The sequence below is a fragment of the Nuphar pumila genome, chromosome 8 (assembly GCF_984573655.1).
Source record: "Nuphar pumila chromosome 8, dmNupPumi1.hap1.1, whole genome shotgun sequence".
Lineage (NCBI taxonomy): Eukaryota > Viridiplantae > Streptophyta > Magnoliopsida > Nymphaeales > Nymphaeaceae > Nuphar > Nuphar pumila.
The window spans coordinates 25,921,517-26,063,377 of NC_143256.1; the positions used below are offsets into that span (position 1 = coordinate 25,921,517).

At 40.4% G+C, this 141,861-nt stretch overlaps 1 protein-coding gene across 1 annotated transcript; it reads left to right on the forward strand.

Annotated features, from left to right (window-relative positions):
* Positions 1-25,342: 25,342 nt before the first annotated feature.
* LOC149829839 (kelch repeat-containing protein At3g27220-like) lies at positions 25,343-111,996 on the forward strand. Its single transcript, XM_090016113.1, has 7 exons — positions 25,343-25,570; positions 27,054-27,227; positions 39,751-39,980; positions 43,166-43,336; positions 70,075-70,180; positions 70,883-71,089; positions 111,584-111,996. Exons 1-7 carry the CDS (start codon positions 25,370-25,372, stop codon positions 111,746-111,748), a joined length of 1,254 nt encoding a protein of 417 aa, XP_089872239.1. The 5' UTR covers positions 25,343-25,369; the 3' UTR covers positions 111,749-111,996.
* The last annotated feature ends 29,865 nt before the right edge of the window (positions 111,997-141,861 follow it).

A 141,861-nucleotide genomic window follows, 5' to 3' on the forward strand; every position in this document is an offset into this window, starting at 1 on the left:
TATTGATATTTTAACCAAATTTCTCTCATCGGACTCAATTTTCTTCACATCAGTTCAAGCTCAATGTCCTTGCAGGACCATACATTGACCTTGCGAGGGGATGTTAGCGAAGATCCACGTCCATTAAAAGGTTCTGCTCCAATTCTATCTAATGAGATAAGGGTTGGCAGAGTACCATCTTGAAGCTCACAAGATCGGTAAGATTCTAATAAAGATAAACTTGCTATTAATAATGCTACTATTGTAGCAAAGCGCAAGGAGAAGATGAAAGAAATTATTGAAAATATCTCCAACCGAGACTCTATCTTGTTGTAGTTGGCATGACATATACGAATTGAACCAAGTCATGTTAAGTGTGCACTTGACATACTATCGTGTTTCTTTGTTGAGTGTCAGAAATAAACGATTGAAGTCTCGACCTCCTTATGACACAGATACCAATGATTTTTGCTCAGTTAATCCAGAACATTTGCAGCCTATCCTATGTCGTGAGCGGATTTTCACAATCGAAAGACAGGTACCATCTTGCTCTAGGCAATTGCTATGATCCCGAGGAATGCTCTCTCTAAGGTTCAACTTGAGATTTGTTTCATATTTCATTTCAGAGTAACTTACTGTCTGGTCAATGCTTCAAAGAAGTGGACACTAGGGGCACGTTTGGAAGAGAGAAACTCTCGTAGCAAAAGAAAATTTTGTCTATGAGAGTTTTTGATATGAAAACTTTTTCAAAAGAAAGTTTTTAGCTTGTTTGTGTAACATGAAAAAGAGTGGGAAAATATGAAAATTGAGAGAGAAGAGGAGAGTGGTGGTGTAGGTAAGATGGGTGGTGGAGAGTGCAAAAAAATAAATTTTCTCTTGGTAAGGAACAATATTTCACTCCTAGTAGAGGAATGTTTCTTATTAAGTATATTTATTAGAAAAACTCTCTTTTGAGTTTGAAAAGGTCTAAAATTTTTGTACTAATTTTCCATTTCGAATTACCTTTCCTACATCTTTTTGGCTTCCAAACGTGCCTTAAGGAACCAATAAATTGCTTAGTATAGCCCTCATTTTTTTCTAAATTTTGGTTTTCGCTCCTAAATAGTTGACCTATGGTTAATGTCCCTCACGTAAACCGGGATAGGGACGTGTCCAAGCGAAGTAGGTTATATGCCCCCCCCCCCCCCCGAAGATGCACTGTTTGCTACAGTGCGTGTTCGGGGATCCGAATGAGCGCCACGTATATAAGCTCGTGGGGCTCGTATCCCTATGTGTGTTGGTATCACTTAGCATCGGAGTCCGGTGTGGTTGCAAAGACTTAAGTACCCTTTCCTGCCATTCTCGCCAAGAAACGATGGTTCGAGAAAAGGACAAAAATGTCCTCTATCTAGAAAAGTGAAATAACGGTTCAAGATCCTCCATCTAGAAAAGTGAAACGTTGGTTCGAGAATGATGTTAACTCTTCAAAGTCCAAATGTTTCATTTTTGCCCTAAGTAGTAAACTTTTGCACCATCTACTGTAACAGGAGTTCCCTTTGACGCCGCACCATTTGTCGTTGTCTGCTGCCATCGGACCCTTCTTTATCGTCGTTTGCTTCCACCGGAGCACCCTTTGTCGTCGTCTGCTGCCGCCGGAGCACCCTTTGCCGTCGTCTGTTGTCGTCGGAGCAACATTTGCCTTCGTCTGCTATCGTCGGAGCACCCTTTGTTGTCGTCGGTTGCCGCCAGAGCAACCTTGAAACAATGATTTCGTAGTGGCGGCATCATTGCCACCATCGGCTGCGTCTACCTTCTGGGTGTTTCTCCTCTACTGTTGGATTACCAAAACCTGTATCGTTTCAGTGAGTTTCATAAGGTTTCGTTATGCAAAGAAATTGATTTGTAAATCTGAATGCTAAATCTTACAACTGGTTGTACTATTCATGCTAAATAACACCTATTTTCATACTCAAACAAATTGATTTGTACCTATCCACCTTCTGGGCATCAAAAAACAGTTAGCACAATTTGTTATGAAGCAACAATAATTTATATGTTTGAAGCAGTAATGATTTAATGAAATTACCATGATTTGTACTTAAGTTTGATAAATTATACATCAATGTTTATGCATGAAGCCCAAATGTTACAACGATATGTACTTACTTATGAAGGTTGTGATTGCTACAACGATTTGTAAGTTTGAAGCAACAATGATTTATACATTTAAAGCAGTAGCGATGTGTATTTATGAAGTTACCTCGATTTGTACTTAAATTTGCTAAATCTTACAACGATGTTTACTTATGAAGCCAAATATTGTGACGATTTGTAATGTCGATGATTGTTTAACGAATGAGATAATTTGTAATATTATATACTTGGGGAGGCGGTTGTAACATATAATGATGCGGTTAAATTTATGTGTTGTGCGGGTTATCAATGTCTAAAGCTTGTCAGACAAGAAATCCCCTGTCGTTCGATTTCATGAGACTTAATGAAATGATCCGCCATTCCCATCTATATGAGCGTTATGAAGGGTGCCAAACTATAATGAAGATTGAGAATGGTAAAAAAAGGGACAAAGCGTTAGAATTGTATTATGTGGAGCAATATCCATCAGATATTGAGGTTGAAGATCGAAGGAAGCATGAGGAAGAACGATCACTGAAGAAGAAGAAGAAGAAGGATGACGAAGAAGAAGGATGACGAAGAGAAGGAAAAGCAAAGGAAGAAGGAGGAGGAAAATAAAAAGCAAAGGCAAATAAAGGAGGAGGAGAAGAGGGAGAGGGAAAGGCAAAGGAAGAAGGAGGAGGAGGAGGAGAGGGAAAGGCAAAGGAAGAAGGAGGAGGAGAGGGAAAGGCAAAGAAAGAATAAGGAGGAGGAGGAAGATAAGGAAAGGCAATTGAAGAAGAAGAAGGAGGAGGAAGAGAAGGAAATGCAAATAATGAAGATAGAAGAGGAAAGGCAAAGGAAGAAGCATCAGGATGATGATGAGAAGGAAAGGCAAAAAAAAGAGAAGGAGGACGAGGAAGAGAAGGAAAGGCAAAGGAAGGAGAAGGAGGACGAGGAAGAGAAGGAAAGGCAAAGGAAAGATAAGGAGGACGAGGAAGATAAGAAAAGAGAAAAGAAGAAGCAGAAGGAGGAAGAGGAAGAGAATGAAAAAAAAAGGAAAAAGCAGGAAGAGGAAGAGAAAGAAAGGGAAAGGAAAAAACAGGAGGAGGAAGAGAAGGAAAGGGAAAAGAAGAAGCAGGAGGATGAAGAGAAAGAAAGGGAAAGAAAAAAGTAGGAGGATGAAGAGAAAGAAATGGAAATGAAGGAAGTAATTGAAAAGCAGATTAGGGAGCCAAAGAAGCGAAGGAAGGAAGAAGAAAGTCAGAGGATGGAGGGAGGAGATGAAGAAGAGAAAAGTATGACCAAGGTACGTAAATCGATCCTATCTGTCATGATTTACTGTGAGAGTTATTACTATGTATAGCGATTACTATGAACGATTTACTATTATAGGTATGATTATGTATAGCGATTACTATGAACGATTTACTGTGATAGCGATTACTGTGAACGATTTACTGTTATAGGTATGATTGTGTATAGCGATTACTCTGATAGCGATTACTATGTATAGCGAGTGTGCAACAATTATTATTTATAGCGATTACTGTGTACAACGACATGTAAAAGTACAAGTAGAACTAATTTTGATTTGATACGAATAATATGCTATTTTATGTTACAGGGAGGTCACAAGAGAAGTAGAGAACCAGGTGAAAAGCTCAGAGGGCAGTGTCAGTGGCATGTAGTTTTGTCGTTGTATGGACAGCTGAGTGAATATCAGAATGATCGATTGCGAAATATGCACTTCGGCGGCCTTTTGGACCAGCATTTTTTTGAAACGTGTTGGAACACCATGACCCACGTGGTAAATAAGTGGAATAATAAGACGAACACATTCCAGTGTGATTCTTTTGAGATCACCATGACCCTAGAAGATGTGGCACAAATTATGGGCCTTAAGTGCCATAAAATTGTTGTCCTATTACGAGATTCAAACTATACCGCAAGGGACAAGTGCATGGCCTTTCTAGGAATGTCGATGGAGGAATGGAGACAATGTATTTTTGGTGGAAGCAATTCCACATCGATAAAAGTTTATTCTTTCTGTAATAAATGGGAAGGTCAGTCTGCTACATGTGCATATTAAAGAGCTGACCAAGAGTTGCGTGGCTTCCTTCTTTATTTTTTTGGACTTACTTTATTTTCTGATTTGTCTGGTTCGACAATAAGTTACCTGTGGCTGCAATTCTTGGAAGACTTAGATAAAGTCGACAACTATGTATGGGGTGTTGTTATGCTTGCACACTTGTATAGTCAACTTTACCGTGCGAGTAATGATACAAAAACTATCACAGGGTTTTGGCCATTTGTCCAGGTAATTGTTTATTATATATTTTATAGTTGTAGACTAAGATAGTTGAAGGTTATAGTCTTACTAATATATATAATTTTGTAGGCCTGGTTGTGGGAGCATATTGTCGCCATACGTCCTTAGTGTGGCCCAGCGATTTGTGATTTTCCAAAGATCGGCCGGTGGGCTAGAATAAATGTAAAACAAGATAATGCTAAGTTTATTTTAGATGAATTGCAATTAAATGGTTTAAAATTGTTTACAATCATTTCAGCATTTATCATTCATTAGTATAAATCGTTGAAATGTTTTGCATTCTTAAGTAATCATCATTGCAGGATTTTCACTTTGTTAGTACAAATCGTTCTAATGTTTAACATTCTTAAGTAATGATCGTTGCAAGATTTTGTATTCCTTAATATAAATCGTTATCGCTTTAGCATTTAACTTTCGTTAGTGTAAATCGTTGTAATCGTTAGCATTCTTAAGTAATTATCATTGCAGGATTTTGTATTCCTTAGTACAAATTGTTATCGCTTTAGCATTTAACTTTTGTTAGTGTAAATCATTATAATCGTTAGCATTCTTAAGTAATGATCATTATAGAATTTTGTATTCTTTAGTACAAATCGTTATCATTTTAGCATTTAACTTTCATTAGTGTAAATCGTTGTAATTGTTAGCATTCTTAAGTAATGATCATTGCAGGATTTTGTATTCCTTAGTACAAATCATTATCGCTTTAGCATTTAAATTTCATTAGTGTAAATCATTGTAATCGTTAGCATTCTTAAGTAATGATCGTTACAGGATTTTGTATTCCTTAGTACAAATCGTTATCGCGTGTAAATTGTTGTAATCGTTAGCTTTCTTAAGTAATGATCATTGTAGAATTATTTCTTCGTTAGTATAAAGTGTTATCTTTTTAGCATTTAGCATTCATTATTGTAAATTATTGTAATATGTAGCATTCATTAGTGTAAATCATTTTAATACAAAGCTCTCATTAATAACAGTCGTAATATATTTAGCACTCATTATTATAAATTATTTTAATATTTAGCATTAATTAGCATGAATAATTATATTTATACCTAAACCATAATCTCCAATGTACAGGTTGTGTAGAGACCGTATGGAGATGGAGAGGACAAGGACCAAGAGATTGTTGCTCAGGCTATGAGACTGTCTGCCTGCGATATTTGGCTGTTTAGCAATTATGAAGCCGAGTTGCAGTATGGTAGTCGAGTTCTCCTACAAGCTGGCTTGGGACAGTCTACCCCAAAGCAGCCTGTGGAAGTGAGAAGGAATATGAAAAGTGGTGGGGCCAGGAACATGAATTGGCATGATCGCTTCAGGGAACAATTGGATAGCTGAAACAAAAGAGGTATTCGTGCCATAGCGTATGATTATAAAGAACGACAATATGACTTCAACTATTTCAAAAAATATTGGGAACCCATGTGTCAAAATCTGGAGATTGAGAATAAGCAACGTGGAAATGTTGGGAACCCATGTGTCCCTCTTGTCCCCCATTATGTCATCTCCTAGCATAGAAAACACGTTCATCGTGTCCCTCCGGCTACAACAACGATTCCCTCAGTTGCAGTATACGATGAGAAGCGAACACAACTCACAAAAAGAAAGGTAGTCTCCGCCACAAGGTTTGAGATGATGGAGAGGGAAAATAAGGAGTTACAGAAGCAGGTGAGGAATTTGGGGAGACAAATGCGGTCACTGGTAGAGCTGATTACCAGTGGTTTTAATAAGATCGCGGGAACCAATATGCCATCGAGGAAAGAGAGTCCACCAAGAAAAAGAAAGAGACGATTTGTATATCAAAGTTCATCTGAGTCGTCAAGTGCCACTGAATAAACATTATATGATTTTTTTATCTCGATATTTATTTGTTGTAATTCTATAATTCTTTGTTGTAATTCTATAATTCTTTTTTGTAAAGTGACATTTTATAAATGTATAATTCTTTTTTTAATAAGCGTAACACACAAGTGCCACTGAACAAATCGTTGTAATGTTCGGCCTTCATTAAAAAAAATTGAAGAAGCGTTTAACGTTGTGTACTGCATAAATCATGAAGTATTTTTATGAGCATTCTTTATATCATGATTTATACAAACATTGATAAAAGCATAAAATGATTTGTATGTATAAAGACTATGTACTATCGTGATTTGCTACATCACGATCTGTACAACCATGCCACCAAAACCCATCAAATAATCAAACTAAATTTGTTTGAATATCGTATTGTGATTTGCCTTTATGAGCTTATCTAAGCAAACGATACATTCCATCGCGATTTACATAAATCGACATGATGTTTAGACTTAGTAAAGAACAAATTGAGTTAACTTCAAAGATACAAACGTCATTGTGTGAATCGCGATGGGACAATATCTGGTATAATGATTAAGATACATTATATGTACAATGATTTGTCTTATCGCGATTTACACTGACTGATAAGAGGCGAATAAATATAAATCTACTTAGAACCACCATTCTTTAAGTATCATAATATAATAATATTTTTCTCTAGCGATTTACTTTTACGAGCTATGTTTATGTGAACGATATGTCCATCACGATTTACACAATGATTGATTCATAAAAGGAAGGAAAAAAATAATAAACAAATCGACACGATGTTTAGACATAGTAAACTACAAATCCTGAAATAGTAGCAAATCGATTTCATTGTAACGATACTTGCTATAGTGATTTGCTTAATACCGATTGTTCTCTCACGAATTAATTTTACGAGCTTTGTATATGTGAACAACATGTCCTACCGCGATTTACACAATGACTAATTCATAAAAGGCGGAAAGGAAAAACAATAAACAAAACGACACGATGTTTAGACTTAGTAAACTATAAATCGAGTTAACTTCAACGATGCATTACAACCACATTCATTTACAAAATATATGAGTATTTAGTTACAATACATGACCTTCACTAGTCACTGAGAATGATAAAAGGCAAATCTATCTACCAATGGAGGTCCTTATCTCTTTGCAAGTTTTTTTTTGCAGCACATTTGTACCTATTGATTATGCATAGACTTGTTCACATGTGTTCCTCCTAACGTATAAGAGCTACTTGACTTTTCCCATACATAGACTTTTACCAAGATATGCAGCTGCCCTTTGACATCCACTTCTACTAAATATCTTAACATCAAAATCCAAATTACCACTATACTTGAACACCAAAAATTCTCCAAATTGCAAGGAATGACATGTGACAAATGTTGGCCAACCATTCTTGAGAAACATGGCACCATCTTTAGTTGTTTAAGGTGACATTAGCACATTTATCTAACTTGATACGCCTTGCAAAGGCTAGAGAAATGTACTGCAAAAGCAAATGATCTTTCAGGTCATGCATTTATCACTAGCCAGAGAGAAATTTAACACTCAATCAAATGATTCCAAAAGTTCTTAAATTCTCATCCCAGATAGAACCCCACATAGAACAATCGAAACAAATGAGTATTTAGTTATAATACATCATGGAAAGCTATTTATGGGAGGACATTTCCGTCAAACACATATCTATCTTTTAGAGACTCCCATTTTTACAGAAGAGATCACCAAAACATCCATATCGTTCATCGTCAAGTTTATTTTCTGCTGCAAAATGATTCTATGTGCAACTGCGGATACATCCTCTCCAAGAAAATAAGCTCAAAACGATTCTATGTGCAACTAAGGATATTCTCTCCAAGAAAATAAGCTCAAAATGATTCTATGTGCAGCTGAGGATACTCCCACTGCACCATTTTGTCATGAAGTATATCGAAGATTAGGCAAATATTTTTCCAACTAAGGAGTCTGGTTTGCGAACAATGAAAGTACCGACAGTATGAATAGATCAAATATATGGACATCAACATCACCCCCTATCTATCATATAAAATATATGTGCTTGCTCCGGTATGGCAACAACGATTCAAGATGATTATGGTCGTTATATTTTGTGTAAGCTTCAATATACTTCACGACAAATATGCCACAGTCATATATGTCATGAATATATCGATGTGTATACACAGAAGATAACAACCATAATTATCATCGAAGATTATATAGATCTTTCCTCACGGCGTGAAATAACTACAAGGAAGAAGAAGATTATTTAGGTGTTTAGGGTTTAGGGTATAGGATTTAGGTTTTTGGGTTTTATCTTGTAGGGATTGGGGTTTAGGGTTTAGGGTTTAGGTTTTAGGTTTTAGGTTTTAGGTTTTAGGTTTAGGTTTTATGATTTAGGTTTAGGGTTTTAGGGTTTAGGTTTTATGTTTTAGGGATTGGGATTTAGGGTTTAGGGATTAGGGTGTAGGGTTTAGCGTTTAGGATTTAGGGTTTAGGGTTTAGGGCTTAGGTTTAGGGGTCTAGGGTTTAGGTGTAAGACCCCTAATTTTTTTGAGAAAATTCAATTCATAATAAGAATTCTGAGATAAATATTTTTGTATGTTTACGAGGATCTTCGCACACACACACACACACACACACACACACACACACACACACACATATATATATATATATATATATATATATATATATATATATATATATATATATATATATATATATATATATATATATATATATATATGAATTGATACGAATGCGCATTCGCAATGAATTATTCATTGAAACCCTAAATTCAATTCGAATTGCATAAGATCATTCGGATCTCAAATCAAAAAATTTAAACGGTGTTAAAACTCTGTCATTTTATGTAAATTAATAAAGAATGTATTTTTAAAGGAGTATGGGTTATACCGGAGATGGTTTTTCATGAAGAACATTAATTTAGAATATATTTTAAAATTCGGGTTATATTTGAGTTTTTGTCATATTTTCCCTTCGTAGGTAGGCTTGGGTCCCACTAGGGGGTCGACCCTAGCCCATGATCGACGTATTTTTGGTCATCAGCAAGCCTTGGAAGACCAGCTGGTCACGTTTGACTAGCTGGGCGGTGGCACTTCGGTAAGAAGTGCAATAGTTATTCAAATGGAAGCCTACGATAGTCCATGCGTGAGGCTCAAGGCCTCATGATGAGGCTTAAAGCATCATCATGAGGGTGGAGTGCCTTTCCAAGAGGTGCATGGGGCTGCGCCCCATGGTATTTTTGAAATTTTAAATCCAAGTTTTAAAAAGAAGAGGTTGAGAGGCCTCTTTGGGCGGCCATGCAAGGGTATTACACCCTTGCCACCGCCTAGAAGGGCGTGAGAGGAGCCCTAGCCATCGGATCTCTCTATGAGATCCTAGCCTTCCATCTTGCATGCATAGGTATATAAACTTTTAGAAAAAAAAAGGGAGCCAAAAACTAGACATTTTTGGGCTCTCCCTCTCTCTCTTCTTTCTTTCTCTCCTCTCCTCTTCCTCTTGCTCCACCGTTTTCTCTTTTGAAGGTGTGTGTTTGTGTGGTGTGTGAACCGAAATCTTGGAAGCTCTTCCATTTCAAGTGAAGAAGTTCCAATCTCCTCCCTCAACCGAGCAAAGGTGAGATTCTTCATCGTTATGGTGTCGTTTGAAGGTATAGCATGTGGTTCAGCCGTGAAGCCCAAACTGTCTTGCATCCGTTGCATGCAAGGGGTTACATGGTGGATTTGATGTCGTGCTTATGTTGCTTGTTCTTTCTTTTCTTTTGAAATGCATTTTTTCCTTCATACCTCCATTGTTTTGATGTCAATGTGTCATCTTGGTTGCGAAAGGTTCAAGATATACCGGAACCACCTTCTTCCATTCCGTAGAATGCAAGGGGGTTCTTGGTGGTAGCGTAATGGACTTAGTTTTCTTCTAATGCATGTATGCAACATTGTACATCCTCTTTGTTTTTGTTGGTTTTTCTCCATTTGCTTCATTCTTATTGTTCTTCTTGCATGCATATCGCGGATTCTCATTGTGGGGATGTGGGATGCAAGGTTGCAACCACCTCTTATGGTGGTGAGGTTGGCAACAAGGCTGCCATACTCCCCATGGAGCTTGAGGAACCGGACTGGGTTCATTCGCAGCCCAGCCCCGTCGCCTCTTTCTCTTCCTTGCTCATTCGGGCTGCTAAGGTCGTTCGGTCGGACATGGTCTGAACCATTTTTGGTTCAGATTGTCAGCTGGACACCCGGTCTGAGCACGAGGCTCGGACAGGGGTGTCCCTTGCAAGCCTTGGAAGCAATCGAGTACTTAAAGCACTCAGTCAGATGTGTGTTGGCGTCCCAGCAGCAGACGTTGCCTGCACCGCCCTCCTGCTTTGCTGTCGATCTGGTGCGGCCTGCACCATGGCCGGTCTGGACACCCAGGTCTAGACCATGGCTTAGGGTCTGAGTCGGGGCCTAGGTCTGCACCAGACCCAGGTCATTCGCAGTAGCACCTGAACCGAGTCTGGTTCGGGTGATGCTGTCGGGTTGTGACAGCCGTGCAAGCCTGGACCAGAGTGTCCAGACCATGTGCACGGTCTGTGCACACCTAGTCCAACAGCACAGGCCTAGACTGAATGTCCCGACCTGTGGGCTGCTGGTTTTGGCCGCAACCTGCACCCGGATGGGTTTGGCCTGGGAGTGTCGCACGCAAGCCCATGTTCGGCCTGTTGTGTTGACCTTCGGCCTGTTGTGCCGACCTTCGGCCTGGTGTGTTGGCTTCGATTTTTGTGCTGGCCTTTGTGGCCATGGCATTGTCGTGACGCACCCTATTGTAGTGTTGCAGCCGCATGGAGGTGAACGGCGTTGGGCAGCATGCTGCCTACCCCGTTCGCTTGGTCGCAACATTCTTTTCTCGTGGCCTTGTTGGACGTTTTAGCGTTGTGCCTCTTAGACCGTTGCAACTGTGTCTCTAGCGTCGTTCATCTTGGCTCATTTTGCAAGCACTGCAATGACGCTTGGATAGTGCTAATGTAATTCTCTTACGTATGACGAATGTTGCACCCCGCACACCATGACACTTGTGTGCAAAGTTTATCGCGGTATGGCATGCAAATAGTTTGGCAAATTATCATTGTGTATAGTGTCCCAAATACGATGCTTGAATTTGGGTATTCTTAGCTCATGTTCGATATGCATGACTTTTAACGAATGAGTTGTGAAATGTTGCATGCTTTTATATATATATATATATATATACTCACTTGCAATTTTATTATTTTAAGTTCTGCACACCACTCGCACGTATGAGCACGTGCATGGATATCTTTCATTGAAAATATGTCTAGTGTTATAATTGCAAGTAAATTGGTGGAATTGCTTATATGATTTCATATATCGCATATTGTTGCCGAATGACACTTCTCACTTAAGCACGTGAAATATGCATTGTAATGTGTGTCAAAGATCTTATTCAAAGAAATTTTATGGTTATTTGTGCAACAAGGTGGTTGCTAAGTTACGCTCCACATCGTGGTATGATCTTTATGCGAAAGACTTATGGCATGTTTAGTTGGCACAATTCATGTTGAATACATTTTAGAGATGGTCAAAAGCATGTTGATGAAATCAAGACACTTACGCAAGCACTCGGTTCATGAATGGAATTAATGCGCTTTTTGCATCACATGCGATTATGCCATATCACTTGTGCACATCTTGACACAGTTACAAATTTTACGTTATGAGCATGATATGACATGAAAACACTAACGCGTTAGCATGTTGTGGAATGATTCAAGAATCATAAGCGATAGTTATGGTTGTTTGTGCAACGAATTTTGTCACTAAGGTACACTCCACATTTGCACATATTAACACGATCTTGATATAAAGCATATGTGACATGCTTAGTTGGTACAATTTGCATTTTTGTCGAAAGTGCATGCTTGATGGAATTAAAATGCTTTTACTTGTACATGGCTCATGTAAGGGCAATAGAGTGGTGTTAAGGAATTAACACACTTTCTCAACACTCTTGATTATGTCTTAAAACACTGTACCACTTGGCATGACTGCAAATTTTCTATCATGTGCATGATATTCAAGCATTTGAAGCATACTATTTGGCTTGGACATGAATTTTTGCGTTATGAGTATGTTGTGACATGAGATATCAATGTTATAGCACGTATTGGACACTTGCCACTTGCACATCATGTCACTAAACTCAAATGCATTGATTGAAGCATGCTTATAGTCGAGCTATGAATGTGCAATGTTACTACTTGTATCAATGTCTTGAATAGACTCTTGTATCTTTCACATCACATGGATGTATATGCACATTTGACACTTGACTTATCCTGAATGACAAGGGAACATGAACATCACAGTAGGGATATGACACATGTTTCTAAATCTTGTGCACTTTGGAACTCCATGGCGAGTTGTGTTGGTCATTGAGCCCTTTTTCGTGTGTAGAGATCACTTGTGCTTGTTGTGTCATAAACCCCAAAATAATGAATGTGTGATAGTCGCCTTCATAGGCGAAGAGCGCTTTTGAGGTCATGTGAGGCTTGAGTACGTGAATGGGTGGGCTAGATCTTTGAGTGTTGTTCGTGTTGTTCTGCGGGGAACACAAGGCCATATAGGCCTAAGTACCTCGAGATGAGAAAATGTGTACCAACTGTAGCCCTAAAAAGATAAACCACCCAGTCGCCCATTCACAAAATGGTTCACCTTGGAGAGGGTGGATGGTACAGCCCTGAGTGACAGGTCATTACTACGACGTGTTTATAGGAGTTGAGGCATCCTTTGACCTCCAGTCACTCAAAGTTAGGGAGGTCGAGGTTACCTGTTGAGGTACCTCCACTATTGCAGTAGTGAGGATTGCAATCCATTATCTATGTGTGGTTTCTCTCAGCTGTGGGCTGCCCGCATGAGGTTACTCAGTCTGTAGCTTCCCCGGTTACCACATTAGAATTTGAATAACAAACGTTGGGTGCATGTCTCATAGAATGTGAGGTTCCTTCGTGTACCCTAAGGAGTAAGCATGTAGGACATAATCACTAACCAATTAGACTGACTTACTTTGTTAGTTATGTTGTTGGTTGCTTACATCAGTTTTTACGTGCTTTTGTACTTGTGCTTCCCTGTAGTGGACATACAACAGTTGTTGTACTTTGGTTACATGTTTCTGACTGTCGCATCTTGTTACTTCTACCTTGCTTAGCCCTTGTATCACTTTGCACATAGTTGCTCACTCACACTTGTACTTCAGACTTAACTTCTTACAGTCTTATCATGCGAGTTATAGATTGCTATTTCTAAGCCATGATGTTATTGCTTTCCTGTACCTTGCTTTCCTTTAAAATGATATCATATGGATGTTGTATCTCACCGACTCGCAAGAGTTCTGACCCTGTTTTATGGAGATGCAGATGATGAATAGGTTCAGCTGCGATGCGATGATGTACGGATGGAGACTTGGGATCCACACTTAGTCTGTCGATCCTGGCTTCTTCTTTTTGGGTTTGAGGGGATTTTTCTCCAGTTTGAGAGACTGAAAGAAATGATGTATATTATCTCATTTTGTACATTTTGGTACTATTGGCTCTTGTAGTATTTTTGGACTTTGTATATTTTGGGATTTTGGTTTTGTATGTATTTCATCTGTGGCCTGCTCAGACTTGCGGCCTTTGCCTCCCCCTTTTTCTTGTATTTCTGTTGTTTTACTTAAACACTTAAAAAAATTACTCAAAAACCAAGGATTTTTTTCAAGGTCGGGGTTTGGGGTGTCACATTAGGGGTTTAGGGCTTAGGGTTTTATGTTTTAGGGATTGGGGTTTAGGGTTTAGGGTTTAGGGTTTAGGGTTTAGGGTTTAGGGTTTAGGGTTTAGGGTTTATGGTTTGGGGTTTAGCGTTTAGGATTTAGGGTTTAGGGTTTAGGGTTTAGGAAGTTATCGTGACAACGATATGTCTTTGTTAGTCTTTATGAACAAAATTGATTTGTATTTATAAAGTTACCTCGATTTGTAATTGTTACTAAAATATTGTTTTTGTATAAAACATAAATTGGTATCATGATGTAAATCACTTCAATTTTACCTCAATTTTTTTCATTGAATTTTACATCATTTTATATTTATGGGTTTAGGTGAGGGAGTGATTGGATTGGGTTGTACAACGATGTGTATAGTTGAAGGCTAGATGAGACAACGATTTGTCTATGCACTTTTATCGTGATTTGTACTCATGCACATTGCAATTTTCATCTAGTTGTGGCCGACATAGACGTCATTGTGTAGATCGTGATAAGATACTACATTGTATAACATCTTACAAATTGATACTAGAAAACACATAATATCTTACAAATCGATATACATATCGCATAATATATTACAAATCAATACAGAAATTTAGCATAATAGCTTACAAATCGACACTACAAAACACATATCTTACAAATCGATATATATATGGCAAAATATATTACAAATCGATACGAAAATGCAGCATAATAACTTACAAATTGATATTAACAAACAAAATAATATCTCATAAATCGGTAGTATGTTACTACAACCGCGATTTGTGATACATTGTATATACTGAGTGAATGGACGATACCAGATGGGGTAGAGGCCCTCCCATAAAATATGAACGATACAATATATGTATAACGATTTGTATATGTGAAGGCTAGATGAGACAATAATTTTCACTAATTGTATAAGCATTGAGCAATGGCGATTTACCTATGGTATCAAAATTATAACTCTATAGGCTAGATGAGATAACGATTTATACATGTGAAAGATATATTATTAAACAAAATTCACACGCCATTCCTGTGTTCCATAGCTTTTTGGATGAAGTCATTTTCATGAACGATGATCCACAAAAAATATTAACAATTCTATTTTTGTGGGTTTCGATTCATGAAAATGGCTTCATCCAAAAACTCTTTCTTAATAAGACAATCCAGTGTATAAGCATATTCAACTTTTATTTTGTTAAACTCTTTAACAAATCCGACATTATGGAAATTGAGTCATGCAAAGAGGCATAATTAACTTTATGGTAAGACTTAAATAGAATTCACACGCGATTCTTGTGTTCCATAGCTGGCTTTCAAATTGATCTAAGTCTGTCATGAAACAGAACAATATAAGACACTACATTAAGTTTTACAAGAAATGCAAGCATCCTTCCAACATTGATTACATACCAAAAGACTTGTAAAATTGAAGCTATTGTTCTAAAAAAATTGGTCGGGAGGATTGAATGTTACAATGTTGTAGTGCACGTCTGTAGGGTATTGTTGCATGTTGAAAATTACACAAGTTAGAGATTGATAAGTTGCATGTAATACAATTTACATGGAAAGCAATATAATGTATTACATACTTGTTCATGCGAAGGTCTCGGTTGCTTTTGCTTAGAGGTTGGTTATTTCTTAGACCTTTTCTTGCCAACCAATTCTAGTGCACCCTTTGTCCTCCGACGACTGCGATGAGAGGCAGGTTTTCTTTTGATACCCTTCGCTAGGTGAATTTTTTCATCATAATCTACAATGTTTACTCCTGACTTGTTGAAGATGATGTTTATGCTTCGGCGCAACTTCTAATGGGTGTCAAGGGAAGCATGATTTTCACCTCCGTTGTTCGCTCTCATCTTCTTGGACTGGTCTTCATGAGCTGCAACAGACTGATGGTAAATTAACTGTATATTTTCAAGTAACTTCCTTGACACTTTTCTCATGCATACATAAGCTTCTTCACTTTTCGATGTCAAATCTGCAACATGCATAAGTGACTTACATATTTGTTGGTAAGAGGAGGCTATGTGACACTTCTCATCAACACCAGATTGACTGACATTATCTGTATCCAACAGTTCAATCTTTGCTTGTCTCGGTCATCTTTGCATTAAATATGACTCAGGTATTTCTTGTATCTTCCCTTGATTAAGTGTCTTTAATGCATGACGACATAAAATACCTTTGAATTCATACATTTTGCACATACATTCAATTGTTCTGTTGTCAATATTGTACGTAACATGTGCTTTTTGCCTTTTCGGATGCTCTTTGCCCTTCCATACAATATGTTATTTATGCATATTCTTGGTTTGCATACGTCCTTCTATATTGCAATTCATGACCTGTATAACCTCCTTCTTAATTCATTCACATACAGTTAGTGTATACAGATCTGCAGGTCGCATCAATATTTTCATGCCCAAAGTTACAGGGCGTGTATTAAAGTATTTCACATCTTGTTCAAGCTCATTTTGTCTAAGACCGTCTACAAATAATTCATATTGTTCTATGAAGCGAAACATTGTTAAACATGAATACAGGGTTTTCTTCAGTGTGGCATGCATAGATTCAGCTCTTTGTGTGTTTGTCATACCTGCACAAAAGTATTGTCTTCCATATGTCAATGCCCACTTCTCTTTTTCTGCATATAAATTTTGTAACCACAGACAGTCTTCAAGGTTGTATATCTGAATCATTGCCTCCCAATCAGACATAAATGTGACCTCGTCTATGCTCTCAAGTACACACCTTGTAAACTTTTTGTCAAACCTTGTCTTCTGATTAAATATGTGTCCTATGTTCTTTGCTGCATTTTGAAAGATATGTCACAAACATAGGCGATGATGTGCATTTGGCCATACATGAGACACTGCAGGCACAATTGCGTGATCACCATCTGTAAGTATAGCTTCAGGTTGCTTCTCATTCATTGCCTGTGTAAATACTCTGAACAACCACTTAAAGCTTTTCTTGGTCTGATCATACAAAAAAGCACTACCTAATATACAACTCTGTGAGTGTTTGTTCACTCTGACAAACTGTGCAAATGACCACTGTTCAATATTAATCTTCACTGTCGTATAAAAACAAGTACATCATTGAAGCATTCATAATCAATTATTGACTTTGAATTTGCCCAAAACATATTCACAGCATATCAATTTTCATCCAGTTGCATTGCACTAAAGAAACCAGGGTCAATGATTGATTTCTTCTTTAAGTAATCAACCAAGAACATATTTCTCCATTCTTCACGTTCTCTGTCATCTTCCTTCTCAAGTGGTTTCTTAGATCCATAGGTGTGAATGACATATTCTTGCGACCACCATCCATGTGCGCGCATAAATTGTATGTCTTACTTTGTACAATGTTAACATTATCAGATATTTCAGCAATTGCAGCATGTGCTTCAGTTACTTTATGATGTGACCTTAAAATAGGAGTCATAAATTAAGCAGATAAATCATGGTTATGATCACTGATTAAAGTACGAACTACATATTTCTTATTCAGAAGTCTTCTTAACACCAATCTCGCTGGACATCCATATCTTGAATCTGGCTTGCATCTTGTTGGATTTCCACTTGACTTTTTTCAACCTTCCTTAGAACAAACATATGTAAAACCCAAAAATTTTAAGGAATTTTCAGAGAAATAAAAATATGAAATTTTATGAAATAATATGATTTTTGTCATATCCAATGTGATTCCAATGCATACGGGTTAGTTAGTGTGAATTCGATAAAGAATACTCGAAATTGGACTCGGATTCAAACTTCAGTGAGATCCAGAGATCTGACCCGGTTCACGAGGTTAATTCGAAGAATTCGATTATTCTAGGACTATAGCGTGAGATCTGAAGCATATTAAATGTAAGTTAGTAAGGAGACAAAAAGAATCAAGAAAGCCCGAGTGGAAACGCGAAAATCCACCGAATAGGAAAACATCCAAAGTAAGCATATAGAAATTAATTATGCAAAATCAAACAACAAGTGGTGAAGTGGTGTTGTGGTAGGACACATGGTTGTTTAGAGCTGCAACCCCAGTTCAAAACCCACTGTGTGCCCAAGTGTGATAGAAAAGAAAAATGGTTTCTCTTTTTTCATGGAAACCGAAGTTAAACCAAATAGGTTAAATGCAATTAATTCTGCACTCTTTGCAACGGAATTGAAGATAGTATAAGTGGTCGGGTTCATTGCCCCTTTGGTGGATGACTATGATTCGAAACTCCTTGTGCGTGGAGTCTTTTTGCACAAACCACCTACAATTTTTACCTTGTTGAAAAAGGTAAAACGTGGACTTCAAGAATCCCTAAGGTATAGCCCACCTCCCACTAAAATTGTGTGGGAGTTGGCTACCTTTTTCTCCTTTTTCTAAGATCTTAGGGAGATCCCACCACAAGTGGTGGAGGGATACCACAACAATGGAAAAAGGAAATACGTTGGAGAGGAAGGTTTTCTTTGTTGAAAGAGGGGTATTAAAGGAAATGCTCTAATCCCACAAATCGTGGGAATGGGTGGACGGTTCAAGGAGATTTCAAAAGGGTTTTGAAATGCTAATTTTAGGGAGTTAAAATAGGGAAGGGACTTAGGTATATCGTGTTACACAATTTTGACCCTTCCATACTCTCTCTCTCTCTCTCTCTCTCTCTCTCTCTCTCTCTCTCTCTCTTGGTGATCGGCTGCCATTGTTGGACGTGGAAGCTACTCTTCTTCGCAACGGCGTGCAACTCCTTCGCGAAGAAGAAACGTCACCTCGCTCGCTTGAAACTCTAGCAAGAGGTAAGGGGTATTATACCTTTATGGTTGTGTTTGATGCCATGTGATACAAGTATATTGCATCTCGTCGACGATATATATATAAGGCAAATGGTTTCTGTATAGGAAGATATGATAACCATTTCGACGAAGATCATATTTAGATGAAGGGTTGTGATAACCTCACAGAGGAGGTACTAGCCGGTGAGGCTAGGTTGGGAGCATCTCGGGTACATGCAACAAACCACCTTGACGTGGTGAGGTGGATGACCCTACAGGTGACGTTCTCTTTCTTAAGGACACCAGAGACGGTATATGTTTTTTTTCTTCCAACCAATCGTTCTATGAGGTCGTTTGAAAATGGTAATAGCTTTAAAGAAAATGGGACGTTGGATTCAAGGTTTGACATCCAGCAAAGTATCAAATTTATTTACATATCATTGCTTTTTTTTTTTTTAGTTCCAGATTGACTACTCAAGATTTATGTATGTATCATGAGCTTTTATGGTTAAACTGTTCTCAAGAAAGTTGGTCTGGGTATTTTCGAGGTTTGCATTTTTCCTTGTTGACTAAGAGTTAGTTTTGCCTACTAGATGGTTACAAAACAATATATATATATATATATATATATATATATATATATATATATATATATATATATATATATATATATATATATATATATATATATATATATATATATATATATATATATATCATACGTATATTGATCTGCCTCACATTTTTTTTCTGAAACCTGTAGCGGTTACCAGGTATGCATACGTTCCCTTGCAACCCTGTGTTGAGTTCCCAGATAAATCAAAAAGGCCCTTTTTCATCTCACGTCTTCAAAAAAAAAAAGCTTGTCATGTTGTTGGTCGTTCCACATAGTAAAATGCTTGGAAATTTTAATTGAACCGTTGTGTATGTTCTAGACGTTAACCAGATCATTAAGGGTTGCTAAAAAAAAATATTAGTACATGACTGAAGTTGTAACTGGGAACATCATGGGTTCTGTGGGAAAACAAACAATGAGTGGTAGTTCTTGGTAAGGGTATACATGATATCTTAAATGAATAAAGTATGCACCAAAGATATTAGTTTAACTGTGGAGGCATAGGTTGTTAGGTTAAAGGTGAGCTCTATGTTTTGTTGGGATATATATTTATGGATAAAAAAAAAGAAATACATGAAGAACCAAGTTGCACTTAAATCATGTGTTAGTATCGGTTCAGACGCTGCTTCATGATATCCCTTTTGACAAGATTAATGGTAAGCAAACTGCCAGTTTGTGCAAAATAGTCCTGACTTGTTCCTGGTGTCTTCACAACCGTGGGCAGACCCGACCCCTCTTTGGTGGATCTGCCACGACCTGATCAGGATGGCCGGTGTGATCCGAGGTAGGCTGGCTAGGCCAGCATATAGCTGACATGGTAGGGCATTGCTGGTTCTGCATGAACTGCAGGCCCTACAAGTGTTGCGGGAGTGCAGCATAGGAAATTTTTTTTATGCTTATATGATGCAGAACCACTGGAATCGTTTTGGCCCAGTGGATTTCCTCTTTTCGAGCGGTAGCTGGGGCCGCACTTGAACTGGATCGATGGTTCCAGACCCTCACCAACCGTGGGTGACTGGTAGGGTACACCACCCTAGTCACGTTACCTTGTGGTGACGGCCGCGAAGCAATGGCATGTCAAAGGCTCCTTGGAGCCCAAGTACATGCTATAATTTTATGAGATTATACTAAGAATACTTATGAGAAATATATATATATATATATATATATATATATATATATATATATATATATATATATATATATATATATATATATATATATATATATCAAGTGAGATGTGCCACGTGGATGGCATAATATGTGGGGTATGATGGCTTACACCCTAACTCAGAAGATGAGTGCCTAAATAATTAAGTGCCTGGCTCTGGGTTGTGCCAAATTCTAGAAAAGAAAAAAAAAATTATTATAAAAATTTGGATGGTTTTTGGCCATCATAGTGTACACAAACACACTTGTGAAAAAGTTGCACATTGTGCTATTTGTTTCCGAAATGAATGTTTATCTCATTCTTGAATTGTGGAATGTAGAAAATGAAAATCGTATTTGTTATTTTCTATAAATGAAATATGTGTTACATTTGAGATTCACTATTATGCACATACTTAGAGTAGGTTTGAAACGCACTGATGCGCACATACGTTGGTTAGAGCAAAAGCTCACTTTTGTGCACATGTTTAAATAGCATGATGATTTTATTATGTGCATATGAAAAAAATGTTATGTGTCGATGAATGTAGCGAATGAATGAGATATACACGACATATTCATGTGGCACATGTTTTTTTTAAGTGATTGACATACGAAGGTTGCAACCAATGTTTTAATGCATGAATCGTCTTTTGCTAAATGCATGTTTTTGTTATAATTGCATAAATAAGAGAAAAACTATAAAGGCACGATAGTACAAATTGAAACTGAGCATGTCAAATCCTTGTGGTACTATATGGGCACATATGATGCTAAGTGAATTGCATATAATTGAATCCTGATTGCATGTAAATGTTATGACATGTTGTTGTGCTAGTTGATCTATGCTTGTTCTACAAAAGTTTGCATAATAAAGGACATTTTTTTATGCCATGATCATGTGAAAGCTCAAAACCAAGCTTGCGGTCTTGCAGGACCAATGTAGTGCCATATGAGCACATATGAAAAGTTGTACTTGAGACATGCCGTATGAGTGCATGGTCAGTAAGGTACAAAAGGTACACCCGAGCTCAGAAATAAAACTTTAAAATGTTGTAAGTAAAAGTACTCGGCTCAGAGTTAAGCCAAAATTCTGAAAAATTATGGTCAGTGCCTATTGGGCATTTGACGAGTAATGTGCATACACTGAGATTACCCCGAGTGTGGGTTGGGATTTTGGAAATCCCTTGTGGTGCAATAACTTGCACCCAGAAACAAACAAGAATGAAAAATATGCACACATCACCAAACTGTGGGATTCTGGGTATACCTGAAAAATGGTATATGTTATCGATTTTTCGGGATACTGGGTATACCTGAAAATGATATATGTTACTGGTTTTCCAGGGCTCTGGGTACACCTGAAAGATGGTGTATGTTATCGGACCTATAGTCTACCTTGGAGAGGGTAGATGGTACAAACTTCGTGGGACTATTATGTTTTTGTGAGAACTAGGCGTCTCACCCGATCTCCAGTTCTCGGAGTTAGGGGGCCAGGACTACCAATGCATTCTAGGTAGTAGATCCAAGTCTTCTACAGAAGTTACAGGGTGCATCATAATTTTAGTTCTAGCCATTGGAGATTACTCTCTCGATCACGGACCGTCCCCTTTGGACCTCCGTATGGCTAGTCATACGGGGTATTAATTGAAAAAGGCATAACAAACACCCGCGTGGTCTCAGTCCGCTACGATGTCAAATGCTTGTGCGTACCCACAGAATAATTAACAAGAGAAACATAAAGTCAGTACACTTTTTAAAGTCTTCAAGTATATACACAATGCTTGATGTTGCATTTGTTATAATAGGTTTGTGGTTCACTCATATGATGCATAACTTAGCAATGCATTCCTTTACATTCAAATGTGATAATCTAAATATGATTCATTCATATGATATGTTATTCATGGATGTCTTTCCTTTATGTAGTGAATCATGAAATACTTGAATTTAGTGAATTGTATATTCAGAACTTGTTTAAATGTTTATCATTTCTTATATCCATGTGTTGCACATATACTTGTACACATGACACTCAGCATATTCATATAGATGTTATGCTTCTTACTCAGACGGGATAATCTGACCCCTTCTGAATTAATATTTTTCAGGAAACAAATAAAGATAGGCGATTGCAGTCGTCGTGCGGACGGGCCATGAGACCATATCTTCTTTGGATGTCCTGAGGAACTCTGACTGTAATAAATTCATTAAATTTGTCATTTATGACTTATAAAATTTCAAGGCAAGATTTTAATTTGCCTAATGTTATTAAGTTTGTGTTATCACTTGTAACCTGCCCAAATTATTTGATTGAGAGATAAATAAAATATTTTCGCTGTGGTTTTAGAAAAAAAAACTCTAAAATTTTCGAGTTAAATATTTGGGGTGTTATAATATATGTCTTTCTCACCACGATACCCTATGCATTTTTTGACCAAAAATACCTTCTAACACTGAAGCCAAGTTTTAAGGCATAATCTTTGTAAAATTTATATGCATCTTTCTCATTATTAAACTACATTTCTTCTACGAAAACAGAGTCAAGTGTATTATCATATTCATTCTCAGTGCCCTGCACCTTTATCAAGTGTATTGTCATGATCGTCTACCTCATTATCGAATTGCATTTCTTCTGATGAAACATTCAAGTCAAGAGTGAATTCAATGTCTGCACCCTTCTTATCATGTGCATCATTAGTGCACATGTTCACTTCTCCATAACTTTCCAATGATTGAGATAGATCATCTTCATTGCAACCAGGTGATAAGCTCACCACTGTCATAAGCAAGATATCATTTTGCGTTAAATGGATACCAATAAGGTTAAGCAAGTCAAAGAAACGATTGAATGAATCATAGTATAAAAGCAACAACGATTTCTTATTTGCATATACTATGCATCGAGTTGTTACTTACCGTGTCAATAAAAGAAACGATTTATCATATATGTGCATTGACGATAGCGATTCACGTGACAACGATTTAATTATATCTACGATGTTGTGAAGCGATTTCAATAGAAATCGCTAAATGAGCAGCGATTTGAATACGAAAATCGCCACCGCAAGCACGCAACAATGTATTTCCGCATAAACGTTTTAAAATTCTTTCTACAAATATCTTACAAATTGATACTAGAAAACACATATCTTACAAATCGATATACATATCGCATAATATATTACAAATCGATACGACGATTCAGCATAATAGCTTACAAATCAACACTACAAAACACATAATATCTTACAAATCAATATACATATCGCAAAATATATTATAAATCGATACGAAAATTCAGCATAATAGCTTACAAATCGACACTACAAAACACATAATATCTTACAAATTGATATACATATACTGAGTGAATGGACGATACCGGATGGGGTAGAGGCCCTTCCTCGCATCTGTAAATAAACATTCTTGTCAACAGGTCCTAGTGTCTTACAAATATCTTTCATTTTCCAATCGTCGAAAGGACAAGATCCACCTACAATAACAAAACAACACTTTAATGACACTTACGATGACATACGTTCTTCAACAATAACATGATGACATGGAAAGGTACTCACGACACCTTAATGGCACTTGTTGAAATGTTTGTGTGTCATTGCTTTCTTCCATACTGTAGAACAACAACAAAAAAGAAGAGAAGACTGTAAAAAGAGATGGCCAATAAATGCCCCTATGACACCCACCAATAATTGAACCAGTCAATCGTGAACCCGGAAATGTTTTGTAAGACAAGGCAGGAACGAGAAGGCGGCAATGTGTTGTAACACAAGCTAAAAATCAAGGCGGGAACCTGGACTCGAGACGACGACAAAGGCTGCTCTGGCGGCAACAGACGACGGTAAAGGGTGTGTCATCAAAAGGAGCTCCTGTTACAGCAGATGGTGCAAAAGTTTACTGCTTATGGCGAAAACAGAACGTTTGGACTTTGAAGAGTTAACATCATCCTCAACTTTTTTAATAGAAGATATTTTTGTCTTTTTTTTGAACTATCGTTTTTTTTTTGAATGAATATTTTTGTTATTTTTTCGAACCGTTGTTTGGAAAGGGTACTTAAGTCTTTGCAACTGCACCAGACTCCGATGCTAAGTGATGCCAATACACACAGAAATACGAGTCCCACGTACTTATATACATAGTGCTCATTTGGACCCCGAACATGCACTGTAACAAACATTGCCGGGGAGAACACGCAACACCCACCCATGTCCAAGGTTCCTGGGACGGAAAACAGTCGAGGAAAGCTTGGATGTTGTCATAATTGAGATGGACGGCACCCATGAAGAACCCATAAAATGAAAGGACTCTATGTGGATGGGCCCCACAAATAGTGTTGCAAGACAACCTTCGTTTGGTGGATTCACAGGTGTCGTTCATCTCAGTGATGTGATGTCATATGGACCTGATCCTGACATGTAAACTAGGCGTTTTTAAATTTTCTAATGTGGAGACCGTCAGGTTAAGGCCCTGTTCGAAATTTTTCAGAAAAACTAGAGGTCCATCTCATAAAATTCAGGTCCATTTTCGAAATTACGGACAAACTGTTGCTAAATGAAAATTTTCCCTTTTAAGAAAAGGTCTGTCCTCGATTTTCTCGATATCAATCATTGTCCCGTTTTTGGTAAAAGGGCGCGCGCGCACGCACGCACTCTCACACACATACACACCGCGCCATTACTTGTTATCCTCCCTCCCCCCACCAGATCGATTCCGTAGAGATCACAGATCTATCGAATCCCTCAGGATGTTAAGAGGAAGGGGAATGGGCAACGGCAAGCCCCCGTTGCTGAGGTACATCGTCCTCGGCTCCTGCTTCGCTCTGCTCGCTGCCGCTCTCCTCTTCAACCTCCTCTGGGCCTCCTCTTCCTCCTCCTCCCTCGCTTCCTACTTGCCTTCCGTCGCTAATCCGGCGACGCGGGTCGTCTCCCTCGAGAAGACCAAGATGGTGAGTCGAATTCGGCCTGCATTGCCCCCCATGATATCTTCCCACCCACCTTTATTCTCTCACTCTTTTGCCCTCTTTCTTTGGAATTTGTGGACGTGGATTCGTGTTCAGGAGGATGTCTGCGGTTTTTTGATGGATTTGAAAATGGAAGTGACTTGTTGGTTTCGATTTGGTTGCTCTGGTGTTTCGTTTCTTTGTCGGTAGCAGAATTTGTCTTTTTTTTGCGGCTTTTTCTGAATGAGTTCATTGCGGATTGTTTGATATTTAGAGAGATTTTAGTATTTGAAGCGTGTTTCTCTTTGTATTTGTTGCTGTATCTGGAAATTTGTATCTAGGAGTATTAGTTATACAGCATGAATCTTTGGAGAAAGCAATAGATTCTCAATTGTTGAAAGATTTTTAAATTTTGGATCAATTGCGGCGTGCAATACCAAGATTACCTACTATCTGCTTCAATATTTCTTTGCCTTTTGTCGCTATGATTATCTATTCTGGATAAATAGAGTAAGATAAACCTCCTGACTAGTCTCCACTTTTGAATGTACTTATGATGTTTAATAAATCTTTTACATTGGTTTTCTAATCTGGTAGAGATCTGCCTAATCCTAGCTTGCTTATCCAAAAACATGTGCTTTTCTGCTTTTGTGTAGCTCAATATTGAAAGGCCAATTCAAGAAAAAGGACCTTGAATTTCAGGCAGCCTAGCCTCTCTTGAAAAACATGATAACCAGATGCTCTACTCTGTTAACGTTCCCAGATAAATGGAAAAAGCTAAAACATTAGGTGGCTAACTTTGTTTTTTTGTTGGAGAGGGTGGGGGGGCGCTGTACTGAGCATTTTTTTTCCTTTTTTGGGTAAGTCAATGAAAAATGAAGATTCAGCATCATCAGATGTGAGATCCGATTTGTAATTTGCCACTTAATGATGCTCAAATGAACGAATGCACTTTTTGTTATTATTCCCATGAACGGGAAAGCAAAATGTAGGCATGCTAAACAGTGGCCTGAATTCAGAGGGACTAGCATCTCTAAATCTTACATGCAGACAACTGCACAAAAGTATGTGTCTATATATGTATATATGTGCGATGTATTGGTCAAAGGACTATGCTTATTTGTTTTGTATGTCCTAACAAGTTTATAGAGTATGTTCCCCTTCTATATCATGTTTCAAACTTGAGCATTCTGAATGCTTCACATTTATTTTGGTAGATAACTTCATTGATGTCCTTATGATGTCTATTCACATTTTCAACTTTTTCTAACCAGTTGCAGATTTGTCTGGCTTTTAAAATGGTTCATCATTGACATATATGATGCTTTTCCAAATATCAGACAAACAATCGAAAAGTTATGATACTTGCATGCTTTCAGGCTTAATTATTGACTTCTACAAATCCAAATAGCATGCTAATATGTTTGAGCTAACTTGGTTTGTTATGCCAAATGGGAGATTGATTATTGATTCTTTTGTTTTTCTCCAGAAAACAACTCCTAATGTTGAGAAACTAGTGTTGAATGCAACCTTTGCTGATCTACCTGCACCAGAGTTAGAATGGGAGGAGATGGCAGAAGCACCTGTGCCTCGTTTAGATGGTTCTGCTAAACAGCTGGGCAATCTTTTATATGTGTTTTCTGGATATGGTACCATTGATCATGTGAGTTTTCTATTGTGTTTTCAGATATACAGTCTGATTCTGTAATAGATTAGTGCTGTCTGTGATTTATGTGGTGTAGGTCTACACTTAATGAACAAAGAAAGAGCTCCAATGCATGTTAGTGCTTAGCATATCAGATGTTACGTTCTAAGATGTTAACAATTTACTAGTCTATATAAGTACTTCTATATTTTGTTGATTCTCTTATATTCTTGGTTAGTTGCTGAAGAATATAAATGTAATTCAACACTTTTTTTTTTCATTTTCAAGTTGGGAGATTAAGTTCTCTTCAATCCATTATCAATAAATGCTAAAATCATCATTATCAGCATGATGAGGCAACAACTGTATGGGTTTCTCTTTCCAATCTTTCAAATCGATGACTATTTATGTTTCTATATGGTGAAACACATATGCTAATGGAGCTTGAACTAAGAAATATACAGGAAAAAACTTACCTTGTATTTGACATATTATTGGGGACTTAATTACCCCCCAACATCCCTTTTTAATGTTTCTAACAACCAAATTCCTTTTTTGGCTATTTGAATTAAGTAAGAAGCTTCTTCCTATTCTCCACCACTTCTATGATCCCTCACTTGAATGGCCACATGTTCATGAGAGAGAATCATGCAGATATTTCTTAGGTATTAAGGGATAACTGTAAAACCCGCGTTAAAAAAAAAAGGTTTTCGGACCCGGGTCGGGGCCGGACCCGGGTCGGGGCCGGACCCGACCCGGGCCCGTTAGAGTTATAAAACCCGATGCAGGAGAAAGGTTTTTTCAGAAAACCCCTCTCTCCTGTGCGCCGCACCCCGCCAGTGCCACTCCACCCCCTTGACCGGATAAGGGAAAGCCTTGAGGGTTTCCCCGAAGATCCCCCCCGAGCTCTTTAAGAGCATCGTAGGAGGGGAGGGTGGACGCGCCTCTCTTCTCTCCTCCTCCTCGCTCTCCTTGCGCCGGCGCCCCCTTCTCGCAAACCCCGACGCCTCCTCCCTCTGGTCTGATCGACGTCGGCGCCGCCACCATCGTCGACGACCTCGAAGGTATGCCCTTCCTCTCTTCTCTCTATCTTCTTTGATTTCTTCTCCTTCTTTGTCTTCCTCTTTTGGGCTGTCGAAGGGCCGACAACCACTGGCGTGCCTTCCCCTGCTCCCCCCTTTTTTTTTTTCTTTGTTGGCTCTCTCGCCGTTGGCTCGTCAGGAGGCCCACGGCCCTGTCGCGCCCTCTCTCTCTCCTCTTCCTCTGTTGTCTCGCTGGGAGGACGACAGGAAGTTGGCGACCCCTACCGCGCCCTCCCGCTCCCTCTGTGCCTATGTGAAGGGTGGCAGGGGACCGACGCCCCCCCCCCCCCCCCCCCCCGGCCGTTGTTTTGCCAGGCAGGGGCTGAGGCCCCCGCCATTCGTCGTTTCATTAGGCAGGGGCCCAGGCCCCTGCCATTCCTTGTTTTGTCAGGCAGGGGCCGAGGCCTCTGCCGTTTGTTGTTTTGTCAGGCTGGGGCCGAGGCCCCTGCCATTCGTTGTTTTGTCAGGCAAGGGCCGAGGCTCCTACCATTCGTTGCTTTTGTCAGGCAGGGGCTGAGGCCCCTGCCGTTGGCTGTTTTGTCAGGCAGGGGCCGAGGCCCTTGCCATTCGTTGTTCTGTCAGGCAGGGGCCGAGGCCCCTGTCGTTCGCTGTTCTGGCAGGCAGGGGCCAAGGCCCCTGTTGTTCGCCGTTTTGTCAGGCAAGGGTCTTGGGCCCCTGCCGTTCAATTCTTTCTTGGTAAGCAGGGGCCTTGACCCCTACCACTCATCAAATTCCGTACGATAGGAGTCTCAACCCTTGCCGCTCATGTTTTCCGCCGACATGGTAGGCCTTACCATTGTTTTTTTGTTCTTTTACAACTATTGCATAATAGCTTTCACACTCTTGCAGATTTACGCAACGAATCGCGCTCTGGCTCCGTGGCCCGAGCCCCGTATCATCTACACTCGTAGGCGCATGTAGCTACACAACATCCCGAGGTAGGAGAAAGTCGCATGAGGATTTTGGATGAATGAAATAAAGTATAAGAGTTCTGAGATAGAATAGCTTATTTTGCATACATGTAGAACAATATAACTTGTGATTACCTATTTGTGTTTTCCTGTTCCTACTCTTCAAAATTTAGGTGCTTGATGTATATTGTATGGGTAGGCTCATTTCTACAGAAATTTTTATTACTGTGTTTCTGTACTTGCTCACTGTTGTGATTGTACTATAGATGCCTTGTTTGTTATTGCATGATGAATCTTGTTGCCTCCCTCGGGCAAGCCTCGTGGGGTGTGCAGCTGCACGTGCCATATTTTGTATCTTTCGAAAAGGTACGAAATTTGGGTACATACATAAGATCTCTTGAAGAGGATCTTCTTAGTGCAAGGCTCGACTTCTCGAGCATGATAGCTTGTTTTAAAAATGAATATTTCATCTGTGTGTTGCTAGAGGCAACTAAAAGTACCCCGAGTCGGTTACTCGGAGGAAATGACGAGATCCACAGCGATTCAAAGACTTGTCTGAAAATTCCTGTTTTGTAGTGTTTTAGCATACCAAGTATATTACTGATTCTATAAACTACTGTGATGGGTTATCCTTCGAGAAACCCATAAGTGGCTATCGTAACCGGACCTTGAGACAAGTACGATATATACATTACGATAAGAAGTATGAGAGGTCATTGAGTACCTCGAAGTGTGCAATAAGCACTTTATTGAAATAAATAAAATAATGATGTCGGCCTCCACAAGCCAAATGCTTAAAGAGCAATGCCTGTCATGTCGGAACTAAAGGAATTGCAAGATATTAAATGTTTGCCCTCTCATCGTAACTCATACCTTCAGGTAGGTACGATTGTACTTTTAGACAAGTACGTCATGTTGGTGTTATGATGTTTGGACGATGAGGTTGTGGCAACCTCGAAGCGTGCATATAGCACAAATGCTGAGATCACATAAATGGTGACAACTCGCCTTCACAGGCAAGATGCTCGAGTGAGTCTAACAGACCAGAGCATGTAGAATGGGGCGGTGGTTAAGAAACCTCCTTTGTACCCATTCGACCTTTACGGTTCATCAAGGGAGAGAATGGATGGTACAAAAACTTCGATGGACAGGTTGTTAACAACCACCCTACGGGCAAAAGACTCAGCTTCCCTAGTCATCGGAGTTAGGGGAATTGGGATTACCATAAATTATCCTAGGTAGTAACTCCCAGACACTTCTGCAGAAAGTTGGATGCATCCATGGGCCACGAATGCCTTTGGGGATTTACTCTCTTGGTCACTAACCGTCCCCTTAGGAGCGGACTCAGTCAGTCATCCGAGGTAATGAAAAACACCTGTCATAATAAACCCCCGGATCGGTCTCGGCTGTTTCTACGTTTCGTGTCTGTGCGTACCCACAGGCTAGTTAATATCAGAACTTAAAGAATATCCCTTTCATAATAAGTTGTAGATGATTGATATTTATACTACTTGAAATGTTGTTATATATGTTTCAAGACAATAGATCTTTGCATATGTTGCACCTACTAGTTTGTTATGAAACTGACCCATTTCATGGGCAGGTGATGAGTAGGACTTCACAGGCGGCCGATGGCACGATGCAACATGGTTCGAGATTGTCCTTCTTTCTACTGGCGCCTTGGATCTGAGTTTTGAGTTTTTCTTTTGGTTATTGGATAATGGGAAAATGCTCATTTTGTAATAAACTACAAATTTTATTAATAATCTATTATTTTGTTTCCTCACTTTCTTTGAGTAGTTGTTTCATGTAAAATGATGATTTTACTGCTAATGTACCCAGAATTTGGTAACTTGTGTTCACATCCTCTCCATTGATGAACCGTAAAGGTCGAATGGGTACGACAAAGGTTTCTTAACCGCCGCCCCATTCTACATGCTCTGGTCTGTTAGACCTACTCGAGCATCTTGCCTGTTAAGGTGAGTTGTCACCATTTATGTGATCTCAGCATTTATGCTATATGCACGCTTCGAGGTTGCTATAACCTCATCGTCCAAACATCGTAACACCAACGTGACATACTTGTCTAAAAGTACGGTCGTACCTGCCTGAAGGTATGACTTACGATGAGAAGGCAAACATTTAATGTCTTGCAATTCCTTTAGTTTCCACATGACATGCATTGCTCTTTAAGCATTTGGCTTGTGGAGGCCGACATCATTATTTCACTTGTTTCAATAAAGTGCTTATTGCACACTTTGAGGTACTCAATGACTTCTCATACTTCTTATCGTAATGTATATACCGTACCTGTCTCAAGGTCCGGTTACGATAGCCACTTATGGGTTTCTCGAAGGATAACCCATCACAGTATTTTATAGAATCAGTAATATACTTGGTATGCTCAAACACTACAAAACAAGAATTTTTAGACAAGTCTTTGGATCGCTGTGGATCTCATCATTTCCTTCGAGTAACCGACTCGGGGTACTTTTAGTTGCCTCTAGCAACACACAGATGAAATATTCATTTTTAAAACAAGATATCGTGCTCGAGAAGTCTAGCCTTGCACTAAGAAGATCCTCTTCAAGAGATTTGATGCATGTACCCAAATTTCGTACCTTTTTGAAAGGTACAACATATGGTACGTGCACCTGCACACCCCACGAGGCTTGCCCGAGGGCGGCAACAAGATTCATCATGCAATAACAAACAAGGCATCTGCAGTACAATCACAACAGTGAGCAATACAGAAACACAGTAATAAGAATTTCTGTAGAAGTGAGCCTACCCATACAGTATACATCAAGCATGTAATTTTTGAAGAGTAGGAACAAAAAAACACAAACATCGCTCCAAAATCGTGGACTTGAAACCTTTTATGAAAAAGGTTGAAAGCTTTGAAATCAATCATTTATCAGAGTTTAAAACAGAAGTTCAGCGGAAGCTCAGGATCAAAACAACAAGTCCCTCGACCTTGAGCACATTACAACCAAAAGCAGATTCCCCCTTACAAACCGATTTGTAGTTCAAATATATATTTTATTGAAATGAAAAGAAGAACCACATTTTGGTAATACAGTTTTAGAAATGTAGAGTTATAATCAAAATAAATGCTTTCAAGGAAACCTTATACCACATCTATCAAAAGTATCCCCAGGAGCGCAACGTCAGGAAAGGGTATTGCCTTGAATGCATCGCATCATCATGCCATCGCAAGCTGTCTCAACCTGTTCACCACCTGCCCATGAAAATGGGTCAGTCACACAACAGACTAGTAGGGGTGCAAAGGACAAGAAAGAGCAGAAGCTGCAATAAGTAAGATAAACGCTAGCTTAAGCAGGAACAAGCAAGACTAGCAGATCTAACCAAATGTGCTGTGGAGTAAGCAAAGCTCTAGTAAAGCAGACAGCTACGTAAAAGAGCAGGAAGGATCAGAGTGCTGAACAGACAACTATAGCAATCTCACAAATATAATAGGTGAAGAGTAACTAATTCTATCCACCAGCCAAGCAAAGCAATTTCATAAGACAGGTATTCATAACAACACTCGTAATACATACAAGTACCATAGGATGACTCAGTTCATCGACAAGTGATTACATTAATTGTGAGGCACAAGCTATTGTATCACAAGCAATTCATAAGCAATACAAGATAAGCAATCAACTAGTATGAGAAGCTAGTTATTACCAAGCAAGGAACTGCGTAAGCAGTTTAACCAACAAGGGTAACGCCTCGACGGCCGTACCTAGCTCAACGAATAGCATACCAAACTACCGAGCTAACAAGCAAACAAGCAAAGCACGTCACAACATGCGTATCTCACGATCATGTATATAAGTCATATCTTGTCTCATTACTGAGCAGGCCGTTGTGGGTACGCACAAGGCAAAACGTAGAAACAACCGAGATCGATTCGGGGGTCCATTATGCTATGTATTTTATTATACCCCGAATGATTGACTGAGTCCGCTTCCTAAGGGGACGGTCTGTGACCAAGAGAGTAAATCCCCAAAGGCAAACAAAGGCCCAATGGATGCGCATCCGTACTTCTGCAGAAGTGGTCCGAAGGATTTCCCCTAACCTCCGATGACTGGGGAAGGTCGGATCTTTGCCCGAGATTGCCATATATGACTGTCCATCGGAGTTTTGTACCATCCATCCTCTCTCTTGATGAACCGTCCCGAATGAGCACGACGGAGGGTTTCTTAACCGCTGTCCCATTCTCATGCTCTGGTCTTTCAACCCAATCGAGCATCTTGCCTATGAAGGCGCATGATTATTATTTAGATGTGTTATACGCGCCATTGTGCGTTCAAGGCAACCAAACAATTCACATCCTACTCACCGCAGTACACATCGTAACTATTCAAATGCATAATCACGCTGAAAGGGGTCAATCCCTAGTGAGGGTAGGAACATCACTCTTGTGATCTCAAACACATGCCATTGCATGTTCGAGGCAGACATAGACCTCTCATCCTACTCATCGTAGTACGCAACATACCTGTTCAAAAGTACAACCACGATGAGAGGGGTATGGATCTCTCGCAGGGAATCCCAAAGCTTCTACTTTATAGAAACCCACAGTGAACTCATTCCAGTTCTAACTGATCGTGCTCGGGTCCTTTAGACAATTGCGAGCAACCCGCCTATTAGGCGAAAGCAACATAACAGGATTAGCTTAATGTGTCAATACACGCTTAGAGGTTACTGTAGACCTCTCGTTCTACTCTCGTAGCCCAAACATATCGTATGTGACTAAGGGTACAACTACAAGAGGAGGAACATGGATCCTTCGTAAGAGATCCAACAATACCTTCACAAAGGAAGACACTATAATCTTGGTTGAACCAGAAAGCCTAGAAGCTAGGTCTCGTATCAAAGATGAGGTAACGCCGATCTAGTGATGGCGCAAGTACCTCGCTAGGATCCCCGCCCCTATTCGTGCACAGGATCCTAAATAAGGTTATCTAAGTCGTATCGAATAGGCAAACTAAGGTTGTAACACATCTATCCCAAATACATCAATTTGGGAGGTCCGACCGCTACCTCTGTTTTACAAGCTATACATCTTAAAAATAGATTTGCACCTAAGACGATGTCTTTTGAGAACTGAAGTGCATACGTGTGTGTCGTGGCTTGTAAGCCAAGTGAGACGATATACACTATCCACTCGAAGTTGCACTCAGGGAGTGCAAGCTGACAAGAGGCAAACTCGTGCACATACTAATACAAAGGCAAAAACGAGGGACAAGACTCGGTGGGCGAGGCCGCACCGCGAGGGTAGAACGCTAAAGCTCCACACGAGGTATGAGATCATACCTCGATCATCGTAACGCACAAGCAGGCAACTACGCAAGCGACTCGTGAGGTAGGAGACCCTATACTGACCACGCAAGTGTAAAGGACGACTCACGAGGCATAGGGTTGCACCTCGATAGATCGATAAGCGTAAGCAAGAAAGAAAGCATACGACAGAAATAAGAATACATGCATCAGCAAGACAATTGCAAGGTAAGGACAAACACAAGAAAAAGGCAAGTGCAAGAGCAAGCACGACAGTACAAGAAAGTAAAGCGAGAAGCAAAGGCCATGGCGCATAAAGCGTGGGGCAACAAGTAAATGCAAGAAGGTAAAGTGCATGAACATAAAGGAGGACCAGGCATCCTGGAGAATAAGGCAAACATAAGTAAATGTCAGGGCGCAAAGCGCGGGGCAGCAAGAAAGTAAAGTACGAGAAAGTAAAGAGGACAAGGATCACGAAACCGCGTCCTTGAGTTAAAAGACATGGAATGTAAAGGCAGAAATAGAAAGCCTAGGCACATATAGCGCGGCGGCGACAGAAAGGAAAGTGCAAGAAAGTAAAGATGACAAGGATCGCGAAACCGCGTCCTTGAAGGTAAAGACATACGTATATACATTATACGTATACATATATCGTCCTTTTTTAGTTATCTTTCTTATTTTAGCATTTATCAGTTCATTGTCATTTCACGCAAGAATCCCCTTACCTTAAGGGGTTGCGGGTCCTCGTACGCATGCAGCGTAGGCAAACAAGAGCTCGAGCCACAGAGGGCGAGCCGGATCCGCCGTTCAACCTAGAGAGCTTAGATCGTTAGCATATGCCGAATATAAACAAGCAACAAGGCAGCAAGGCCTCCCTGCCTGCAGGAGGCAGATACAGAAACTCTGCATCCTGCAGACAGGGGTGCCAGAGGCAGGGGCCTCAGCCCTACTTGGCAACAACAGCAGAGACAGGGAGCAGGAGCTCCCTGTCTGCCAGGCACAGAGAAAGGCAGGAGAGGGAGCAGAGGCTCCCTACCACACCTGCCACAACAAGGCAGGGGGGGGGGGAAACACCCCCTGTCAGAACACGAGACAGGGGCGCAGCCCCCTGCCGGCAGCAAGAACAAGGCAAGGGGGCAAAGCCCCTTGCCAGAAAACACAGAGATGCAGGGGGCAAGCCCCTGTTCGAAAACAAGAAAGAAGGGGGGCTCCGCCCCCTGCTGGCACAACGCAGGGGGATAGAACCCCCTGCCAAGGAACAACAAAGAGTGCAGGGGGGGCTCCGCCCCCTGTAGAGGAAAATAACTGAAGGCAGGGGGGCTAACCCCCTGCCGACAAGCAACACAAAGGCAGGGGGGGCCCTCCCCCTACCGAGAACCAACAAGGGAGCAGGGGGGGCTCGCCCCCTGCCAGAAAACAAATGCAGGGGGTGCCTCGCCCCCTGCAGGCAAACACCAAAAAGGGACAGGGGGAGAGGAACCCCCTGTCAACAAAACAAATGGCAGGGGGAAGCGGAGCCCCCTGCCAACCCAATCAAGCGAGAAGAGACGGGGGGGGGGGGGGGGGTGACAGGGCTCGATCGGTCCCTGCCGACACTCCCCGAAAGCCCAAGGTGGTGGCAGGGACTCGGTCCCTGCCGACCCACCAACAAAGAGGCAGGGGGGTAACCCCCTGCCAAAACAAGCGACAGGGGCTCAGCCCCCCTGTCGACCCACAGCAAACAGGAAGGAGTCACAGTGGGCGGAGCCCCCTGCCAAGAAGGGCCAACGACAGGGGGCTCAGCCCCCTGTCGACCAAAAACAAAGGGAGGCAGGGGGGTTTAGCCCCCTGCCAACAAGAGGTGACGACAGGGGGCTCAGCCCCCCTGTCGATCAACCCAAAACAAAAGAGGAAGAGAGAGGGGTTATACCTCGAACGACCACGGCAACGAGAGAAGTCGCTGGTCGCCGGGGACGCTGGCTGCGAGTCGCCGACGACAGAAAGGGGAGACAGCGAAGGGGCGGCCGACGCTGCCGGCTGCCGAAGACCACCCAGAGGGGAGATGCTGAGGGGAGACGAGTGGCGAATCGCCGGCGCTGGGCGACTGAAGGGAGGAACGCAGGTCGTCGTCGGCTGAGGATGCCGACTGCGAAACGTCGGCGACTGAAGGGGGAAAGAGGCCTCACGGGAGCAGAACAAGGGGGGAGGCGACGATCGCCGGCGGCTGCAGCACCTAGGACGGCGGCCGTGGCTGACGGCGAGTCGTCGATGCTCGAGGTCGCTGGCAGCTGAAGGGTGGTCGGTGGCTGACGCAGTCGACAACAGATAGGGGGAGACCTGGAGCGAAGCTCGGGGGCCACTGGGTCGCCGGAACTCAGAGCGGAGGCGAAGAGGTGGCCGCAGGGAGGATCGTCGATCGTTGGGGAGGCGGCCTGACGGGAACGCTCGCCGGCGTCGCTGATCGCAGGCGGCAGCGTGAGGGGGGCGGTGCAGATGAGAGAGAAGGGGCGAGGGGTTTTGCCCCTCGCCCGAGACACTATGTCCTTTTAAGGACACCGGCTTCTCGAGAAATCGAGAAGCCGGGGCGCGGGTCGGTTCGAGCTCGGATCCAGCCCGGATCCGGGTCCGACACAGGGGGCAGACCCTGACTCGTGTCCGACACGTGCCAGGCACGTGTCTGACACGAGTCAGACGCAATTTTTTTTCAGGGTCTTTACAGGTAATCACAAGTTATATTGTTCTACATGTATGTAAAATAAACTATTCTATCTGAGAACTCTTATACTTTATTTCATTCATCCAAAATCCTCGTGCGACTTTCCCCTACCTTGGGATGTTGTGTAGCTGCGTGCGACTACGAGTGTAGATGATACAGGGCTCGGGTCGTGGAGCCAGAGTGCGATTCGTTGCGTAAATCTGCAAGAATGTGAAAGCTATTATGCCATAGTTGTAAAAAGAATATAAGGGTAGTGGTAAGGCCTGCCATGTCGGCGGAAAACATGAGTGGCAAGGGTTGAGACTCCTGTTGTACGAAATCTGATGAGTGGTAGGGGTCAAGGCCCCTGCTTACCGGGAAACAATTGAACGGTAGGGGCCCAAGACCCCTGCCTAACAAAACGACGAACAACAGGGGCCTCGGCCCCTGCCTGCCAAAACAGCGAATGACCCTCGGCCCCTGCCTGACAGAACAACGAATGGTAGGGGCCTCGGCCCCTACCTGCCAAAACAGTAAATGACAGGGGCCTCGGCCCCTGCCTGACAAAAGTAACGAATGGCAGGGGCCTCAGCCCCTGCCTGACAAAACAGCCAACGGCAGGGGCCTCGGACCTACCTGACAAAACAAGGAATGGCAAGGGCCTCGACCCCTGCCTGACGAAACGACGAATGGCAGGGGCCTCGGCCCCTGCCTGACAAAACAGTGGCGAATTAGGGGGGGGAGCATGGCTGGGACTGCCTGAAAAGAAGGCATTATTATCTTCATTGTGTATGTCTGACCCGATCCATTTATATAATGGATCAGGTCCAGATCCAGTTCATGTATTGTAAATTATCATTTTGTAAAAGGGTATTTTCGTACCCTAATGTTTTACACTTTATTTTAAATAGAATGAGAGGGCAGTCACGATGGACTGAACCCTCCTTCATCTGGAATCTCTCTCTCCCTCTCTTCTCTTCTCTCACTGTCGATTAGGGTTTCATTCTTTCATGGTATCAGAGCAAGGCGTGGATCTGCGTGAAGAAAGCAAGGCGTGGATCTGCGTGAAGAAACCAAGGCGTGGATATGCGTGAAGAAAACCCAGCGTGGATCTGCATCAGCCGTAAATCTGTGTGAGCAAATCCCAGCGTGAGCCCATCAGCGTCAGCAGAGTGGATTTTTCATCAGCCGTGAATCTGTGTGAATCTGGGCGTGAATACCCAGCCGTGAATACCCAGCGCAAATACCCAGCGTGAATACCCAGCCGTGATTCTGGAACCTTCATCAGTGTGTTTCTGGAACTTTCATCAGCCGTGAACCCAGCGTGAATACCCAGCGTGAATACCCAGCCGTGAATCGGCGTGATTCTGGAACTTTCATCAGAGTGCCAGCCGTGAATCTGCGTGATTCTGGAACCTTCATCAGTGTGTTTCTGGAACTTTCATCAGCCGTGAATCCCCAACGTGAATCTGCCTGATTCTGATTCTTTCATCAGCCGTGAATACCCAGCTTGAATCTGCCTGATTCTAGTTCTTTCATCAGTGTGTTTCTACCAACAAAATCTGTGTCTAATAAAATCAGGTTCCCCCTTTCCTTTGTGAAAATTCGATCATCTCTCTATCCGTGGTTAATTTCTGCTAATCATTGTCAATCTACCTCTCTTGATCTGTGATTTCCTCCTGCTGTTTTTCTTGCTGTTTTTCCCTGCATTGAATATGTGTTTTCCTGCTACCTGCTAATCACTGTCAATCTGTGATTTCCTTTCTACTACTTTGTATCTTTTGTTGATTCTAAAGAGAACTGTCTGCTAGTAGCCTTCTGTCTTTCCTCATCTGAAGAAGTTAGGATATTCATCAAATGGAATTTACTCACGCGCAATCATGCCTGTCCTCAAGTTTTCTTGGTCAACTAGTTTCTGAAAAATTGAATAACTGCAATTTCTTAACTTGGAAAAGACAGATTATTCCGTTTATAAAGAGTCAGGACCTCTCTGGTCACTTGGATGGATCGGTCCCACCGCCTCCAGAATTCCTTTCGCAAGAAAAGGCGGACGATAAAGGAGAACAATCTGTTGTTCTTCACAAGAATCCAGAATATGTTGCTTGGATGAAGAGAGATCAATCGCTAGTGGCATACATCACTTCAACTCTTTCTTTGTATTTCAAGTTTCAAACATGTCTTCATGTCTTAATCTTTTTATATGCATGGGCACTTTGTATTTGTGTTTGTGTATCCATGTGTAGGTTATAAGGTTTAATGTTCCAATATACCATGACACTGATATCCATGTCTCTAGGCAGCATATTGGTAACAATTCAACGAGTGGAATACTGCTTAGATTTTTTAATTCTATTTTCTGTTTTTTCATAATGGATCATCTGAAAATGGCTGGTAATTCTTTTATTTATGGTTGTCCCGAGTGACTGGATGAGACATAATGTGATACATGGATTTTCCTTTTTGTTTTGAGACACAAGTCTGGTGACTTTTGATTTTCCTTAATGACATGAATTACAAATTCAATAGAAAAAGCAATTTTTGCTAGTTTTTAACATCTTACTAATTGTTTATTTGTACTACAGGTGCATTCTCATGTGGATATTTATAATTTTGGTGATAACACATGGGGAGGAAGATTTGATACACCAAAAGAAATGGCGCATTCCCATTTAGGGTTGGCAACAGATGGCAGATATATTTATATAGTTACTGGACAGTATGGACCACAATGCCGAGGCCCGACATCTAAATGCTTTGTACTGGATACAGAGACAAAGCAGTGGGGAGAACTGCCTCCACTACCTGTCCCCAGGTACCTGCTTTCATCCATATGTTACATAAGCTCTACCTTGACCAGCCAATATAATTCTTCGTTCTCTATCATTTATTGCAATCTTGCCTTTATAGCCATAAAATATGTTCCCTCACATGAAAAACTGAGCATGTAGATGAGGTTCTTATCAGGTCCTGACATGGTATGGGTTTATATTTGATTGGTAGTGTAGGCAGATGTTGGTATATGTTTGATTCATGGCCACCAATTTTCATGATATTTTCTTTAATTTGTTGCATTTTAAAAGGATTCATATTTTTTTATGACAAGGACTCCTGAATATTACAGAAAGCCTGAGAACTTTAAAATGATAATATCATGATATTATTATGTTAATTCCTTACAGAGCATTTTTATTTTTATTAAAAATTCATTTTTTTTTGTTTAAAAAGCATCAGTTTTTTTTACAACGCCCCACATTTTTAAATTGTTTCAAGAAACATCTTGCTGATATTATAAAAAAATTGACATTGGTGAAGGGTGTCAAGGAATTGGTCATCCACAAGTCATACTCATGTTATGGGTTTGGACAATGGTCTAAGCATATAGGAAATGATGGATATATATATAATATATGGGTTTATATTTAATACAGTCGATTGTAGATACAATCTAGTTGGAATCTCATGATTCAAGTTGTTTTGACTAATTCTAACCTTTTAGATGTGTTCAACATGCTTGATTTAGTGGGAAACTATGTTACACGGACTCTTCTAACAGGGCATCGCACCCACGTCACACCCGCACCCAGGTGAGTGCGACACTTGGACACAACTTCATTTGTGTTAGGTGAGGTCATTTCTATCTAAAAGTAGATTCAGTTAACCCTAAGTAAGTCTATTTTTATCTATATTATATATATAAATACATAAATGCACATACATAAACGTAGTGTTAACTTAAAACTGCTAAAAAATATATATATATATATATATATATATATATATATATATATATACCCTCCCCACACCTGTACCAGCACCCGCGTCCCCACCCCCACCTATGTGACATAGGTGGGAAACGACCCTTGAATCATGTTTTTTCGATGAAAAACCGTGGCTTTTTGGGTCGAGAAAATTTGGTGCATTTATAACCATCCCTTTTTGCATCACTGGAAAATCCTATACCCAGGTCAGATTCTGCCGATTCAAAAGCCAGTTTCCCACTAAAAACAGCATGTGGATCACATATGTTTAATTAAATTCGTAGTGCATGTTAGATTACTAATTCATGCAATTGATATTCAATTCTTATATAAGATTTGGGGATTTTCCCTAATTTACAATCTAATCCCATATTAGAGTGGTGTATCATGTTTAATTAAATTTGTAGTGCATGTTAAATTACTAATTCATGCAATTGGTATTCAATTCTTGTGTAAGATTTGGAGATTTTTCTTAATTTACACTCTAATCCCATATTAGAATGGTGTATCATGTTTAATTAAATTTGTAGTGCATGTTAGATTTGGACCAAAAAAACAAAAAAAAAAACATGAAGTTTGCCAAGTCGTTTGCACATACAAATGATTGCTGCAAATTTTAGCCCTAATATGTATAGTCACTAGCATATGAGAACTGAAAATATGAGAACTACCTTGTGAACCTTGATTTTCATGGATTTTTTGTTTTTTTCTCTTAAATCTAACCATATGGATGTGATCTACATGCTTGGTTTTATAAGGACCAGCTCTTGAATCATCCAATTATGATGCATAAACAAGATTTTTTAAGGCTTTAAAATCAGTGGCTCATAATCTTTTTAAATATTCAAGCAACCAAAAATTGTATTTTTTCAGAAAAAATACACAATCCAATAGTTGATTCCTAGCAATTTCAGCATGTTGTACACACTTCAAAAGAGTGTTGCCGAGTTCACATTGTAGTTCTTATTTCCAGTTCTCATATTCTAGTGACTATATATGTATGTATAGATGAAAAGGCCATGTTGGATTGGTACAACCAACTTAAGAAGAAAAGTTTTACAAAGAAAGAGTCAAGGATTGCATCTCAGACCATCTTGAAACTTACTAATGTCTGAATATCTGAACAGCCTCATCTTAACCTCTAAGTCTTTTAACACCTTACTTTTAGGTGATCTGCTTTAGTAAAAGATTGTTGGTTGCATGGAGTATCCTTCTATGTCAGAACAAGCTGCTCTTCCCAATCTATATGGGATTGCAGGGTGTTGTTTCCTGGAATAAGCATAATTTTGAGCATGGTCTCAAGTCTCGTTATCAGAATTTTCTCAACAAAGGAAATTCTCACAATAAATTAGAAAAATTTGTTTCCTTAGAAAAATCTTGGAAAATATTGGTAAATTTAAAGTTCAAAAATATATAAGGAAATACATAAAATATAAGAAATATTAAACATATACAAAAAATAAATGCCTTGTTAATGATGCAATAATATCATGATAAAAGCAGGATATTCTCAAAGTAGATGATATTTTGAAAATATCGCATTTTGTCAGGATTACATTGGTTTTTGAAAATCTCATGATAAAATTGTGAGATTTAAAAAAGAAACACCAATATTTGTGACTATGGTTTCAAGACTATGAAAAATATATGGATATAGTCAATCTGGTGTTCATGATACTAACACGGTATCATGGATAGAGGCAATATGGGATATATGATACTAGTAGGTGCGCCTCAATCTATGTCACACAGATACTCCATTTTGGCTGCTGCATCGTTTCCCCTTATTTACTAATATTGAAAACTTTGTAAAAATGGCTGTATCCCTCTACCCACCACCGTATTCGTGTGACATATACCTTAATAAATTTACCTCACCTTTGATGTTAATATGTTGTATCTCCTGCTGCACTGGATTATTTGATCAAATAGGTTTCACTCTTGCAATATTCATCACTCATTGTTTCCAAAATCATTGTCTTTTCATAGAATGATCAATACTTGCACTCTGAGAAGAATCAGTGTATCAGTTCTACTTGCAATCAGAACCATCCATGATATGCTTTCTGTGTACATCTATGGTGCATGCTTTTGTTTCTTTTAAAGCAAAAATTCTTGTTGCTTTTATGAAGATAGTAGCCCAGAAAATTCACTTGCTTTTTGTACATAAAAGCTGCTACTATTACCTAGAGTCATCACTTCTCTAGAGAAGTTGAAAAGATTATGACATCATCTATAGGTATGCCCCAGCAACCCAACTGTGGAGAGGTAGACTCCATGTAATGGGTGGTAGCAAGGAGGATCGCCATGAACCTGGTTTGGAGCACTGGAGCATTGCTGTAAAAGATGGTAAAGCATTTGAAAAGGAGTGGAGACCTGAAATTCCTATACCTCGTGGTGGGCCTCACAGGTTTGTTGGTTGTTTTGGTAATTTGTAGGTGTCATATGATTACTGAAATTAATTTTGAGAGTTGGTGGCTGCTCTTATTTTTCTTTTGATGGATGAGTACCAACATATTTTTTTCTACAATGTTCCTTGGTTATTGTGCTTGCAAGTTATCCTGATATTGAACAGTTTCCGTAAAGAAAAAGCCACTCAATTTGTATTATGGTTGTTATCAATAACAGAAAGTGCTGCTGATCCCCAATCTGTCAATTTAGGATGTTTTGCACTTCTCTTCAATAAAATAAAACAGTTGGGTTCCTTAATGATGTGTTTGTTTGGGGACCCTATAAAGTGGAGTAGATTAACTAGACCCAATGGATCTTTTTCACTTGTTGATATTGAACTACTCCATCCCCTTGCCAGAGTATAACAGTAGTATGGGAGTACACTGCTCTATTCACTTAAAATCTCAATAACCTAGAAATGTGACACCTTGGTACCCTGTAGGCTGGGTTGTCTGTTATAGAAGAAAAGAAAAAGAGACCTCTCTTTTAGGAAGAGTGCCACCTTCAAGTAGCTTCGGTCTTCTTGGATGCCCCACATCATGGTGGCTTCCCAAATATGTTCTTTCACTGGATATGATTTAAGTTTTTAGCATTATGTACTACCTGGGCATCACTGGCCTTCTGTTCTTTAGTGGAATCATAATTAGTTTCTGTAATGAAATGGTAGGTTCTACGAATGCACTTGAATCTACTCAAAAGGAAGTATCTAAAAGATACTTTGGACAGGACCCATAAAAAGGTATAAATGGAAAAGCATAAAAATAAATAACACTTTATTTATGAGAGCAAAATGCTTAAAAAGCATTTAGAGGAATGAATTACACGAGGGGATGCACCCTTATTTATACAAGAGTATTAAGGAGAGCTCATAAGGAGCTCTCCCTTTCTAGCTGTTGGAACTAGAATTCTAGCCGTTGGACTAGTTCCAACAGCTAGAAAGTTGGTAAAGTTTCAACCGGAACTTAACCAAACAAGATGTATCTGGGCGCCTATTATTTGGAACTAGATACCAAAAACAAAAAGAAAAATTACAAAAAAATAAAAAAGTATAAATACAAAAATATATAATAATAATATTATAATATTATTATTATAATATATGTGTTGTTTGCATTTTAACACTCCCCCTCAAACTTATGGTACAATGAGCGAAAGTTTGTCTAAGAAGAAGTGAAATCTGGGAGCCGCGAGAGGCTTGGTGAAGAAGTCTGCTAATTGGTATTATGACGTCACATATGTCAAATCAATGGTTCCATGCAAGTACCCTCTAACATAGTGACAATTCATTTCAATGTGTTTTGTGCGCTCATGGAAAGTCCGGTTGCTTGCGATGTAGATTGCACTCTTGTTGTCACAACACATTCGTGAAGCCTGTGTTGCTTCAACTCCCATATCAGCGAGCAATTGCCTGAGCCAAACAACTTTCATTATGGTGGTTGTCATGGCTCTATATTCAGCTTCAGTGGAAGAAAGAAAAACCTTCTGCTGCTTCTTGCACCTCCATGATATTAGATATTCACCTAAAAATACACAGAAACCAATGGTTGAGTGCCTATTATTAGGATCACCTCACCAGTCTGCATCAGTATAAGTAATTAAATCTAATGATGATGATGCAGACAAGAAGAGTCCTCGTGAGAGAGAACTCTTTAAATATCTAATAATACGTAAAACTGCTCCCATGTGAACAAAAGTGAGAGCATGTTGAAACTGGCTAGCTGTGTGTACAACATGTGCTATAAGCAACTTCTGAACGGAGTGATGGAGAGATAGGAAAGTACTCCAACAAGTTGTCTGAACGGAGTGAGATCATCAAGACGCTCTTCATCATTATTTTTTATTTTAACATTGACCACTTCTGGAGTGTCCACCTTCTTATCATCTGTAATGTCAGACCTGAAAACAATATCAAAAGCAAATTTAGTTTGAGATATCAAATACCCACAAGAGGAATAAGCAACTTCTATTCCTAAAAAGTATCTCAATAATTAGGGATGGCAGTGGACCGGGGGAAAGCGGGGCCCCGCCCCGCCTCACCCCGTTTGGACCGGGGATGAAGGGTATGAAACGGTGATGGAGGTTGGGACAAAGGTTAAAATCCATCCCTGTTCAGGGATGGACGTACCCTTTTCCCCGCCCCGCCTCATCCCCGCCCCACCCCGTCCCTGCGACTTTTCCCCGCCCCTTCCCGCCTCATCCCCGTTTGAACTGGGGATGGAGGACATGAAACGGGGATGTAGGCGGGGGTGGAGGTTAAAATCCATCCCCGCAGGGGATGGAGGCGGGGATGGAGGTTCTAATCTTGAGGCGGGGCGGGGGTCGAGACCTTGTCCCCCGCCCCACTGCCATCCTTATCAATAATCCTAAATCAGACATTTCAAAATAAGTTTTAAGAAGAGTTTTGATATTGGTAACTCCCTGTTTTTCGCCTCCAGTGTAAAACCCACAGCTTAAAAAAAAAAATTGTATCGGGCCCGGGCCGGGTCGGGTCCGAACCCGACCCGGGTCCGTCATTCATTAGGGTTTTAATAACCTGACTCAGGAAGAGGATTTTAAATCGTCTTCCCGAGCGCCCCCCCCCCCCCCCCCCTTTCACCTTTGTTTTCGGAAGGATTAGGGAAACCCATCGGGGTTTTCCCTTTTATCGCCCCCTGGGGCCTTTAAGTTCAACGTGCGAGGGCGAGGGGAGGCACGCCTCCCTCTCGAAGCCCTTCACCCCCTCCCGTGCCGACCTCCTCCTTCTCTGCGCACGCCACCAGCGCTCGCCACCAGCACCGTCGCTGCGACCCACGCCGACGCCGGCCACCGCCTCCCAGGTACGCCGTTCTCCTACCTCTCCTCCTCCTCACCCCCCTCTCTGTCACCTCGCCGGGAGGCCGGCAGGCGGCGCACGGCCCCTGCCGCGCCCTCCCGCCTCTCCTGTGCTCATTGGAGGCCCAACAGGTGGCCTACGAGGCCCCTGTCGTCCCCTCTTCCCTCTGGGGGTGCGCCGGAGTGCCGGCAGGGGACCAATGGCCCCTGCGACACCCCTCACCCCTGTGGGTGATAGGGAAACCGACGGGAGGTCGGTTGGCCTCTGTCACCCCCGTCCTGAGCTCTCTATCTCTCTCTGGCAGTGGTTAGTCCCCCCTGCCGCCTCTCGATCTCCGGTAGGCAGGGGCAATGCCCCTGCCGTTTCCTGTTTCCCGGCAGGCAGGGGCTCGCCCCCGCTGCCTCTAGGGTTTTGGCACGCAGGGGTAATGCCCCTGCCGCCTTCCTATCTCGGCTGGCAGGGGCGATGCTCCTGTCGCCCTTTATTTTGCTGGGCTGGCAGGGGCTCGCCCCCTGCCGCCTCTTGGCTTCTGAGAGGGCAGGGGATATTCCCCTGCTGCCCCTTGATTGTCGGCACGCAGGGGGCTTGTCCCCCTGTCACCCCTGTCCCAATTTCTCCCTCCCTCTTGGGGCTGTCGAAGAGCCGGCAGGGGTCCAGTCACCCCTGCGGCACCCTTCTTCCCCCTTCTTTTTTTGGTGTCGCTATGGCTCTGTCAGGCAGGGGCCGAGACCCCTGCCATTAGTCGGTTCTTCGGGCAGGGGCCGAGGCCCCTGCCATCCCTTGTTTCTTTAGGCAGGGGCTGAGGCCCCTGCCATTTCCTTTTCAGACGAGCAGGGGCCAAGGCCCTGCCGTTTATATTTTTCGCCAGGCAGGGGCCGAGGCCCTGCCATTTTCTTGTTCTGTCAGGCAGGGGCAACGACCCCTACCATTATTCGTTCTTCTGGCAGGGGCCTCGCCCCTGCCAGTTCCTTGTTGGGTCAGGCAGGGGCCGCAGTCCCTGACGATTGCCGCTTTGACTGGCAGGGACTGAGGCCCTTGCCATTCATTGGGTTGCAGGGGCCGAAGCCCCTGTCATCCAGCTTTGTCAGGCAGGGACCGAGGTCCCTGCCAATTTGTTACTCTTGTGAGGCAGGGGCCGAGGTCCCTGCCGTTGCCTGTTGTGTCTGACAGGGGCTGAGGCCCCTGCCATTCACTGCTTGTCAGGCAGGGGCCGAAGCCCCTGCCATTCGCTGCTCTCGCTGGCAGGGGCTAATGCCCCTGCCATCTGTTGTCTTGTCATTCGTGGCAAGGGCCGATGCCCCTGCTGTTCGCCGTTTGGCCAAGATTGTCGGCCACTACCGTTCAATTTCTCTTTCTGTTATGCAGGAACCTTGACCCTACCACTCATCAGTTTTCGCCGACAGGGCGGGTCTTACCATTGCCCTTTTGTTCTTTTGGCAGCTATGTCATAATAATACTCACACTTTTGCAGACTTCGCATCGAACCCCGCTCTGGCTCCGCGGCCTGAGCCTCGTATCATCTACACTCGTAGACGCACGCAGCTGCACGACATCCCGAGGTAGGGGAAAGTCGCACGAGGATTTTGGATGAATAAAATAAAATCAGACTTCTGAGATAGAATAATTATTTTACATACCTGCTTATCTAAAGAAGTATTTAATTTATGATTGGCTGGTCAATGTTTTATGTGTTCTGATTCTTTTGAAATTACATGCTCTATGGGTAGACTCATTCTAGAGAGAATCAAGTAGTTTAATTGGCATACCTGCTTACCTGTAGGATTTCTTAACTTGTGATTGTCTGTTCTGCATGCTTATTCTTTTGAAATTGCATACTTAATGTAAACCTTGTAAATAGACTCATTTCTAGGGAGAAACCCACCGCAATTTCTATTGTAATCGGACCTTATGACAGGAACGGTATAAGTTTTACAAGAGGTAATGAAGTACCCTGAAGTGGGCAATCAACACCCTATAGATATTAATGAGATAATGTCGGCCTCCACAGGTCAATTGCTCAAAGAGCAATACTTGTCATGTATGAACCAAAAGAATCATAAAACATTATATGTTGCCCTCTCATCGTAGTTGTACCTCTAGGAAGGTACGATCGTACTTTTGGACAAGTACGTCCCATGTGGGTTACGATGGTTGGATGATGAGGTTGTAACAACCTCGATGCGTGCATATAGCACAATGCTAAGATCACATAAATGGTGACCATTCGCCTTCACAGGCAAGATGTTCGAGTGGGTCTAATAGACCAGAGCATGTAGGATGGGGCGACGGTTAAGAAACCCCCGTCGTACCCATTCGACCTTCACGGTTTATCAAGGGAAAGGATGGATGGTACAAAAACTCCGATGGACAGGTTGTTAACAACCACCCCACGGGCAAAAGACTCGGCTTCCCCAGTCATCGGAGTTAGGGGAATTGGGATTACCATAAATTATCCTAGGTGGTAACTCTCTGGTACTTCTGCAGAAGTTGGATGCATCCATGGGCCATGAATGCCTTTGGGGATTTACTCTCTTGGTCACTGACCGTCCCCTTATGAGCGGACTCAGTCAGCCATCCGGGTTAATGAAAACACCTGACATAATAAACCCCGGATCGGTCTCGGCTGTTTCTACGTTTCGCGTCTGTGCGTACCCACAGGCCAGTTAATATCAGAACTTAAAGAATATCTTCTTGAATAGTTGTAGATGATTGAGACTTACACTGCTCGAAATGATTCAAACAATAGCTTTTTGCGCATGTTACACTTGTTAGAATAGATTATACCTGTATTGATTGTTTTAATATCATAACTGCTTATCTCATGAATGTCCTGCTTTATTTTCATTATACTTATCTATTCGTGCACCTACTGGTTTGTTATGAAACTGACCCATTTCATGGGTAGGTGAGGAGTAGGACTTCACAGGCGGCCGATGGCGTGGTGCAATATGGCTTAAGCTTTATCTTCTTTCTGCTGGCGGCTTGGCTCTGAGTCTTTTTGAGTTTTTCTTTAGATTGTTGAACTTTGGGAAAATGCTTATTTTGTAATAAACTGCAGATTTTTAATCTATTGCCTTATTTCCTCAATTCCTTTAAGTTGTTGTTCACGTGAATGATGGTTTTTCAGCTAACGTACCCAAGATTGTTGACTTGTGCTCCTTTCTAAATGTCTTCCGCTGTCGTTTTTAAAAGTTAAAACTTTAAATCTTTGAAAGGTTTTTCGATAATGTTTTCGAAATCACAAGTCGAAATTTTAGGGCGTTACAACTTGGTATCAGAGCCAGGTCAGAAAGAGGTGAATCTTGACTATTGAGCATCCCATCGTGCTGTAAGTCTTTGATATTTTATAGCATGTTTAGACTAAATTATATTCTTGCTTCTATTCGTAGTACCGTCCGAAAGATGGATCCGTTTGCTGGTTCTAGTGGTAGTCACGGTGGGGGCACGCGTAGGGTGCGTGGCCGTTCCGTAAGGGAGAGGGGTGAACATGGGATGTTTCGGGCTGGTTACTGGGCTAACCGCCCTCCTCTACCCATTTTTACGGATGAGCAAGGCTCCCCACTACCGATCGCCTACCAAATACCCTTGGCAGCAACGTGGGCTGAGGTGTATACTCGAGAAGGTGGTTTTGCGCCTTCACACGTTCGGGTGCACCATCAGACACCACAAGAGTCATCGGGAGATTTTGTTCCCCCTGAGTTAGCAGAGGAGTGCGTATTCTATGGAGAATCAGGGCACACCATGGATGCTTGCCTCCACAAGGCCGAGCATGACGGCAAGATTGCAATTTCGATTGCAGGCTAGCAACCACCACCTCCAGCAGACCCTGTGGGCGGTGTATCACCCACATACACGCCTGCAACTGATTCGTCAAGTTATAGTCTTGGCTCACCGGAATATACTCCGGCGACGCCCCTCTACGGACAAGAGACCTCCTACGGGGAGCCACTTCCCTTCACCCCTAAGCGCAGATTCAGGCGCATAGGTAATAGAAGGGAATATCTTAGGAAGTACTCTAGTTGTCTCTAAGGGGAGATAGCACCTCCCAACTTTTATTGGAGGCTGTGAACTCATTTATCATTACAGAATAGAACTTTGCTTATGTACCAGCACGGCTGAATTCAAAATAAATGACTTTCGTAATAAAGATCTATATTTTTTGCCTTTGCTCCCATACCTATGTCTTCTTGTGCTTCTTCAGTATTTTTGACTCTTAACCTTGGTTGCTTTTTAAGGATGACGGGGAACTCAAGCAACAACATGGCTGATGAGTTGCGTGAGCAGAGGGGATTCATGATGGATACCCTCAACTCCTTGGCAGAGGCAATTCGTAACCAGGGTCGCCCCCAGCAGGATCCGGGTTCTCTTGTTGGGAATACACCAACCGCCACGTATGAAAAATTTCTGAAGCTTGACCCTCCTACCTTCTCTGGCAAGGTTGACCCTGACTTGGCGGAGAGTTGGGTCAAAGAGGTGGAACGGGTGTTCCAAGTGTTGTCCGTTCCTGACGATAAGAAGACGATGTTCGGGTCTTTCCGATTGAAGGACGACGCTCGCGAGTGGTGGGACACTACCCGGGAGGTGCAGTTCCCAGGTGCTGAGGTGATTCCTTGGGAGGCCTTCCGGAGAGCTTTTCTCGGAAACTATTTCCCTCCTCATGCGAGGGAAAAGAAGAAGGTGGAATTTCTGGAGCTGAGCCAAGGCAACTTATGTTTGAATGAGTATATCGCCAAATTTCAGCGGTTGGAGCGCTACTGTGCTCACCTATTCGAGGATGATCATGAGCGGGCTGGGAAGTTCATTCGCGGACTGAAGGAAGGACTCAGGCATAGGGTTCTCACCAGCATGCCCGCGACTTTTTCTGCGGCGGTAGCAACAGCCACCCTACTGAACGAGGATTGGGAGCGTTCAAAAAGTGTGCAAGCCAAAAAGTCACCCGCGACAGGGGGTGATCAGAAGAAGACCTATTCCGGCGGCCTAGGGCAGCGACCACCATTACCAGTGAAGACTGAGGAAGGGAAGAAACAGTTTCCTCCGGCAAAGCGCCAACGACAGCAGGGCCATCCATCGCCCAGACAGCCGTCTGGAGATAACTGCCCCAAGTGCAAGAGGCCTCACGTAGGACAATCTTGTCCGCGGGACACTGGCGGATGCCTGTACTGTGGCAAGATGGGTCATTTCATACGCGACTGCCGGAAGAAAGCAGCTGATGACCTCAAGCGAACCGGCAACGTATCTCAACCTTCTCTATCACCTCATCAGCAGCAACAACGAGCACAACCAAGCAGTGTCAGGGAGCCGGGTCGAGTTTATGCAGCCACGGTCGATCAATTGACAAAAGGGGATCTCGTTCAAGGTACCATTCTTGTTGCTGATCAAGCAACTTTTGCACTCTTTGATTATGGTGCTACACACTCGTTTGTTTCAGAAAAATTCGTAAAACAATTGCATATAACTGTAAAACCACTTGACAACGCTTTAGACGTGTATAACCCCGTGGGGAAGAACACAGTTTGCACCACTTACATACCTGAATTGGACGTAGTTGTGGCAGAGCGACACTTGCCTGCTTGTGCTATTTTGCTTGAGATGACAGAATTTGACGTCATTCTAGGCATGTATTGGTTGCACAAGTATCATGCCAAGATATTTTGCCATGATGGCAAGATCGTTTTATCACCTCCAGGCTCTCCGAGAGTAGAATTCAGAATTCCCAGACCTGTTCGAGCAAGCCGGATGATCTCGGCGCTTAAGGCACAAAACTTTTTGCGGAAGGGATGCACTGCCTTTTTGGTTAGTGTTATCCAATCGGATCCAATGCCTATTCCCATCAGTGAGCTGGATGTGGTTCGCGATTATCCCGACGTTTTTCCTAAAGAACTATCGGGACTTCCACCGTCTCGTGAGGTAGAATTCAATATTGAATTGCTACCAAGTACGAGGCCAATCTCCAAAGCACCTTACAGAATGCCGCCAACTGAACTTGAGGAGCTCTAGAAGCAGTTGCAGGAGTTGTTGGATTAGTGATTCATTTGCCACAACATATCTCCTTAGGGAGCTCCTGTGCTCTTCGTGAAGAAGAAGGACGGGACCTTACGTCTGTGCATCGACTATCGAATGCTCAACCAGGACACAATAAAAAACAAGTACCCATTGCCGCGTATAGAAGACTTGTTCGATCAGTTACAGAAGGCTAAAGTTTTCTTGAAAATCGATCTTAGGTCTGGATACCATCAACTCAGAATTAGGAATGATGATATTCCTAAGACTGCTTTTCGTTCAAGATACGGACATTACGAGTTCACAGTCATGCCGTTCGGATTAACCAATGCCCCAACAACTTTTATGGACTTAATGAATAGGGTATTCAAGTCATTTTTGGATACCTTCGTGATCGTGTTCATTGACGACATCTTGGTATACTCAGAAAGTCGAGAGCAACATCGGGAGCACCTAACCATCGTGTTGGAGACCCTGCGAAAGGAACGTTTGTATGCCAAGTTATCTAAATGTGAATTCTGGCTCGAGAAAGTCATGTTTCTGGGACACGTTATTTCTAAGGAAGGAGTGTCCGTGGACCCTGCAAAGGTTGAGGCTGTACTCAGTTGGCAGCAACCAAAGAACGCACATGATATCAGGAGTTTTCTTGGACTAGCGGGTTACTACAGAAGATTCATTCAGGATTTTTCTAAAATTGCGTTACCCCTGACGAAGTTGCTGAAGGAAGAGGCTTAATTTTTATGGGACGAGAAGTGCAAGGCGAGTTTTCAGTTATTGAATGAGCGACTTACCAGTGCTCCTATTTTGACCTTACCTTCTGGTAAAGGCGGATTTGTGATTTATATTGATGCCTCTGGGTCAGGCCTAGGGGTTGTGCTGATGCAGAATAGGAAAGTGATCGCTTACGCCTCTCGGCAACTTAAAATTCACGAGAAGAACTACCCAACTCACGATTTAGAGTTAGCTGCGGTGGTGTTCGCACTGAAGATATGGCGACACTACTTGTATGGGGAGCAGTTTGAGGCATTCACCGACCATAAGAGCCTTAAGTATCTATTTTTGTAAAAAGAATTGAACATGAGGCAGCGACGTTGGCTAGAATTCCTCAAGGATTACGACTTCACCCTCTCCTACCACCCAGGAAAGGCGAACGTCGTGGCTGACGCCCTCAGCCGCAAAGCACCGAAAGTTTCGATTAATGCCTTATTTGCTGGATGGAGGTTGGTCAAAGACCTAGCCTCTTGGGAACCTTTCGCAATCACTCAAGGTTCAATCGGCTTATCCCACCTTGTTGCTCAATCGGAGCTACTAGCGAGAATCATCAATGGGCAGAAGACGGATGCACGCTACGAGAAGTTGAAGACTAAAGCAATTCTGGCAGATACACCTTTTCGTCTGAAGGAAGATGGATGTATATGGTTGAATGAGCGTCTTTGGGTTCCTGATGACCCGATCTTACGAGATGAAATTCTTGCGGAAGCCCACAAGTCTAGATACACCATTCACCCAGGCCGCACGAAGATGTTCAAGGACCTACAACGCAGTTATTGGTGGAACGGTATGAAGCGAGACGTGGATGAGTATGTCTCGAAGTGTTTAACGTGTCAACAGATCAAGATCGAGCACCAGAGACCCGATGGGGTCATGCAGCAGATAGAGATCCCTCTATGGAAGTGGGAAGATGTCACCATGGACTTCATAGTCGGTCTACTGAGGACGCGGAGGAAGCATGGCGCGATTTGGGTGATCGTCGATAGACTCACCAAGTTTGCTCACTTCCTACCTATCCGTCTCAACCAATCGTTGGATAGTCTCGCTGATCTCTATGTTAGAGAGATTGTGAGATTGCACGGTGTTCCATTCTCGATTATATCCGATCGTGATCTTAGATTCACTTCAAGGTTTTGGGGGCAACTGCAGCTGGCTTTGGGCACAAAGCTGAAGTTCAGTACTGCGTTTCACCCTCAGACTGACGGGCAGTCGGAACGTACGATTCAGACCTTGGAAGACATGCTTCGAGCTTGTATGATGGACTGGAAGGGAGAGTGGGATTCCCACATCAGTCTGGCGGAATTCGCGTATAACAACAACTACCATGCGAGCATCGGGATGGCCCCATACAAAGCTTTGTATGGGAGGCCGTGCCGATCACCTGTTTACTGGGACGAGGTTGGCGAACGAAGATTGGAGGCACCTATAGTTTTGCAACACTATACTCAACAAGTGCAAATGATTCGGGAACGACTCCGTATCACTCAGAGTCAGCAGAAAAGCTATGCAGATAGACGCCGACGAGAGCTTACCTTCGATATCGGCGAGATGGTTTTTGTTAAGGTATCTCCGACGAAGAGCGTATTTCGGTTCGAAAAGAAGGGAAAACTAAGTCCTAGATACGTCAGACCGTTTGAAATCCTGGAGCGGATTGGAGAAGTAGCTTATCGCGTGGCGTTACCTCCTCAGTACGCCCAGATCCATAATGTTTTTCACGTATCCATGTTGAGGAAGTACGTTCACGATCCATCGCACATCATTCATTATGATGATATGGACATTAGAGGGGACTTGACATTCGAAGAAAGACCTGTGGAGATCGTCGATCGTCGTGACCAAGTGCTAAGATCAAAGAGCATTTCCTTTGTAAAGGTTCGGTGGCAACATTATGGAATTGACGAATGTACTTGGGAACCTGAAAGCGATATCAGGGAAAAATATCCTGACCTGTATTTTGATTCTTCAAGGCAATAAATATTTCGCGGACGAAATTCTTTTAAGAGGGGTAGGATGTAAAACCCATAGCTTAAAAATAATAATAATAATAATAATTGTATCGGACCAGGGCTGGGTCGGGTCACCCGACCCGGGCCCGTCATTCATTAGGGTTTTAATAACCCGACACACGAAGAGGATTTTAAATCCTCTTCCCGAGCCCCCCCCCCCCCCTTTCACCTTCGTTTTCGAAAGGATTAGGGAAACCCATCGGGGTTTCCCCTTTCATCGCCCCCTGGGGCCTTTAAGTTCAACGTGGGAGGGCGAGGGGAGGCACGCCTCCCTCTCGAAGCCCTTCTCCCCCTCCCGTACCGACCTCCTCCTTCTCTGCGCACGCCACCATCACCGTCGCTGCGACCCACGCCGACGCCGGCCACTGCCTCCCAGGTACGTCGTTCTCCTACCTCTCCTCCTCCTCACCCCCCCCCCCCCCCCCGCCCCCTCTATGCCACCTCGCCGGGAGGCCGGCAGGCGGCGCACGGCTCCTGCCGCGTCCTCCCGCCTCTCCTGTGCTCATCGGAGGCCCGACAGGTGGCCTACGAGGCCCCTGTCGTCCCCTCTTCCCTCTGGGGGTGCGCCGGAGTGCCGGCAGGGGACCAATGTGTTAAAATGTATTATTCAATCTTTGTAATCTTATATATATATTTTATATATATAAAGGATGATACATATATATATATATGGTATATATGCATATGTATCTTCCTAATTATATATATAAAATATATATTTCTCTATTATTAGGCATAGGGGTAGTTTAATCATTTCACCTTTTTTTACGCATATTCTATTTGGAATGTGATTGTAATTTTACTTTTCTTTTTTTTTTCTTTTTTCATTTTTTGTGGTTTGCGCCACCTAGGGAGGCTCCCTAAAGAGTCGTTGGGGGCTCCCAACGACTTCTTTGGGAGCCCCCTATGTGGCTCCTCTCTTGTGTTATAAATAGGGGTCTCCCCCTTGTAATTTATTCACTCCTTGGAGGAGCTTTTGCTCCATTGTAATGGGTGGTTCACCCTTCTTCTCTTCAATAATATTAACTTATGCCTTATAGGCATTTTTGCCCCTTTTATGGGTTTATGTGTTAGCACATTATGTGCTTGTGTTTTCCCCTTTAGTGGGTATATCCGCACTTCATGTGCATGTGTATTGGTTCATTATTGAACCTAATGTATTCTAAGCCGTTTCTTTACATGGTATCAGAGCAAGGTTGGGATCGAGTTTCTCTTTGTTGCATCGAGAAGCGTGCTATTCAAGAAAGTTTAAAGAAAAATGGTGAAGTCCTCATTTCGCTCTTTTGTTTCTTAAAATTATTCTGTATGCATTATATTTCTTTAAGTATTGTGTATTATGTTTTTTTTGGGTTCTTAACATTTCATTGAACTTTCTTAAAGATATGTTTTGCATATATGTTCTCTTTGTCATTATGATTTTGGGTTCTTAACATTTCATTGAACCTTTTTTTCGTAAATTATTCTTTTTCGTATGTCTTTTCTTGAAAGTCTTTTATTGATAAATTCTAAAACCGGTGAACTTGTTTTTCGAATAATTAAATATGTGATTACTCAAAACATGGTCTAATGGGTCGATAATTTTTTGATTTCTTGACCATTGGATTTTTTGAATTTATACCTAATTTTGGTTGTAAGAATACCGTTTATATGAAAAATAAGTTTTTTAAAAGGAAAAATGTTTGTGAGATATGTAACATTGCTCACATACTCTCATCACAATTGTTGGTTCATATTAAAGGTATGTGTTTATCTTCTAAAAATGTCCTATATGAGGCTTTTTCATAATATCGTGTGATTGACATATATTAAATATGAAAAATTCCTTATTAATGTTTTATTTTCTTACCTAATGAGTTCTTTTCATATAAGCAATATTTGATTAAAAAGGCATTTTATAATACCGGTTGAATTAAGTTTTAAAATGAACTCATGAAATATGGTTATTTCCTTTACATTCTTCAATTCAATTTCAAAAATGTGTTTTATTATAAAATTTATGGTCTTCATCAATGTTTGTTGTATACTTATTACATTAGAAGTTGGTTATAATCTATTAAGTCATATGTTTTTAATAATATTATGAATTTTTGTTTATAGATTTATGCCATAACGCAATCCTATTAGTCCTTTTTTATTGGAATTTTCTCCATTTTAATGAAGTTTTCCCTCTTCCTTTCATATGTACCCTCTTTTGGAGATTTGTTTTTGTTGGATCTCTCTTTGAGAGACCTTTTTATCCTTGTGAATCTTCTTAGGAGTATATGCTCTTTGAGAAGATTTCATGATTGTTATAAGCTTCTTTTCAAAAGAACAATATTGGTTTTTATGAGACTTTTTAAATACCACCATCTTTATGAATGCTTGAGAGCTCTCTCTCTCTCTCTCTCTTTTCAATAAGAGTTGTTTATATTGCCTTCTTTAGGGCTTGTGTTTGTCCCTTAATGGACTTGTAAGATTGTTTCTTTTATCATTGTAAGTGCTTCCGCAATATCTTGTTACATGTTGTCCTAAATTTGCTCATTTAAGATTATTGTCATTTTACATCTTGGTATGCATATAATTGCAAATTATAAAGGCGTAATTTGATTCTTGGATTATTCCAAATCCATTCTCACACATGACATTACGTAAATATTTCATATTGTGTTTATTAAGTCTTTTGATAATGACTTCTTTTTAAGGAATTAATCATGATTGAACATAATTTCGTGTTTATGCAAATTTATTGTTATAAGGCATATTGTTGTGATTAATTGTGTTGGACCTTTGAATCGTCCCTCTTTGTAAAATCACATGTTTGGAAAATGATTTCTCTAAGAGTTCATTGCCTTTTTATGACATTTGTTTTTATCCATCACAAGTTATATGATGCATCAATTCTTTTTTATGGCCTTATTGTTGTATTAGAGATGGTTGTTGAGGTGAGTTATGGGCACCTTGTTTTATGTCATTTTAGATTGTCCACTTGCCATATTAAAGATGGTTGTTGAGGTGAGTTATGGGCACCTTGGGACTCTAAAATGATTTGTTATATGATCTCTAATTATGAGTGTCGCTCGTTTTTCCTTTTTGGCCATTGATCTTATGGATGCTCTTATTTATATATAAATGTGATGGATATATGGTGTTTGAAACCTTAAATGTTTTAAGGTATATTAAAATCAAGGTTTTGGGATTGTAGCCCATCCTCTTTTATTATTTATGTAACTTATAGGTGCATTTGAACACTTGTAAGGTTGTGTCTTGTGTTTTTGTGCACAAGTATTCCAAAATGTTATTATTATGGGTATTCTTTTTGAAGAATATTGTTCTATTGATTCAAGGTTTTATTTATATGTTTGTCATTACAAGTTTTATTGCCTCAAAAGTCTTCTCCTTTTATAACTCTTATCTAAGTGTCATCATATGTAGACAAGAATTTTATTACACCTTTGTGTGTTGGTAGCCCTTTGTTGGCTTTATTCTCTTGGTCTAGTAGCTGGACACACTTGTCTTGAGTGTTATTATATGTAGACAAGGCACATTGATTCACACCATGGTGTGTGATTTTAGTCAATGTTGGCATTTGTGTCCTTAATCTAGTCGCTGAGATGTATGCCCATGGTTGGCTTCTTTCACTCATTTCAAGTGCCATTTTATGTAGACAAGAGATGTATTGTGTTTTAGCCCATGGTTGACTTTATACTCTTGTTCTAGTAGCTGAACATACTTGGTCTTGAGTGTATTTTTACGTAGACAAGAGATGCTTTTGGTCCATGTTGGCGTATATTCTCTTGTTCTTATCATTGATGCACTCATTTCAAGTATTATTACATGTAGACAAGAGGTTCTTTTACACAGCGTTGTGTGTGTCCTTGGCCTTTAATGGCATTATATTTATGTTCTTGATCTAGTAGTTTATACACTTGATTTATGGGTTTTGGAGGACTAATGAGGTAGTTGCTTGTAATGGATGAATTATTGTTGAAATTTGTGAAGTTTCATTCATATTTTGTCTTTTAAAGATACAAGTGAATCATATCATTGATATGCATATTTTAAAATCAAATTGATTTTTTGGTCATCTTTTATATTTGATATGCAAAATGAGTTTTTGTAATTACAATCATTTGAGTGAGATGTTCCTAAATGTGTAAGGTTCTCTACTCAAATAACTCTCATTATTTTGCCTCTTAAGTGGACTTAAAACCTTTTGAACTCTTGTGTTTTATACACTCTTTTTATGCTCTTGAGTATTTCCCTCTTGAAATCACTTTCAAAGGATTTGCTAAAATCAATAACACTTGTCTTTCTATCTTATAGGCTCATGTAATATTACTTGACTAAAGTATGATTGGAGCATGTTAATTAATGACTCTTTTAGGTGTTTGATTCATTTCATGATATTATATGCATATGCTCATTATGGCCTTTTGGCCCGCATTCAATAAATTATGTGCAACTTATGCCTCTTCGTAGGCTTCTTGTGGTGTCCCTTGTGGACCATTATGTTATTCCTCGTTATGAGGTTATGTTTGTCCAATGTTGGACTTTATGAATGCATTATGCATTCTTGTAATTTGTTTCCGCTCACTCTTCAACATGGTATATGATTATGAAAAATCAGTTTTCTAAAATCATTTTGCATACATAAGTAATTATCTTGTTCTATCAAATATTGTGCTTCAAATAAAATAATTGGGTTTTTACTATCCATAGAATATCTTTTTGCACCATTACTTTTGGATGAATTATATGATATGATTTTTGGATAATTCATCTTATTTGGAATATTTCACTTGATTAAAGTGCAAAGATATCTTTTACTTGGACCTTTTCTTGATTTGTTCCACAGGATCTTGAAGATGAGAGGAAAAGAAGTACCTTGGATAGATCATGAAAGGTGCTCATCGTTAAAGACTTTGGAGGAAGACATTTGCAAATTTCAATGGCATTCGTACTGAAGGCTCTTGAAGCCTTGAGATTCTTCCTCTTGCATTCTTCAATCTTTTCGTCTCCCCACGCAAAGTTTGAGGGGGGGTGTTAAAATGTATTATTCAATCTTTGTAATCTTATATATATTTTATATATATAAAGGATGATACATATACATATATGGTATATATGCATATGTATCTTCCTAATTATATATATAAAATATATATTTCTCTATTATTAGGCATAGGGGTAGTTTAATCATTTCACCTTTTTTACGCATATTCCATTTGGAATGTGATTGTAATTTTACTTTTCTTTTTCTTTTTTCTTTTTTCATTTTTTGTGGTTTGCGCCACCTAGGGAGGCTCCCTAAAGAGTCGTTGGGGGCTCCCAACGACTCCTTTGGGAGCCCCCTATGTGGCTCCTCTCTTGTGTTATAAATAGGGGTCTCCCCCTTGTAATTTATTCACTCCTTGGAGGAGCTTTTACTCCATTGTAATGGGTGGTTCACCCTTCTTCTCTTCAACAATATTAACTTATGCCTTATAGGCATTTTTGCTCCTTTTATGGGTTTATGTGTTAGCACATTATGTGCTTGTGTTTTCCCCTTTAGTGGGTATATCCGCACTTCATGTGCATGTGTATTGGTTCATTATTGAACCTAATGTATTCTAAGTCGTTTCTTTACACAATGGCCCCTGCGACACCCCCTCACCCCTGTGGGTGATAGGGAAACCGACGGGAGGTCGGTTGGCCCCTGTCACCCCCGTCCTAAGCTCTCGTTCTCTCTCTGGCAGGGGTTAGTCCCCCCTGCCGCCTCTCGATCTCCGGTAGGCAGGGGCAATGCCCCTGCCGTTTCCCGGCAGGCAGGGGCTCGCCCCCGCTGCCTCTAGGGTTTTGGCACGCAGGGGTAATGCCCCTGCCGCCTTCCTATCTCGGCTGGCAGAGGCGATGCCTCTGTCGCCCTTTGTTTTGCTGGGCTGGCAGGGGCTCGCCCCCTGCCGCCTCTTGGCTTCTGGGAGGGCAGGGGATATTCCCCTGCTGCCCCTTGATTCTCGGCACGCAGGGGGCTTGTCCCCCTGTCACCCCCATCCCGATTTCTCCCTCCCTCTTGGGGCTGTCGAAGAGCCGGCAGGGGTCCAGTCACCCCTGCGGCACCCTTCTTCCCCCTTTTTTTTTTGGTGTCGCTGTGGCTCTGTCAGGCAGGGGCCGAGACCCCTGCCATTAGTCGGTTCTTTGGGCAGGGGCCGAGGCCCCTGCCATCCCTTGTTTCTTTAGGCAGGGGCTGAGGCCCCTGCCATTTCCTTTTCAGACGAGCAGGGGCCAAGGCCCTGCCGTTTATATTTTTCGCTAGGAAGGGGCCGAGGCCCTGCCATTTTCCTGTTCTGTCAGGCAGGGGCAAGGGCCCCTACCATTATTCGTTCTTCTGGCAGGGGCCTCGCCCCTGCCAGTTCCTTGTTGGGTCAGGCAGGGGCCGCAGTCCCTGTCGATTGCCGCTTTGACTGGCAAGGACTGAGGCCCCTGCCATTCATTGGGTTGCAGCGGCCGAAGCCCCTGTCATCCAGCTTTGTCAGACAGGGATCGAGGTCCCTGTCATTTTGTTACTCTTGTGAGGCAGGGGCCGAGGCCCCTGCCGTTGCCTGTTGTGTCTGACAGGGGCTGAGGCCCCTACCATTCACTGCTTGTCAGGTAGGGGCCGAAGCCCCTGCCATTCGCTGCTCTCGCTGGCAGGGGCTAATGTCCCTGCCATCTGTTGTCTTGTCATTCGTGGCAAGGGCCGATGCCCCTGCTGTTCGCCGTTTGGCCAAGATCGTCGGCCACTACCGTTCAATTTCTCTTTCTGTTATGCAGGAACCTTGACCCTGCCACTCATCAGTTTCCGCCGACAGGGCGGGTCTTACCATTGCCCTTTTGTTCTTTTGGCAGCTATGTCATAATAATACTCACACTTTTGCAGACTTCGCATCGAACCCCGCTCTGGCTCCGCGGCCTGAGCCTCGTATCATCTACACTCGTAGACGCACGCAGCTGCACGACATCCCGAGGTAGGGGAAAGTCGCACGAGGATTTTGGATGAATAAAATAAAATCAGACTTCTGAGATAGAATAATTATTTTACATACCTGCTTATCTGAAGAAGTATTTAATTTATGATTGGCTGGTCAATGTTTTATGTGTTCTGATTCTTTTGAAATTACATGCTCTATGGGTAGACTCATTCTAGAGAGAATCGAGTAGTTTAATTGGCATACCTGCTTACCTGTAGGATTTCTTAACTTGTGATTGTCTGTTCTGCATGCTTATTCTTTTGAAATTGCATACTTAATGTAAACCTTGTAAATAGACTCATTTCTAGGGAGAAACCCACCGCAATTTCTATTGTAATCGGACCTTATGACAGGAACGGTATAAGTTTTACAAGAGGTAATGAAGTACCCTGAAGTGGGTAATCAACGCCCTATAGATATTAATGAGATAATGTCGGCCTCCACAGGTCAATTGCTCAAAGAGCAATACTTGTCATGTATGAACCAAAAGAATCATAAAACATTATATGTTGCCCTCTCATCGTAGTTGTACCTCTAGGAAGGTACGATCGTACTTTTGGACAAGTACGTCCCATGTGGGTTACGATGGTTGGATGATGAGGTTGTAACAACCTCGATGCGTGCATATAGCACAATGCTGAGATCACATAAATGGTGACCATTCGCCTTCACAGGCAAGATGTTCGAGTGGGTCTAATAGACCAGAGCATGTAGGATGGGGCGGCGGTTAAGAAACCCCCGTCGTACCCATTCGACCTTCACGGTTTATCAAGGGAAAGGATGGATGGTACAAAAACTCCGATGGACAGGTTGTTAACAACCACCCCACGGACAAAAGACTCGGCTTCCCCAGTCATCGGAGTTAGGGGAATTGGGATTACCATAAATTATCCTAGGTGGTAACTCCCTGGTACTTCTGCAGAAGTTGGATGCATCCATGGGCCATGAATGCCTTTGGGGATTTACTCTCTTGATCACTGACCGTCTCCTTAGGAGCGGACTCAGTCAGCCATCCGGGTTAATGAAAACACCTGACATAATAAACCCCCGGATCGGTCTCGACTGTTTCTACGTTTCGCGTCTGTGCGTACCCACAGGCCAGTTAATATCAGAACTTAAAGAATATCTTCTTGAATAGTTGTAGATGATTGAGACTTACACTGCTCGAAATGATTCAAACAATAGCTCTTTGCGCATGTTACACTTGTTAGAATAGATTACAACTGTATTGATTGTTTTAATATCATAATTGCTTATCTCATGAATGTCCTGCTTTATTTTCATTATACTTATCTATTCGTGCACCTACTGGTTTGTTATGAAACTGACCCATGTCATGGGCAGGTGAGGAGTAGGACTTCACAAGCGGCCGATGGCGTGGTGCAATATGGCTCAAGATTTATCTTCTTTCTGCTGACGGCTTGACTCTGAGTCTTTTTGAGTTTTTCTTTAGATTATTGAACTTTGGGAAAATGCTCATTTTGTAATAAACTGCAGATTTTTAATCTATTGCCTTATTTCCTCAATTCTTTTAAGTTGTTGTTCATGTGAATGATGGTTTTTCAGCTAACGTACCCAGGATTGTTGACTTGTGCTCCTTTCTAAATGTCTTCCGCTGTCGTTTTTAAAAGTTAAAACTTTAAATCTTTGAAAGGTTTTTCGATAATGTTTTCGAAATCACAAGTCGAAATTTTGGGGCGTTACATCCAGTGATGATCATATCATCCACATAAAGAAGAAGGATGATGATACCTGCATTAGATTGCTTAATAAACAAGGCAGTGTCAGTCAAACAAGAATGAAATCCAATATCAGTCATAACATGACTAAATCTGTCATGCCAAGCTTTTGGTGCCTGTTTGAGGCCATAAAAGGCTTTCTCAAGACGAAGTGTTTTACCCTTAGTAATACTAATACCAGGCAGAGCTTTCATGTAGATTTTTTCAACAAGACTCCCATTTAAGAAAGCATTTTTGACATCCATTTGAAATATAGGCCATTTTTTTATAGAAGCCAAAGCAATTAAAGTTCTAACAGTGGTCATACGGGCCACAGGGGAAAAGGTTTTGTCGTAGTCAATGCCATACTCTTGAGCATAACCTTTGGCTACGAGTCGTGCCTTATATCTTTCTAGGGTCCCATCACTTTTAGTTTTGACTTTATAGACCCATATACAGCCTATAGGTTTCTTTCCGAGAGGAAGGTCTTGAATGGACCAAGTGTTGGTCTTCTCTAATGTATCCAATTTTGTTTTCATAGCTTCAACCCATTCTTCATGGTTTTTTGCTTCAGAATAGGAGGAAGGTTCAACATAGGATTGGATTAATGCAAGGGCTGCCCTATACGAGGGTGAAAAAGATTCGTAAGAGACAAATTTTTCGGGAGGTCGAGAAATTCTAGAAGTCCTACGAGGGGAAACTTCAGAAAACCTTTCTAATGCACATGGTGGGTGTTGCTCTTCAACTCTTCGTCTTGAATATTGCAGACCAACATCTCTACTGGTTTGGTCTTTGCTATCATTTTAAAAAATAATAGGACTTTGATCATTGTCAAAGTTATATTCAAAATCCTCTTCATTGAATTTTGAAGTTGAATCGATTAAAAAGGAATATTCAGTAATATCTTTGGATTTTTTACTTTCAAAAGAACTTTCTTTTTCTAGAAAAAACACATTTCTTGATACATATAATTTGCCATTTTGAAGATCATAGCACCTGTAGCCTTTTTTATTTTCAGCATATCCTAAAAAGGCACATGGGATTGCACGAGGGGAGAATTTATCATTTTTGTTTGTAAATACAAAACATTTGCAACCAAAAACTCTTAATCTAGAGTAGTCTGGAGCTAAATCATAAAGTTTTTCTATTGAAGATATATTTTTTAATAAAGAAGATGGCATTCTATTGATGAGATAGGTGGCAGTTAGAGCGGCTTCAGCCCAAAAACCTCTTGGAACTTGACTTGCAAATAGCAAAGTCCGAGTGGTTTTCATAATATGGCGATGCTTGCATTCCGCAAGACCATTTTGTTGAGGGGTGTATAGGCATGATCGTTGATGAATAATGCCATATAGATTAAGATAGTTTTTAAATTCTCCAAACAAATTCTCCCCCTGAATCAGTGCGAAAAATGAAAATATTACTTTGAAATTTGTTTGTGACCATTTTATGAAATATTTGAAAGTGAGCAAAAACTTCGGATTTATGTTTAAGAAAATAAATCCAAGTGTGTCTAGAAAAGTTATCGACAAAGATGACATAATACGCATAACCACCTTTTAGAGATAACTAGTGCGGGTCCCCAGACGTCCGAATGTATTAACTCAAGAGGTTTTGTAGAGACAAAGGTTCTACTAGAAAAATGTAATCTTTTCATTTTACCAAGAATGCAGTCTTTACAAGCAAAATTTTCAGATTTACAAAATTTTCCCAAACTTGGGAAGTATTGGATTTTTGACATATGAGGATGGCCAAGTCTTTTGTACCATAATTCTGTTTTTAATTTCTGAACATTTAAACAAAATACATTCTTTGGTAGTTCCAAAAAGTCCATGTAATATAGTCCTCCTTCTCTATGGCCTTCCCCAATCAGCTTCCCTGACTGACGATCTTGTATCCAGCAACCATCAGAAGAGAATGATATATTACATCCATAATCAGAAATTTGTGAAACAGATAAAATGTTCAAATTTAATTTTGGGATATATCTAACTTCTGGAATACAAAAAGTTTTGGATTTTTGAAAACTTTCAAAATATCCTATTCCTTTTATTTCAAGAGATGTTCCATCTGCTTTCAAGAGATGTTTCATCTGCTGTAAAGACTTTTGATATACTTGAGTTATTTTGTAGACATTCGGATAAACATTTAGCATTTGGGGTCATGAAATGAATCCCCAGAATCTAAGAGTCAAGGGAAGTTACTTGGACCGGATACAGATGCAACTGCTGCTCCAGTTGAGGCTTCAGTCGAAAATGATACCCTTTTGAGAAGAGGTTGAAGAATCTCCATCAGTTGAGTCATGAAAACAGGTGCATCTTGATCTTTTGGCTCGGTTTCAAAAAATGCAACCCTCTTTTTGTCTCTCCTTTTTAGCTTCGGACATTGAGGCCTATAGTGCTCCGGTTCATGACAGTGGTGACAAATAACTTTTCTTTTGTCAAACTCACCACTCTGTCTCCCAAAATGAGGCGGCCTATAAGTGCGAGTATGATTCCCTGGTCTAGACACAGCTAGAACTGAATCATCAACTTTTGGAGTACTCTTTCTAAGACGATTTTCCTTCATAGTTAGTTCTTCAATAATATCCACAATAGTAGGGATTTTACCACGATGAAGTAGAGTCGATTTGGTGGATTCAAATTCCGGCCTTAATCCATTCACAAATTAGTAAAAGTGTTCCATATCGAGTTGTTTTTTACGAAGCTCGATATCTTTGGCGCAATATCATTTTGTCTCTAGAATAGCCAATTTTTTCCAAAGTTCGGACAACTCATTATAATATTCACGAATAGTTTTGTCATTTTGAGTTAATGTCTAAACTTTTTCTTGAAGATTGCACACATGGGAAATATCTTCAAAGGAATACATATTTTTGAGATATTCCCATGCCTTATCGGTATGTTCAAATTTAGCGAGACTAGAACATTTTTTAATGTCTACACTATTAATAAGCCATGACATTATCTTTGCATGCCCCATCCTCCACTCTTTCCATTTCTTTTCATAAGAGGCTAGAGCCTTAGTCTTCTCCTCTTCCGTTAGAGGGACTTATCACATTTTTTTTTGGTGAGAGATAGTTTAGGTTCCAAATCGAAACCATCCACTATTCCCTATAAGCCTTTTTCCCATATGTGGTGCTTCATAATTGAAGCCCACATCCTATGTCACAGGGATTCGGCTAGCAGGGTGCCACACCCGTGTCGACGCGGGTGCGGCACCGGGTGCGGTCAACCCGACCTTGGGTGCGTTGACCGCACCCAGGGTCATTTTTGTCTATTTTTTTTTTGATTTTTTAAAAAAAAAAAAATTTGCCCTATGAAATGGGATGAGAAATTTGAAATCTCTTCTAAAGTGTACGCCTCATAAATAAAGCCTTCTACTCTTTCTTTATTACGAACCTTTTTTTTGAGGTCAAATATGCATCTGTCAAAAATATACATTTCAAATTTGAAATATCTGTCATTGAAAAAACAAATATAAGAAAACATATACATTTCAAATGGGTACATCCATCGATATTACACAGGACCACCAACCCTTAGTTCATATGACAAATGTATAATCAAATGTTCCATAACATCGAAAAATGCTGGCGAAAAAATCTTTTCTAGCAGACAAACAGTAGTGATGACAGAGTCCTCTAGATTCTTTACATCAGATACTACGACTTTCGATGCGCACAATGTTCTAAAAAATCCACTCAACTCAGACAATACCCCCCATATAGGTTTGTCTAACATATCATGGAATGCTAAGGGTATCAATCGTTGCATAAAGATATGACAATCATGACTCTTCAACCCATATAACTGTTCATCGTCAATCTTTACAGCCCGAGCAATGTTAGAGACATATCCATCTGAAAATCTCAATTGTCTCAACCATTGACATACCTGCTTCATTTGATCAGGTCCAAGCACGTACCTTGCCTTTGGTTTCAGTACTTTGTCATTATACTCTTTGAGTTCCAGTTCTGGTCTTTTATATATTACTTTTAAATCCATACGGGCCTTCAGATTATCCTTTGTTTTCCCTTTAATATTCATTACTGTATTGAACACATTATCAAACACATTTTTCTCCACATGCAACACATCCAAATTATGTTGTATCAATAGGGTCGGCCAATATGGTAGTTCCCAAAAAATAGATTTCTTTGTCCAATTGTGATCCTTCCCAAATCCAAGGAAGGGCGTCGAACTACGGACATCTGTTAATACATATGAAAAGTATCGTAATCTTCTTAAAATGTCTATGCGAGACAATCTTGTGGGTGAACCTTCCATTTCAGTTGTGTCTGCTTGAAACGCATTCCTTTATCGTCGGAATGGATGGTCGCTGGGTAGAAATCGACGATGACACTCAAACCAACAAGGCTTCCTTCCATGCATCAATCTAAAAGTTTTTGTATCCTCCATGCAGTACGGACATACCAACCTCCCATGTGTGCTTCAATCAGATAACATACCATATGTAGGGAAGTCACTAATTGTTTATAGAACAACGACCTTTATATTGAAATTTTATTTTTTGTGGGCATCATACGTAGTAACACCGTCATCCCACAGTACTTTTAGTTTATCAATCAATGACCTTAAATATACATTAAGATTTTGGCCAGGTGAGGTCGGACCAACGATCAATAGAGACAAGAAAAGATTTGAACGCTTCATACACAAGCTTGGTGGAAGGTTGTATGGAGTTACAAATACTGGCCAACATGAGTATGAAGTTGATCTACCCCCAAATGGATTAAATCCATCTCTACATAGACCGAGTCTAACATTTCTCACTTCCATTGCGAAGTTCTGATGAGTACGATCAAAGTGCTTCCAAGCTTCCGCGTCAACAGGATGCGTGATCTTGTCTTCATCATGTCGAACTTTATTTGCATGCCATCTCATTTGTTTAGCTGTCTTTGAAGACATATACAATCGTTGCAATCTAAGAGTGATAGAAAAGTAGCGGAGCGACTTGTATGAAACTTTTTTTGATCTCGTGCTACCATTGCCTCTTGTCTTTGACTTGAACCGAGGATGCTCACATGACGGGCATGATATATTATTTTTCTGATCCTTGAAATACAACATGCAGTGATTTGGACAAGCATCTATCTTTTTATACCCCATACCTAGAGCATTGACCATAACCTTCGCACGATAGAAATTTTGTGGCAATTTCTCATCTTTGGGCAACATACTCTTCACAATCATGCACAAATGGTCAAAACATGATTAACTCCCCTTCCTGCAAGGGCAAAAACAATGAATCACGCTCCACAACTCATCACTTTCATCTTTGGGGACAACCATATAAGATAAAAAAATGGTAAAAAGTAAGTTGGACATAAATGTCATGGACCTTAACAGCTACCATGCATTCATACATATATATATATATATATATTACATTTTTGCCCATAAAAGGGTATAAATGGAAAAGCATAAAAATAAATAACACTTTATTTATGAGAGCAAAATGCTTAAAAAGCATTTAAAGGAATGAATTACACAAGGGGATGCACCCCTATTTATACAAGAGTATTAAGGAGAGCTCATAAGGAGCTCTCCCTTTCTAGCTGTTGGAACTAGTCCAACGGCCAGAATTCTAGCCGTTGGACTAATTCCAACAGCTAGAAAGTTGGTCAAGCTTCAACCGGAACTTGACCAAACAAGATGTATCTAGTTCTAATAGAACTAGATACCAAAAACAGAAAGAAAAATTACAAAAAAGTATAAATACAAAAATATATAATAATAATATTATAATATTATTATTATTATTATATATGTGCTGTTTACATTTTAACAGTTTCCACCTTCATTCTGTGCACAAGATGAGAGTTTCCGATTACCTGTATCTAGTTTAAGACTGCTAAATTAGTCCATTTGCTTAGTTCCATTTTTCCAGTAGCTGGTTAAGACAATTAGTATCGTATTTTTCTGTTTCATTTTGTCCATTAGGGTATTGTGCTTTCATTTAATCTGGGATGTGAATTCTGGGGATGGACCTTGGTTGTAGGTTGTAGCTATAACTCATTATAAGGCTCATTTCTTGCAATCTGTTATGGCAGTTACTCTGATGTTATAGAACATATTGACAAAGGTTCGCAGACTAGAAATTTACAGTGCAAGAATAGTAGGTAATGGAATTGTGAAAATGATTCGTCTTCAACTAAATTTTCTGATCGTACAAGTAGGTAGGGCATCTCAGTTTGGCTAGCTAACTGAGCTATGTGATTAAATTAGAATAAATTACAATACATGGAATTTTTTTTACATAACATATAATTTATGTGTACAACTGCAAGAGTACTATGCCAGAACTACTGTAATAATGTACTCGGATATTGTTATACTAGACTTTTTATTTTACTGAGATACTGATTCTGGCTTTTTTGACCTTTTAATTTTTAATGTTAGGGCATGCATTGTTGTTGATGATCGTCTCATTGTAATTGGTGGTCAAGAGGGAGATTTTCAGGCCAAACCAGGATCACCCATTTTCAAATGCTCTCGTAGGGAAGAGGTATCTGTTTCTTCTCTTAGCCTTTCAACAATAATCTCATTTCTGGATCAACGGATGTTGAGGTTCATGGCTGCCTTTTCTTTAACCAAGATAAGACTGGAAAAAAAATTCTTAAAATATGACATGCATGCATTGGCACTCAGAACTTTTTTGCTTGTTCCAAAACTGAAGTCAAAAGCAATTCTGGGAGGATCATTGACCTTGAAAAACACACAAAACCACTGTCTTGACATGATTTAAGGAAAAAAAGCATGTAAGAATGAAAGTGTAATGTTATCAGGGGTTGCAACAAGTGGATACAAGGCAAATGATTTCATTTATTAGTTTGTGGAAGTCCTGATGGGAAAATGTTTGGTAGTAATTGATATGGTAAAATTTGGTTCTCAATTTGGAATTATTGGGCACCCCATACCTTTACAGTGCATATCACTCATGCACACGTGCTTATGATGAGACTGATTTACTTCAATGGGCACTTCATATGATGATCTACTACTGAACATTTTACAAATGCAATATTTAATGTGATGTATTTCAATCCCTAAAGTGCAGCTGGGTGCATCTGTTTATTATAAGAGGCTATTGTTTTACTTGGATTCCTTGTGCATGTTTTTTTTCATCATTAAAGAATTTAAGGTGCTAGTTTGACTTGTTTACATTTTGGGTTTTCTTGTAATGCAATTTATGATCTCTGTTTTTCAGGTAGTATATGGCCATGTTTACATGACGGAGGATGGTAAAAAATGGAATGAATGGCCTCCCATGCCAAAGCCTGATTCTCACATAGAATTTGCATGGGTAATCTTGAATAATTTCATTATAATTGTTGGAGGCACAACAGAGAAGCATCCTGTGACAAAGAAGATGATACTTGTTGGGGAAATCTTCCGATTTCGTTTGGATACATTGGTATGATTTTTGCATATTAATGAAGTCTCTAATGATGAAATTTCATATTTCTATCATAATTAGCATATCTTAAGATAGTTGAGGCATTCAAATTTTGTTTCTAGCCTAGGCTGTTAATTTGGACAGTTATGTTATAATGTGAAACAAACTTTGGAACTTCTGTGGTTTGTTGGAAGAATTTAGCTACAAAACACTTGGACATGTAGGTTTCCCAACTAGCTCTGATGTCATGTATACATGTACGGAGGGGTAAAACTTAAAACTGTAAATTACATGGCTGCCAAGTGGTTGAATACCCTTGGTGAAAGGAAAAAAGGAAGAAAATTGTTTAAAGACTGCCTTTCCACTAAAGTCTTTAATCATGTAACATTACAATTTTGGGAAAAGACAAAGGTGCCAATATATACAATCACAAAGGTCTCAAATGACATTATTTTTCATAATTGTTGGTACTTAATGAAAATGTCTATTTGTCTATGTATTCTTTACTTGTATTTGTTATTTTGTATTCCGGGTCTGGATAATATATCAGACCCGAACCATACTGTAAACGAAGGATATATATACATGTTTTAGGTCATGATCTCATTATTGAAAATTGTGACAGCCGCAGCTCCCTCTTTCTCTTCCATCTCTCTTTCACGTGTGACAGATCCTAGTGAAATCTAACATGGTATCAGAGCAGAGATCCATCTAGGGCTTCGAAGCTGCTTCCAGAAGGTCTGACCTGAGAGATCGACCTGCATCCAATCAAGAGGTTTTCTTCTCCCACACTTTTCTTCCATCTTCTTCTTCCTTCTTTCATTTACTCCTTCTCTACTATTCTTTGTGCTTGCATATTCAGATTTGACGTGAATCTGCATTAGACCTGAAAGACTTTTGTTCTTCTTTCTATTCTCATCTCACAGTTTGTATTGAATATTCAGATCTGATCATGTACATGCGTCAGATCTGAAATATTCAATCCTTGCATCAAATCCCAAAATTTCTTGATCGTGCATATTCTTCGTCTCGCACTTCCTCATTCTGTCAGATCTGAAATACTCAAATCTGATCGTGAATATTCTTGGTCCGCAATTCCTATTTCTGCCAAACCTTGTCTGAAACAATCGGATCTGATCATCCATCAGTATCAGATCTGGAATACCATATTTCTTGATTGTTGAATCACGCAAATCGTTGTGACAACAAATCGTTGTGCATATAAATCATTGTGCCTACAAATCGTTATGCCTACAAATCGCTGTGCCTACAAATCGTTGTGTCTGCAAATCGTTGTGCATGAAATACAACAACAACAACTACGCCTTCATCCCAAAACAATTGGGGTCGGCGATATGAACCAAAAAAGAAAATCATTCTGGGTCTTCCACATGAATCCTTCTCCTCCAATCATTTCTATCCAATGCCATGTCCTCGGTGAGGTTCAAAGCATTCATATCCTTTCCTATAACCTCCATCCATGTCTTCCTAGGCCTACCCCGACCTCTTTTAACTAATATATTTTCCCATTTCTCCATCCTTCTAACTGGAGCATCATTAGGCCTTCGCCGAATATGTCTAAACCACCGTAAACGATTCTCTCTCATCTTATTTTCAATGGGTGCAACGCCTACCTTCTTACGTATCTCCTTGTTCCGAATCTTATCTTTTATTGTATTTCCACACATCCATCTCAGCATACGCATCTCAGCTACACTCATTTTTTGAATATGATGTCTCTTGGCAGCCCAACATTCCGTACCATATAGTAAAGCGGGCCTAATAGTCGTCCTATAAAATTTTCCCTTCAACTGCAATGGCATTCTACGATCGCACAATACTCCAGTTGCACTTTTCCATTTCATCCACCCAACCTTTATCCTATGATTTACATCTCCATCAATTTCTCCATACTTTTGAATGATAGATCCCAAATATTTGAAACAATCATCCACCGGTATTTCTTGCTCACCAAGCTTCACTACATTCCCATCACTACTTCGTTGCTTACTAAACCGACATTTCATGTATTCTGTCTTACTCTTACTCAACTTAAAACCTCTTGCTTCCAATGTCTGTCTCCATAATTCTAACTTAGCATTAACCCCAGCTCTAGACTCATCAATCAAAACAATATCATCAGCAAACAACATACACCATGGCACATTTTCTTGAATTGATCTCGTAAGCTCATCCATCACTATAGCAAATAGGAAAGGGCTTAAAGCAGATCCTTGATGTAACCCAACCGTTATAGGAAAATTGGTTGTCACCCCTCCACAAGTGCGGACATTGGTTACTACTCCTTCATACATATCCTTAATTATACTAATGTACTTGAGAGAAACACCTTTCTTCATCATTGTCCACCAGAGAACGTCCCTAGGTACTCTATCGTATGCCTTCTCCAAATCAATAAAAACCATATGCAAATCTTTGTTTCTCTATCTATTTCTCTCAATAAGTTGTCTAAGAAGATGTATAGCTTTCATAGTTGATCTTCCAGGCATAAAACCAAATTGATTCTCCGATATCATGACAACCTTCCTCAACCTAGACTCAATCACCCTCTCCCAAAGTTTCATAGTATGACTCATGAGTTTTATACCACGATAGTTTGTGCAATCTTGTATATCACCCTTATTCTTATATAGAGGCACCAAAGTACTCTTCCTCCACTCATTAGGCATCTTATTTGTCCGCCAAATCTTGTTAAAAAGATTTGTCAACCATTCTAAACCTTTCTCTCCCAAGCATTTCCAAGCCTCGATAGGTATACCATCTGGGCCAACTGCCCTTCTTGATTTCATTTTCTTCAAAGCCTCTGCAATTTCTTTCTTTTGAATCTTGCGCATGAAGTCACGATTCATCTCATGAAAAGGAATGGACAAGTCTCCAAGATCTTGAGCATGACTTTCATTAAATAGCTTATCAAAATAATCTTTCCATCTCTCCTTAATCTCTTCATCTTTGACTAAAACCCTTTGCGTTTCATCTTTGATACATCTAACCATACCCAGATCCCTCGATTTCCTATCTCTCATCTTTGCAAGCCTATAAATATCTTTCTCGCCCTCTTTGGTATCCAACTTGTCATAAACCTCCTTATATACCTTATCCCTCGCGTTCCGAACTACTTTTTTAGCTTCCTTCTTTGCTATCATATACTTCTTCAAATTCTCATTATCACGACTCTTACTTAGATTTCTATAACACTCTCTTTTAACCTTAATAGCTAATTTGACATCCTCGTTCCACCATGATGTATCCTTACCTAGCGATGCACCGCCTTTAGACTCACCCAATACCTCCTTAGCCACCTTTCTCATGCCACCCGCTATCTTATTCCACATTGATTCTGAATCCTCCTCGAGACACCAATCAACTTCCTTAACTACCTGCTCTATAAACATTCCTTGTTTAGCTCCTTTCTGTGCCCACCACTTAATTCTAGGATCTATCTTATGTCTATCCCTTTTGCGGCATTTTCTAATTCTAAGATCTAAAATTAAGACTCTATGTTGTGTAGCTACGCTTTCTCGTGGTATAACCTTACAATTGATACAACAACCCCTATCTCTCTTTTTAAGTATGAAAAAATCTATCTGACTCGTATTAACCCCACTTTTAAATGTTACTAGGTGAGACTCCCTCTTCCTAAACCAAGTGTTGGCTAAGATCATATCATAGGACAAACCAAAATCTAAAATCCTTTCTCCACTTTCGTTTCTTTCTCCTATACCATAGCCTCCATGGATACTCTCAAATCCATCCCTACTAATGCCTACATGCCCATTAAGGTCACCACCGATGAAAAGCCTTTCTCCATAAGATATCCCTTGTACTACTCCATCTAAATCTTCCCAAAATTGTCGCTTAATGGAATCATCTAAACCTACTTGAGGTGCATAAACACTAATAATATTAATAATCTCCGAACCTAATACTAATTTAATAAGTAAAATCCTATCACCCTTCCTACGAACCTCAACTACATTATCTATAAACTCACGACTCATAACAATCCCTACTCCATTCCTATTCCTATTTATTCCTGTATATCAAATCTTATATCCCCAAGGTTCTATCACTTTTGCTTTCTCACCTAACCATTTGGTCTCTTGTAAACATAAAATATCAATCTTTCTCCTGCACATAACATCTACTAACTCTACCAACTTACCAGTTAAAGATCCTATGTACCAAGTGGCTAACCTAATTTTATGGTCTTGGACTAACTTCTTTACCCCCACCCGTCCAACAAAGTGAGGGAACCCTTGCCTATTTGACACCACACCCGGGCGCCGGTGTGCATGAAATACACCTGTTGTTAAATTCCATATTCACGAAACCCTTTGTTCTTGAACCAACATAGTTCCCATCTGCGATTTATTAAAGTCTGTTCAGCATGAGTTGTTTTGCTCCCTTTCCTACATTTATCACAACAAAAAAAAAGGCAAGAAGGGACGACCAACAAGTTTCTCAAGCAGTGAACTGTGCATCTCGTAAACACCTTTAAGCTATGGACTCCTCCCATTCTTCCCAATCTAGTCTCTCTTCTAGTTTTCTCAATCAGCTTGTTTCTGAAAAATTGATCACCTCAAACTTCTTGATTTGGAAAAGACAGATCATTCCTTTTATAAGGAGTCAAGGTCTCTTAGGTCATCTGGATGGAACCGCTTCAGCTCTACTAGAATTTGTTGCGCGAGAAGAGAAGGATGATAAAAGGTCAATCTCAGTTGTGTATCTAAAAAATGCAGAATATCTTAACTGGGAAAAGAAAGATCAGTCAGTGGTCGCGTACATTACTTCTACACTCTCTCAAGAGGTACTTATTGTGATTCCTGACAATTGCACAACCATGCAACTTTGGGAGAGACTGGTTAAGACATATTCACAAGTTTCTCAGGCAAGAATGGTTTTTCTCAAGAGAGAATTTTAGCTACTGAGAAAAGACTCCATGACTATCATGGAGTATCTAAACAAGATGAAGACTATCACAGATCAACTTGCGGTTATAGGATGTGCAGTGAGTGACAGTGATATGGTGCAGCAAACCTTGAGTGGATTGGGATCAGAATATAACATGATTGTTACCTCATTACTGTGTTTGTCTGCTCTTCCCACCTTTGATGAGCTTCGGGCTAAATTAATCCAGTATGAAATGACTCTCAAAGGCTTTTCTGAAGATAATCACACTCCTACGAATCTCCAAGAGGTCTTTGCCACAGGAATGACTTATGGTCGAGGATGAGGGCGAGGGCAAAATGCACACGGGGGACGTGGATTACTTCCCACTCCCACCGTTACTCAGGGATCAAGACCCATTCCTACATGCTTCTTTTGCAACGAAATGGGGCATATCAAAGCAAATTGTTGGCATAATCCTGAAAATAAAGGAAAGTCTCATCAGGCAACATTCAAAAGGAAGTCCAGCAGCACCAAAGACAATGGAGAGATTAAAGAATTGTTAATATCTGCCTTGTCGGGATTGAATCTAAAGCAGAATGAACAAGGAACTTGGTTCGTTGACTCTGGGGCAGCAACTCATGTGACCGGTGATGTAGGTAAACTTTTCAAACCTATTCCCTATTTTGGAAAAAGTAAGATTGTCACTAGAGATGGATCTTACCACCCTGTTTGATGCAGAGCATCAAGAGATTCAGAGTTTCGAAGCGGAGTTGGATCCCAATCCAACTCTCCAGACCCGATCCGAGCATCGCTACCCAAGGCGATCTACACGCTTGCAGGACGTTCTTTGTCCTGGTGGATCTTTCATTTAGTCGATGCTCGACGTGCTCCTTCTTTTGTTGTTTCGATTCTATTGCGTCTTCGTGGAATTGTATTTTTGGATATTGTATCAGCAATATTTATTTCAAGTAATCTTTTTTTTTATTTTTTTACGAGCCAGATTCTACGGATCAGGATAGTTTTGGTACCCTGTAGGATTGTTTTGTGGTGCTAGAGGGTGTATGGGGAACGTGGGTAGTTTTTATTTTTCGCATTTGCATTTTCTAATGTGTTTTTGGTGCAGGATTCAATTCGTTGCACGATCCGGATCTGGATCTTGATCCATCTCAGTGGAGCCCTAGTTGGCGCCACTTTGGGGTGGACCAATTTGGGCCTGGTTCAAATTCAGTTTTGACTATTCCAAGTCAAAAATAGTTGTTGGACCTTTTTATTGCTCATGGCCAAAAATAGGCTAGTCAAACTCGATTTTGGAGCATGGCTTGGGAAGGCCATTTGGCTCTTTAATGTGGCCCTTCCCAAGCCCCAAGCCTTTTAATGTGTTGAGGTCGACCAAGGGGAAGAGGGCTTCTTCATTTTCGAAATTGGCTGGTGGCTGGTTCTAGAGAGGGGAAAAATTCTGTTTTGGTGGCTGGTTCTTGAGAGAAAAACGTTTTTGAGTGAGAGAAGATTCAAGCTCGTTTTGGAGTGGAAGGTGTTTTGTGAGAAAATCGACTTTGAGACCTTTGCGAAAGCCTTTGGTTCGTGATTGCTGGTCTTCGAAGAAGGTTGTTCAACCTGCTATCGAGAATATACATTTGGTGTCGGCTACTTCCCGGCGACATCCCATTGCAACCATCTTCCGGATAAAATCGTTGGTTCATTGTTTACATGCCATTGTTATCTTCTACATTTCTTGTTGTTTGTTGTTTGTAGGCTTCAAGTAAACCTTTTGTTGTTGTTGGTATGAAATTTCTGAAGTATTGATGTTATTGAATGTCTCTGCTGCTCACAAAAATATTCCGTTTGTTGTGATATTGTTTAACTCGTTTTCTATTAAGAAACGAGATAATTTGTTCTGAGTTGTCTGGAATGACTCTAAAGAATCGCCTGTATCGGCTTCGATACTGATCGGATTCTTGCGTTCTTTAGCTTCTCAGAAAGCTAAGACAATTTCCTACAACTTTGTAGTTGAGGCCATTTCGTTAATCGGCCGTTTGAATCCCTGAAAAGTGTTGTCAAAGTCTCGGACTGACAGAAATCCACTGTCACCTGTTTGGTTCAGAACACTCCTAGTGGTGTTCGGTATTTTTTCGTTATCTGGAGATTCCCTGCATGAAAATTCGTTTTGTTTGATTTTGTGAAAAGCTAGAACCTAGATCTAAAACTTTCATGTTCAGAGTCCTAGCTGAATCTTTATTTAAGTGTCTCAGAACATCAATCTTTGTTGTTGTTGTCGAATAGTGGAAATTTAGTTCATTCAACAATAACTCATACCATTTCCAGAATTCAAAAATTCATAAAGCCTCATAGAAAACTTAGAAAAATTCAAATTTTAGTTCGTTGGAAAGGTCTGGATCTGACTTTTGATTTCTCAGTTGGGAGTTTTCATAAACTCCACTGTTTGCAGGGTCGAAAACCCCTTTGAACAGACTGTCCGCAGAATCCGGAAGTCTGTCATAGCCTTGTTCGTCCGTCCCAGTCCCAAGTCCGTGGAACGGACACCGTTGAGCCGAATCCAGTGATTTCGGATTTGTTGAAAAGTTGTGCGAGTCGCGCACAACTTTTATTTGGACTGCATATGTCGAAGCAGAGTGTTCGGGTCTCGAAATTTCATTTTCCCAGAGTTCTGTTCGTACTCATTGTCGTATAAGCTTCCGCGCGTGTCAAGATCCGTTTGGATCTTGGATAGTGGATCGGTGCGTATCGAGTCTACATCGTGTAATCACATCATTTTGGTATTAGAGCGAGGGTTGCCGGATTTTTCAATCCAACACGATTCTCGGTGTTGTGGGGAGTCCAAAAAAAAATAGGTACCATTCACCATGGCAGGTCGAATGGGCGGGCGAGGTCAAAATAGCTTTAATAGAGGAAACGATGAGCGTGATCATCGTTATGAGGTGCGAGATTTGCAAAGAAAACTCGCCGAGGCTAATCGTCGAGTTGAAGATTTAACTCGTCAAATGGCCGAAAATGCTAGAGTTAACGAACGACGAGCAGAGTGGAGTCCACACAGTTCTCAAGGAACACGTGAGACTCATTCATATGATTCTGATAAAGACTTTGAGTCACATCGACGAAGTCTAGAGAGGAGAGATAACTTACAGCCTAGGATATCCCATTAGAATTCGGGCTTGCGTTTTGATATCCCAGAATTCAAGGGAACTGGAACTCTTGAAGAATTCCTAGATTGGATTAGCGAAGTCCGTAGAATCCTTGAATTTAAGGAAGTACCTGAGGATTGACGTGTGGGATTAATCTCCCTCAAATTAAAGGGTCGAGCTGCAGCCTGGTGGCGACAACTCAAGCAAATGCGCAGACATTAAGGTCGTGTCCCGATTGAGCGTTGGGAACACATGGAGCAGAAACTCCGTGCTCAATTTCTTCTTTTAAACTATCATCGAGAACTTTATCAGAAATACCAAAGCCTTAAGCAAGGAACTCGTTTGGTGAACCAATACACTGAAGAATTTCATGATCTCGTTGCACGAAACGACATCTGTGAAAGTGAAGAACAACTTTTATCAAAGTACATTGGAGGACTGAACTTCCAATTACAAGATATGCTCAACTTTGTGGAGTGTTGGACTGTGTGTGAAGCACATCAAAAGGCACACTAATGGGAAAGGTCTACCCAAAGGAAGACCTTAGCTAGGCCTGGTCCTGTGACTAGACCAGCAGCGCGAGTCCCAACAATCCTCACTGCGAAAGCTATCCCACCCTACCGTCATCCTAATGCGTCAAACCCACCTAGGGTTACGAGCCAAAATGGTCTGATAGGAAATCAATCAAGGATGTCTAGCTCGAGTACCCCAATCAAGTGCTATACTTATGGAAATCTCGGTCACAAGTCCACTGAATGTCGTGGCAAAGCCTTATTCGTTGAAGGAATTCATGAAGAAGAGTATGTTTAATTCAATCCCGAGTTTGACCCTGTTTATGATCCGGAGATTGAATCCTTTGAAGAAGTAGAAGAGGAATTCGTGGATGAGGATGTGTTGTTGCTTGATAGAGGCAAAACACTCATCACTAGGCGGATTTGTTTAGCCCCAAGACAAGAAACAAATGATCGTTGGCTAAGAACTCACATCTTTGAGTCTGCTTGTACCATTAATGGGAAAGTATGCAGATTTATCATAAACTCTGGTTGTTGCGAGAACGTGATTTCGGTCGAAGCCATGACCAAGTTGGGTTTGAGTTGTAAGACTCATCCCCGTCCTTATCAGATGTCTTGGCTCCAAAAGAGCGTTGATGTCTGTGTCGACCGACAATGCTTGGTCAAATTCTCCATTGGAAACATCTATTTCGATCAAGTTTGGTGTAATGTGCTTTCCATGGATGCGAGTCATATCATTCTCGAAAGACCATGGCAGTATGATCGTTCTGTCATACATAATGGTCGATCTAACTCATACTCGTTCACCTTCAAAGGGCGAAAGATTCATTTGAAGTCGTCCAAGGATTTACCGCCTTTGTCTTCGTCATCTTCATCTGCTTCATCATCTCGTACTCCTTCTACCACCCAAGTTTCCCACCCCACTTCATCCAAACCTGCTCCTTCAAAAGTTAAGCTTTCGAGTGCTTTTATCGCCAGACATGAGCTCCAAGAGGCTCTGAGTCAATCTAACATGTGTTATTTTGTAACGCCCCAAAATTTCGACTTGTGATTTCGAAAACCTTATCGAAAAACCTTTCAAAGATTTAAAGTTTTAACTTTTAAAAACGACAGCGGAAGACATTTAGAAAGGAACACAAGTCGACAATCCTGGGTACGTTAGCTGAACAACCATCATTCATATAACAACAACTTAAAGGAATTTAGGAAATAAGACAATAGATTAAAAATCTGCAGTTTATTACAAAATGAGCATTTTGTTCCAAAGTTCAATAATCTAAAGAAAACCCAAAAAGACTCAGAGCCAAGCCGCCAGCAGAAAGAAGATAAGTCTTGATCCATCTTGCACCACGCCATCGGCCGCCTGTGAAGTCCTACTCCTCACCTGCCCATGAAATGGGTCAGTTTCATAACAAACTAGTAGGTGCACGAACAGATAAGTAGAATGAAAATAAAGCAGGACATTCATGAGATAAGCAGTATGATATTTAAGCAATCAATACAATTGTAATCTATTCTAACAAGTGCAATATATGCCAAGAGCTGTTAGTTGAAGCAATTCAAGCAGTGTAAGTCTCAATCATCTACAACTATTCATGAAGGTATTCTTTAAGTTCTGATATTAACTGGCCTGTGGGTACGCACAGACGCGAAACGTAGAAACAGCCGAGACCGATCCGGGGGTTTATTATGTCAGGTGTTTTCATTAACCCGGATGGCTGACTGAGTCTGTTCCTAAGGGGACGGTCAGTGACCAAGAGAGTAAATCTCCAAAGGCATTCGTGGCCCATGGATGCATCTAACTTCTGCAGAAGTGCCTGGGAGTTACCACCTAGGATAATTTATGGTAATCCCAATTCCCCTAACTCCGATGACTGGGGAAACCGAGTCTTTTGCCCGTGGGGTAGTTGTTAACAACCTGTCCATCGGAGTCTTTGTACCATCCATCCTCTCCCTTGATGAACCGTGAAGATCGGATGGGTACGACGGGGGTTTCTTAACCGCCGCCCCATCCTACATGCTCTGGTCCATTAGACCCACTCGAGCATCTTGCCTGTGAAGGCGAATGGTCACCATTTATGTGATCTCAGCATTGTGCTAATTGCACTCATCGAGGTTGCTACAACCTCATCATCCCACCATCGTAATCCACATGGGACGTACTTGTCCAAAAGTACGATCGTACCTTCCTAGAGGTACAACTACGATGAGAGGGCAACATAATGTTTTATGATTCTTTGGTTCATGCATGACATGTATTGCTCTCTGAGCAAATGGGCCTGTGGAGGCCGGTATTATCTCATGGATATCAATAAGGAGTTTCTTAATCACTTCGAGGTACTCAATGACCTCCCGTATTATTTGTATCATACTTGTCTTCAGGTCTAATTACGAAAGTAAATTTGTGGGTTCTCGATAGATAACCCATCACAAGGTTTTATAAATGTCTGTATTATACTTGGCATGCTCGAATACTAAAAATCAAGAAGTCGCATCCAAGATTCATCAGGCAATAATCAATAAGGCATCTATGGTAACTTATAACAGTGAGCAAGGCGAAAATACAGTAATAAGGTCTTTCTAGCAATGAGTCTACTCGTAGAGCTCAACAATAAGCATTTAATTTCAAAAGAATACGGATGCAAAAACACAACACAGACAATCACCAGTTAGGAAATTCTACGAGTGAGAATGCATGCCAAATAAACTATTCTATCACAGAATCCTTATAATTTTATTTCATTCATACAAACCCTTCGTGCGACTTTCCCCTACCTCGGGATGTCGTGCAGCTGCGTGCGTCTACGCGTGTAGATGATACGAGGCTCGGGCCGCGGAGCCAGAGCGGGGTTCAATACGAAGTCTGCAAAAGTGTAACTATTCAGCGCTACTCTATTTTTCATGCGGAGAAATAGAAAAACAGGCCTACCGATAGAAAAAGAGAGAGGCAGCAGGGGTGTGCCCCTGCTGGCCGAAATCATAAATGACAAGGGGCGAGCCCTTGCCTGCAGACAGCCGCGGGGTGATAGGGACTGAGCCCTCTGTCAAAAACACTGAGGCGGCAGGGGGGGGGGGGGGGTCAGCCCCTGCCGAACACAACGAAGCGGCAGGGGCTGAGCCCCTGCCGACAACGACAAAGTGGCAGGGGCTGAGCCCCTGCCGGCAACATCCAAGTGGCAGGGGCTGAGCCCCTGCCAGCAGCATTAAAGTGGCAGGGGCTGAGCCCCTGCCGGCAACATAAAGTGGCAGGGCCTCGGCCCCCTGCACGGCGAATAAGAAATGGCAGGGGTCTCGGCCCCTGCCTGGCACAAAAAGAATGGTAAGGGCCTTGGCCCTTACCTGACGAAAATGGGGAAATGGCAGGGGCCCCAGCCCCTGCCTATCGAAAATGGGGAATGGCAGGGGGCCCAGCCCCTGCCTGACAAATTAAGGGACGACAGGGGCCTCGGCCCCTTCCAGAAGCACCTACAAATGGAAAAAAATCACGGAGCCGCAGGGGGGTCGTCCGGCCCCCTGCGTGACGAGGATCAAGAGCAGCAAGGGGGTATTCCCTGCCCTCCCAGAGGCCAAGAGGCGGCAGGGGCGAGCCCCTGCCTGCCGGGAAATAGAAAACGGCAGGGGCATTGCCCCTGCCTACCGGATATCGAGAGGCGACAGGGGCTAACCCCTGCCAGAGAGAGAGAGTTCGGGACGGGGGTGACAGGGGGCAGCCGACCTCCTGTCGGATTCCCTATCACCCCCAGAGGTGAGGGAGTGTCGCAGGGGCCATAGGTCCTCTGCCGGCACTCCGGCGCACCCCCAGAGGGAAGAGGGGACGACAGGGGCCTTGCAGGCCACCTGTCGGCCCTCCGATGAGTACCGAAGAGGCGGGAGGGCGCGGCAGGGTACCTGGGAAGAGGGGGGTGAGGAAGAGGAGAAGAGGGCGGTGTACCTGGGAAGAGGGTCGTCGGGGTCGGTTGTGGTTGTCGCAGCGGCGTGCGCAGCAGGGAAGGAGGGGGGTCGTCGCGTTGGAGGCGAAGGACTGCGAGAGGGAGGCGTGCCTCCCCTCGCCCTCCTACCTGGTTCTTTAAAGGGGCCCAAGGGGGCGATGAATGGGGAAACCCTTGGTGGGTTTCCCTAATCTGCCCGCAAGCGAAGGGGAGGAGGTGCGGCGCTCGGAAATGCTCGGGTTACTTAAAACCCTACAGAAAAGGGGGTCGGGTCCGGACCCGACCCGACCCGGGTCCAAAACAAATTTTTTTTTTATAGCGGGTTTTACATATTTCCTGTTTTCAGTTGATTCTGATTCATCGCATGGTGAGTCAAAGTCTGACACCATGGATTCTAGAGTCACACCCCTGTTAGAGAAATTTCGTGAAGATTTTCTTAAAAAATTACCAGATAGATTACCCCCTCTGTGGGAAGTCTAACATCACATAGATTTACATCCTGGCGCGGTATTGCCCCATGCTCTGCATTATCGCATGAGTCCTACGGAGTATGAAGAACTTCATAGACAGGTTGAAGAATTGCTGACTAAGGGACACATTCGGGAAAGCCTTAGTCCCTGTGCGGTTTCTGCCCTTCTTGTGCCCAAGAAGAATGGAACATGATGGATGTGCATTGATAGCCGAGCTATCAATAAAATAACCATCAAGTATAGGTTCCTCATTCCAAGATTGGACGATCTGTTGGACCAACTGACTGGTTCAAAAATATTTTCTAAGTTAGATCTGCATAGCGGATATCATCAAATACGAGTTAGGCCTTGTGATGAATGAAAAACTGCATTCAAAACTCGTGATGGTCTCTATGAATGGCTCGTAATGCCATTTGGTCTATCCAATGCTCCATCTACCTTCATGAGAATCATGAATCAAATTTTCTGACCTTACATCGGCAAATTCCTGGTCATTTATTTTGATGACATTCTCATATATAGTTGAACCGAGCCTGAGCATCTTGAATACTTACGTTTAGTGTTTGATATCCTAAAAAAGGAACAATTTTATGCTTCTATAGATAAGTGTGTCTTCTGGGCCACTGAAGTTTTGTTCATCGGTTATGTGGTCTCGACGACGGGTATATCCGTTGATCCTTCAAAGGTCGAGCCAATTCGAGATTGGCCTGTGCCAAACTCCATTACTGTTGTTCGTAGTTTCTATGGATTAGCTTCCTTCTGTAGGAGGTTCATTCTGCATTTTAGCAGTATCGCTGCTCCTTTAACTTATTGTATCAAAGGAAAGACCTTTCAATGGAATCCTCCTGAAGCTCAACAATCATTTGAGCGTTTGAAGTCCTATCTATGTTCAACATCTGTGTTAGTTTTACCCAATTTTGAACTTGCCTTCGAATTGTCATGTGACGCATCTGATGTTGGAATCGGTGTTGTGTTGAATCAGGAAGGTAAGCTTGTTGCGTACTTTAGTGAGAAGTTGAATGAAGCCAAGTTGAAATATAGTACCTACGATAAGGAATTTTATGCTATTGTAAGAGCGCTAATGCACTGGAGGCATTATTTGGTGCATCGAGAATTTATCCTCCATATTGACCATGAGGCTCTCAAATACATCAACGGTTAGCATAAGTTAAATGCCCGTAGAACCAAATGGGTAGAGTAACTGCAAGAATTCACATTCGTTCTAAAACAGAAGGCAGGAAAGGATAATGTTGTTGCTGATGCTTTAAGCAGAAAAACCATTCTTTTGTCTTCTATGAAGTTATTCGTTTGGGGTTTTGAGGAATTTGCATCATTATATGAGTCATAGTTATTTTTCGAAAGTTATTAATGAAGTGAATAGCCAACCTCATGAAAATTTCTCTCTAGTTGATGGATTTTTATTTAAGGGCAATTTGCTTTGTCTCCCAGACTGTTCTCTGAGACAACGTTTGATTTCTGAGATACATAATGGACACTTTGGTCGAGACAAGACTATGCATTTGGTGTCTTCAAAATATTTCTGGCCTCACATGCGAAAGGATGTGAATAGATTCGTAGAGAAATGTCATACTAGTCATATCGCGAAAGGAAATGTCACAAATGCAGGGTTATATTTGCCTTTGTCCATTCCTGAGAAACTGTGGCAAGGATGTAACTATGGATTTCGTTTTAGGGTTGCTTAAGACCTCTCATGGTCTTGATTCTATCTTTGTGGTCGTCGATCGATAGACAAAAATGGTCTGATTTATTTCGTGTAGAAAAACCATAGATGCATCTCATATTGCGGATTTGTTTTTCAAGAAGATTTACAAATTGCATGGCATTCCGAAAACTATCACTTCAGATAGAGATGTTAAATTTGTAGGACATTTTTGGCGACAATTATGGAAAAAGTTAGGAATCAATTTACAATTTAGCATTGTGCATCATCTTCAGACCGACGGTCAAACTGAAGTTGTTAATCGGTCTTTAGGAAACTTGTTGCGAGCTTTAATTAATGATAAACCAATGTCTTGGTCTCAAATAATTGCACAAGATGAATTTGCTTTCAATAAATCTGTGAATCGTTCTACTAGATTTAGCCCTTTTACTGTTTTATATGGATTTAATCCTTGTTCTCCAGTTGACTAAGCTCTTATTCCTGTTGTTGGTCCTGTTTTAAATTCTGTTCAAAATCGTGTTTCTTTGTTGCAAGATATTCATAAACAGGTACATCTGAATCTTCAAGACAACATCAGTAAGTATAAAGCAAAGCTATGATAAGAAGCATCGATAGGTATTGTTTGAACTTGAAAATCTGGTATGGGTTACTCTTACTAAAGAACGTTTACCTCCTGAATTACATGGTAAGTCTTACAGGGTTCAGTTGCCGCCTCAATTCACAATTTTGAACGTGTTCAACGTCAAACACTTGACGCGGTACCGTGGTGATGCTGAGGGAGAGGAGTCGACTTCGAGGATGAAGCATTTTCAACCTGGGGGGGATAATGCAGAGCATCCAGAGATTCAGAGTTTCGAAGCGGAGTTGTATCCCAATCCAACTCTCCAGACCCGATCCGGGCATCGCTACTCAAGGCGATCCACACGCTTGCAGGACGTTCCTTGTCCTAGTGGATCTTCCATTTAGTCAATGCTCGACGTGCTCCTTCTTTGTTGTTTCAATTCCATTACGTCTTCGTGGAATCGTATTTTTGGATATTGTATCGGCAATATTTATTTCATGTAATCTTTTTTTTTATTTTTTTTAGGAGCCGGATTCTACGGATCCGGATAGTTCTGGTACCTTGTAGGATTGTTTTGTGGTGCTAGAGGGTGTATGGGGAATGTGGATAGTTTTTATTTTTTGCATTTGCATTTTCTAATGTGTTTTTGGTGTAAGATCCAATTCGTTGCACGATCCAGATCTGGATCTCAATCCATCTCAGTGGAGCCCTAGTTGGCGCCACTTTGGGTTGGACCAATTTAGGCCTGGTTCAAATTCAGTTTTGACTATTCCAAGTCAAAAATAGTTGTTGAACCTTTTTAATGCTCATGGCCAAAAATAGGCTAGTCAAACTCGATTTTAGAGCATGGCTTACGAAGGCCATTTGGCTCTTTAATGTGGCCCTTTCTCAAGCCCCAAGCCTTTTAATGTGTGTAGGTCGACCAAGGGGAGGAGGGCTTCTTCATTTTCGAAATTGGCTGGTGGCTGGTTCTAGAGAAGGGAAAATTTATATTTTGGTGGCTGGTTCTTGAGAGAAAAACGTTTTTGAGTGAGAGAAGATTCAAGCTCGTTTTGGAGTGGAAGGTGTTTTGTGAGAAAATCGACCTTGAGACCTTTGCGAAAGCCTTTGGTTCGTGATTGCTGGTCTTCAAAGAAGGTTGTTCAACCTGCTGTTGAGAATATACATTTGGTGTCAGCTGCTCCCCGGCAACATCCCATTGCAACCATCTTCTGGATAAAATCGATGGTTCATTGTTTACATGCCATTGTTATCTTCTACATTTCTTGTTTGTTGTTTTTAGGCTTCAAGTATTGATGTTATTGAATGTCTCTGCTGCTCACAAAAATATTTCGTTCGTTGTGATATTGTTTAACTCGTTTTCTATTAAGAAACGAGATAATTTGTTTCGAGTTGTCTGAACGTCTCTGAAGAATTGCCTGTATTGGCTTCGATACTGATCGAATTCTTGCGTTCTTTAGCTTCCTGAAAAGCTAAGACAATTTCCTACAACTTTGTAGTTGAGGCCATTTCGTGAATTGGCCGTTTGAGTCCCTGAAAATTGCTGTCAAAGTCTCAGACTGACAAGAATCCACTGTCACCAGTTTGGTTCAGAACACTCCTAGTGGTGTTCGGTATTTTTTGTTATCTGGAGATTCCCTGCATGAAAATTCGTTTTGTTTGATTTTGTGAAAAGTTAGAGCCTAGATCTAAAACTTTCATGTTCAGAGTCCTAGCTGAATCTTCGTTTAAGTGTTTCAAAAACATCAATCTTTGTTGTTGTTGTCGAATAGTGGAAATTTAGTTCATTCAACAATAACTCATACCATTTCCAGAATTCAAAAATCTGTAGAGCCTCATAGAAAACTTAGAAAAATTCAAATTTTAGTTCGTTGGAAAGGTCTGGATCTGACCTTCGATTTCTCAGTTGGGAGTTTTCACAAACTCCACTGTTTGCAGGGTCGAACACCCCTTCGAACAGACTGTCTGCGGAATCTGAAGGTCTGTTATAGCCTTGTTCGTCCATCTCAGTCCCGAGTCCGTGGAACGGACACCGCTGAGCCGAATCCAGTGATTTCAGATTCGTTAGAAAGTTGTGCGAGTCGCGCACAACTTTTATTTGGACCACATCTGTCGAAGCAGAGTGTTCGAGTCTCGAAATTCCGTTTTCCCAGAGTCCTGTTCGGAATCATTGTCATATAAGCTTCTGCGCGTGTCAAGATCCGTTTGGATCGTGGATCGGTGCGTACCGAGTCCACATCGTGTAATCACATCACTGTTACTCACATTGGAATGTCTATCATTTTCATGTCACATTCTACTGTTGAACTCTCTAATGTCCTTCATGCTCCCAATATCAAGAAAAATATTCTCTGTTTCTAAACTTATTGATGATAATCTTGCTTTAGTCGAATTTACTCCCTTCTCTGTGTTGAAGGAAAGAGACAAGGCAATATGTATGTCTTTCAAGAAGATCCATGTCATTCTGCCTGTCCTGCTCACCCGGATTTGAAGTCTCCATTAGAGTTATGTCTTTCTGAAAATGTTCTTAGTATTTCTGAATGTAATAAGCCTTCTCTATAGCACAGTCGTTTAGGGCATTGTCAGAGTCATTTTATTAAAAAACTTGTTTCTAATATTCTCATTCCAAAAGAAAGTCTCAATGTGGAAGAGAGAAGTCAAAAGTGTTCCAGTTATCTTTTATGCAAGAGTCATGTATTACCTTTTCGTTCCATTAATAAGAGAACTTCAAAGCCTTTTGAGATAATATGTTCTGATGTATGGGGGCCTGCTCCAGTCATCTCTGGATCTGGAAGCAAGTACTATCTAATTTTTGTTGACAGTTACTCTCGATACACCTGGATATACTTTATGAAAAATAAGTCTGAAGTTTCCTTTTTGTTTCAAAACTTCCTGTCCTTAGTAAAAAATCAATTCTTCGAGTCTATTCAATTTTTTTAATGTGATGGAGGAGGGGAGTTCACATCCAGTGATTTCATTTCCTTTCTTCAAAATAATAGGATAGGAAGAAGAGTGTCCTGCCCACACACGCCATAACAAAATGGGATTGTTGAGCGTAAATATAGGCATATTGTTGAAAGTGCGATGAGTATGCTTCATGACAGTCATCTTCCCATTAATCTGTGGACAGAAGCCTTTCATTCTGCTGTACATGTGATAAATAGACTGCCCATGGTTGTCTTAGAAAACAAGTCTCTTTATCATTGCCTTTTTTGAATTCATCCTGATTATCATGACTTACGTGTTTTTGGATGTGTTTGTTATGTGCATATTGATCAGTCCTTGAGAAACAAATTTCATGATAAGGCTCAGAAGTGTAGATTTGTTGGATATGCGGATGACTACAAAGGATACAGATGTTATGATCCCATTAGGAGACGCATCAAAATCTCGAGAAATATTGTTTTTGACGAGCTGAACTTCGATCATAAAATTGGCACATGTGACATGTCCTCTACCTCAGTTCTAGTTTATTACCCTTGACTGAATTCAGAGCTCTTGGATAGTTTGAATGAAGAATGTCATTCGGACTGTGTGCAACACGAAGAAGAGAGTCCCAAGATTGTTGGTACATCGGAATCGCAGAACTGTGAATCAGCACTACCATTGGAATCGGGAAGGTATAAGGGCATTTCCTACACTAGACAGAGAACGGCTGCTTCAGGACTCCTAAATCGGGCTCAAGAGGCAGCACCTACCTCCTCACACACCCTTGACGTCAGGAGATCCAGTCGCATGTTGCATCCTATTGATAGGTGGGTCAGCTACAACAATTTCTCCATGGATTTTCAACTCTTTTCTCAACAAGGAAGTTGAACCTATTTTGTACTACCAAGCGGCCACTTCTAAGAAATTGGTAGAAGCCATGAATGATGAGATGCAAGCCTTGCGCGAATGTGGAACCTGCGAAATTGTTCCCAGACCACCTGACAGAAATGTGGTAGGATGCAAATGGGTCTACAAAATAAAATATAAACCAGATGGGACCATTGAACGATACAAGGCAAGACTCGTGGCAAAGGGTTTCACACAAGAAGTAGGACAAGACTATGATGAGACTTTTAGTCCAGTGGTGAGAATGAGAACGATTCGAATCATTCTTTCCTTAGCTGTTGAACATGAATGGACACTGAGTCAGCTTGATGTTAAGAATGCATTTTTGCACGGAGATTTGAAGGAGGAGGTTTACATGGAACAACCACCTGGATACTATGAGGAAGATTGTAAGACAAATGTATGCAGACTAAAAAGGGCTATCTGTAAAACGAGTTAAAAAAAAAATTAAGATCGGACCCGGGTCGGGTCCAGACCCTACCCGGATCCAACCTGTGCCAGCCCCTCGAAAACCCTTTTCGAGGGGACTGGCAGCCCACAGGGGGAGGGGAGCCTCCGGCGACACAGGGGGCGAGCCCTGTGTGCGCCCCCTCCCTATTAAAAGACGAGAGGGGAGAGGGGAGGGCCTACGAGCCTCCCCCGACCCCCCCCCCGACTCTCTCTCTCATCTCTCGTCTCTCTCCCCTCTGCTCTCTCTTCCCCCGACTCCATCTCCCTCTCCCTTTTTGCTGACGCAGGACAACCCCCCCCCCCCCTCTTCACGGTGCCACCCTCTCCGGCGACCCCCCCTTCACGGCAGCCCAGGTAGCCCCCTCCTTTTCCCCCCTCTTTTTCCCCCTTTTTCCTCCCCCTGATTCGCCGGAAGGCCGGCAGGTGGCCGGCGGCCCCTGCCGAGCCTTCCTCCTCTTTTTTTTTCACGACAGGCAAGGGGCTCCGCCCCCTTGCTTTCCTCTTATCTCGACAGGCAAGGGGCTCTGCCCCCTTGCATTCCTCTTTTTCGACAAGCAAGGGGGCTCCGCTCCCCTTGCTTTCCTCTTCTTAGCAGGCAGGGGGCGGAGCCCCCTACCCTTTTAATTTTCCGGCAGGGGCCATGGCCCCTGCCCTTCCCTTTCCACGTAGGGGCCGATGGCCCCTACCCTTCCCCTTAAGAGAGGGGGGCAGGAGCCGAAGGCTCCTGCCCCACCCCTCGGAAACCAAGCAGGGGCCATTTGGCCCCTGCCCCTCTTTTAAACCGACAGGGGCCAGAGGCCCCTGTCTCTTTTCTGTCGAGCAAGGGCTCGGCAGGGGCCTTTGGCCCCTGCACTCCCCTACCTCCTCTCCTTTTGAGCCGCAGGGGGGCCTTTGGCCCCTGCGCTCCCTCCTCCCTACTCGTTCCATTGGCAGGGGCCATCGACCCCTGCCTCTTTCTTTTAAAAAGGCTGGCAGGAGCCGAAGGCTCCTGCCCCTCCTTTTAAAAACCCAGCAGGGGCCAATGGCCCCTGCCCCTCTCTAGACCGACAGGGGCATCTGGCCCCTGTCCCATTTTCTTGTCAAGCAAACTCGACAAAGGCCATTTGGCCCCTACACCCATCTCCTTTAACGGCATGGGTCATTGGACCCTACCCCATTCTCTTTCGCAACGGTAGGGGCCGATGACCCCTGCATTGAGTTGCGGAGAAACCGAGCTTTCTCCCTACCTATATTCATTTTATGCATGCTAAACTACGTATTTTTGCAGTTTACGCAACGGAGTCCGTTCGCGCCCCGCGAACTAAACCGACAATCACTTACGTTCGTAGAAGACTCCATCCTCGCAATACCCCAAGGTAGGAGAAGTTGCACAAGGACTTAAATAATTAAATCATGCTTAAATAATTGATAATCGAAAGGACTTAATGATATATTTATATACTTATGTATATAAGTACACTTTTAAATCATGGACGCGGTTTCGCGATCCTTGTCCTTTGCTTTCGCATTTCAGTTTGTCGTCGCGCTTTGCGCCCAGGCTTTTACTTTCGTATTTACTGCTTATTGTCTTTTAATTCAAGGACGCGGTTTCGCGGTCCTTGTCCTTTGCTTACGCACTTTCTGTTTCTGTTGCCGTCGCGCTTTGCGCCCAGGCTTTTTTACTACTTACTGTCTTTTAATTCAAGGACGCGGTTTCGCGATCCTTGTCCCTTGCTTTCGCAGTTCCTGTTTGCCGTCGCGCTTCGCGCCTAGGCACTTCCTTTTCACATTATTATCTTTTGTTTCTTTTCCTTGCCATAGACGTGTATTCGAGAGGTATACCTATTCCTCTTTCCACCCGATATGTTTTGGGAAAACCCTTGATTTGGGGCAAGACCAAGTTGTTGGGTGATAGGTTCCTTTGTGAAACCCATTTACCAAAACCAGTGTCGTGACTTACATAACACCCAGACACTACGTCATCGGATGTCAGATTCGAGAAAATCACATGCCTTATGTTGGCAAGATTGTGTGTGGTTTCGAAAGATTTGATATGTTAAAATAGTTTTTAAAAAACATTATATCTTTGCGAAACACACTCCCGAGGCTCCTATTAAGGACCTGTATCCCTTTTTCTCGTAAGTGTACTTCTTAAACATGCGAGACATGTTAGTACTACGATGATTGGATGAGAGAGTCTTATGACCTCGATTAATGCTTAGTGCAGGTTGTTGAAAACACATATAATAGTGGGATCGCCTTCATAGGCAAGATGCTCGTTTCGGTCTAATGGACCAGAGCATGAAGAATGAGGCAACGGCTAAGAAACCCCGTCGCGCTCAATTCAACCTTGCTTCGTCAAGAGAGAGGACGAAGGGTACCAACTCCGATAGACAGTCCATTTATGGCTTTCAAAAAGGGCAAAAGACCCGTTTTTCCCCAGTCATCGGAGGTTAGGGGGAGGGATAGGGGCTACATAAGTTAGCCTAACACTTCTGCAGAAGTTGGATGCATCCCTATCAGGCCTTGGGGACTTACTCTCTCGACCATCGGTCGTCTCCATAGGAATAGGATTCAGTCAGACAACCGAGGTATATTAAAATACTTAACATAATGAACACTCGGCTTTGACTCGACTGTTTCGACTCACGTGCCATGTATGTACCCGCATGGTCGGTTATCAAGTAATAACTAAATTAAGCATGCACACCCTTTTCAGTTTGTTGTACTTAACTTATTCCTCCAGTCTATCTGCTTAGTTTGCTCGTTACTACCTGCTGCATAAATTATCTATGCCTAATTTAGTTCTTTCTGTCTTTGTACTCTCCTGCTAGTTTTTCGCAAAACTAACCCATTTCATGGGCACAGGTGACGATTAGGTGCATCAGGCGATGGCACGACTGCGAGATGATTTAAGGATCCACTGTTTCTGCTCGTAGTGTTTCTCCTGGACATTTTGGTTTTTGATACGGTTTTCCCTTGAGGAAACCCAAATTTTGTACAAACTTGATACTCTCTTTAAATAGAAGGAATGGTTTCCTAAGTATTATTGCAGATCGTCCATGGTAAATCTTTGTTTTCTCGCTAACGTGCCCAAGGTTGTCAAACCCGTCTTTTTTCTTTTAAAAGAAATCGTTTCCGTTGATTTAGAAATAAACTCTGTAAAGAAAAGGTATTTTCCAACTATTTCAAGGAATTTATAAGGTTCGAAATTTTGGGGCGTTACACTATCTATGGCCTAAAGCAAGCTTCTCGCTCTTGGTTTGATAGCTTCTCTTTTGAGATTCAGAAGCATGGCTTTGCTCACTCCCTACTAGATCACTCATTGTTCATCTTTAGAGGGCAAAATGTGATCACCTTATTGCTGATTTATGTTGATAATATTGTCATCACAGGAAACTCTGAGGATCATATCAAAGAAGTAAAGAAACTATTGAGTCAGAGATTCAAAATGAAAGACCTTGGTGCCCTGCGTTATTTTTTTGGAGTTGAAGTTGATAGCCGAGTTGATGGGTTGACTCTCACCCAACACAAGTATACGATGGACGTTTTAACCAAAGCAGGTATGAAAGATTGTAAACCTCTAGGGACTCCAAGTATTCTTCACCAAAAACTAAGCGCTCATGATGGAGACTTGTGTGAGGATCCCACCAGGTACCGCAGTCTAATGGGGATGTTACAGTATCTCACATTCACTCGACCTGATATTGTTTATTCAGTCAATCAAGTGTCCCAGTTCATGCATGAGTCGCGTACTGGGCATATGGAGGTTGTTAAAAGGATACTCAGATATCTGAAAGAAATAGTTGGGGATGGATTGATATATTCTCCCAAACCATCTAGCAAGAACATGCGCGAGATTACTGTATATTGTGATGCAGACTAGGCAGAGGATCCGGATGAACGAAGGTCTACATCAGGATATTGCATCTTCATTGGAAGAAATTTAGTATCCTGGAGCAGTAGAAAACAAAAGGCCATTGCTAGATCAAGTACTGAGGCTGAATATAGATTTATGGTTGCCGCTACTGCTGAAGTCACATGGGTCAGACATTTGCTAACTGAAGTGGGAGAAGTGATATCTCGGTCTGTTTTGCTGTGCGACAATCAAAGTGCTCTCAACATGTCATTCAATCTGGTTCATCACAGTCGTGCCAAGCACATTGAGATAGATCAACATTTTGTGAGACAAAAGGTTGAAGGAAAGGAGATCGAGCCTGAATTTGTTAACACTGAAAGACAAGTTGCAGACATATTCACAAAAGGTTTGACCAAGGATCGTTTTTGGACACTTAAAGGCAAGTTGTTCATGGTTCAACACCATGATCAACTTGAGGGGGGGTGAAAAAGTCTATTTGTCTATGTATTCTTTACTTGTATTTGTTATTTTGTATTCCGGGTCTGGATAATATATCAGACCCAAACCATATTGTAAATGAAGGATATATATACATGTTTTAGGTCACAATTTCATTATTAGAAATCGTGACAGCCGCAGGTCCTTCTTTCTCTTTCATCTCTCTTTCACATGTGACAGATCCTAGTGAAATCTAACACTTAAAACCCATCAAGTTTATATTGAGTTCAATAATTGATGGATCTACATGCACTTGTATATATTCTTTGTGCAGTCGGCAGATTCAGTTTAGTGGACCTTGTAGTGATATTGGGATCTTGTCTCAATGAAGTCTGACCTGACGACATGGTCAAATATTTGATTCACAACTAAATCACTACCAAACTGTCCTCATTTGTGTTTAGCATAATGATTCACTTTACCTGTTCAAGGATTTGGGGCTTGATTCATATCATTCATGAGGCAACATGCAAGAAAAAGGATATCTCTGAATTTGTGAATCTTTTTATCTTAATTGTATCAGGCAACTAGTATGGCTCTGTGTAAAATGACACTGAGTTCATTGCATGTACTATTCCTTGGTCTGTAATTCCACAAAGGTTGCTTTTTGAAATTGTGACTAGAGTATACCTTACATGAGTATTTGAGATTTTTTCTTGTCCAAAGAAAATGAACCCTCCGGATGGTGAAAGATTGGGACGCAGAAGGGGCGCAAGAAGAACGCGCTGTCGTTCTGTGAGGGGCAGAAGCTCTGTGGTAGGAAGACTTGAGCGTTCTTCTATCGGTTCAGATCATTGGATCAGCGGGCCGCCCCCTCCCACTTTTGCGGATTCTTGGGGCTTTACGCTTCCAGATACCTACCAGGCACCGCTAGCCGCGACATGGGTAGCAGTGCACTTTCGGGAAGGAAGTCGTGTGCCAAATCATGTTTTAGTTAATCGACACACTTCTCGGGAATCCTCTGAAGCAGAATCCCCCTGGCAAGCCCAGATGAGATGCAATTTCTGCGGCGAAGGACATACGATGGATAATTGTCAACTTAGGGAAGCATACGATAGAAGGGGGACTGCAGCACAAGATCTGGAAGACACAGCATCCTCTGTCCAGGGTACTTATGACACACCATCGTGTGATGGACAAATATTACCCCTAGAGAGTGCTCAGGACATCGCTTCACCCACTCATATGCCTTCCCCCAACTCACCAATTTACACACCATCCCCAGACTCGCCACAGTATATATCAGATACTCCGGTAAACACTCCGGCTTCACCGCTATACATATCGGATTCCCCGGTGTACACACCAGTTCCACCCCTGTACATACCGGATTCTCCAGTGTACACTCCGGCTTCGCCGCCCTATGCACCGGATGCCTCGCCACATTACTCCCCCACTACTCCTCTTCACGGGCAAGAAGTCCCGAATGAGGATTTGCATCCTTTTCCCCCTCTGCGCGGGTTAAGGCGCACGGGTATCGCAAGAGAGTACTTGAGGAAGTACTCTCATCATCATCCCTAAAAGATATAAACTCGTTGGTTTATGTACCCGTGGACAGTTTTTGTTTTAACTTTTTGTAAGTGCCCTCTTATACCAGCACTGCTGGGCTTTTTGTAATCTCTATTACTCGGAAATATGATAAACTTTTTGATATTACTCTTCTCTTTCAAAGTATTGACTTATGTATCATCTGGGTATTTTAAGGATGGTTCGAGGGTCGAACGAAGGTTCGTCTGACGAATGGTCAGATCAACGGGGATTCATCATGGAATCGTTGAGCGCATTGGCTAGCGCCATGCGAAATCAAGCGCACAGCCAAGTACCTACCCCAGAACCAAGCCACCCTGCGACAGTATCATATGAAAAGTTCTTAAAGCTCGATCCTCCAACCTTCGCAGGCAAGCCCGACCCCGATGCAGCTGAAAATTGGATTTTGGAAATAGAACGAGTTTTCCAAGTTTTGACAGTCCCAGAAGACAAGAAGACCCTTTATGGTACTTTCAGACTTTTGGGTGTCGTCCGCCATTTGTGGGACACGACTCGGAACATACAGTTCCCGACAGACTCGTTTATTCCTTAGGAGGCTTTCAAGAAGGCTTTCTTGGAGAACTATTTTCCTCCTCATGCGAGGGAGAGGAAAAAGGTGGAGTTCTTGGAACTTTGCCAAGGTTCGTCAAGTCTGGTGGACTACATCTCCAGGTTCCAGGAGTTGGAGCGTCATTGCCCCAACTTATTTGCAGATGATCGGGAGCGGGCAGGTAAATTCATCTGCGGATTAAAGAAGGACTCCGACCAAGGGTCCTAAACAGCATGCCATCAACTCTCTCCGCAGCTGTTGCTGCAGCCACTCTCCTGACTGAGGATTGAGAACGCTCCAAGAGCACCCAAAGCAAGAAGCCACCCGTTGCGGGTAACGATCAAAAGAGATATCCCTCTGGCGGTCAAGCCAAGCGACCGCCCTCTTTCATAAACAAGGAAGGTGGAAGAAAGCCATATCCTCCTTCCAAACGTCAGCGTCCTCAGGGCAATCCTCCCGCCCGGCAGCAGGCGGGCGATGTCTGCCCCAAATGCGGACGACCTCACCCCGGGCAAGCATGCCCTCTTCTTACAGGCGGATGCCTGTACTGTGGCAAGATGGGCCACTTTGCACGCGAGTGCCGCAAGAAGGCGGCTGACGACCTCAGAAGGAATAATGGAGCACCTTTGCTCCCCCGACCACCGCCGCAACCACAACAACAGCAACATTCTTATCAGGTGCAACAACCTCAGTCCAGCGGCCAGAAGAAAGCACCGGGGCGCGTTTACACTGCCACGGTCGAACAGCTGACCAAGGGCGAGCTTGTGCAAGGTACCATCTTGATTGCTAACCAAGCAGCTTTCGTACTCTTTGATTGTGGTGCCACTCATTCTTTTATTTCTGTAAAATTTGTTGAACTCTTGCACGTACCTGTAGGTTCGTTAGATAATGCTCTCAACGTCTATAACCCGATTGGGAAGAGCACTATTTGTGCGACCTACGTGCCAGCTTTGGACGTAGTCTTGGCAGATCGACATTATCCGGCCTGCACTATCCTTCTAGATATGACCAAATTTGACGTCATCCTAGGCATGGATTGGCTGCACAAGTACCATGCCAAGATCTTTTGCCATGAAAGCAAAATTGTGTTATCTCCACCAGGGATGCCTAGGGTGGAATTCAAGTTCGTGAAGGCGGTCCGTGCAAGCAAGATGATTTCTTCGCTAAAGGCACAACATTACCTGAGAAGGGGATGCACTGCCTTTTTAGTCAGTGTCGTCCAGTCCGAACCGACACTAGTTTCGATTAGAGATCTGGAGGTGGTTCGGGATTTTCCAGACATCTTCCCAGAGGAGCTGCCAGGACTTCCCCCACCACGAGAGGTTGAATTCAACATCGAGTTGCTACCAGGTACTGCGCCAATTTCTAAAGCTCCATACCGTATGGCGCCAGCCGAGCTCGAGGAACTCAAGAAGCAGCTACAGGAATTGATGGATCTAGGATTCATTCGCCCCAGTGTCTCGCCTTGGGGAGCTCCTGTTTTATTCGTTAAAAAGAAAGATGGATCATTGCGGTTGTGCATCGACTATCGAATGCTCAACCAGGCCACGATAAAGAATAAATATCCGTTACCGCGTATCGAAGATCTGTTCGATCAACTGCGGAATGCCAAGATTTTCTCAAAGATCGACCTTAGGTCAGGATACCATCAACTCAGAATTAAGGAAGATGACATCTCCAAGACGGCTTTTCGAACCAGGTATGGGCATTTCGAGTTTACTGTCATGCCTTTCGGACTCACCAACGCTCCTGCAGCCTTCATGGACCTCATGAACCGTGTGTTTAAACCCTTTTTAGACACCTTCGTCATCGTGTTCATTGATGACATCCTGGTGTACTCAGAGACCTGGGATCAACATCGCGAACACCTGATCATCATTTTGGAAACCTTGCGGAAGGAGCGTTTGTTTGCTAAATTCTCTAAAAGCGAGTTTTGGCTCAAGGAGGTTATGTTTTTGGGACATGTTATATCCGAGAAAGGCGTATCCGTAGATCCTGCAAAGGTGGAGGTCGTACTAAGCTGGCAGCAACCGAGGAATGTTCGTGACATCAGAAGTTTCCTTGGATTAGCTGGATATTATCGAAGATTTATCCAAGACTTTTCCAAAATCTCTCTGCCTATGACAAAGCTGCTAAAGAAGGAGGCTAGATTCGTGTGGGACGATTCGTGCGAAAACAGTTTTCAGTTGCTGAAGGAACGACTTACTACCGCTCCTATCTTAGCCTTGCCTTTGGGACAAGGTGGCTTCGTAATTTATACTGACGCTTCCGGGACAGGCTTGGGCTGCGTCCTAATGCAGAATGGTAAGGTAATCGCCTACGCATCGCGTCAACTTAAGATTCATGAGAAGAATTATCCGACTCATGACTTGGAATTAGCGGCAGTGGTTTTCGCATTAAAGATTTGGCGACACTACTTGTACGGGGAACAATTCGAGGCTTTTACGGATCATAAGAGCCTCAAGTACTTGTTTTCACAGAAGGAGCTTAATATGAGGCAACGACGGTGGCTAGAATTTCTCAAGGATTACGATTTCACCCTTTCCTACCATCCAGGAAAGGCGAACGTGGTAGCTGATGCTCTCAGCCGTAAGGCTTCTAGCATTTCCGTCAACCTATTATACGTTGGTTGGAAGTTGATTGAGGATTTGGTTTCCTGGAAACCGTTTGCAGTCTCATCAAATTCTATCAGTCTTTCTAATCTGATAGCTCAACCTGAGCTGTTAGCCAAGATCCTTGCTGGGCAAAAGACTGATGCGCAGTACGAGAAGTTGAAGGCTCGTACACAACAGACCGATACTCCTTTCCAACTTAAGGACGATGGAAGCATTTGGCTCAAAAATCGTCTTTGGGTCTCAAATGATCCCGTTTTGAGAGACGAAATTCTCGTAGAGGCCCATAAATCCAAATATACGATTCACCCGGGAGGCACGAAGATGTTCAAAGACTTGCAGCGCAGATTTTGGTAGAGCGGAATGAAGCGAGACGTGGCCGAATACATCTCTAAGTGTTTGACTTGCCAGCAGATTAAGATCGAGCATCAACGACCTGGCGGAGTGATGCAACAAATGGAGATCGCACAATGGAAGTGGGAAGACATCACTATGGACTTTATCGTCGATTTGCCAAGGACACGAAGAAAGAACGATGCGATTTGGGTGATCGTTGATCGACTCACCAAATCGGCTCATTTCCTTCCTATCCGTATTAGTCAGTCCTTAGACAGTTTGGCGGATCTCTACATTCGTGAGATTGTGAGGTTGCACGGTGTTCCGGTATCTATCATCTTCGATCGTGATCCGAGGTTTACCTCGAGGTTTTGGGGACAACTTCAAATCGCTTTGGGTACGAATTTAAAGTTCAGTACCGCCTTTCACCCTCAGACTGACAGACAGTCTGAACGCACAATTCAAACTTTGGAGGACATGCTGCGTCCGTGCATGATGGACTGGAAGGGAGAATGGGATTCTCATACCAGTCTGGCCGAATTCGCGTACAACAACAGTTATCACGCTAGCATCGGGATGGCCCCTTACGAGGCCTTGTATGGAAAGCCTTGTCGTTCGCCTCTCTATTGGGACGAGGTTGGCGAGCGAATGATGGAATCTCCTGTAGTGCTACAACACTACACTCAGCAGGTGCAGATGATACGAGAGCGACTCCGTACTGCACAGAGTCGGCAGAAAAGATACGCGGATCGTCGTCGTCGAGAGCTCACCTTCTCGATAAGAGATATGGTTTTTGTTAAGGTATCTTCCACAATGAGCGTTTTTCGTTTTGGGAAAAAGGGAAAGCTAAGCCCTAGATTTGTCGGACCGTTCGAGATCCTGGAACGAATTGGTGAAGCAGCTTATCGTGTGGCTTTACCTCCTCAGTACGCTCAGATCCATAACGTTTTTCACGTATCCATGCTTCGGAAATACGTTCACGACCCATCACACATCATCCATTATAATGATGTAGACATTCAGAAGGATTTGTCTTTTGAGGAAAGACCAGTCGAGATCGTTGATCGTCGAGATCAAGTGCTTCGATCTAAGACAATATCTCTTGTAAAGGTCCGTTGGAAGCACCATGGAATAGAGGAATGTACTTGGGAGCCTGACTATGCTATTAGGGAGAAATACCCTGACTTGTACTTTGATCGTTAAGTTCAATTTAATTTCGAGGATGAAATTATTTTAAGGAGGGTTAGATGTAAAACCAGTTAAAAAAAAATTAAGATCGGACCCGGGTCGGGTCCAAACCCGACCCGGATCCAACCTATGTCAGCCCCTCGAAAACCCTTTTCGAGGGGACTGGCAGCCCACAGGGAAAGGGGAGCCTCCGGCGACACAGGGGGCGAGCCCTGTGTGCGCCCCCTCCCTATTAAAAGACGAGAGGGGAGAGGGGAGGGCCTACGAGCCTCCCCCGACCCGCCCCCCCGACTCTCTCTCTCATCTCTCGTCTCTCTCCCCTCTGCTCTCTCTTCCCCCGACTCCATCTCCCTCTCCCTTTTTGCCGACGCAGGACAACCCCCCCCTCTTCACGGCGCCACCCTCTCCGGCGAACCCCCCTTCATGGCAGCCCAGGTAGCCCCATCCTTTTCCCCCCTCTTTTTCCCCCTTTTTCCTCCGCCTGATTCGCCGGAAGGCCGACAGGTGGCCGGCGGCCCCTGCCGAGCCTTCCTCCTCTTTTTTTTTCACGACAGGCAAGGGGCTCCGCCCCCTTGCCTTCCTCCTATCTCGACAGGCAAGGGGCTCCGCCCCCTTGCCTTCCTCTTTTTCGACAAGCAAGGGGGCTCCGCCCCCCTTGCTTTCCTCTTCTTAGCAGGCAGGGGGCGGAGCCCCCTGCCCTTTTAATTTTCCGGCAGGGGCCATGGCCCCTGCCCTTCCCTTTCCACGTAGGGGCCGATGGCCCCTACCCTTCCCCTTAAGAGAGGGTGGCAGGAGCCGAAGGCTCCTGCCCCACCCCTCGGAAACCAAGCACGGGCCATTTGGACCCTAGCCCTCTTTTAAACCGACAGGGGCCAGAGGCCCCTGTCTCTTTTCTGTCGAGCAAGGGCTCGGCAGGGGCCTTTGGCCCCTGCACTCCCCTACCTCCTCTCCTTTTGAGCCGCAGGGGGGCCTTTGGCCCCTGCGCTCCCTCCTCCCTACTCGTTCCATTGGCAGGGGCCATCGGCCCCTGCCCCTTTCTTTTAAAAAGGCTGGCAGGAGCCGAAGGCTCCTGCCCCTCCTTTTAAAAACCCAGCAGGGGCCAATGGCCCCTGCCCCTCTGTAGACCGACAGGGGCCTCTGGCCCCTGTCCCATTTTCTTGTCAAGCAAACTCGACAAAGGCCATTTGGCCCCTACACCCATCTCCTTTAACGGCATGGGTCATTGGACCCTACCCCATTCTCTTTCGCAACGGTAGGGGCCGATGACCCCTGCATTGAGTTGCGGAGAAACCGAGCTTTCTCCCTACCTATATTCATTTTATGCATGCTAAACTACGTATTTTTGCAGTTTACGCAACGGAGTCCATTCGCGCCCCGCGAACTAAACCGACAATCACTTACGTTCGTAGAAGACTCCATCCTCGCAATACCCCAAGGTAGGAGAAGTTGCACAAGGACTTAAATAATTAAATCATGCTTAAATAATTGATAATCGAAAGGACTTAATGATATATTTATATACTTATGTATATAAGTACACTTTTAAATCAAGGACGCGGTTTCGCGATCCTTGTCCTTTGCTTTCGCATTTCAGTTTGCCGTCGCGCTTTGCGCCCAGGCTTTTACTTTCGTATTTACTGCTTATTGTCTTTTAATTCAAGGACGCGGTTTTGCGGTCCTTGTCCTTTGCTTACGCACTTTCTGTTTCTGTTGCCGTCGCGCTTTGCGCCCAGGCTTTTTTACTACTTACTGTCTTTTAATTCAAGGACGCGGTTTCGCGATCCTTGTCCCTTGCTTTCGCAGTTCCTGTTTGCCGTCGCGCTTCACGCCCAGGCACTTCCTTTTCGCATTATTATCTTTTGTTTCTTTTCCTTGCCATAGACTCAATGTATTTGAGAGGTATACCTATTCCTCTTTCCACTCGATATGTTTGGGAAAACCCTTGATTTGGGGCAATACCAAGTTGTTGGGTGATAGGTTCCTTTGTGAAACCCATTTACCAAAACCAGTGTCGTGACTTACATAGCACCCAGACACTACGTCATCGGATGTCAGATTCGAGAAAATCACATGCCTTATGTTGGCAAGATTGTGTGTGGTTTCGAAAGATTTGATATGTTAAAATAGTTTTTAAAAAACATTATATCTTTGCGAAACACACTCCCGAGGCTCCTATTAAGGACCTGTATCCCTTTTTCTCGTAAGTGTACTTCTTAAACATGCGAGACATGTTAGTACTACGATGATTGGATGAGAGAGTCTTATGACCTCGATTAATGCTTAGTGCAGGTTGTTGAAAACACACATAAGTTAGCCTAACACTTCTGCAGAAGTTGGATGCATCCCTATCAGGCCTTGGGGACTTACTCTCTCGACCATCGGTCGTCTCCATAGGAATAGGATTCAGTCAGACAACCGAGGTATATTAAAATACTTAACATAATGAACACTCGGCTTTGACTCGACTGTTTCGACTCACGTGCCATGTATGTACCCGCATGGTCGGTTATCAAGTAATAACTAAATTGAGCATGCACACCCTTTTCAGTTTGTTGTACTTAGCTTATTCCTCCAGTCTATCTGCTTAGTTTGCTCGTTACTACCTGCTGCATAAATTATCTATGCCTAATTTAGTTCTTTCTGTCTTTGTACTCTCCTGCTAGTTTTTCGCAAAACTAACCCATTTCATGGGCACAGGTGACGATTAGGTGCATCAGGCGATGGCACGACTGCGAGATGATTTAAGGATCCACTGTTTCTGCTCGTAGTGTTTCTCCTGGACATTTTGGTTTTTGATACGGTTTTCCCTTGAGGAAACCCAAATTTTGTACAAACTTGATACTCTCTTTAAATAGAAGGAATGGTTTCCTAAGTATTATTGCAGATCGTCCATGGTAAATCTTTGTTTTCTCGCTAACGTGCCCAAGGTTGTCAAACCCGTCTTTTTTCTTTTAAAAGAAATCGTTTCCGTTGATTTAGAAATAAACTCTGTAAAGAAAAGGTATTTTCCAACTATTTCAAGGAATTTATAAGGTTCGAAATTTTGGGGCGTTACACTATCTATGGCCTAAAGCAAGCTTCTCGCTCTTGGTTTGATAGCTTCTCTTTTGAGATTCAGAAGCATGGCTTTGCTCACTCCCTACTAGATCACTCATTGTTCATCTTTAGAGGGCAAAATGTGATCACCTTATTGCTGATTTATGTTGATAATATTGTCATCACAGGAAACTCTGAGGATCATATCAAAGAAGTAAAGAAACTATTGAGTCAGAGATTCAAAATGAAAGACCTTGGTGCCCTGCGTTATTTTTTTGGAGTTGAAGTTGATAGCCGAGTTGATGGGTTGACTCTCACCCAACACAAGTATACGATGGACGTTTTAACCAAAGCAGGTATGAAAGATTGTAAACCTCTAGGGACTCCAAGTATTCTTCACCAAAAACTAAGCGCTCATGATGGAGACTTGTGTGAGGATCCCACCAGGTACCGCAGTCTAATGGGGATGTTACAGTATCTCACATTCACTCGACCTGATATTGTTTATTCAGTCAATCAAGTGTCCCAGTTCATGCATGAGTCGCGTACTGGGCATATGGAGGTTGTTAAAAGGATACTCAGATATCTGAAAGAAACAGTTGGGGATGGATTGATATATTCTCCCAAACCATCTAGCAAGAACATGCGCGAGATTACTGTATATTGTGATGCAGACTAGGCAGAGGATCCGGATGAACGAAGGTCTACATCAGGATATTGCATCTTCATTGGAAGAAATTTAGTATCCTGGAGCAGTAGAAAACAAAAGGCCATTGCTAGATCAAGTACTGAGGCTGAGTATAGATTTATGGTTGCCGCTACTGCTGAAGTCACATGGGTCAGACATTTGCTAACTGAAGTGGGAGAAGTGATATCTCGGTCTGTTTTGCTGTGCGACAATCAAAGTGCTCTCAACATGTCATTCAATCTGGTTCATCACAGTCGTGCCAAGCACATTGAGATAGATCAACATTTTGTGAGACAAAAGGTTGAAGGAAAGGAGATCGAGCCTGAATTTGTTAACACTGAAAGACAAGTTGCAGACATATTCACAAAAGGTTTGACCAAGGATCGTTTTTGGACACTTAAAGGCAAGTTGTTCATGGTTCAACACCATGATCAACTTGAGGGGGGGTGAAAAAGTCTATTTGTCTATGTAATCTTTACTTGTATTTGTTATTTTGTATTCCGGGTCTGGATAATATATCAGACCCAAACCATATTGTAAATGAAGGATATATATACATGTTTTAGGTCACAATTTCATTATTGGAAATCGTGACAGCCGCAGGTCCCTCTTTCTCTTTCATCTCTCTTTCACATGTGACAGATCCTAGTGAAATCTAACACTTAAAACCCATCAAGTTTATATTGAGTTCAATAATTGATGGATCGACATGCACTTGTATATATTCTCTGTGCAGTCGACAGATTCAGTTTAGTGGACCTTGTAGTGATATTGGGATCTTGTCTCAATGAAGTCTGACCTGACGACATGGTCAAATATTTGATTCACAACTAAATCACTACCAAACTGTCCTCATTTGTGTTTAGCATAATGATTCACTTTACCTGTTCAAGGATTTGGGGCTTGATTCATATCATTCATGAGGCAACATGCAAGAAAAAGGATATCTCTGAATTTGTGAATCTTTTTATCTTAATTGTATCATGGCTCTGTGTAAAATGACACTGAGTTCATTGCATGTACTATTCCTTGGTCTGTAATTCCACAAAGGTTGCTTTTGAAATTGTGATCTAGTAGAATTTGTTAGATTATAAGATATATGTGGATCGTCTCAGTAAGTCTCTAGATGTAATATCGTGTATTTTCACACTTAGTCAAATTTGAGATTTTCAAAAATTTGTCTAAGTATAGAAGAAAAATCGATAAAATCTCGATATTAAGCCTATGTTCTTTGAGTCTGGGCTTGGCGTAGGTCTCATCGACAAGGTCTAAATAAGCCAATCGAAGGTCGATAAAATTTTTATTTTTGACCTTTAAATTCAAGCAAAATTCGGGTTAAATTCGGGCGAATTTCAGAGGCGAAATTTGAGTTAGATATCGTTAGATGCGTCTCGAAATTCTGAGAATAATGGTATTTTATTTTTCGAATTCGGGCTATGGTTGTCCCGAAAATCGCATTGTTTCTAAAAATGACTACCTTGATGGGCTGGGTCTAGATTTGGATCGGATTGGATCCAATACCTATGGTCCAAATTAATATGGATCTGGACTCAGTGCAAGACCCATATTAATAAGGAATTGATCCAACTTAGGATCCAAATGAATTTTGGATATGGATTTGGATCTTGATCTAGATCCAGATCCAAAATCTAGATCCAATTAAAATAAAGCTTTATATTTATTATACAGGTTAAATTAAAGTAATTTTAAGGTTTAAAATACTCCTAGATGGGTAAGGTACCCTCTGAATTTTTTTTTTAATTTATTAAACTAATAAATAATTTGTAATTAATTAGTTTAATATAAAAAATAATATTTTCCAAAATTTACTAGGGGAGGCAGCTATCTAATTAGGATTTCTATAAGAGTCCATTAGAAGCTTTAGAAATAGTAGAAGTTGGAAAGATTTGGGATTTTAGGGAATTAGGAAAGTTTGGAAAAGTCAACATAAAAAGAGTTTTAAAAAAATTAGAAAGTGGGTGAGGACTCCCAAATGGGGAAGTCCTCTCTCCAGCCCACTCTAGAAGGGCTGGAAAAGAGGGGGGGCGTCACCCCCTGTCCTCTCTATATATAATTAAAAAAAAAAGAGAAAGAGAGAGGAAAAGAGAGAAAGAGAGGGAAGGAGGAAAAGGAAAAGAGCAGAAGGAGAAGAAGAGGAATGGTCTATCATCTTTTCCGATCGTCCGACGTTTCACCCATCTATTCTTTCGAACTCCAAACAAGGTACGAGTGTTCTCTTTTGTTTCGGATGAGAAAAAGAGCCTAAATAAGCTTTAGGCAATATTTTTGAAGGAGAACTATGGATTTTATTTTAGTTTCACCATTCCGATCCATGGAAATCGATGTATGCAAGCTTAGAATACGTGTTTTTAGTTCCTACACTAATATACATTCATATATCTATGTATTTTTTTTTTATATATGTATATACATATGTGAACGTATGTATTTACATATATAAATTTGGACAGATCTGTCCCATATGTTTAGCAGACAGATCTGGCCATCGTGATGATGGGCAGATCTGGCCAGATCTGAACCCTTGTCCGTTTTGTCCATCCTGGACAGATATGTCCGCTGGACAAGTGGACGATTCCGGACAGGTGGACAAGGGACTGCGGTGCTTGAAATTTTGAATCTGAACATGCAATTTTTTTTTTATATATCTATTTAAAGAAAAAAAAAATCAGATTTGGTGTTTTTTGTCAGCCTTAACAGTCAGCTGGGACAGAACAGTCTGCTGTCCAGCTTCAGCCGTCTGTCCAGGCTAGGATTAGGCCCCTGTTCAAAAAAGAAAATTGTTTTTACATATATAGTATATCAGTGACCCTTCCATGTACAAAGTGTTGTCGAAGGTCTTCAATATGCTACGATTAACCTGATGTGTCTTTTGCAGTAAACTGTGTTTGCTAGTTAATGCATGAACCTACTGAAAATCATCAGGCAGCAGTAAAGTGCATATTAAGATACTTGAAAGGAACCTTACATTGGAGATAAAGGCATTTCAAATATCTCTTTTGTCTGCTTTCTCAGATGTCGATTGGGCTGGATGTCCAGTTTGCAAGAGGTCTACCAGATAGCTATGCAATATTTATGGGTCCTAATTTGATCTCTTGGAGTTCCCAGAAAGAGGCTACAGTCTCATGGTCCAGTACAGAATCTGAATACCGAGCCTTGGCTAATGCAGTTGTAGAGTTGACTTGAGTTCAATTTTTACTTCAGGAACTAAAAATTAATGTTGACACGCCTATTCTGTGGTGCAACAATGTTGGTGCATCTCATCTTGCAGTTTATCCAATGCATCACTCATGCAGTAAACATATTGAGATTGATACTCACTTTGTGAGGGAAAAAGTTGCCAAGAAACAACTAATTGTGAAATATATCTAGTCCAAAGATCAAGTTGGAGATGTGTTGACAAAGCCCTTAACATCACAAAGGCACAAAATGTTATGCAACAAGATCAACGCTGAGGATCCAGATGTTATGCCACCCCGTTGACCTTGAGGGGGCTGTTAGAGAAGATGTGTGGCCCATCTCAGGGAGTCTCTAGAGGATCCAGATTGACATATGAGGAAGACTCTTCACATTGGAAAGAGTCCAACTCAAGACCCAACATATGAGAAGGGCTTCTCTCAAAGGAAGGAGACCAATTCGTGTAACTCCTTGAGTAGCAAGTCCCCCCACGGACTCCATCTCTTGCCTACTCAAAGCATATTTGTCAGTCGAGGAAGCGGAAGTGGCAAGTGAGGCACTTGTAAAATTTTAGGAAGCAGAAAGCGTGAGACGACTTAGAAGCGAACCGGGAATCGTCTCTCAAGCTAGAAGGGAAGCGAACCGGAAGAAGCAAAGAGGAAATGAAGAGGGAAACGACCTAGGATTCGAGTGAGAAGCAAATAGGAATCGAGTTTTCTCGATATTGGGCAAAAAATAAATTGTTAAAGGCTTCAAATTTGTTCTGATATTGAAAAGCGAGTGGGAAGCGAAATGGGAAGCGCACTTCCCCATTAAAAAGGGTTGCTTCCTCGCACGTTTCGAAAGTGCGCTTCCCTGAGTTCTATAGTGTTTCCGGTTGTTGAGAAACTCTGTTTTGATGTCACATAATATGATACACTGTCGTATTTGATTTTATATGATATGATAATATGTCCTCTTGAAAAATGTTATATTATGACTGAATATGTTTTGCCATAAATCTAACGAGTATTTGATGCAAGGATATCTCACCCAAAAAGGATGGAGACTTCTTGTTCAAGTACAACTAGTGCAATCTTACTCCTTGAAGAAAAAGCTTGATGAGCCATGCATTCCTAAAGATCAACTGAAGAGATCGGCTACCTCAAGATGAAGATTTTTTTTCTTCTTTAGAGTCATATGTAACAGAACCTTCAGGAACATGCATATTGCATATTACATACTCATTCATAAAAGCTATATCATAAAAGTATACGATAGTTTCAAAAAGCTCCTTTTTGAAAACTAATAATTGTACCTTCTTACAACCCTTTATGAAAAAGGTATTTTGACATGATTTCAAAATGTAATAATTGTACCTTACATCATATACAAGACAACATGAAAAGAAATGTAGGAAAAAGACAAAACATGAAATCGGCTACATAAAGAAAAACAAATATAATATGTTTTGAAAAGACTCTAGTTACTATCTTTAAAGAAATGATTTTAAATATAGGAAAAAGACAAAACATGAAATCGGCTACATAACAAATATAATATGTTTTTGAAAAGACTCTAGTTACCATCTTTAAAGAAATGATTTCAAATATAGGAAAAAGACAAAACATGAAAATCGGCTACACAAAGAAAACAAATATAATAAAGGTTTTGAAAAGACTCTAGTTACCTTTTTACAAACCCATAGAATGTCGACTTACTTGAAGTCATCATTCTCTTTGTATAGCATTAAATACCTCCTGTAAGAAATCCTTGTTAAATATCCTTCTCAAGAATGTCGACTTTCTTGTAGTCCTCATTCTCTCTGAAGACTTTGAAAAACACAACATAAAGAAAACACTTGACATGACTATGTACAAATAAATATCTCAAAGCACTCATTGTAGTTACACTTATTTAAAGTAAAGAAGTACTTATGTACCTCAAATCATTAATTAGAATAAAGACAAAACTACAATCCAACGTTCAATGTACTATTGTAAGAAATAGATTTTTTTCATAAAATATGTATTACCTAAAATATTACAACGACTAGTGTACCCTATATTTTACTTTTATGGAAAAAGGCTTTCTCGAATTTCTCTAAAGATGTTTTTGAAATGACATAACATTTCACATCTCAAAAAGGCTACGATTTCAAAATGTAACGACTACTTTTTTAAAAGCTATATAAACACACTCAAATAAACTATTCAACATGGAATGGACATGTGAGCTTACAACGAGAAAAATTCCTATTCGATATTTGAAAAGAGAGCCTTGAAAAAGAAAGAGAAAAAGAAAAGAAAGAAAAGAGAAAAAGTCAAGTATAGCTCTTTGACAAAGAGTATCCTCTGAGTGACAAACAGAACATTCTGAGAATCCTTCATTCGTGCATTCATATCATTCTGAAGGTTCTATAGGAAATATTGTAACTCTGTTATTCACTGTTTTCCTTCTTTGTTGAAAGAAGTAAACCTCTGTGAAAGAGGGTGTTGCCCTTCTCTGTTGAGAGAAGAAGACCTCTGTGAAAGAGGGTGTTGTCCTTCTCTGTTGAGAGAAGAAGACCTCTGTGGAAGAGGGTGTGCCTCTTCTCTGTTGAGAGAAGAAGACCTCTGAGGAAGAGGGTGTTGTACTATTTATCCGGTGACTCGGATGTTATAGTGGAAAGCTCAAGTAGTTTGCTTGGGGACTAGATGTAGGTCTGGGTATTGACCGAACCAGTATAAATTCTGTGTTTTATGTGTTGTGCCTTATTGTCTGATTATTTTATTTTATCGATCTTTATCGTATTTCACTATTCATCCCCCCTCTAGTGGAATTTCACCGGTAACCCTGAATCAAAGTCATGATGACAAGGATGAATGTAGAAAAAATTCTGTGTATATTTCAATTATAAATAAAGGAGATTAACCTCTCTCTCACGTTAAGAGAGTTTGAGGCTTATAGCGTGGATGTAGGTTCGTTAAGAACCGAACCACATAAAACTGTGTTTTTGTGTGTGATTTCTTCTGGTCTGAACCAAAACTTTTAGCATTTCCTGGCCTGCCATGTACTTGCAATATGCCTTTACCTATTCAGAAACTGGTAGAATGTCTTAAAGTTCAATTTCTGCTCCTGGTCCTCTTGGGGTGTTAATCTAAAAAGAAGCTGGTTTCTGACAGGGGTATCCTGCAGTTACTTGCAGCTTTCTGCTGCACTTTGTTCTTAGCAATTATCTTTTGCATGCTGATTACTACCACTGTAACCATAGAAATTATATATATATATATATGCTATCTTTCCCTGAAATAAGTTATAGATTAGCAGTTTAGCTTCTGCAATGAGCAACCATTTTAGGCTGGACTTGAATTATTTATAGTGGTTAGACTTGTATTATTTACAGTTGATACTTGTTTCTTAATCCCTCTTCAAGTTTTTTATTAAATGAGACTAGTTTAATTATTCCGGTTTATCATTATTATTTTCTTGTTCAGATGTTCTCACTGCAAATTGTGAGCTGAATTTCCAGCTACTTTTTAACTTCATATCTCGGATTGCACTGTTTTGAATGGTTATATTGGTTCTGCAATGCAGGAATGGTCTGTAATTGGGAGGTTGCCTTTTAGAGTCAAGACTACACTGGTTGGGTACTGGGATGGATGGTTGTATTTTACATCAGGGCAGCGGGACAAGGGGCCAAATGATCCTTCCCCGAAAAAGGTCATCGGAAGCACATGGAGAACTAAATTGAAGTTTTAATCATTCATTTATCTAAATTTATTCTATGACCTTATGCTTTGAGAGCATCTGGTTCTTTATTTACCATCCACATTGTATACAGCAGCTTCATTTGGTCGTTTATACCTAGTTTCTTTCTTTTCATATCTGTAACATAAAAAAAGAGGAAAAGAACAGCAGAAAGGCACATGAATTGAATCATTTTATTCAAAAGTTTGAGAGATTGGTGTATGATCAGTAATGAGATGTGTCAAAACTGAAATTGCAGATTATTATTTTTTCTCGTATGGAGCCAGTATGAAGGTCTCAAATACATTGGTATCGTAGTTTCTCGGTGAGAGAAAATCTTACAATAAACTTGGAAAAACGTTTTTTCTAGGAATACCAGAAAGTAATGGCATATTTAAAAGTTGAAAAATATGTGAAGTTTCATAATACATAAATGCATAAAGAAAATCTAAAAAGCATACAATCATTAAAAAGAAGTGCTATTTCATGATAAAATCGTGATATTTAATAGTATATTTCAAAATATAGCTGACGTGTATGACTATGTCCAGCCCCTCCAGATGGGTGGGGATAAAGATGTTGATATACAACAAATGTACGTACCAGTGTGTAGTGGGTTATTCTGTTCCTGATCTGATCAGCGTCACTTTTTAAAGTTGGGCTGAATCATGGGTACCGGAAACTCCACTTGCATGTAGGAAACCTGTTTCTGAAACGTGAAACTAAATTTTGGAAACTTATGGGTAACTTATTCAAAACACGTTTTCCATTATGTGAGAAGCTTGTTTTCCATCAATTTTGAAACTTATTTGCTCTACATAAAAAACATGCATTTTACTTGAATAAAAAAAAATTTGACACGTGCATATATAGGGTAATACATCCATGCTAAATGAAACTTGTTAAATGGCATTTTTGGGCTTTTTTTATTTTTAAATTATGACCGTACAGATGATCTATGTACTTGATTTAAAGGAATCAGCTCATGAAGTGTTCCATTCCTACACATGGGTTGGTTTTATAAGGTTTGAAAAAACAAGTCCAAAACTTTATAAATTTTTAATGCTCTAAATATCATTTTTCATTGAAAACACATGATCCAGGTGTGGATTCCTAGTAAATCTACCATGTTCAGCACATTTATGAGGTTAGAACTGCAAAAAAAAATGATGAAAAAACCGAAAAACCTATTTAGCATGTTTCATTTAGCGTATTTCATTTAACACTGATGTACACACACACGCATCTATATATATATATATATATATATATAGAGAGAGAGAGAGAGAGGGGGGGCCAGTAGAATATGTGAACTAGAGTATGAACAAAGATTTTTATAGGTTTTTTAAAAAATTTCTTAAATTTTACCACATAGATGTGATCTAGATACTTAGTTTTATAGAATGGAAAATGATTGTATTGTCCCTGTAAAATGATGAGATTTTAAAAATGCCTCACAATTTGCCAAAATCCTTCTCATGGCCAAAATTTTGATTCTTGTCTTTTTTAGGATATTTTTACCCTTCGCACAAGCAAACCTGTTGATGTTTGTACGATAAATATGTACGTTGTCCGAAGATCGCAATATCTCAATAAAATGGAGATTCACATGTACATTTTGTGGGCTTGATGAAATTCACATAAAGTACTTACGAACATGCTAACTTAAATCCCAATACAAGAGATTCACATATGAAATTCATATACATTTTCTTTGTCCTTGTAACTTTTTTGTCAACCTTTCCCATTTTCTGGCTGCCAAAACCTTGGACGAGAAGTGAGTTGCATATGTTTTCTTGTTGGATTAAGGTTTTTTTATAGATATATATTTGTTGGCCTAATAGTATTTGTATTTGGTTGTTACTATTGATATTTTATGTTTGTTTGCTTATATTTTATTTAATATTTAACAATGGATTATATGTTTATGATTGTTTTGTTTTGGGGTAATGGGGTTAGGGTTGATTGTGCACAAAAGTTCAATTAGGGTAATGGGTAATGGTTGAATTAAATGGTTTTTAGTGTAAGACAACAAATGTAGTTGGTGTAGGCATATATATTAATTGAACGTATAAAGGTTATATGAATGGCCTTTTATTACATGATATTTTCATTTGATGCATTATATGTTATGTGGTTGGTGTAGATAGATAATGATGGCCTTAAAAAGAGTTAAAGTACATTACCATCTCATTAATGACTTTCATTGGAGATCTATAATAGTGTCAAAAAACAATAGCTTTAAAGAATTTATGGTTTTGATGTCTCATAAAACTAGATATATCGAAGAGTATGTAAGCTTTCAGTATAGTTATTCTGCAAACATAGAAAGCCAAAAAATAACTATACTTATTCTTGATGATGATGATGTAGACTCTATATTATGTACTAGTAATATTTACTTAAATGTTTTCATTATACTGCATGACAAAGTTAAACAAAAAGTAGTTGAAAGTGATCTTCAAGAAGCAGTTGATGAACGAAATAGTCATTGAAGAAACACTGCTTCAAACGATGATGAAAAACGTGTGCAAAATGTGCATTTATATTAGGCAATATCTGTTGAAGGCAAACATCCAACTCACCCAAACAATTGGTAATATAGATGTTCGTAACATGCATGTGAAGGGCATGCAGTTGCCCCCAACCAATTAAGGCTATAGATGACGTACGTGCAAGTAATGAACAACTTACACAAGTAATGTTATACATTATTAGAGGACGTGTGCAGAGAATGTACAGTTATATCAACAATCCAGTGTGATTGATGTTTAGAAAATCATGCAGATAACATACAGTCTTTCAAGGCTGATGACATAAGGAAGTACAAGTTATTGAACTGTATAATTTATGCTTAAGTATTATTTTTATGATTAATCATGAAATTTGAAAATGTATGAACGATACATCATTATAATCAAATGAGAAGATAAATATGATGACTTGTGATTTAGTTTGTGCATCTGAACAACTAATTAGTGGTAGCAACAATTATGTAGACAATGAAGAAATGCTAAGAAACCCTAATGTTATGCGAAATGGGTCATCAAATATAAAACAGAGCTTTTGTACATACGAAGAGTCACATTTAATACGTGTATGGAAGTTCATAAGCATTATTGCGAGGGTTAGGAGATTCGCAGAAACTTCATAAGAATATTTGTGAATCTCATGTTGAATATATGAATGTTTGATATGTTTGCAACTGAGGTCAGAGGTCTCGCATGTACGGAGGATGTTCATGAGTCATATGTCTGAATGACATAAGGACGTCTGCAAATGAATGGTGTGATCAAAAGCATAAAACATGCGAAGGTATGGATATTTGCAAAAGGGTGGCATGTGACACTTGTGACCGTCAGACACATATTTGCGAATATACGTCTAGACTTTATGCGAGTTTGTAGTTAAAGGAAGTTCACATAATATTTGTGTGAAGGTCGTGACATCCGCAAATATGTGATGTGAACCTATAATCAGAAAACATGTAAGGGTAAGGACTTTTGCAACACATATTTGTGAATGTCATATGCATATTTGTGGATGTAGGTCCAAACTTTATGTGAGTTTTTAGTTAAAGGACGTTCATATGCTATCTGCACGAAGGTAGTGATGTCCATAAATATGTGATGCAAACTTGTTGAGCTCGAATAAAAAACATACGAAGTTAGGGACATTCGTAACATATATTTGTGAAGTTCGGTAATAGATTTATAGACGTATGTCCTGACTTTAAGCGAGTTTTTAGTTAAAGGATGTTCGCATGACATCTGCATGAATGCCAAGACTGTCGCAAATGTATGAAGCGAACCTTCCGAGCTCAAAATTTTAAATTCTAGAAGGTTCACATCGGGCTTGTGAATCTCAAAAGATTCACACATTTAAAATGTGAATCTCTAATGTTGGGATTCAAGTTAGCATGTTTGCAAATAATTTATGTGAATTTCATTAAGTCAGCAAAATGTATGTGTGAATCTTTTTTTTATTGAGATATTGCGACCTTCGAAAGACATATGTATCTATTACACAAACACAACATATTTGTTTGTGCAAAGGGTAAAATATCCTTAAAAAGTTAAAAATTAGAATTTTGTGCATGAGAAGGATTTCGGTAAATTGTGAATCATTTCTAAAATCATGCCATTTTATAATGATAGTACAAACATTTTTCATTTATAGAAACATACACTTGAATTATCTGATTATGATGCATAAGAAGAATCTTTTAAGGCTTGAAAATCAATGACAAAAAAAATCAAGCATCCAAAAATTCATTTTTTTATAATAAATACATGAACCAATAATCAATTCTTAGGAAATAGACCATGATGAATGCTTCTGCATGGTTGGATTTGAAAAAAAAAACATTGAAAATGCCTAGTTCACACTCCAACTCACACATTTTCAATTAATATATTCTAGTTACCATGTATATATAGGGTAAATATTGGCTATTAATGAAGGTAAGAAACTAATGAGTAGAAATCACTATTTTCTTCAAAAAAAATAATTTTTTGTAGATCAAGTGTTTTGCAGATCAATAACCCATGGGACGTGCAATTGTGAGCCACACAACCAAAAAAAGAGTGTTTAGAAGTGTCGCAACGGCCACTAAAGGGTTTTTTTTTTGCCCTTTGCGCATGCATGTCCGACATAAGATCAAACACTTTTGTTGTTGGACCTTACATTCATCTCTCTCTCTCTCTCTCTCTCTCTCTCTCTCTCTCTATATATATATATATATATATATATATATATATATATATATAGTCACTAGAATATGAGAACTAGAAATATGGGTATTTTCAACACTTTTTTTGCAAATCCAACCATGTGGATGTGCTTGGCATGGTGAATTTGCTAGGAATCAACCATTGGATCGTGTATTTTCGATAAAAGATATGATTTTTGAATGCTTGAATATTTATAAAGATTATCAACCATTGATTTTAAAGCCTTAAAAAAATCTCATTTATGCATCAAAATTGGATGATTCAAGAGCGGGTTCTTATAAAACCAAGCATGTAGATCACATAGGTATGGTTAGATTCAAGAAAAAAGAATAAAAAATCCATGAAAATTGTGGTTCACACACTCTCTCTCTCTCTCTCTCTCTCTCTCTCTCTCTCTATATATATATATATATATATATATATATATATATATATATATATATATATATATATATATATATATATATATATATATATATATATATATATATATATTAGGCCCCATTTCTCATTCTTTTCCTTAGATTTTAACTGTTTTATGATAGATCTAAACCATTAGATGTGTTTATCATGCTCGATTTAGTGGGAATCGACCCTTGGATCATGTTTATATTTTTATGAGTCATAAAAAAACCAGTACCTTCATAGCCATTGATTTTAGCTCACCGAAAAAACTTGTATACAGGTCCGATTCTAACGATACAAAAAGATGGTTCTCACTAAACAAAACTTATAGATCACATCTACGGTGTTTGATGAGTGAAAAAAAAAACTTACAACTATGATTTTGAAGGGGCCTAACTAATGAAAAAGGGGGCCTAAGGAACGCATTACTCATATATATATATATATATATATATATATATATATATATATATATATATATATATATATATATATATATATATATATATATATATATATATGCATGAGCCTAAAAAAGCCTTGTTTTCCATTTCTGTTTCTCAAGATATTTCCCATATCTAATTCACACACAGATTTTGCACAAAAACAACCCCATCATGGAAATTTTTTGTATATGTCAGACAGGTTCAAGTCGCTTCTTCCTCCTTCGGTTGTGACCATTGCTATTGTAAAACCTATAATTTTTTAGGATTATAAATAAATAAAGTAAACATCTTTTTCCTCAAGTTAGGAATTTGTTTCTGGCTTTTAAATCTAAGTTCTGGATGAATTTCGTGTTTATTTACTCATTTATGGCCAATAAGGGTATAATTGGTACTTTCAAAATTATTTTAGATAATTAACTATTAAAAATAGTTTATTTATAATTAAAAATATATATTTAAGTGTGTCAATGACTTACTAATGTCTTTTCACAGTGTTTGAGCTTAACTAGATGTATTTAAGTAGGTTGCGAATGAATTGTCATAAAAAAGGGTATTTTGGTCAAAAATAATTTATGTGGAAATTTTAATCACATATAATTAATAATTTAAGAATGGATAAAGCAATAATTTATTTAAAGATTAGATAGTTATTTTTTTAGCAAAATTTGGGATTTTATTTAGTAAAAGGAAATGGATTTTTAATATGGACTCGTAGTCCATAGGGGTTTGGACCCAATGTGTTAACTCAAATTAGGATCATATAGGTTTTAAACTAAAGAGATTTATATTCAATTATATTTTTGAAATTTTAAATATATATATTATGCTGGTTGAGTTTTGATTTATATATATAACTCAATTTAGGGTTTGGGACTGAACCGGACCCAAACCAGACCCGAATTGGATCCAATTTGGGAGGGTGCATAGGAGACTCAAAAAGATGTTGGGTTGGGCCCACTAGGGCACCCGACCCCCTTTATCTCCTTTCTTTCTCAAATCCCCAAGGTTGACCCCCCATTTCCCCCTTCTTCCTCTTCTTGGTTTTGAGAAAATAATTTCTCTCTTCTTCTTCTTCTCACCCTAGCAGATAGCATTGGGATTTGTGCCATCTAGTTTTCTTGGAATTTGACCACTCACAACTACATTGACACAAAGGTGAGTCTCGCTTCCCCGTCTCCATCTTCTTCACCTATTTTCTTTTTTCTTTTTTTTCTTTTTTTTCTTTTTTTTCTTTTTTTTTGGGGGGGCGGGGGGGTCTTCTAGCCGATTTTACCTAAATCGGATTTTCTTGAAATTTGCACCACTTTTCAGCTTGGGAATTATGTCCCTACAGATTGGCGTCATCTCCTTCAGCAGCATAGGTGTGGATTTCATTTTCTCCACCTTTCTCTTCAATTTTCATCTTGCTTGGATCAATTTCCCCAAGGAAATCCTAAGGAAATTGATTCTGCCTTGGGAATCAAGCCTCAAGAAATGTGCAGCGGCATTTGGTGCACCTGGATTTGCTTGCAGACTGTGGAGAACCTTCAGCCACAGTTGTCCAGCCCGTTGGTTGCCATTATTGAAGTTGTTCGGGTCGTTGTTAAGAAAATCGCCCTACTCGATCTCCGTTTTGTGTTGTTTTGGGTGCGGATCTACCTTCTAACATCTCTTCGATTCGTGTGAAGCTCTGTATCACTCTCCATCAGCAAGGGAGTGCTCCAATTGAACCCAATTCACTGGTTTCCCTTGGTGTTGCATGTGCACACTAAGTGTTTGATGAATTGCCAAAGAGGCAATTCGTTGCAGAGTTTTCTACCAAATCTATGAGGGTAGGATCCCTTAAGTAAACTTGTAGAATGCTTGTTTTGCCACAATCTAGCATGTTTTAGTATTATGTTAGTCTAAGCATATTGTGTAGTATCATGTTAGTGGATTAGGTTTTTGACATGCCTAATTAGATGATTATGTGATATTTTAATTAATTAGTATAATGAGCAAGTTATTAGAATAGTTAAATTAGTTTATTTAATTAAGTTCTACACGTTTAAAATTCTAAAACTTTAATTTATGCCTTGGGAATTGTGTTGCATACTAAGTGTTTGGTAAATGCCAAAGAGAGAAAATTCCAGATTTAGATGTAGTTTTAAATGAGATTCAAAATCAGTTTTAAAATGTCGATTATGTGTATTTAAAACTCAATTTTGAATTGGTTTTATACACATTTGAGTTATGGTTTTAATTAGGTGTGAAATGTGTCATAAAAATGCATGTGAGCAAGCGCAAATGTGCGTAGTTAACTATATTAACACGCGCATTATAATTTCAATTTGGCGCAAGTGCTCATATATTGTTTATGTTTGCTATTGCATGTGCATAGATGCATGTGTTAGTTCAATTTTTGATATATATAAAATACTTAAATGCTTGAACCATACATACACGAATTGTCATGCAGATATCACAAAAATATGACACTTAATGCTAAGTATCGCAAAGCAATCATGGAGTCAATGTGCATTAAAAAATGAATGCAATATTTAAAGGTAAACTACTTTTGGTGAGTATGTGTGATGCAAAGCATCATGCAAACCTTGAAATATAGTTTGGATATCATGGGGAGCATAATTTGAATGTATGAGAATAAAAGTATTTTTTTATTATGGTTCAGGAGATCGTGCTTGACATGATTTTAGATGGTGGAATATGGAGTACTTTTGCAGGTACATGTTTGCACTTGCATGATTGAAATGAAAATATGGCAAAATTAAATGTTTGTGCAAATATTTGTATGTGAAGCATGTCATGTATTCAATAAATGTATCATGCACATGAATGTGAAATGAATGAATCATGCATGTGGGCATAAATGAATTATAACATATATTATGCATCGAAGCATAGTTCAATATGTCATATATCATGCATGAGGGCATGAATTAAATATGACATGTATCATGCATAAAAGCATGTTATAAATGAATCATGCATCAAAGTATGTGTAAATGAATCATGAATAAGGGCATGAGAGTGTTATCCTGTGAGATAATGGTATTAGAATGTGACCTATAACTTCAATAAAAGATAACTCTGGGAACACGGATCCAAATGAGGCACTGGTGAAACTGGTCTCTTAGAGATGATTGAGTCTGTCTCGATCTCAATGAGATGACTAGATCCGTCCAAATCTTATGTCTTCTTTGGATAGAAAAATGTGATACAAATCTCGTAGGGTATTATGATGTTGGAGGATTATATGTTTCTCGTTCATGCCCCACGGAGGTTATGGAGATAGGCCTACCCAAAGATTCATAGGGTATGGCCAAAAACTCTTTAGAGTAAGGAAAGATGTTCTCTTTGTTTTTAGCTCGGGCAGCGTATGTGGGTATAGGTTGGTACAAGGATTCATGTCCATCTCTCAATCGTTACATTGCAGGATTGACCGCCTGAGATAGACATAGTTAAGTCATAGGAAGAAAAAATAAAATACATAGCATAATAAATATTTCTATAGTTGTTTCTAGACGGCTATACCCTCTATTGTACTAGATGGGTTTAAGATAATTAAGAGAAACAATACATTAGATTCATAGTTTATCATGTGCATGAACATATAGAAGTAGACATGTAGAATCTCTAATATTTACATATGTCATTGCATATGAGCATACATGTGAATGAAAATGACATATATAGGATCATGTGATTGACCTGATGATTCAAGTCATAGATTTGATTGTGATGCACATGAGGTTGCACATATATGTGAGACACGTGGGAAAAGGTCGAGAGAGAAGACCTATTCCCATTTGATAAAAATGCAAAAGTGCATAAGTGGTCATGAGAATTGACTTATTACCTATAAAATATAATAATGCATAATATAGTCATGAGATAGATATGTTTATACTTTTCTGAGAAAATGTATGTGAATGCTTTAGTAGTCATAGACTTGTATGTCTTATTTATTTGAAAAACATGTGTGTATAAAGTACGAAGAAATGGTCGAAGGGAATTTTGACATATTTGTTATATGCAATTTTATAAATGCATATGTTGTGTTTGTGAATGACGCTTATGTCTTGATTGGTTTGAAAAGCATGTGTGTGTGTGTGTTTTAATGGACGTGGACAATGAAATTTGACCTATTTACTTTATGTAATTATATGTAAATTACTTTATTGTTATTCATTTATGTAAATGAATGAATGAATGTCATGGATGTGAATGAATGAATAAATAAATGGCATGGATATGAATGAATATTATGATGTGGAATCTCTTGACCCTCACTTTATAAATGATGTGAATCACATTATGGCTGCACCATTACAAACGTGATTTGTATTCTTCAAGTTTGGGTTTAGGTCTTCTACAAGTACATTGTTAATGCCCTATAACATTACAGATATCATCCTTGAGGAATAAAGTGAAGGGCGGGCTGTTGCACACTCTAAGTGATACTTTTACCTATTAGAATCCTTTAGGGATCCAGACTTTATTCATTTTTACAAACTTGTAACCATTAAACTTTATGTTCTGAATCATTACTATTTTGATGACTTATAAGTACTTTGTAATGAGATAAACTTGTGGATGTTGTCCTTTCTTTTATGCAAGAAAATTAAAATGTGATTGCAAATCTCAACTTTTACGTAACTCTTCAAATGTCTTAACCCATAAATAAATTTTGTCTTTCGCATTTTTATATATAATTTTTTTTAAAGTAATAACCTCAATCAGGTTGTGTCTATGGATGGTTTTGTACAGTACTAGAAGGCTAATATACGCTCGCGCTTGCACTTAGATGGTCATCCACTATTTAGAATGGTCGGAATGTGGCCCTAGATGCATTCGTTGAGACATTATTTTTAGGAGTCATGTAAACTTTATAATAGGTGAAAATTTTTAAATTTTCTCAAAATGTTGAGTTTTGAAAAAAGTTTTAAAAGTTGGGATTTTTCAGGAACGTTACAGTTGTCGCTTGCTCCGTCAAAGTTTTGCGACTGCCTCTGCTAGCCTTCTGTCGCGGCTTGCTCCGCCGCCTCATTCTGTGGACCTGCTTAGGTGGTGCAATACTGAACTCGCTCAATTTTTTTTTTATGTGTGACACAGAACCTGAGACGCACACACAGAGCCTTGCCCACATTCGGACTGTCGACAAGCATCAAGTATCTCGAAAGAAAAATCTCTAAAGAATTTTTTAGAATATTTTGCTTCTGGTATTATTACACAGTTTTTGAGGTAAGGATTTTTACACCTTTTATGTAAAAATTTTAATATTAAAATATTCATGTGTATACAAAAAATGGTATAATATAGATATTGTTCACCATGTTAGAAATATGTGAAATGACTTAAAAAATATGTATGTACTGAAGTACATAAAATATAGTTTGCATGCATGCATTTTTATAAAAATTTACGGACAATAGTTCGCATGCATATTTTTTTATAAAATTTTATGTATGATAATTCACATGCATACTTGTTAATGATATGTTATATATGATAGTTCGCATGCACGCTTTTTTATGAAATTTTACATATGATAGTTTGCATGCAGGTTTTTCTATAAAATTTTATTTATGATAGTTCGCCTACATACTTATCAATGATATTTTAAGAATTATAGTTTGCATGCACACTTTTTCAATGATATTTTACATATGATAGTCTACATGCATGATTTTCAATAAGACTTTACGTAAGATGATTCACATGCATGATAGTTCATAGAAAATTTTATGTGAAATGTAACAGTATGATCTTAAACGTACGTTTACTTGTGAATTGTACATATATGAAACGATGTATGATATCACTTTCAAAAAAGTTAGATGTTATGCATGAAATGTTTATGGCTTATGTGGAGCCTACAGTTCAAGGAACCAGTTTATGAATTATCAATTGTGATGTGTGTTATGAAACTGTAAGTCATGCACTAGCATGTATGTATGAATAATTATTCCTAAGGAGTAAGAGGGTTGCTACGAAGCCAGTTGGAGGCGCAAGGTGCTCTCATTCATAGAATAAAAATATACACACATAATTAATGTTGGTTATCGCCTTCACAGGCAAAATACACTTTCTGTTTAAGATACCCGAGCATAATGAGTGAGTTATAAAAGTTTGAGACTTGTTCATACCTTGGAGAGGTACTTGGGTTGATAAGCCCTAGGATGCTTAAGTATAGAAGGCATAATGAACAAGCCTTAATTTAACAAACCCAATAACCCATTTAGTGTTTGACTTACCTTGGAGAGGGTAAGAGGTACAAACTCGAGTGACTTTCTGTTATAACTTTTTGAGAGCAATGGTGACATTTTTTGTCTCCAGTCACTTGTAGGTTAAGAGATCGGGGCTATCAAATGTATCATAAGTGATATATCTCCAACTACTGCAACTAGTCATTGATGTAACCTATATTGAATGTTACGTTATAAAAGGGTTTTCTTCCTAGTCGTTGACCACCCATTGTGGGTCTGCTTCAGGCAGTCGAGTAAATTACAACTTATGAGAATAGTATACAACCGAGATCTCGCAGTTGATTGTGATGGTTGACCTCCACGTGCTTGGGGTGAATGGTAATAAGTGAAATAAAGACCTCTTTACTCACACAATTTATAGTGAAGATATGGCTTGTTAATTCAAATGATTATGTGCTTGATTTAAACGTTACTTCATAAGTTGCATGAATTGCATATCATGTTGTATTGTTTTTGAATAATTATATTATATTATGATGGATTTAATGTTATAATTCTTGTAAATTATTATATAACTATCAAGCTTTCATGAGTCTGACCCTTTAAAGGGATTATAAGTGAATGACATGCTAAATAATGGATTATGAGATGAAATGACATCGAGAACCAGCACTTTTGAGGATCTCGGGCCAGACTTATGATTCTGTTATAGTGTTTTATTTTGATCCTAAGTACTTGTTAAACATCAATTTTATTCTCTCCACGTGATATATTTTGTGAAAAGAATTATGTAAGTAATATGAATGGTTTGGTTTTTTTAAATGAATACTCTGATATTGTGTTGTTGATTCACACCTGTAACCTGCTCCAAAGTCGTTTAACCCCCCGCATAAAAAAATATTATTTTCTATTGTTTAAAGTTAAAAAGAAAATATTCAAAAATTTGCTAAATTTTTGAGTTGAGATTTTGGGGTGTTACAGATGCCCTCTCATGGCAGGGACATGAGGATGAGTTAAAGTGCCTCATCATGACCATAGTCGCTTTCGTGTTCTTGGATGACCTCCAGTGAGAGTATATGGTACATGACTTCCTCTCTTCAGTCAGGGCGTAGATTCAGGGAGGGGAGGCTCCCAAGTTTGAAATCTGGTAGAATTTGGTGATGCACCATGGGCGGATTGTAGTTCCTTCTAGATCTAATCTTATGGCCCTTTTCATAGACCAGTACTACACAACTCCAATAGCGAGGCACGAAGGAGTCCACTAAACTATCAGAGATTGAGCATGGAGTTTGCATAGAAGGAGATGAAGAAACAAGTTCGGCAGGTTGTGGCACATTGTGATGTGTGTCAGCGAGTCAAGTACGACGCAGCTTCCTCCGCAAGGTTGTTGCATCCCTTACCTATACCAGATTGTGTTTGGGAGGACATCTTGATGAACTTTATCAATGGACTCCCTCAAGCGGTCAAGGTTCGATTGATAGTTGGCTTGATAGCTAGACGTGCAGTCAAGGTTCGATTCCCATGGGCATCACCCTTCTGCACAAGCCGACGCCAACATAGGCCTCGAAGGCCGGGGTCCTAGACTATTAGTTTTATGTTGTCGGCATGGCACATTGATCATATGTATGGTAGGCTGAGATAGCGTGATCAGGTCTTCATGTTGGGTGTGATTTCTAAGGGTTATAAATTAAAAAATATATATAGATGAACTTAGTACCAAAGCCTCCTCTTGGGATTTTGTGCAACAAATAGGTAACAAGGTCTTGATAGCAATGCTAATTTGTCAGCGCGGACTCTTACAATAATGTTGTTTAGCATAAAACTTCAGAGCCCCCCATCTGTGTGTGAAGCTTCAACTTCACTTTGACATTGCCCTGGGGTTGCAATCAATAATCAACTCAGTACAGAGATGGTTTCTTATTTATCAGGCCTTGATGATTTATGGATTGTTTAGAAGAAAACTTCATAGACCCCCATCTATGTGTGAAGCTTCAACTTTACTTTGACACTACCCTAATGTTTTAATCAATAATCAACTAGTACAGAGATGGTTGCTTATTTAGCAAGCCTGTGGTCTATGGAATGTTTAGTAGAAAACTTCAAGTTTGGTTACTATTAACCATTTATTGCTTGTGAACGATTTAATGGTGTTTAGGGAAGCTAGTGAACAAAAAATGCTTGCTATTTGGGTGCTCCTTAGATGTTTTGGGGTGGTGTCGGGTTTGAAAATGAATACAGGTAAGAGTCAAATTTTAGTTCTCAACGGCCCATATGAAGATTTGCAAAGATTGGCTTGTACTATCTTTGAATGTGCAATGGGTTCTCTATCCATGTCATACTTGGGCTTACCGTTACAATTGGGAGTCTCTCCCGTACTTCATTGGGGGAAGGTGGAGAACAAGGTAAGGGTTAGAACTCAATCTTGTGCGCCAAAACTACTATCTCGGGTGGGTATCTCGGGTGGGTCATATCAATTTGGTAAAGTTTAGTATATCTACCATGATTCTTCGTTTTATTGAGATCCTTAAATTGCCTAAAAAGGTGGCTAAGCAATTGATTAAGATCTTTCAGAACTTCATTTGGAAGTGGAAATTAGATGGCACCTTGAGGAGGGCCTTAGTGGTTGGGAGGTCATTTCCATACCATTGGAATTTGGTGCCTTGGCCATTGGGGATATTCACAAATTTAATTTGGCCCTAATGGTTAAATGGGTGTGGCTTATTTGCAAAAAAGAGAATAACCTTTGTGAAAAAATATGAGTTGGGTGATTAGCCTTGGGACTAGTCAGAGACCTGTAAATGGAAAGGTGGTTCGAGAATCTATAAGGGGTGGATGTTGGTCATCGAACTATTTTGTCAATTTATCTAAATAAGAGTTCGTAATTGTTCTTGTACTTTCTTTTGGCAAGATAAGTGGTGGGTTGAGTGCTCGCTTCGAGAAAAATTTGCAGAGCTTTATTATGTTGCACACCACAAATTCAAAAAAGTAAAAGATTTACTTCACCCATACTCCACCCAATTGGAATATGGTGTTAAAGAAGAAACCCCTCAGAGGTGGCGCTCCAACAAATGGTGTACTCTTATAACGGATCTGAATTCGTTCTCCTTGTCCAATCTTGAGGATGATAATATTATATGGGCCTTGTCTAATGATGGTTAATTTCCGGTTACCTCCTTTTTACACAGTTATAGGTACTCCTACCCCTATTTGGACGGCAAGAAGGTCTTTATAGGAGGGTGGGTTACCTTTGCGAGGTTCTTTGATAGCTTGATTAATATTACATGGGAAGGTTTTTTCGGAGGAAAGGCTGCAAACGCCAAGGGATTCATCTGGCCAACAGTGTTCACTTTGCTTGAATCATGTAGAATCATCACAGCACTTGTTTTGGGATTGCACATTCACAAAGTCGGTCATTTAGAGGGCTTGGGATGTTTTAATTCCTTCTTAGACTGATATACTTTTCCCAAGACAATTCGTTTGGTGCTGTTGGTTATTGTCAGCCTGGTACTTCATTTGGTTCGAGCATAATCATCGCATTTTCAGAAATAAGTGCAATTGGCCTGATCGTATTAGTGCAGCAGATGAAATGGGAGGTATTCTGCAGAACAGACAAAGTGGTCGAGGATAGATCTGCTGTGGATTGAAAATCGTAGGACCTATATGCTAGTTAAGAATCCTACAGTTTTAAGTACAGTTCTTCTGGAATTTTAGCAAGTATTTCTTTGTTCAAAAGTTCTTGTAGGGGGTGATACTTCATCACCGTCCCTTAAAGGCAACAGACAGCTGCAGGACTTAATCTTCAAACTCATCATCGAGTCACGAAATCCTTCCCTACTTACAGTTAACATTACGAAATATAAGTAATATTCATAAACTTTCACGTAACTTTTTCTTGTGACATCCTATAGGTTACGTTTAAGCAAGGTTGACAATGGACCGGGTCAGGTCAAGGCCAACCCAACAGTGTTACGGGTTAGGTGTACTGCAAACTTAGATCCTTACTGCACCAACAAGAGCCAGATTCTATTCAGCTCTGGCCAATTTGTCAAAAGTGCTGGGAGGCCTCTTCTTTACTAATGATAATCGAGAATGAGAACCTTTCATAATAAGCATCATTTGCTTTTGGTCAGCTTTTACTTGACCAGCTACTTAATACTAATCAAGCTCATCAAACAACGCTTTTTAGCTTGATTCAGGATTTGACCCAAACTGTTCAGCAGATTCTCCTGATGGGTTGGCTTGGCTTGGATTACTTAGTATTGCGCGCCTAGGAAGGCAGCTGGCTTTGGGATGCAGAGGAGCTATTCTGCTAACATGGCACGGAGATCTATCTTTTTCTTTTCTTTTCTTTTTGAAAGGCAAGCTGGGGTTAGGCAGACCCCTACCAGATATCTCTTAAGCGGGAGCGGATCAGGTCATGCTGAACATGAGCGTTTTTGCTCATGCGGACATCGTGGCCGTCTGTTTGCATTTTGGATGAATGCCACGTGGTTTTGTTGACTTTTGAGCTTTTTAAAATGCAAATCGGATGGCCACGATGTCAGCATGAGCAAAAACGCTCATGTTCAGCATGACCTGATCCGCTTCCCTCTTAAGCCCCTATGTGGCAGAGGGATTCCAACATGGGCCTTCAGTTTGGCATAGGACCCCGCTTACCACATGAGATACTACATCAAAAGGGATGGCAGCAGCGGGGGACAAGGTCTCCACCCCCGCCCCGCCCCATCTCAAAATCCTACCCTCCATCCCCGCACGGGTTTTGATTTTAACCTCCATCCCCATTTCATGTCCTTCATCCCTGGTCCAAACGGGGTGAGACAGGGCGGGGCCTCATTTCCCCCCAGTCCACTGCCATCCCTACAACCTCGGTGGTAGATCTTGAGTTGCTATCAGCCACGAGGAAGAGCAAAGGGAAACCAACCTTCGACTTCTAAGTCAGGTCGCATTCATTTAGCCCAGTGTGTCATAGACCAGATCAGGTTAGGATATTTTGCCAGCCCTACCTCCAAACATGCAAGATTGAGCCCATGCACATATACATCAGTGTTGGGCCAAAGTGGGCTAGGTTGAAGAGGGAGCTGGGTTATACCAAGACTGCTAATTGAGATTGTATGAAAACGAGCAAAACAAACACCCTCTTAAATTTTCACTAACGAGTTTCTTGATACTGTTGGAAAAATAAACTGCCATTAAATAAAGCCAAACACCAAACTTATAAATTTTGTGAAAAAAAATCCACCTATAAGACATTTATGAATTTCATTTTGCTTGAGACCAACACGCCCGTATCCATTTGGTCACGTTTTGGTACAAATTTATGAATCTGAAAACTTGTTCGGGTTGGATTCAGTTTCATCAACTGAACCCATCGGATTTTTATGGTCTAAAAATAGAATAAACATTGCATATATGGTAAGCATCTGACATGTATAAGATAACTATTTATTCAAGCATTGAACCTTTAAATGTATTATAATTATATTAACATTGAGATTTAATGTTCACTCGGGGCAATTTTTTTTTTTAATCCGTTGTTCCCATTTATCTTGCGGATTATGGGTTAGAGTCAAATTTTGTTTAAATAATTGGATTCAGACTCGGTAAGACTGATTTTGCAACGGACTCCAAATCCGATTAAAGAGAATAGAAATTGTCAGATTTGGTATAACCTACATTTAAACCAAATCCGACCCATTTACATCCCTAATTCACTAGCAAAAAGAAAAAAAATACTAAAAAAACTCAACCACCTCACAAAGCTTCAAACAAAAACAATGTCTACAAAAACTCACAGAAAGGAGCAGGTCCCAGCCATAAGTCTGTCCCAAATCTTGTTGTCTGTCCTGAGGCAACCTCAATACCAACCCGTTCTTTAAACTGATCGACACCCATCCCCTTTAAAGGCAATAGACAATAATAAAAACCCAGTTGACGGAAGGGAATCAACTGCTTTTACCAAGTCCCTTAGGGATGGCAGTGGACCGGGGTGAAACGGGGCCCTGCCCCACCTCGCCCCATTTGGACTGGGGATGGAGGACATGAAATGGGAATGGAGGCGGGGATGGAGGTTAAAATCAAAACCCATGTGGGGATGGAGGCGGGGATGGGCTTACGCTTTCCTCCCCCCCCCCCCGCCCCAATCCCTGCCTTGCCTTGCCTTGCCCTGCCTCGCCCCATTTGGACCGAGGATGGAGGACATGAAACGAGGATGGAGGTTAAAATCAAAACCTGTGCGAGAATGGAGGCAGGGATGGAAGGCAGGATTTTGAAACGGGGCGGGGGTGGAGTCCTCTCTCTACAAGCACAATCGATATATGATTGATCCGTCTCCTAGCTGAAGTGCAGCTATGAAAAGATTTAGTGTTCTGGTCTCTTACATGAAGCCATTTCACTCAAGACCTTTGTCGTCGTTTAACCTCCTCTCTAATTCGCTACTCTCTAATGTTGTCTGTGAGAGTGGTGGATCTACTGTACAAGTGCCTAACTAATTCTGCAAGACTGAATACAATCAGGACTTGCAGATAAAACTTCCCAACAAAAGACCAAATGCTAGTGGTTAGAGCCGGTCTAGATCAGCTTAAACGTACCTCGATTGATGAATATAGCCGATTAGACCTAGCTTGTGACAAACTTGAGCATAGGGTTAACTAAGGAGACAGAATCTTGGGCATGGAAGGCTCTTAAGTAAGACTTGACATGTAACACCCCAAAATTTTCAACTTAGATTATGTGAAAATTTATCTCATTTTTTTTGTCGAAATTGATAATAATGATAGCACAACGGACATAGTTTGGGTTTAAAAGTTGGACAACTCTGGGCAGGTTACATAAATGAAATAATTGAACTGAACTGGACCCAATTCTTATCAGAATCAAATCCATCCTTACTAAGGATGGCAGCGGGGCGGAACGGGGCGGGGGACAAGGTCTCCACCCCCGCCCCGTCTCAAGATTAGAACCTCCATCCTCGCCTCCATCCCCAGCGGGGATGGATTTTAACCTCCACCCTCGCCTTCATCCCCGTTTCATGTCCTCCATCCCCGATTCAAATGGGGATGAGGTGGGGCGGGGTGGGGATGAGGCGGGGATCGTGGCGGGGATGGGGTAGGGCGGGGAAAAGGGTACGTCCATCCCCGCCTCCATCTCTGAATGGGGATGGATTTTATCCTTCATCCCCGCCTCCATCTCCGTTTCATACCCTTTATCTCTGGTCCAAATGAGGCGAGGCCCAGCTTTCCCCCGGTCCACTGTCTATTCCTTACTCACATGATACGAAAAAGCATTTTCATTCCAAAAATCACATTATTTGTTCATAAATTAAAATACAAGTTTGCAAAATTAATTAAAACATCGCAAATTAATTGAGACAAACAAAAATAGTCCTAGGATCGCCAAGACAAGTAAAAAAAATAGTTCTTAGCCTTGTTGTCACATCGCACCATCGTATTGTTTTCTCAATCATCATCTGCACCCCATGAAATGGGTCAAACTCTTGCGAGCAGGTAAGAAAATTCACAATGATATAGATAATGAACAATACCAAAGCAGCTTTCACATTATACTGTCATGACTTCACAATTTGGCAATTTGCATAAGTATTATATATGCATAAGAAAGAATAATTATCTACAAATATTACAACATAAGATTAAGTAGCAATCACAACATAGAAATCAAATAAATATTATAATCATTGAAATCAAATAGAATGGATATGACAATCATTGAGGTCAAATAGTTAGCAGTGTTAAAATAACTTGGTTTCTCTTGATTACACGTTTGGGTACGCAAAAGGTGACTTCATCGTATCTGCTGAGAATACTACAGTGTTTATTATACCATTTGATGTATTTTTTGTAACACCTAAGAGACCAGATAATCCCACCACAAGCGAGAGGTCCGTAACCGAGAGAATCTCTACAAAAGTTAACTATATTGTAATCTATATTACTGCAATAGATGAAATGTACCACTTTTGGATAGCACTGACCTCCCTAGCTTCGAGTGACCGGAGGTTCAAAGATTCCATTGTTCCAGAATTGAAGTCGGTATAACATGTAGAAGAAATCTACATGCGATATCGTCACTCGAGGTTACACTATTCCACCATCTCCCAGGTGGATCAACAGTGTGACTGGGTTACTGGGCTGGTCTTTTTTTTTCTTAAGGTGGTTAGCAGATCATGCCCCTTGATTCACGAGGCAAATAGGCTCAGTGGCCCCAATACCTCTCTCAGGATAGTATACATGTAATGACATAGTTTGCACCTAACTCATTCACGTGCTCTAGCGCCTTTAGCCCATAGGAACACCTTGCCTGTGAAGGCGATACATAAATTTTTAATGTGTGGATGTATGCATTATGATGTGAGACTTTCTTTCACACTTTGTGGGTTCACATCCCACCCAAGCTCATAAGAGAACGTTTAAGCTATGCATTGCAAGATTCATTTTCATAACAGAGAAAATTCACACATATAGCCAATGATGTTCACTCGGTTCATTGAATCTTATGCCTTATGACGAACATATATGATCTCATAGCATAGCACGAAAACATACTCATGTTTGCAATTAACTCATGATGTGCATCATTGCATCATACTTTTCATAAGAGATTACATCTAGTCCATGGCATGGTATTTTTAAGACAAGATCAAACAATTTATAGTGTACATCTCCATGACATGCTATGGATTTCATTTATGTCATAGTGTATGTGTCTCATGGAAAAATCGTGTAGCATTCGTTTTAAATCATCTTATCATGCTACTTGACAAACATGACATTCTACAATCATTTTATGGCATCATTGCAATGACCCCAACTGATACCCCTGAAAAAGTGCAGAATTTTTTTTAAATCAATTACGGAAATCTTTTCAGAGACCCGGGGCATTTACAATTTCACTCACAACTGAATAATTCGACACACCACAAGGGATCTTACACTCCATCTTTTAATCTAAATCCAAATTAAATCAACTTTATTAATTAAGAAATGATAGAGTCATGAGACAAATAAATAAGAACATCAGAATGCAAAAAGAAAGATCTTCGCTGTCTATAGAAGTCTGCCAATCAGTCAGGTGATCCCCCCGTAGCTCCTCTCATGAGCAAGTCGCCTCACTGGGCATCTCAAACTGCGAAAAACACCAAAAGTAGGGTATTAGAATCCAAAAAATTATGCGTACGAATCTCTCTAATGAAACAAATGAGCATAAAGAATACAAATGGAATTCATGCAATAATTAAGAGGAATACTACTAGAACACTTTTCATAATTTCATAAGCAGTAAAGACATTCATCATGCAACAAGATACAATCTCATAAAATTCAATCATGCATCATAAGTAAGGAACACAAATAAATATGTATGATCTAATGCATAACAGGAAGATGCATGATATTAGTGCACATGCATAAATAAACTATTACCTTTATTAAGTTTTCTTATTATATGCATGTCCCTATTAAGATGCACACAATTTAAGTTTCTCTTTTTATTACAGTTGCCTACGGATACACCAAACGGGTCAGAATTCTCGAGGTCAAGTAGGGTTCTTAGGGTAACTTAGCACACAAGTTGTATTTTATTACTAGGTTCCAAACTTAGCCCTCGACCGAAACAGCCTTCAGAACATAAGACCACCCATCTAATGTCGGGACAACAGGGACCACCCATCCACAAGTGCCACTTTTTTTTATATACCAAAACAACAGCTATGTCTACACACCAACCCCAGGCAAAGTGGCAGAAACTTTCTAAAACTCTAACCAGGAGAAAGAACCTCAATATCGGGTTCAGGGGCACAATAATGCACACGAAGTTTTTGTATCCTTTCGATTTTCCCAAAATCGCAACTCCAAGAGTTTCGTACTTCTGACAAAACATCTTAGAAAGTACATTATTTTATTTTTTTTAAGTTATTATTAATAGTTATTTTATTAATTTATAATTCATCATGCTAAATTAATATTATAAATTTGCATTTCCAAATGCGAGGCTCATCACGGGGTTCCAGCTCATGGAAAATGCAGAACAGTGCAATATAGAGAAAAATATTCAAACTATGATTTTTGCAATGCATGAAAACAAGTAAAGGATCAATCCAAGCTCAGGGCTCTCCAGGCCCGCGATGATCCATTGATCATTGATGCATCATACGCAAAAAACCATAACAACATGCCAAATATGCAATGATGTCAACATGTTTTCAAATGCACATTCGTACATGCCAATTTAATTATGTGCATGGAACAACAACATTCATAGGAATGGTTTCAAAGATTCATGTGCAAGAATTCACATATTCATGCCAAAATGCATGTTGTCATTCATTGATTAATTCTATTATAACATGTGAACATTGATACCATGCAAACGCATATCAATTTTATGTATGCACATATACATGAAACATAATGTGTTCAACCATATGAAACTATCATTCTTTGCATGTATATGATTGTGTCTAATACAATTAGTAAGCTTGAAAATTTACATGCAAATCCGCATTCCCACTTTGTATACATGGACTAAGAGAATTCATCAAATATCAACCCATGTATATCTAGTTAAAAATCTAGACATGAACTGATAAGTAAGAATAGCATTCACCCTTAGTCCAATAACCAAAATTTTAGACCAAATGACTTAGCAGACTGATCATGCATACATTTTAGGGTTTAATTCATATTAAACTATGCATGATTTCATAGAAAAATGTATTCAAAACTCAAGTTTGTGTTAGTTTTGAGAAAATGTGTGAAAAAAATAAAAAATGAAAAATGCTTGAAAATTGAGTTTATTTTGCAAATTATGTTGTAGTCTATCATTTGTAACTAATTTAGAAGGTTAAGGTTGAAAAATAAGGAGAAAAAAATGTTTAGAATTAGTTTTATTAAAGATAGTGAAATGTAGGGTTTTTAGATAATAGTTTTGTTTAGAGGGAGTGTCTTTAGAATTTCGAAAGAAATGGTGGGGTTATGGTAATTTTGGCAAAACAACTCTCAAACCCCTTTAAAAATCCACGTAGAGGAGAGGACAGGGTTGTCTTCTCCTCTACGCATGACCTCCCTCTCTTCTTCCCTCTCCTCTCTTGCTGGAATTTCTCCCTCTTCTTCTTTTTCCCTCTCTTTTCTCTTCCTCTCTTCTTCTCTTATCCCTCTTCTTTCTTTCTGGCAGAGAAGCTACACACCGGAGGTGGCGCAAATGATGGAGTCTGTCTCTTCTCTCAACCCAAACTAAATATGTAAGTAGTTCTTTTCTTCTTCTCCTTCACTTCTTCTCTTCCCCTATTTCCTTGCTTTCTTCTCTCATTCCTCTTTTCCATTTCTCATAGCATAATTGCATTTAATTCTTGCAATTAAAATTAAAAACAAAACAAAAACATCAATCCAGTTCTACATTTTATGCATTTTTAGATTTTTGTAGTTCATTGATTTAGTGAAATTATGTAGTTCATTGATTTAGACTTCTAAGTTTTATGTATTTAGATTTCTTTAGTTCATTCCTTTTTTATCTGCATTCATTGAATCACCTGTTGATCATGAAACTGCATCTGTTTCATTTCGCCAGACTTGATCTGAAACTCTTGCTGAAAATTAGATCAGTGTTTGCTAATCTAAGTTTCAAATCTCAATCCAGCGTCTGATCATTTTCACATCAACTCAGCAACGTCCGATCCTCTAATCAGTGTTTGTGTGAGTTTGCTGTGAAATCGACCTGTTGCAGTGAATCTGATCGGTTGAAGTCGATCTTTTATGATCAAAGCCACTGTAGCTAGTCGGAATCCATCTAATTTCACTGTGAAAGGTAAAAGAATTCCAGGTCGACTATGAATTTTGTGTGCACCACTGTTTAGTTTAGTTCTTCTGTGAATTCACGGTTTTTGTATGAATCGCCATGAAATTCACGGGTTGTTGGTGTTAAGTCGTTGTTAATTGGTACGTCATTCTGCTGTGAGAGTTGGTTTGAATCGGTTCTGCTAAGAACGATTCAACAGATGCCGCTATTTCGTAAGCTCTTTTGCTTTACCAGAAGTCTCTGGATTCATCTACCAAAAATCGATCTGTGAGAATCACTCTATGAAGAGTTGGCTAAAAATTCTCTCTGTTGTACATCTGAGCAGCAAACGAACATATCTTTGTTGTGCATTTTTGTGCACATGCGTCTCTTTGTTGTGCATCTTCATGTAATGAATTGATAAAATCACTTGTTGAAGTCAGTTGCTGAAATTGATTCACTGAGAATTCGATTGAATGAGATCTGATATATTATATGTCTATGCAGCAGATCAGAGCTTGCATTGTTGAGTACGAATTATTGTGTATTTGTTGTGCATCTATATGCAATTTGTTGTTTATCTTTGAGTATGATCTGCTATGTTGGTGTTTAATTTGCTGAGTTCAAAGCAACAAATCAGAGATTGATCGTTGCATTCTTAATCAGTAAGAGAGTAGTATATTGTATAGCGAGCTGCGGTATTGCACATCTGTCATTTGATGCATTAATTGAAACTTCCATTTCTAATTCCAGCATAGTGGAGTGCAGAGTCTCATTTCATGTGTTGCGCATTTCTAGCTAGTTTTATTAGTTCTCATTTGTGTGTGTGTTTCTTGCATTTGTGAATAGTTTTACATTTTATACATTTCCATCATATGCATAATACTTTTTCTAATGCATTCTATCTGATTTTTGTAGTTATAATTTTAGTTAGATTGCACTTTAGTATTCATCATCTGTTGTTTGCATTATAGCATATCTTTCATTCACTTAGCATAGTCTTGTGATTCTACAGTTATATAGTATAGTACTTGTTTTCCTCTTCTTGTTGCTTGTGTGTTGTATTGTGCAGGAAAGCGTGGAGCAAAGTTAAGCGAGCGAGATACGTGGTGACGCGCGTTCGACACGCGACACAAGGCATGGGCATAGAAGACACCTTTTGCTTTTCTTTTAGAATTTAGGAATTTAATTCAAATGTTGGGTTGTAATAAAACCATTATAACCCTCTGCATAGGGTATTCATTTGTTATAATAAGTAGTTCCTTTTTCGTACATTTTTATAATTTTGGCAATAAAGAGTAGTTAATTACGTGTTTGAATACAAAGTATTCCCCGTTCTCTGTGTTTGACCCGATCTCTACCACTTGTGAGAACCGGTTTTATATTTGGTGTTTGGTTTTCACATTGCTTTTCATATAAAAATATTTTCAAAAATCTATTTCACAAAAAGAAGAGGACATCAAATTTTTGGTGTTGTTGTTGGGGAATGGTGAAATACGAGTATTCACTTTATTGCCTTGTGTTTGTTCTTGTATTTTAGGTTGTTATTTTAATTCAGATCTTTAATTAAGATTATTTAGTTGATTAATTAGGATTGTTTAGTTTGCTTTTCGTACTTAGGATTAGAACCACGTGTTTGCACAACGTAGAGAACAGTTTACTTTTTCTACATAGCCCACCTATAGGATTTTCTTAGAGGTGATTGTGTACGATTGGTACCGTGCTCTTAGTTTGCTTTTCGCAAATTTCCTACTGAGTGCAAGTGTGTGGTGTTTGTTTGTTTCTTGTATTTAGTATTTATTTTTTTACTCGCTTTGTGGTTTGCGTGGTTTGGCCGCTAGCACGTTAGTTAGGTAGAAAAACCTAAAAGTTAGGACATGTGTTATATCGGTCTACTTCGAGGTGTGTGGAAGGGCGACGCTCGCTTGACCCCGAGCTTGTTGAGCCGATTGAGGACCTAGAGTCCCTTATTAGGAGAGCCCAAGGATCTGCAATCATGGTTGAGGATCAGCAGATGATTCGTCCTCTTAGAGAGTACTTCATGCCCAATACCTATACTCTCGCCTCCTACATCAAGAGACCTAATGTAGGAGCAAACCACTTTGAGATTAAGACCAGTGTGATCCCGATGTGACCTTCTTTTTATAGTCTTAGCAATGAAGACCCATATCGTCATCTCGATGAGTTCCTTAAGATTTGCTCGATAGCGCAAATCAATAATTTTGGAGACGGTGCTATGAGGTTGACCTTATTTCCCTTCTCTATGAAGGATAAAGCTAAGCATTGGCTAAAGGCGTTAGATACGATTCAAATTACCACTTGGAAACATATGCAAATGGAGTTTCTAAAGAAATATTTCTCAATTGGTAAGATGAACCAGTATCGAAAGGCCATCACCAGCTTTTTGCAAATAGAGGGAAAAATGTTTCACGAGACTTGGGAGAGGATGAAGGATCTTCTCTGCAAGTGTTCCCACCACCAGGTGCCCCGTTGGCAACAGGTGCAGTATTTTTATGATGGCCTGACCGAGAAAGACAGGCAAATGATTGATTCATCGTGTGGGGGCACTTTCATGCTCAAGAGTGAGGATGAGGCTTGGTCTTTATTTGAGACCTTGAGTGAGAACGCAACGCATCATGCCTTGTCTTCATGACTCGATAGGACCACATCTGTGCCTAATGGTCCTAAGAAAGTAGGGATTTCCGAAGTAAGATCCAAGCGACATTTGCAAACTAAGGTTGACCTGTTGACTAGGAAATTAGATCAATTTCTAGCCAATTCTTCATGAAGTCCAATAGAAAGAGTGTGTGAGCTATGCGCTAGCCCTGCATACTGTGTTTTTTAGTGTACCACAACACCATTTTATCCTGAATTCATTCAAGAGCAGGTGAATGTTGCCCAAGGTTTCGCTAGATCCGTGCACGATTCATTTGCACCCACATATAACCCAGGATGGCGAAACCAATCCATCAGCCCTCCCAGACACAGCATACACAGAGTAACTTTTCACAAGGTTACTCGCATCCCATAGTTTCACAGGTCCACCCCCAGTATAGTCTGCCTTCTCCTCAGGATCCCACATCACGCATATCATTTTAGGAAAAGATGTTAGAGGCCTTTTCTGACATCAAGGTCACGCTTTGCTCCCATACGCAGTCAATAGCCAAGCTAGATACTCAAATGGGATAGTTGGCTGAGGCCTTCAAAAGGCAAAGCGAGGGGCACCTATCTAGTTGGACTGTTGTCATCCCAAAGGGAGAGGATTCCATGTCTGCACCCCACAGATTCACACCCTGCATAGGTCAAATCTGTTACATCCCTTCAGAGTGGAAAGGCATGTCACCCCATTCAGAAATCGACTCATGAGCCCAATGTCATACCCACTGATGAGTCGATCTCCATCATTAGGCCTCAGGAGAAGGGGCAAGGCCCACAGCTTATATAGCCATCATTTAGTCACTGAGTCCCAATCTCTCAGGCATTAGGACCATCGATTGCTTATAGCAAGCAAGAGATGCGAATGTAAAAGATGCTTGACCTAGTCAAGCAAGATCATATCCATCATTTGTTTGAGTCTACATTCAGTGATAGTCGATCGATCTTAGACTCTCCTTTTGAGAGTAGTCTCCCAGAGCAGATTAACCTCCATCCTTCCTGTAACGAGAGTCATGATATTACTTTCAGGGGTAGAGTGGGCGGGAACACAGTGCGCAGTGTCACATATGACACTCTTTTCTTCAGAGAGCCTGATTGAGCTCGACTTCATGTCCATTGATCTCATGGATGATGATTTTTTTTTACAGGGATCCATCTGGCTGGGGACTGAAATGAAGCTAGATTTGAGTCATCTACAAAAGTGGGGGTCACCTGCACATATGTTGATTCTTAGTTAGATGAGGAACAAGTTAGATAACAAGATTATCAAGTGCATCTTTATGGGGTACCTAAAAGGATCAAAGGGTTATAAATTATATAATCTTGAAAAGGGATTTATAGAAAGCAGTGAAGTAAAATTCCTGAAAAGTAAAGAAGGTGACTTTGATCATAAGGATGATGGTGTCCCTCTTGATATTATAAATGATTCTGGGGTAACTAATCGAGCATATTGAACCAATTGTAGATGACCAACAGTCTTCAACCAGTAACTAGACAAAAAAGGTTAAGAACTTCTCTATCGTATCTTAGTGATTATTATATTTTCTTGAGTGAAGAATTATGCTACTCCATGGATTTAGATGAAACTCTTGATAATTGATGATGCATAAATTACTCGTAATTATAATATATTTTTATTGCAAAAGCACATCATTTATAGGTTTAGAACCTTCACTTCGATGCATTTAGAGGTCATGGAGCTACGGTTCAAATTTCGTTTGAATCGGACTTAAAACGAGAAAGTATCGCATTTATAGTGTAGCGGGTCAGACCTCGAGACAAAATGGGTCCATTTGGATCCAAACGGCCATTTGGATCCAAACGGCCATTCTGGGCTGTGGATCGAGCCAAAACTCCAAGATCCAACCCACATCTAGCCCCAAATCCAATTTTTGAAACTAATTGCAGAAAACCCCCTCAGAAGTGGCGCCTAGACATTCTTTTGGTTTTAATCCTTATTTTGGAATTAACCAAAATATACTTTTGGGCATTAAAAAACACACTCTAACCCTAATTTCATGTTTCTGCTTTGGGAGACGCACTGCCCAGAACTCGCCCTCCTCCCTTGTCCTTCTTCCCCATATGTTTCCCCTATCTGTCTCTTCTCCTTCTTTTCTAAGACTTCTTTTCGCACACACAAATGGTTGGTTGTCTCAACCATCAAGCTCTATCGTCTCCCTCCACCACATCTTCCCCTTCTGTTTCATACTCCATTCCTCTTTGTTGCTAATCTTTAACATGAGTTGTTTTGTGCAGGAAATCAGTCGTGAAGCATGCTTGATTCAGCCGGTTGTGCCGTCTACAACGGTTGGGTGGCCGGTTCCTTCTATCCGGCGTCCCCTTCCTTCATCCTCCATTCGGTGTGGCTTCCCAATTGTGCTCCAGCCATTAAAAGCACCAACAGAACGGTATTGCAGTAGAAGTAGTTTGGATGGCATCTTCTTCCCGACCTGGAACCGTTCTTTTCTACCATCCCACTCCTCGGACTGCCGGAATAGACCACGGTATGTCTCTCATCCCATCTCTTGTAGCGTAGAGCCAAATGCGTGTGATTAAAATTTTGGTTGTTTGCGTTGTTCTTTTTTTTTACCATTAGATTTAGCTAGTTCGTGCAAACCAGCATGGTAGAGTGAGTGTAGATGCGTATTTCTGTTACTTTTTTTTTAGCACTGTTTAAATGTTGATTCATGTTTTTGTTTTATATTTCAGTTTTGATTCATTTTCTCTTCCTGTTTTTGTTTCCTATTTTTAACCTGTATCGATTCCTGCTTTCTTTCCTATTTTCGTATTAATTTCTCTTTTTATTTTTGTTTTTTATTAGTTTCTTGATTCGTATTTCATTTCCTGTTTGATTCTTGTTTCATTTCCTGTTTTTATTTTTGTTTTGATGTATGTTTTGTTTTGTTTTAATCTATTTTCATCTCTGCTTTCTTTAGTGTTTTTATTTTTTTTGTTGTTTTGATTTCAGTTTTGATTGGTTTTGAATTTTGATCCCTATTTTCTTTCTTTGTTCCTGTTTCGAATCAAATTTTGATTTCTGTTTTTGTTTTTTTTTTTGTTTTTTGTTTTTTGTTTTTTGTTTTTTGTTTTTTGTTTTTTGTTTTTTGTTTTTTGTTTTTTGTTTTTTGTTTTTTGTTTTTTGTTTTTTGTTTTTTGTTTTTTGTTTTTTGTTTTTTGTTTTTTGTTTTTTGTTTTTTGTTTTTTGTTTTTTGTTTTTTTATTCCTGACTTTGTTTTAACCTCTTTCTTGTTTTTACATTCGTATTCCTTTCCTGTTTTTGATTTGTTTCCTGTCATTGCTTCAAGCTTTTCTTTCATGTTCGTGAGTTGTTCCTTTCCTGATTTTCTTTCAGTATTAATTCATGTTTTGATCTGCTTAATTCCTTTTTTTCTGTTATATTTTCGTTTCGATTGATGTTTTGTGTTGCTTTAATCTGTTTTGACTTCTTACTGCGATTTTTAGCATTCAACTAAGTTTCCTATTCCTGCAAATTTTTTTAGTTGATTTTAGTTGTTTCGTTTCCTATTCCTACTCCTGTTTTGATTTATTGTTCCTCTTTTAATTTCCTATTTGTTACTGCTGAATGTCACTGCTAATACTGAGTTTAGCAGGAATTTTCTTACTGATTGTTTGTCTTTGTTGCATCAGCTAAGTCTTACTATATTGTTTTACTGTTTGTTAACATTGTTTTAGAAGGGGTTACTGGTTGTTACTACTGTTTTAGTTTGATAAGTATCATTAACACTGTCTGTTTTAGTGTTTGATTTTCACTATTTGTTTTAGTGCTTGTGTTAGTGTTTGTTTTGCTGCAATTTTTACTATTTGTTCTACTATTTTTTTTTACTGAAGCTCCACTATATTAGTTTACTGTTTTGTAATTGATTTTCATTGCATTTTTTCTTGATTGTTCT

Coding starts and splice junctions, on each gene's coding strand:
- LOC149829839 (XM_090016113.1), top strand. CDS start 25,370: ATGTTAAGAGGAAGGGGAATGGGCAACGGCAAGCCCCCGTTGCTGAGG. Junction 25,571..27,053: donor CCCTCGAGAAGACCAAGATG/GTGAGTCGAATT, acceptor GTTTTTCTCCAG/AAAACAACTCCTAATGTTGA. Junction 70,181..70,882: donor AATGCTCTCGTAGGGAAGAG/GTATCTGTTTCT, acceptor TCTGTTTTTCAG/GTAGTATATGGCCATGTTTA.